At 31.2% G+C, this 101,787-nt stretch overlaps 13 protein-coding genes, 2 non-coding genes and 2 pseudogenes across 21 annotated transcripts; 10 read left to right on the forward strand and 7 right to left on the reverse strand.

The window, feature by feature from the left end:
* Positions 1-4,502: 4,502 nt before the first annotated feature.
* LOC100811533 (pathogenesis-related genes transcriptional activator PTI5) lies at positions 4,503-5,466 on the forward strand. Its single transcript, XM_041009940.1, has one exon. It carries the CDS (start codon positions 4,680-4,682, stop codon positions 5,229-5,231), a length of 552 nt encoding a protein of 183 aa, XP_040865874.1. The 5' UTR covers positions 4,503-4,679; the 3' UTR covers positions 5,232-5,466.
* A 3,364-nt stretch (positions 5,467-8,830) lies between these two features.
* Positions 8,831-9,798, reverse strand: LOC112999553 (ethylene-response factor C3). Its single transcript, XM_026125755.2, has one exon. The coding sequence runs from the start codon at positions 9,796-9,798 to the stop codon at positions 8,998-9,000; it is 801 nt and encodes a 266-aa protein (XP_025981540.1). The 3' UTR covers positions 8,831-8,997.
* Positions 9,799-14,337: 4,539 nt separating this feature from the next.
* On the forward strand, positions 14,338-21,145 carry LOC100812062 (GDSL esterase/lipase At5g45960). Its single transcript, XM_003545965.4, has 5 exons — positions 14,338-14,852; positions 14,943-15,076; positions 16,188-16,421; positions 20,376-20,652; positions 20,764-21,145. The coding sequence occupies exons 1-5, from the start codon at positions 14,591-14,593 to the stop codon at positions 20,955-20,957; spliced, it is 1,101 nt and encodes a 366-aa protein (XP_003546013.1). The 5' UTR covers positions 14,338-14,590; the 3' UTR covers positions 20,958-21,145.
* A 2,031-nt stretch (positions 21,146-23,176) lies between these two features.
* LOC100812614 (GDSL esterase/lipase At5g45950-like) lies at positions 23,177-27,828 on the reverse strand. The gene is given in 5 exon segments (NM_001255230.2): positions 23,177-23,502; positions 24,235-24,481; positions 25,301-25,534; positions 25,714-25,844; positions 27,500-27,828. Coding segments are annotated over 5 exon segments (1,071 nt in total). The 5' UTR covers positions 27,771-27,828; the 3' UTR covers positions 23,177-23,314.
* A 2,048-nt stretch (positions 27,829-29,876) lies between these two features.
* TRNAE-CUC (transfer RNA glutamic acid (anticodon CUC)) lies at positions 29,877-29,949 on the forward strand. Its single transcript has one exon. It is a non-coding gene; the product is annotated as a tRNA-Glu (tRNA).
* A 3,912-nt stretch (positions 29,950-33,861) lies between these two features.
* Positions 33,862-36,695, reverse strand: LOC100813154 (D-aminoacyl-tRNA deacylase). Of its 4 annotated transcripts, none has more exons than XM_006597408.4 (6): positions 36,391-36,695; positions 36,210-36,307; positions 35,978-36,118; positions 34,504-34,529; positions 34,340-34,395; positions 33,862-34,247 (listed from the first exon to the last, which is right to left on the reverse strand). In XM_006597408.4, the coding sequence occupies exons 1-6, from the start codon at positions 36,657-36,659 to the stop codon at positions 34,244-34,246; spliced, it is 594 nt and encodes a 197-aa protein (XP_006597471.1). In that variant the 5' UTR covers positions 36,660-36,695; the 3' UTR covers positions 33,862-34,243. The 4 variants fall into 4 exon arrangements, with proteins under 4 accessions (XP_006597471.1, XP_003546015.2, XP_006597472.1 ...); XM_003545967.5 differs by having other exon boundaries at positions 33,862-34,255; XM_006597409.4 differs by having other exon boundaries at positions 34,170-34,255; positions 34,504-34,551; positions 36,391-36,689.
* Positions 36,696-38,372: 1,677 nt separating this feature from the next.
* Positions 38,373-43,862, forward strand: LOC100778571 (probable pre-mRNA-splicing factor ATP-dependent RNA helicase DEAH9; annotated as a pseudogene).
* A 1,828-nt stretch (positions 43,863-45,690) lies between these two features.
* Positions 45,691-48,813, reverse strand: LOC102667982 (uncharacterized). Of its 2 annotated transcripts, none has more exons than XM_006597411.4 (6): positions 48,505-48,813; positions 47,599-48,285; positions 47,330-47,470; positions 46,574-46,740; positions 46,315-46,489; positions 45,691-46,218 (listed from the first exon to the last, which is right to left on the reverse strand). In XM_006597411.4, exons 2-6 carry the CDS (start codon positions 48,244-48,246, stop codon positions 46,051-46,053), a joined length of 1,299 nt encoding a protein of 432 aa, XP_006597474.1. In that variant the 5' UTR covers positions 48,247-48,285; positions 48,505-48,813; the 3' UTR covers positions 45,691-46,050. The 2 variants fall into 2 exon arrangements, with proteins under 2 accessions (XP_006597474.1, XP_014622863.1); XM_014767377.3 differs by having other exon boundaries at positions 48,460-48,813.
* Positions 48,814-55,029: 6,216 nt separating this feature from the next.
* On the reverse strand, positions 55,030-56,156 carry LOC100779105 (E3 ubiquitin-protein ligase ATL41). The gene has a single exon (XM_003547113.4). The coding sequence runs from the start codon at positions 55,953-55,955 to the stop codon at positions 55,263-55,265; it is 693 nt and encodes a 230-aa protein (XP_003547161.1). The 5' UTR covers positions 55,956-56,156; the 3' UTR covers positions 55,030-55,262.
* A 5,526-nt stretch (positions 56,157-61,682) lies between these two features.
* On the forward strand, positions 61,683-61,756 carry TRNAI-UAU (transfer RNA isoleucine (anticodon UAU)). Its single transcript has one exon. It is a non-coding gene; the product is annotated as a tRNA-Ile (tRNA).
* A 608-nt stretch (positions 61,757-62,364) lies between these two features.
* On the forward strand, positions 62,365-65,931 carry IQD54 (protein IQ-DOMAIN 54). 2 transcript variants are annotated; one of them, XM_014768365.3, is made up of 7 exons: positions 62,376-62,550; positions 62,704-62,810; positions 63,238-63,350; positions 63,958-64,125; positions 64,286-64,513; positions 64,974-65,087; positions 65,175-65,917. In XM_014768365.3, exons 3-7 carry the CDS (start codon positions 63,276-63,278, stop codon positions 65,514-65,516), a joined length of 927 nt encoding a protein of 308 aa, XP_014623851.1. In that variant the 5' UTR covers positions 62,376-62,550; positions 62,704-62,810; positions 63,238-63,275; the 3' UTR covers positions 65,517-65,917. The 2 variants fall into 2 exon arrangements, with proteins under 2 accessions (NP_001344553.1, XP_014623851.1); NM_001357624.1 differs by lacking the exon at positions 62,704-62,810 and having other exon boundaries at positions 62,365-62,550; positions 65,175-65,931.
* Positions 65,932-68,377: 2,446 nt separating this feature from the next.
* Positions 68,378-70,640, forward strand: LOC100814748 (nudix hydrolase 15, mitochondrial-like). Of its 2 annotated transcripts, XM_041009473.1 has the most exons (5): positions 68,378-68,771; positions 68,928-69,244; positions 69,462-69,604; positions 69,915-70,034; positions 70,132-70,640. In XM_041009473.1, the coding sequence occupies exons 2-5, from the start codon at positions 68,950-68,952 to the stop codon at positions 70,339-70,341; spliced, it is 768 nt and encodes a 255-aa protein (XP_040865407.1). In that variant the 5' UTR covers positions 68,378-68,771; positions 68,928-68,949; the 3' UTR covers positions 70,342-70,640. The 2 variants fall into 2 exon arrangements, with proteins under 2 accessions (XP_040865407.1, NP_001357923.1); NM_001370994.1 differs by lacking the exon at positions 68,378-68,771 and having other exon boundaries at positions 68,885-69,244; positions 70,132-70,538.
* A 137-nt stretch (positions 70,641-70,777) lies between these two features.
* Positions 70,778-72,823, forward strand: LOC100814219 (nudix hydrolase 15, mitochondrial). The gene is made up of 4 exons (NM_001370995.1): positions 70,778-71,028; positions 71,102-71,244; positions 72,193-72,312; positions 72,402-72,823. Exons 1-4 carry the CDS (start codon positions 70,812-70,814, stop codon positions 72,612-72,614), a joined length of 693 nt encoding a protein of 230 aa, NP_001357924.1. The 5' UTR covers positions 70,778-70,811; the 3' UTR covers positions 72,615-72,823.
* Positions 72,824-73,425: 602 nt separating this feature from the next.
* On the reverse strand, positions 73,426-77,927 carry LOC100815274 (magnesium-chelatase subunit ChlI, chloroplastic). Its single transcript, XM_003545971.5, has 3 exons — positions 75,644-77,927; positions 75,307-75,416; positions 73,426-74,656 (listed from the first exon to the last, which is right to left on the reverse strand). Exons 1-3 carry the CDS (start codon positions 75,744-75,746, stop codon positions 73,604-73,606), a joined length of 1,266 nt encoding a protein of 421 aa, XP_003546019.1. The 5' UTR covers positions 75,747-77,927; the 3' UTR covers positions 73,426-73,603.
* A 6,387-nt stretch (positions 77,928-84,314) lies between these two features.
* On the reverse strand, positions 84,315-88,951 carry LOC100815803 (GDSL esterase/lipase At5g45920). Its single transcript, XM_003545972.5, has 5 exons — positions 88,605-88,951; positions 88,242-88,478; positions 85,660-85,727; positions 85,354-85,518; positions 84,315-84,727 (listed from the first exon to the last, which is right to left on the reverse strand). Exons 1-5 carry the CDS (start codon positions 88,704-88,706, stop codon positions 84,571-84,573), a joined length of 729 nt encoding a protein of 242 aa, XP_003546020.1. The 5' UTR covers positions 88,707-88,951; the 3' UTR covers positions 84,315-84,570.
* Positions 88,952-91,219: 2,268 nt separating this feature from the next.
* LOC100305782 (uncharacterized) lies at positions 91,220-94,174 on the forward strand. The gene is made up of 3 exons (NM_001249667.2): positions 91,220-91,299; positions 91,385-91,989; positions 93,836-94,174. Exons 2-3 carry the CDS (start codon positions 91,393-91,395, stop codon positions 93,968-93,970), a joined length of 732 nt encoding a protein of 243 aa, NP_001236596.2. The 5' UTR covers positions 91,220-91,299; positions 91,385-91,392; the 3' UTR covers positions 93,971-94,174.
* A 768-nt stretch (positions 94,175-94,942) lies between these two features.
* Positions 94,943-96,734, forward strand: LOC100779631 (pentatricopeptide repeat-containing protein At1g28690, mitochondrial-like; annotated as a pseudogene).
* Positions 96,735-101,787: the final 5,053 nt, after the last annotated feature.

Here is a 101,787-nt window from a genome sequence, read left to right on the forward strand (position 1 = left end):
AGAAAAATGTTTTGACTGGGTGGCCAATGTAACATGTTATTTTATGCAATAATAATTTAAAATGTCATAAATTAATTTTTAAATAAAATATCTTCTAAATAAAAGTCTTTAAAAGTCAAAGATTTAACGGGCACCAAACAATTCATTTTATTTAAAAAACAATCGATAATTTATGATAAGTCTTTAAAAAAACAAATCATTTTAAAAAATCGATAATTAAAAAAAAAAAAAAAAAACAAGGGAAAGTAGGTGAAAAGTCAGAAGCAAAGACTGGTATAAGACTTCTAGTAACCGAGGGGCCCACCAGTTTTATCCACATCGGCTCTCACCGGATGGTGACGTCATATACAAATGAATTATTCCAAACACCTAGAGAGCTTACGTCACCATAAGAGAAAATGACGGCCCTGATGACGTCATTACCAAATGTAAATGAGTTTGGAATATGTTGAGCTGTCGTTGCCCTTGCTTTTGCCATCGCTTTCCCCACTAATTGCGAACTTAGCCCCTCCCAATTTTTTTTGTGATATTTTTCATTTACATTTCTACAACTGAATTCATGTTCTCTTTTTTAATTGAAAAGTTAGATGAACTTTACTCTCCTAAATAAGTTTATTCAACCTATTTTAAATTCATCTAAATTTAATATATCTTTAAAAATAATTCGGTCTTTATTAATTTGTCTATTTGCTTTTGTTATTGTTAAGAAAATCTTTTAATATTCTAATCTTAATCATTAATTAAAGGGTAAATGTCCAATTTAGTTTCACTAGTTTACACTTATTTACAATTTTGTCTTTATATTATGAAAATTACCTATAAAGTCAACAAATGTCAAATGTCATCACAATTTGGTTCAATCAATAAAATTCTTTTGTCGTCTTTGTTAATGGTAATAGTTTACGTGATTTAAACTGGTCTATGTGATAAAACAAGTGCATAACACACACAAATTAAATTGTCATTAAAATTAAAAAGTGTAAAACATCACAAAAAATTATTTCTTGGACGTTTCCTTTTCTGAAAGCCAACCCCACCCACCAAACCATACCCCATTACTCTCCTTGTTGTCGCAATGCACTCCATTCTTGACACCGGTTACGCTTCCTCCGCTGACCACTTGCAAGAACGCGAAGGTTTACCACACAATGATAATGTGATGCCATCCCTACCACCCAAGACCCAGAACGTGATCCATATCCTTCCTGCCTCCAATTACGCTTTCGTCTGGTGGTCACTTGCGAGAACACGACTAGAAGCGACACAACCAGGGTGGCGCAACAAGAGCTCGACCAGAATGTGATGCACGATGAGAATATATGTTTTTGCTGACTAGTTTGTCAGTTAGTAATATTTGTTAGGGATCAATTTGTCACTAAGTATATATGTTTTTGTGAAAAAAATTTAGAAGGAAAGTTCATCTCTACGTAGCTATTATGTTTGTTGCTTCAAAAATCAATACATTAAAAAAAGTGACAATTTAGTCCAAAATGATGTGAAAAGTCACTTTGCATACATGTACTTGCCACATGGATGAGTGTGAATCATGTAGGCTACGATCATTAACAGAGACGAAAGGATTTTAACTATTGGAACAAATTGTTATGATATTTAACATTTATGAACTAAATAAGTAATTTTCATAGTTTAAAAATGAAATTATTAGTGAGTATAAACTACAGGAACAAAATTAATCATTTACCCATATGATTAAATGACTCAATTATGCATCAACCATGATATTGCTCAGGACAAGTGTATTATTACCATGTGCTAGGTGGTAATGTTATGAAAATGAGAGATAAAATTCTTTTGGCAAAATTGAAAATTTGACCCCCACACCACTATTGGACGTTGATCGTTACAAAAGAATGTTGACGGTCACGTGTTACGTTTTTATAGAATCATGACTACCACGTGTCATGTTCTGATTGGTCAATGATAACAATAATGCATTTCATCTTTCATTAAGTTGACATCCAATCAGAATATGACACGTGAGAGTCATCATCACTTGTTAACGGTCAATGTCTAATTGTGATTTGTGGAACTAACATTACATGATTTTATAAAATAGGAGACCCTAATTCGTGAATTAAATTACAGAAAGACCAAATTCAAAATTGGAGATAAATTAGGGATTAAAAATACAATTTTCTCAATTCTTTTTGTCCCATTTCATATAAAGTCAAATCCCTTTTACACACGAGTCACTAGTGATAAGTCTGTGATATATTATATTATTTTGCATTAGTTACACCGTGAAGGAAACAATTTGCATCTCTCCATAATTTGTCCCGTGCTGATCCTGTAAAGATATACTAACTCTGGAAAAGGATCCATTACAGATCAAAATGAACTGCACAAAGCGAGGTTCCTCCATTTAATATCCTTATTTAATTTATGAATTTATAAATAATTTTATGATAAGTTTATGTTTTTTAATTTTATATATTTGGGATGATGGTGTGCAGCTGTTTTACAACACTAGACAGGTCAAGTTTACTCCAACTCAATCCCAGACTCTTTTTCTTATTTCTTCGAAACCATACAATTTTATAATTTTTTAAATAATAATCCTACCTATACAACACAGTTGAAAAAAGCTTAAATAGAGAGGGCCATTGATTCTCAGTTCTCAGTACGATGATAACATAGAGATCTATTTTTTTTTTTTTTTACAAATTACTTAAATTCTTTAATACTTTAAATAGATTAAAGCCACGCACGTTTGGCACTTGAATGTAATTGTCATTGTCATGACAAATCAACTGTAATTTCACTCTTTGGCCTTGGAGAATCATCGATGTTGTACATTCTTTATTCTTTGTCACCGCTGTCAATTTCTGTCCCGCTGGTTGATCTCGTTTTCTTTCCAACTCAGGTAGCACGCCTAAACCCAAACAACTGACAGGGTAACATCACACTATATTTGTCTATTCAATATTCATCCCTTTGAGAGAATTCAGGATTAATATTTTAATCTTAAGTGATAAAGTCGGATTTTTTATGAATTTAATTCAATTTTATAAAATTGATTTATTATATAATTTATTTTAACATTATTTTTATGTGAGATTTCAATATATTTTATTTTTTTCATTACTATAAGACTTTCAAAATATCTCTCAATCCATTTAAGTGTGACCACATCTTTTCTACAAGATTTTATGTTACTTTATAATTCCAAAATATTTAGACGCAACCAAATCTCATAGTAAAACTTTTATAGAAGACGTACGTGTCGTTTAAATGTTAAAATTCTACAATCAAATGGGCATCAACATGTCCGCAGTCATACTTTGTTCAATTTTATTTCACATTCTTTGTGAAAGCAAATAGACATGAACAACCATCGCTAATGTGGGGGAACCCTTACCCAATTATGAAATATCGAAACAAACTATTTGTCCTTTTTAACAAGTGTTACTTGACTCCTGTATCGAATTATTGAAGCAAGTATACACACCATAAGTGTGTGCAATATTTCTTCCTGCTATTATTATTATCTAGCGTGATTCATGTTACGGAAAACCAGAGGAAAGGTGAATTTAATTTCTAGTTTTAACTATTGTCAAACAATTTAATTCTTAAAGTCAGTAATTATTAGTTAATTTAACGCCTCATCTTATTAGTTAGAGACAAAATTTGTTGGTAATAATAAATAAATGACAATGATTAAATTTATCTTTGTAATAATAGAAATTAAATTGATTGATTTTTTTCAAATTTTGATATGAAATTAACTAACAATTTTGAAATATAGCAACTACTTTTTTATATATTATAATTTCAAGATTAAATTAGCTCGTGATAATGTTAGATTAGTGTTTTATTGTGCTGAGAGATAAATTTTAACCTTTTTTTAACCAGTGGATCTTAATTTCCTCCTACTTAATTGGTCTATTTTGGGTAAAGTGATATTTTCAATTGTTATTATATGTCTAAGTTAGAGATTGAACCTCAAAACTTGGTTAAAGAATTCAAATGTTGAACTAATTGTGTTAACAACTTTTGATATAAATTTAAATTAAGAGTAAAGCTTATTATAAATTTTTTATCTAACACAAAAGTTATTCAAAGTTATTTAAGATTAGAATCAATTGTGGACTTAGAGCCAATTTTAAAATCTTTTATCATATGAAACTAAACATATAAAAATAAATTTAAAATCAAAATTAAACGAAACACACAAACGCCTTGAACATGTTTACATTACAGATGAAAGTAGGATAAAACAAAATACAAGCATCTCCACTGCAAAAATAACAAAGAACGTGCTTCTCCAATTTTGGTTTGCAGTTTCCGAAAAGACACTTCAAACATGCATAACGTGAATCAAGTTTTCTAACGCGGAGTTAATTAATTAAAAATTACTTTCAAAAGAACTTAGAAAATACAAACATGCATAGACTTTTATGAAGTATGAAGTGCAATATTGTAATTATGAAGGAAAAGCGATGGCAATCCAAAACGAAGGGCAGCAAAGAACAAGTAGGGAAAGTAAGTCCACTCCTCCCTGGGTGTCCCAGAAACCACAAAATATTCTATACCTATGCCCCCACCATTCTATAGATTTATGCCGAGTCCAAAACCACTTGACACACCTTGCCAACTTGCCCTTCCTTCAAAAACCAAAGAGAGACAGACCGACTCCGAGAAGAAACAAAGAAACAAACATGGGAAGCAACAAAACCTACGAGGAAGAAGAAAGCACGGTTCTATTTTCCCATTCCCAAACACAAACAGAGTTGTTACCCTTCAACGAGAACGACCCGCAGGACATGGTCATATACCAAGTCCTCAACGAAGCCAATGCTCTCACCAACACATTTCTCCCTCAGAGGCTTCACCAACCTCAGTTGTGCCTCGAGCCCACCAGAAACATAACAAAGAAGCACTACAGAGGAGTTCGGCGCCGCCCCTGGGGAAAATACGCCGCTGAGATTCGCGACTCTGCCCGCCACGGCGCCAGAATATGGCTCGGCACCTTCCAAACCGCTGAAGAGGCTGCCATGGCTTATGACCGAGCCGCGTTCAAGATGAGGGGCTCCAAGGCTTTGCTCAATTTCCCAGCTGAAATTGTTGCTGCAACGGAGTTATCTTTCAATAATACTAATAGTAACAATCACGATGCTGTTTCTGATTCCAGTGCTGGTAGCTCTTGCACGAACAATTCCGTTCAGCTAAATAGGAATCAGTCAGAAAGCTGCACAAGTAGCACAGGTTAGCTAAATGGGGTTCAACAATTAATTGTAGAAATCTTTTTTTTTTTTTTCGCAATTGGGTTGGTTTGTTATAATTATTATAATTATTTGTATCTGTCTGTCTTACAGGACACCGAAAATTAATTCATTTAATGTGATACCATGTTCATGAATGGGTTAAAATTGTAATGGTTGCTGATTTTTCTTCTTGCTTTCCCTCTTGGTTTAGTGTTAATTAATTAAGTGTTCTTTGTTTTTATGTCTGTTATATGGGTCCCTAGAATCTGTTTATAAAGATAGGCTAGTATGAGTATTGTTTGAAGTAATGGGAAAAGTATGCATAGGATTGTTTATAAAGATAGGCTAGTATGAGTATTGTTTATAAAGATAAGTGACCATAGGATCACCAAGACACTACTCATAAGAGTGCTCCTTTTCTGAATGGCTTATGAAATTAAAAGCCCTGTTTAAGCTATAATGAAACTGCAGTACTATGTTTCTCTAAAGAATAATTTCAGAACTATTATTTGTTAAGATGAATGTCATGTCACATCAAGTATGCATTAATTAAGGATAGTAGTATTAAATATAAAGTCAATATTTGATTACATTGCAAAAATGAAAATCATTAGTATAATCTAACTTAACATCAGTCACGGAAAAAATTGTTTTCCATTTGTCCTTGTCAAGCTCGTGCTTTGAAGTTTGAATTGTATTTCCCCCTCCCTTATTTTTGTTAAAATTGACCAAATTTCTCTCTCAAATTTTGATTTTTTAATAAAAAAATAAAGATTAAAATCTGTTTTTAAGTTTATTTGAATACTAATATTTTAACATATGCATTGTGTACATTAAATATTTATTTTTATATAATTAAAATTTATAATAAATTTTTTTAATATGTAACTTATTTTATAACTAAAATTCATAATAAATTTTTCTTGAACATATTATTTATACTTTAGAATTATAACAATTTAAATTTTGATATAAGATTATTTTTAATCATTAAAAAATTAAAAAAATATTAAAATTTAATTTAGAAATAAAAAAGATAGATTAGAAGAAATAAATGATTAAAAAAATAAAACATACAAATAAAGATCACGATAATTGTTGGAAGACAAATTCATAACAATCCGGGTTCAAATGTTGGTAACCGAAACAAATAAAATTATAGTAATTTCACTAATTTGAGATGATTGATTTTTTTTAATTTGGCTAACTACAGGAGTAGTGCGTGAAATGTACTTTCAAATAATAAAAAAAGGAAAATGATATTGTAAATATCAAATTAAGAAAATAAGGAGACAAATTCTGACTTTCTAAGTTGTGTATTTGAAAAATAACGAGTGTATATATTACTAGGAGTATTTTAGAAAATATGTTGTTAATACTCTTATTATAATAAAAATAACTATAATTAATATGCTAAAAAAATTTAAGATATCCAATTATGAGCAGAAATAATTCTTATATTATGATCAATTTTATACTTTCATTCTAAATATCTCACAAAATACTTAATTAAAATAGTATTAAAAATTTATTCTACTTAAAAGACAATATAAAAGTATTGGTTTGATTCTAATAATTTTAGTTTATTAATCTATGAAACAAGATGTGTGAGGTTCGTTTCTAATAATGGGTTCCTCCCTTTTCTCATTCTTTAATTTCATTTTGTTTTTACTCTTTATAAGACTTATTATAAATCTCACCTTTAAGAAGAAAAGAATAGAAAAAGAGAAGTTATGCAGCATTAATATTGGATGAATCGGTGATATGTGCCGTGACCGTGAACATATATGTGCACATTGACATATAGACAAATTGATTAAAGCAAAACAAGGTTGGCCTAACTCAGAGCAACTTGTATGGTCCCCAAAAGATCATCAGTGATATTGACAATTTTTTTCACCCAACTGTTAGAGGAAATAACATCATTACTCTCATGTCTTTCTTCGCATTTCAGGCTCTTAGCTAGGAGAGAGCTCCCTCGTAACAAGGTCACCCTAAAATAAGAAAAAATCAAAATGAAAAAAAGAAAGGAATGCTAACAATACATTTTTTAAAAATGTTTTTTTTATTATGGACTAAAATTTATAAAAAAACAAATTTTTGTAAGCTCTTACATCTTATTTAATGAGTATGATTTTATAGTTTACAATATATTTTAATGAATAATTTAAATTATATTAGAAACAAAAAGTGCATTATTGATTTATAAAAAAAAAAGTGTATTATTGGCCTGACGGATGATTCATGTAGAATTAAAGTCTCACCCTAACGAGTTAAAAAAGTTCAAATAGCTTTACAACCAAAGCAGAAATTAATTAATGAATTATATAGAAAGAACAATCTTCTCAACTTTTGCAAGAGATACTTTTGTAAGATAATGGCTCAACTTTTGTGTCTGTCTTTGCACCGAGATCAGGTAAAACTAAACAGGTTATATAGAAACGGGGCCATGCTTTGTGGTCCTTCATGAAAAATACTTCAATGGTCTTGATACCAGTCTAAATCAAAGCTTGGACAGTCCAATCCTAAAGATACGCAGGATTTGAAATCAGTAATTCCATTTTATTTTTGTCTTTTTTATGAAATAATTCAACTATTTAAGTAATTTTTAAACTATTGATATATTTGAGTACAGTTTTTCTTTCACAGCATATTTGAGCAAAGTTTAGGAACTACTTTATAATATTTGAAAAACTACACAATGACCAACATGATTTAATTCAGTTTGACAATTAATAGTAATTAATAATTTTTTTTGAAGAGGCAAAAGAAAGATATTATTCATTCAGAAAAAAAAAGAAGATATTATAGATGAGAATTGGGTCTACCACAAGATGTGGTTCTAAAAAAAAACATATATGAATACACCAGCCAGTGCAAAACCTTTGCAGCAAAACTTAAAACCTCTACCCGAATCACATCTTCCAGATTTATGCACATGAGCTACAAAACCCGACATCTGTCATCACATCACCGCATCTGATATTGCATATGCCATTTTGTAACAAGACTATAGCCCCACCTAAATATGCCAAAAAAAAAAAATGATACCAGCCAATGGTAATTAATAATAATAACGATATTCAGTTTGATATTATTATTATTATCTATCATTATTGTACTCGAATGCAACCCCATTAGTTAGTATTACTTTTGTAATCATATATAACTTTAAAATAACTATTTTTAAATATATTAAAAAATTTAATTAAAAGCATATAATTTTACTAATTTTAATTTAAAAATAAGGTTATTTTTAAAATGTCTTTTATTAGAACTAAATATCATGAATAAAATAGATTCCTTGAAAATAAAATTATAATTAAATGAAAGATGTTTTATGAATGATATCATTAAATAAGAATAAAATTAATTAAATTTATTTATATTTAAGTTCAAGAAATAAGACAATTTTTTTGCTTACAAGTCCAAAAGGAATACAAATTTTATGATAAGCAAATAACCACATTAGTTTACATTTTTTTGCTTACAATTCTTTTATCCCTTACTGGACCTTGAAAATAATTTACAAGATAGTTTTGAGCTAATAAGGAATGAAACATAAATGTCAAAACTCAGTTTTCTGAAATGCTATTGTACACATGAATCATGATCTTTTTAGACATTTTTTTTCCTGCCAAATCATTAACTTAGCAGTTTGATGACAAATACAGCAATAGATATGCAAAATATGTGACAAATGGCTACAATATTTGTATACATGACCACCTTAAACACTAGTAAACTATTGTAATTAATTGTGAGTATTCTGTCAAAAAGAAGACAGTAAACTGTCCAAGTAATCACTTCCTAGGTCATGAAATACAAAAGCACCTAGTTCATTTTCTACCATGCATTCCAACTTTTTTGTTGCAGGTTGTTCATTCATGATATCATCAAATGCTTCCCTTTCCCTTGATGCTCTCTTCCTGGAGTTGATCAATTTTTCTTTGTTCCCTATACATGTGCAAGCAAGATGAGTTACAGCTTTGTGGTCACATGCTAAAGCATTTGCAACCATCTCAAGTGGGAAATTAAGGTATGCCTTTGGACCTCTAATCCTCAAAGCAGCCTTGTCATAAGACAAAGCTGCTTCTTCAGCAGTGTCAAATGTTCCAAGCCAAACTCTAGCACCTTTCTTTGATGAGTCTCTAATCTCTGCAGCATATTTACCCCATGGCCTTCTCCTAACTCCCCGGTAGTGTTTTGTAACTGACTTCTCTATTCTCACAGCATCTCCCACCTTGTTATGAGTTTCATTAGCGCTTCCAATTTCCAAGTTGTTATTGCTACCGGAATATTCTGTATTGCTTGTGTTAGGTAGAATAATACCTTCTAAAACTTCTTCCCAGAAATCAGCTCCCATTGATATCCACCTCCCTAAACTTGGAAGCCTTTGTAGAATTTCCATGGACCCTTCTCTTCCATCAAGGTTAGGAAGTTCTTCCCAAGAGTTAGAACATTCTGCGGCATCACCTTTTCTTCCATCTGCTCTATCACTGCTCATAATTTTGGCCCACACATTCTCAAGAATCCCTTCAGAAGTTGCACCATGATTACTATGAATATCCATTTTGGTAATGAAGGGTGAATAAGTGAGATTGAGTCTTATATAAAACTAGACATGCAATGTGAAAGGCTATTTGACAGCTCATCAGATTTGCTTTAATATGATAAATGAATGGAAACACAATTGGAAACTTATGCATTAATGCACTTACCAGCTATGTTTACGGAGGATTTCAGGATTTTCAACACCATGACACGTTTAATAAAAATGGGTTACATTTTTTTTATTGCTTCCTTCTTGACTTGTGTACTTGTTCAATCATTTGGGACTTCATCCCATGCTGATTTTGTATACTTTGTGCGTTGTATTGGAATACGTTCCTTAAATTCATGGATCAAACATTACGAAACAGAGAGGCAGAAGCATTTGAAAGCTGGCATGGGTGGACTTTGTTGCTTTTTATTGAAGTTTGGAACCATTATAAGTTTGGTAGAGTTAATTTAATGTTTAGTAAGTCAAACCAAAACCGACTGCCCAAATTTAATTTACAGGGGATGCAAGTTAAACAAAGTTAAACGAAAATTATTACCAGGCTCAATGTAGCAAGTAATAATAGTCCTTAATTGTATGAAAATCATGACATAATTTGCTGAAAATTACTTTAGTGTCACGGAAAAAAAGTAAAGGTATGAAAAGATAGTTAAACAACCTACCATTTTATTATATGTGACAAAATTTTGATGACAACATCAGAGATTATTAAATTATTTTTGACGTATTGATCACGTAAATCAACCAACCAACAGATTAAGTTACCTTAAAAACTAAAAGATAGAGCTTTATTGTTTGGAGTTATCTTATTAATTTTCATCCAAATGAGTCAAATTCTCGATAAAATAAAATTTGTTAAACCCTTCCTCTTGGCAAAATTTCTGGATCTAAAATCTCAGTAGTGGGCTAATTTCATGACTTTTTCCTCCCGGTTGTTCACGAGGTTTACTTCACTTCTCATGTCCATTAGTAGAAGTATTTTTTTGTCTAAGCTTAATTTATTTAACTTTGAAAGGTAAAACCAAGAGGATATACAACACTACCAATCTACTATGAACCCATTCGAAATCAACACAAGGTGGCGTGAAGGAATCCACAATGATAATTTCTTGGGGCGAAAGAATAGTGAGTTTGATTAAAGAAGTGATGGATTAATGGAAGGTTGATTAAAAAAACACGAAACAATGCACACGGTTGGGCCTTAAAAAAATGATATCTACAACGCCACAACTGGAGGGCTTAGAGGCTTCTTAGCACTTAAGCAAATTGTTGGTGTATGCAAATGCGGCGCTGGGCTCTTGATTCGATGAACCAAGCGCCGTAGGTCGTGTATTGCAAATTTGTGTGTTTGGTTGCTGAAAGAAATTCAAATGGGTCAACCAGTGCATTTGTGTCAGCCTTACTATTCACTATTTTTTTCGTAACATTAACTTGAGAATATTCCAGATTGCGTGGTTTTGAGTTTTGACATAGAAATGCCTATCCCTATGGACTACACTTATAATGTTCTTGGGCTGGGTTTGTTTTGTGTATCGGCCCTTTTTACGTACTCAATGGAAAACGATACTATGAGGCAATCCCAAACAAAAAAAGACATCAGTGCAAAGGAATAAAAACATGAATACTATTATATTCTTCTTTATTGGTTTATAAAAAAATATTAAATGAAAATGTAAATATATTTAATTTTTCAAATTGGTCAAGATTATCCCCTTTATGACCGCTTCTCTATGGTACTGATTATTGTTTCATTGAATTTGTTTCATTAATAGGATCACGATTCGACTTTGATCGTTATGAATTAGTACTACGATTGAGTCTTTGATAAACAGAATTAATTTTAACTGTGGGCATAGTCAGTATGAAAATGACTACTTCTTTAGTTTGATTATATGAACAAATGCCTGAATCTAAATATGTTATTGCTATGGGAGCATGTACAATTACAGAGGATATGTTTAGTAACTATTCTTATAGTTCTGTTTGGGCGTGGATAAACTAATCACAGGGCTTGAAGAAATGTAAGTTTGGACTTTAAATTTTTTAGTCCAAAATAATTGTGAGCCTTTTTATTCCGATCAGGTAATTTCCCAATGCAAACTTAATCTAGAAATCCCGCTAAAAATCCTAATAAATCAAGCTTTTACAGGATTTGAGCTTTATTTTAGATGCCCAGATTAATTCTAAGTTTCTTTGGTCCGACCTATTGTAACCTGCAATACTATGAGGCAATCCCAAACAAAAAAAGACATCAGTGCAAAGGAATAAAAACATGAATACTATTATATTCTTCTTTATTGGTTTATAAAAAAATATTAAATGAAAATGTAAATATATTTAATTTTTCAAATTGGTCAAGATTATCCCGTTTATGGCCGCTTCTCTATGGTACTGATTATTACTTCATTGAATTTGTTTCATTAATAGGATCACGATTCGACTTTGATCGTTATGAACTAATACTACTATTGAGTCCTTGACAAAAATGACTACTTCTTTATCTTTAGTTTGATTATATGAACAAATACCCGAATCTAAATATGTTATTGCTAGGAGAGCATGTACAATTACAGGGCTTGAAGAAATGTAAGTTTGGATTTTAAATTTTTTAATCCAAAATAATTGTGAGCCTTTTTATTCCGATCAGGTAATTTCCCAATGCAAACTTAATCGAGAAAACCCGCTAAAAATCCTAATAAATCAAGCTTTTACAGGATTTGAGCTTTATTTTAGATGCCAAGATTAATTCTAAGTTTCTTTGGTCCGACCTATTGTAACCTGCAATCAGCATCGACTCAGTCTGCATTGGGTTGAGTATCCTATTTTGCCACCTCTAGTAAAAATATAAAACATATTTGATATTTGCTATACAAATAAAAAGTAAGATGATGTTGTAAAATAATTTATTTATTCTTTTAAAAAATTAGGTCTCTCTTTCTTTTTTTTTTCGTTTTAAAACACACGTCTCTCTTTCAATGCCTACTCTCTCTATATATATTCTAATAAATTTCCATGCATGTCTTTTCTTATAAGTTTTCCTGCATGCATGAGTTGTTGGCTAATTATAAACGGTATCCTTATTGAAGTTTGGACGCGTATAGGAAAACAAGGATAGCAAATTCTTTTTTTTCTCTCCTTTGTATCCCCCCACCCCCATCATGACCACCACATATTTCCACCTCTCTTCGTCTCTAATAATTTTACATCTTATGTACCACCATTATTTTACAATATATTTTATTTAAACAAATGCAAATGGAATATAACCTAAAAGATCGAGAAAAGATAAACACAGTCAAAAAAAAGAATTACAAAGGATAACTTGCAGGAGTAACAAGTCCCTGCTGAGAGCATCACATGTCATCTTGTACATGCGTTATGCCAACATATATAGGCTTACTTTTCTTTTTTTTCTTTTTGGAAACTATTTGATGTATATCTAATATTGGAGTTTATAGATGTACACGATATAATAAAAAGATAAATATAGAAATATATGAAAGATGTCAATGTACTGTTGGAATGTGTACAGATATATATACACGTCTTTTTTTTTTGAGTTTTTTTACAAAATTACATTTGTACTATTTGATATACTTTTTTTTTAATCTGAACAGAACTACCTATTACCTAATTAATTATATGACATGGTCACACATTCTTTTTTTAGAACATGACATGGTCATGCATTCAGAAAATAGTAGTGAAATGTGAATAGTATTGACAATTGATGTCGATACAAACAGCATTGATTAGTGAAAAAGGGAAAAGTTTTTTAACATAAAACTGGAACAACAAAAAGTTATTCTTTTGATTTTAGGCTGCTTTTTTAATATATATGTATGCGATACACACACGTGTATAAGATAATACGACAAATAAGTTTGTATGAATAATTAATACTATAAAAAAGTACAAACCGGTAGTGAAAGCCACATATAGTTTGACAGTCTAGTGGTATTTTTATTTAAAATAGGTGCAGTATAGCTAAAAAATTGAGCTAAGTATATAAAAAGGGAAAGTTGAATCATGACCTTTTATCGATAAAAGAAACCAATGTTACTATAATCACGTTATATGCGCAACAGTGCACGCAAGTGAATTTGTTTGGGTGGATACTTGAAGCGCTATATATGTGATCGTGCTGTTTATGACAACTACATTACATTGGCTATGCTTTTATATCTGCTTTATTTGAACTATCATTTGATGTTTATGCTGTAAGCTAGCTTTGATGAAAATGAATAGCTAAAACGTATATGGGGTATATATTTTGTCACACGTAAGTTGATGCTTTTCAAAATACGGTTATATATTTCTGAAATAAACCTGTTGATAGTGTGTGTTGCATCATTTTCTTTTTACTGATCGAAAAACGTACATCATTAATTAATCGTATCTAAATATTGTTCAAATCGTCCATTTGACAGACTATATATAATATTTTATTCAAATTTCAAGCCATGTGTGATCTGCCTCCACGTTATTATCCGTATATGATATTATAATAACATGGGTAGCTATAAGAAGTTGTGACATTAATAGAAGCTAGGAAATTTTTGAATCAATTTCCCAACTAAAGCCCACACTAAATTCATATTAAAAAAGTTATAGATAAAACATCATATTTCACAGGGTTATTTTGGTCATGAAAATTAGCCTTTGTCCAGTACTTGACCTATAATAACTCCATAAATTAAGAGCCATTCATCTCACTGTACGTTCCAAGTCCAAAGTTGATACTTCAAAATCCAAAAACATCTTCAGCCAACTTGATTCTCATTTTGAACCTTATTCAGTTGGCATGGGGACTTCTGATACACACTTGTTTCTTTCTCTTATGCAGATTTTCATTCTATGCTTCATCTGTTTCATAGCCAAAGTTGAAGCTTCAAACAAAAAGCTTTCAGGCTTTTATGTGTTTGGAGACTCCACGGTAGACCCAGGAAACAATAACTACATAAAGACACCTTTTAGGAGCAATTTTCCACCGTACGGGAGGGACTTTCCCAACCAAGTTCCAACAGGGAGATTTACAAATGGGAGGCTTGCCACTGATTACATTGGTAATTATCAATTAAGCTTGCTTGCTTTGATTGTATATAAACTTAACCTTACATTGAGTAACTTTGTGATGTGTGTAAAATGCACTGCAGCTTCACACGTAGGTCTCAAGAAAGATGTTCTTCCACCTTATTTGGACCCAAACCTCAGAATTGAGGAGCTGATGACAGGAGTTAGTTTTGCCTCCGCTGGTTCTGGCTTTGACCCACTTACACCAAGCATGACTGTATTCCACTTAATTTCTTTCTTTCTTAATTTCTTTGTTGTGTTGTAGTGCTGCTCCAAAAATAGTCTTGTTTCACCATTTGTTTTCTCCTACTTTATGCATCTAGTCATATTTACTAGAAAAAATATATTTTAACACCTATGCTATTTTACACCTAATGATTAAGAGAGAGAAAAAATTATAAATATAATATAAGTGATATCATGATGTGATTAAAATAAATGAATAAAAAGAAATAAAAAATATTGATAGAATGCTTAAAAAGATAAACATTATGATTCTGTTTATTATGTTGAGGAGGAGGAGGGTTGTATTATTTAATAAATTTTAACTAATAATAATTTATCCAAAAAAGCATAGAATAAAAATTTATGGACAGTTTAATGTAATATAATATGATTATTAAATTCTTGAGTTAATTTGTTAATTCTTAGAGTTTACAAATCTATTTATCTTTTGTGGGCTGATTGTATGTAAAAATTTTTTAGTAGACTTTGGATAAATTTGATAAATTTTATATAAATTTGGTAGACTCTTGAGTTTACCACCAAGTGAACGGGTCAAAAAAATTAGACTAAAATATAAGTCATTTTGGATTGTTTTATGTTTGTTTAGTATTCAACATACCTTCATTTAGTGTGCTGTTATTGAATTCTTATCTTTAATAATATCAAATCCTTGGTAACAATGATTTACTATTATTATAATATCGATAGGTTATTATCTAATAATAATGCAGTACTATACTTGATTATTTAAACACTGTAAAATTTATGATTTACTTTTTTATTTTATTATATTGTTAAAATGTTTAATTGAAATGTTATTTATAAATATTTTGTTATTATTTTTACATGAAGTGAACTCTTACGAGTTTATCAGTTGAGTCTATGAAATTTTTATGAGTTTAAATAAATTCACGAGTTTGATATATATGATAAGTGATATGATTTGATGAAAAAAAGAGAGAAAGAAAAAAAATGTCAAAATAGGTGTTAATGATATATGGATGATTCCTCAAAAGTGTATTACGATACCTTCTCCCATGATTTACCAAAGTGGAGATGAAACAGATTTATACAATTTAATGTAAATTTTCTATTTATTTCAGAACGTAATTCCAATAGAAAAACAGTTGGAGTATTTCAGAGAATGCAGAAAGAGGATGGAGGATGCATTGGGAAAGCGAAGAATTGAAAATCATGTGAAGAATGCAGCGTTCTTCATCAGTGCCGGTACGAATGACTTCGTTCTTAATTATTTTGCTCTACCAGTACGAAGAAAGAGCCACAGTATCCTGGCGTACCAACAGTTCTTAATCCAACACGTGAAACAATTTATACAGGTTTGCTTCAATTACTCCCACGCTATATCTTCATCAAATTAATTATTTTTGTTTCAAATTTTAGCTTTCATGCTAGCTAGTATTTAATATTTATGTTTGAATCTTTTTACGCGCGTGGCTATGAATACAATGACGTCGTACATTAAATAACTATTTATTTTACGTATATTGTATTCGAATTACAGTGAGAAGTTTCCATAAAACCATTCCTGAAGACAAATTGTTATTTAATCATAAATTGGGATGTATAGTAGGAGTATAGGATTACTAATATATATCTTTGTAATAATTATTTTAAAATATATTTAAATTATTTTTTTATTAAATGGAATATCTCGCACAAAATATGCAAATTGAAAAGATGGAATATAAGGATATATGTTTTTGATTAATGAGAGTGGAGTACTGAAATTGAATTGCGCTCCATCCTCGTTACTCAATCACCACTTATTATTTTTTTTAAAATGTTGGTTGACATCAAATGTCTTACACCTCCTTCAATCTAATGATAATTGTTAAAGAGACGAAAGAGAAGAAAAGAGTTATTTTAATGATATAAAAATGGAATATCAAAATAAATTGATGTGAAAACTACTCGTATTTTTTGTTTCTCAAGTGTTTTTAATATTGCTTTTTAATTACAATTGCAATTTTAGCTCGAATGAATTTTAATGTAAAATATTTAGGGTTAAATTTAATTTTGTTTCCTCATAATTTTGGTTATTTTTATTTTAAAATAGAAATATTTAATTTATTTATTTAAAAAAATCCACAATTTTAGTCTCATATTTTAAAATAAAATATTTAATTTTCTTTTCTTATAAATTTTTTAATTTTAATTAAATTCTCAGTTTTATAAGTTTTGTTTCTTTTATTTTGATCTAGTTGAAGAACTAACATATTTATTTAAGGTATTATTAAAAAATAACTTAATTAATTATAATTATAATGTAAGAAATACTATATAGATAAAATTGAAGATTAGACTAAAATTATAATTTTTTTAAAATACATGATCAAAATTTTAAATTTTTTAAAATAAAAAGATTAAACATCTTTTTATTTTAAAATATGACGACAAAAATTATGGATTTTTTAAAAAATAAATAGATTAAATATCTCTACTTTAAAAAGAGAATAACCAGAATTACATATTAAAAACAAATAAGAGAATAAAATTGCAAGTAAAAAATTTATTACATGGATTCCTGACGTAAAACTTTAATAACAATTGAAGAATTATGCTAAAAGTACTTAAGAAAATATATCTAAATTTTGTCTAAACTACTATTGAATGCTTGCTTTTATTCCTACCAAATACCCTAAGTCCCTAATCAACAAAGCAAAGCGACTTTTGGTATGTTTCAAATTTTTATGTGGTAAATTTCCTTCATTGCTTCTCCCACTTATCAATGGAGTTTAGCCATCATTTTTATGAAATGCACAAAAAGCTTTTCTAAACTATATATGATTGTTGTTAATTTATAATACCCAAACAAATTATGTATAAAAAAATAATACCCAAATAAAACCGATATCTTATTGACCTTCGTTTCCTCATTATTGTCATTAATTTATCCTATTTACTTAATCATCTTATATTATAAGCATTCTCCATATTTTATTTTGGCCAACTGGATTGGGATTTCTACATTTTAAAATGCCCAATGAAAAGGGATATCCAACAACCTACTTTTATCAATGAAACTTCTATTAATAAACAAAAGCACACTGCAACATGTAGAATGAGAGGAATAAAAAGAAGACACATAGACAATTGAATGGTTGCCAATAATGAAGATGGGGACAATATGAATCGGTAGTGTATGGTTGAGGGTAGATATGAAAACTATTAGACTTAAACTCAACCCCACAAAACCTGAAACCAAATTAACTTCACTTCAATAACAACAAAAAACGCGGTGGAACAAATAGCTTGCTGTGCCAAGAATATGGGCATATGGCAGTAAAACAATACTTATATAGAAGTGTGGATATCCTTTAGTGGTTGGCACCGTCGTAAAGGTCTTATTAATTTTTGGTTAGACATTGTACAAACATACATGTCCCTTTTGACATTGAAAAATGTTTAGTGGACACCAATTGACGGGTGGACACTAATTAAGAGAGAATATAATAGAACAAAAAGAAACAATAAATATGTAACGTAATATAATGTCATAAGAATTAAAATGATGATAAGAGAAATATAGAGTATTAATTTTTTTAGGAAAAATAAAGAGTATTAATTAATGCTTATATTATTGGGTGTCCATATAAAAACATATTACATTCTTAATCACATTTTTTTAATTTAGTTTAAATGTATTTAAATGTGCTAATAATATTATAAATATTATTATCCTGTACATCCATCATGGAATGTTATATGTTTGTTAATATTTATGATAATCACATTTTAAATTATATTTTTTTAATGAATTAATAATGTAAAAATATTTAGACCGACAATATATCTAAATTAAACTCTATGTTTTTATAATTTAAAGTTTTTGTCAACATTTTTATTTGATGTCATTTTACAATTATGTATATCTTTGAAGAAATTAATTAATATGAAAGATAGAGAAAATTAGTTTTTTAAAATTAAAACAATAACTAATTATATTTCTTAATTCTAATATATACTTTAATTAAAATATTTTCTAAAATACTTCTTTTTTTACCAATCTAAAATAGTACTTTTTTAAACATCGTTCTTCGTTCAATAGACCAAAAACAGTGGCAATCCATTTATTACCAAGATTATCCACTTACCTTGGAACTGAATTAAGTTTGGAGACCTATACAATATACATGAATGATATGATCTGTAGAAATGCAAGTAGTATTAAAATGGTCAATTAATACTAGTAATTAACTGGACCACAGGCAATGACGTGGCCTGTCATGTATCTTGTATTACTTTTCCATTTTTATTACATCTATGGCTGCTATGAGAGCCTAAGAAGAAAATAACTCTGTCTTGCCTCTAATTAAATTGGGTCCTATATACCTTTCTAGACCTCAGGGTTAAATTGAGGTCTTGTATTTATTAAAAAATATTTATTATAAAAAATGTTTAATATTTTTAAGTATAATTAAAGTATTTAATAAAATGCACCAATTTTTTTAATTAATATCCTTACAACATAAGTTAGTGAGATTTAATAGATAAAATAAGTATCAAACTTCATCATGAATGAAGGTTAATTCAAACAATCAAGATTATCAAAATCATTATAAAACAATATTTTATTTATAAACAGATCAAGTGCGGAGCTTAACAAGCGTATAATGGTCTAACTATCTAGACACGATTGAGAGTTTTGGTGTATATACCTAATCCCAAAAAGTATGTTCAAAACCATGCTCCTACTTTTTGGGCCAAATTAATTTCAGCAATATGGGAGTAGTATGTTCTTGCTCAATTGATGCAGACTTGCAGTTCTGTCCCATCTCACATGCCTCTCCCAGCTAATACTACAACACATGACTTGAAGAAACCTTTTAATATGAGCAGTTAATATTTTTTATTATAACTAAATGGCTATTATTAATAATTTTCATTTCTTACTATAAATTTACTTTATTTATGTTAGAGGGTTTGAATTTTTTATATTACCAAGTTATTGGGATAGAATATTCTTGGTTTTATCGATAACTAAACCTAACTAACAACTTTGTTGAATTCTAGAAGGGTTTGAATTTGAATGATAGCCCTGGCCACATTCATTCCGGTTGTCATTAGGCTTTTAGAAATTTTACACAAGGTTACATAGTGCCTTAAAATCGAAGAAATACATGAGTATAAAAGTTAGTCTCAAATCACTTCAGTATTCAATTATGTTGTCTATTCGCCTGTTGCATCATACAATTTCAATTAATTTTCATACTAAAAATGAGGATTCCCAAAGGAAGTGAAACTAACTGGTTAAAAAAAAATTTGTTCAGGATTTGTTGGTAGAAGGTGCTCGAAAAATTGCAATAACTGGAGTACCTCCAATGGGATGCCTACCGTTGATGATCACCTTGAATTCCCCTAATGCCTTTTTCCAGCGTGGTTGTATTGACAAATATTCCTCCATTGCAAGAGATTACAATCTACTCCTTCAACATGAATTACACGGAATGCAATTGCAGCTCAATATGTCTACTCCAGATGCTAAGATCTATTATGTTGACACATATAAACCCATAGCCGATATGATTCAAGCGCGAAAAAGATTTGGTTTGTAACAAAAAGTTATTACTTGCTTGAGATAACTATTTTTCTTCAAAAGAAATATTACAAAATAGTTTATCGATCCCCTGACATTTTTCTTTTGTTTGTCTGTGTTAGGCTTTGATGAGGTTGATAGTGGCTGTTGTGGAAGTGGGTACATTGAAGCATCAATTTTGTGTAATAAGCTTTCAAATGTGTGCCTTGATCCATCAAAGTATGTATTCTGGGATTCAATTCACCCAACAGAAAAGACATACCACAACATCTTCTTGGCTGGCCTGTCCACCATTGATTTCATTGCCAATAACTAGAATAAGTTCCTATAGACACATTCCTTCGTTTTCTTCTTATCAATTATGGGGTCCCTAACTCAATGTATTTCTTCTTCTTCTTCCCGTAGTAGTATATGCCATAGTGGCATATACAAAATAAAATATTATCAATAATGTGTTCAACGCCAATCAAACGGGTGCTAAACACATCTTATGGCCACACAATATACATCTCAGTGTTTTCCCCTTCTCCCTCCACAATAAGTTATAGGCTCAAATAACATGCTAGATTTCATCTTAAAATGAGTTGGTATTAAGTGAAGTTTATACAATAAGCTAGCACTCTAATAATTGAAATTGACAATGTAAGACTTTCCAAAGAAAGCAAGGGTTTGCATTAATTTCATGATTATCGCGCAAGCCCACAACAACTAAGAATGAGGACCACCAGAAGCATAAACCAAACAATAATCTTATGAGCGACTTGGTTCGTTTGTCTTCGAATAAAACCGGCCGAACAGTTTTGAATAGAAATGAGCTTTTGTTTGCATTTATCAATAATAGAGCCAAACTCTGTAACATTTGCTGACTGCTGCATAAGGCCATCAACCACCATTTTGCAATCTGATTCAATGACCATATTTTGCAAATGCAAATCACCAATCCAGGAGAAGGAGAGAGCAGCTAATAAAGCCATAGCCTCTGCTTCATGAGGATATATATATATATGTGTGTGTGTTTTCATATAAACCTGATGAATTCTCAATACTCTCCACTCCTCACCCTCCTCCATATCACCAAAGAAACAAGCTTGGAAAAACTAAACCTCATTACATTATTTGAGAGCTCAGAATCCATCAATAACCAAGACTTATCCGAGAACACCAAGATTTTCCCTTGCTGCACCGCTCACATAGGACAGGCCTTTAAACTACCTAACAAGACGTTGAAGTAAGTTGTTTCATTTGCATATTGGAATAATTTCGGTCAAAATTAGGACAAACCACAATGGCCAAGTTGTAAGAAGTGTTAATGCCTTATTATCAACGGTGGCTTTGATCAGTCACAAAGGATGAGATGTATGCTTAATTAATTAGATGGCATATATATATCTCTTTCGTCAATACACCAATGACCCAAAAAAGAAGATAATTAAGCATCACCAACTAAACCTTTCCCTTTTGGCAGCTCTTGAGCTACTTTCCCGATAGCAAAACACCATTATGTATCTTGTCTTTCACAATATTACCACTGAAAACATTTTTCTTACACAGTGAATCAGGACTCAGCAAGGACCCTCAATATGTCAAGCTAAATTAGTCGAGACTTTCCAACACTAATGGCAGGCTGAACCGCACTCCAATAATTATTGAAGTAGGCAATGTAAGACTTTCCAACCGCTGAAAGCCAGAACTCACATTAATTTCATGGTTATCATGCAAGCCAACAACAACTAAGAATGAGGACCACTAGGAGCTTAAGCCAAACAATATTCTTTTCTTACAAGTTCTTTTTTTTTTTTTTGAATCGATCTTTCATTCGCAAAGGGAGGGCAGAATGCCTTACATCAGAAGAGAAAAAGGATTGTAATTTGTGAGGGATCTCCTCCACCCAATATCTTTCTTTACACTCAAAAGCAAAATGAGCCAAAAATTACGCAGCTCTATTAGCCGTTCTAGGAACAAAATTCAGCGAATTGGGGGATGTAGGACACACAATCCTCTTACAGTCATTGACAACACTATCCAAATAGTATTACGCAGTCTAGAACCAACATGCATGATCCCAAGTTTCAACTAATCTTATAAGTATATATAGCATCATGTAATCGTGAATTATTAATTCTCTCAGAAAAAAACTTAAATACCTGCAACATTGAAATTGGTTTGGACAATGGATATGTGATAGTACATAACTACCTAATAATTAATTTCTACCAACTTTTGACATCAAAATAGGGAGCATATATAGGATGAACGGAAAATTGGAAGATCGCAATTCACAGGTTTGTTAGACAAAGAATACTGCTTCAGAAAGGTATCATCCACTCCCTATAATCAAATTCCAAAGTCAATCTGATGACTTGTAATTTCTGGATTTAGAGCTGTAGATCTTTGACTTGTGTGTGTGTGTTACATGGTTTCAGAAGTTAATGTATTAATTATATTCATAGGATTATGATAGTATTTGTAGTTCTGAAACGAAAATATCTTATCAAATAATAAATATATCTCTAAAATTTAATTTAACAAAATTTGTTTGTAAAATCAGTTATTGCACAGCCTGCAGATTCAAATCCTACAGTTTATATTATTTGAAACTGCAGGGGGTCTTTTTCCACATTGATACAAAGAAATTTTGACATACAGGCATCATATATTAAATTGGTGGCGCTGTTAAAAGAAGTTATTAATAAAAGATTCAGTGGCCTCATCAGCTATTATCTTGTACATCTTTTGCGTTGGATGAACAGCATCCCAGAATACATATTTGTCTGGATCTGAACAAGTATCCATCCCTTTGCATGAATCTCCATATTCTACTGTCCCCGTCCCAACACATCCTTTTGAACCATCGACAAAACCTGCCATCAACCCAAATGAGGAACATAAAAAAAATTATCATGTCTATGTTTAAGTTGAACGAAAAAAAAGAAACATTTTATAGGTCGTAGAAGTAGTTTATAATAAACTTTTTCTCTGCTTTCATTGTTCACAATCAGAAGCATTTCTGTTGAGCAGTGGCCTTCTAGAAAACTATCTCAAGAACCAATTAAAGACTCTTTCAAGTTTTTCAACTAACACACCCTTTAAATGAATGAAATTTTATATATCTATTAATACAACTTCCGTTGGTATTTATAAGATTCTACTTCTTAAATTTGTTTGTTTTCTTGTATAAGATTAAATCCATATTATTTCATGCATTAATTGTTTTTAGGTTAAATATAATCTAATTAAATAAAAAAGATAATATGTTAACATGCATTTAGAAGAAGAAAACATTAGTGACAATAATTTTTTTTTGAAAAAGTATATAAATTTAGGATAAGTTTATTGTTATAAATTAAATTAACAATTTTTTTTAATTTTAATAAATTAGATAATTGAGTCTTATAAATAAGAATAAAATAAGGTAGTATAAGAAATCATTTATCCTTTGTTGTAAACAGTTGACCATAAATAGCATAACATTATTCACGTGTCACAAAAGTTATGATAAAAGTAATTAACTTCAACAACAACAAAAGGCTAAAGGAGTAGTAAACATGGTATACTAAAATTCAAAAAAATAAAATAAAAAATGGTATACTAACCGTATTTTTTAGGGTTGGTGACCGCGCGTTGGATCATACCATAAACATCAACCAAAGCAGTCTTTAAGCCCAGCTTTGTCTTTAAGTTGTCTAATTGCTGTAATAATTTAGCATTGAATGAGTAAGCAACGCTGTTTAAACTTTTATCACAGTCTTCCACGTTCCTAATCGTCTTGATAAGTGGAATGCATCCCAGAGGTAGGACCCCTACAATGATCAACCTCCTGGCACCCAGTCTATGCATTGCCTGTAGCCACCAAATTACATTCAGTCATACTTCATATATATGTTCCATTTCCAAAGGGTTTTTAGTTAAAGTAGCAGTGACTCGTAGATTAATTAAAAAATACTACAATTTATTTGTATTAAAATTATATCTTAATTTTCTAATATTCTATTTCACTTATAAACTATAGCTATAGAAGAAGAAGAAAATCTCGTGTGATTAATAGCACTTTATTGTTGGTGTTATTTTCAGTAGGCCGGGAGCTATCAACCTGGGCCCTGGGCCCCCGACATACAGGCCCATTCCAATGCAAGAAAATATAATCCATGTTACAACAAAATTAAATGCAAAGCTGTAAAGTATTGTACCGAAAAAAAGTAGGAGAGAGTATTAATGTCAATGGAATCAAATTTTCATTTTCTTGCCAAAGAATACTAGAAAAGCAACGACTTCGGCCAGCAGTGTTTGAGTTTTTTATACTGAAATTAGTAGTGTTTGATAAAAACAGGCGTATGCTATTTTAAACTTGATTTGAAATGTTTTAAGATATAATATAATAATTAAAACAAAAAAAATGCAATTAAAAAAATTGATTTTTGAATAAAAATATAACAATTCAAAATTAATTAAAAAATATAATTATCCAAAAAGTTATCCGTAAAAAATAATGTCTATTTATATTATTTTATATGTTATTCTTATAGATAATTTACGAGACACCTGTAACTTGACAATTTTCACCTTTAAATTTTGGGCAACTTTTTTCAGCTTTTAAGTACTATTTTTGTGAAAGATAACACGTGAATGTAGTAATTGAGTTAAGGTGGTGAAAGAAGGAACCTCAACGTCCTTAGAGAAGCGGGAGAGCAAGAAATTCTCAAATTCAAGCAAGCTGAATTGCTTAGGGCGAGTAGGTTCCAAGAAATAGTTCTGCAGAAAGTCATTGGTACCCATACTAATTATATACAACGCATTTCTCGTAATCAATTCTGCCCTTTCTTCACCCACCGCATTTTTCAAGTGGATCTTATAATGTGCAAAATACTCTATCTGTTTGGAAACAGACAGAACATTCTGTTGCATAAAAAATAAACCCCAATTAGTCGCAAGCCAACAAATTTATAAATTTGTTGAATTTTAAAATAATTGATCATGATTTGTGATTGGGTGCCAGGTATATAACACTCTAGTCATAATTATTCAAATATTTAATTATGTATATTGCAAATCAAAGGGCCATCGAATGTATGTACCGAAACTTCAGCGGTATAGTCATCAAAACCCGTGGCTGCTGATGCAAAACTAACACCATATTGCAGATCTTCCGGCTTCAAATTTGGGTCAAGAAAAGGTGGAATCGCTTTTCTGTACCCCAATGCTTCAGCTGCAACATGTGTTGGGAAACACTTACACTCAGTTTACATGCAATGCAATAGAAGATATGCTTCTTCTAACATGAGAAGAAAAATAACGTAGAAACATGTGATGTGAATAACTGAAGCAAATTTTTATGGAAACTCATGCGGTTCGTGAGATGATATCATTATTGTACTAGTCTTGCCAAAAGTAGCTGATCACGTCCTCAATGGATGTTTATAGTAAAAATCAAGGTATTCATGCACTCCATCTACTTTTATGATTTTATATACATCAGCAACACCGCATTAATATACATTAGATATGTCTTCACCTAATAATAGTCTGTGTTTTTGACATAGCACTAGCTAGTATGGAAGCCTTTATGACGAGTAATCTAAAATTCTATCCTTGTCCTCTCTGTTCTTTTAATTAAAAGTTGAATTCAAGGTAAGGTACGTAAGTCGGTATTTAGATCATTTTTATAACCACATTTTTTCGGATCTTGTCCACATGTTCTATCTTTCTGAGGTAATTATGGAGAGACTTGTACTAATTTACAACCCTCCCCTTAAGGGTTTTTTTTTTTTCCGTAAAAATTTTAGCGAGAGACTTTTCACTTAAGAGTACCCCTACCATTGATTAAAACACCTAAGGTTTTTTAAACACGTCTATAAAGGAAGAAAATAAAATTAAAAATATGTCAACTTTTAAAAAGTCTTTTGGGTGTTTGTGGGGCTTGTTTATTTGTGTTCCAATCTTACTCAAATTTTTTATAGGATTAATTTGTTGAACTTACCTTACTCAAACAAACGGGACAAGATGAGATCAATTCAACTTGCTGAGATAATATATTGATCTTAACATTACATATAGTTAAATCATAGAATTAAAAAAATATATACAACTATAATTAAGATATGTATTTAATAATTTTAAAATAAATAATATCAGTATGAATATAAATATCATGCAAGAAAAAAAATTATTTAATAGTTTATTTATTTTAAAAAGTTACACATTTTAAAATAATATATGATATTTGATCAGGTCGAATGATTCAAAGTATAATCTAAACTCATCTTCAAAATACGTTAGGCTTAATTTCTTAAGAAAATATATTCGTTAAGAATTCCTTCAAGGAAATTAGAACTGAGAAGTATAAGTTAATTTTCATATATAGAGAAAATAATTTGTTTTAATTCAATTCCTTTTTTCCTATAAGTGCTTATTAATAAATTTAAAGTTAGTAACTGATAAAAAAAGTTAGTAAATGCTGAAAAGTCTTTCTAAAAGAAGATTTTTTTATTAAATACTAAAATTACGTTATTTATAATTATTTTTATATTTATTTTTATCATCTTTATGATTTTTTTTAATTTTTTAATCAATATCCTAATTATTAAGATCCTTCAAAGTTTAATGATCATGTAAACAAAAAAAAATTACACAATTAATCAATCAAAAATCATAATTAATATAATTTTTTAAACTTTCTGTATAAAATACTTTAGGGTGCAAAGTTACTTTACACGGTAAAGGCTTAAGCCTATTCTGTTGTAAGCATTTCTAAAACAAACTCTTTATGGTCTCCTAATAACGTAAGGTTTTTAGTATAATGAATCGATGGCATAGGAAAGTGATGAAAATAAAGGAAAAGGGGGTTGAATTTTTATGTTTTACCAACGAAGTCTGTGGCAAGTCTCCCATTGCTAAACCTTCCTGTTGGGCGGCTGTCAAAGAAGTCTTTGCCATAGGGAGGAAAGTTGCTTTTCATAGTGGTGTGAAGGGCATTGTTGTTCCCTGCATCAACACTTGAGTCTCCAAAAACTAGGATGCAAGACACGTTATGCTTAGCTGCTACTTCCCTCACTCGCTCAATGTCCACAGCAAGTGAATACCATGGCATCATCATCATCATGCCCATTGCTAGTGCTAGTATCATTTTCACCATTAGCCTCACTAAGGAATACAGAGGAGTTCAGAAACCAGAACTGAATTAAGTCCCCTTTACCCAATAATCCCATGCATCATCATTTAAATAATCCACGTAAGGATCCTATGTGGTAAGTGGTTGCTGGAGCATTTATAAAACGGTTCCCTAAATTAATTACAACATTTAAAGTTTAAAACTACTACTATCCCTGGCCTGGCCTCCACTTTAATTGGAAAAAGAAGAACCCTGAGCCGCGCGCGAACTATAGTTCCTTTACTCCAAATGTAACTCTGATTGAGACTTATTGCAAATATCTCATGTGCATTGGTCGAGTTTCGGTTTGGTTCACTCTGTACGACAATAATGGACTCTAGATTATTTTTTTTACGAAATTCTACTGGACGATTTTATTTACTGGTATATTTTTTTCTGTTGGAATTTGATGGTATAAAGTGTTATCAATATTCTTAACCTATTAATATTTTTGAATTGTTTTTTTTATTAAAAAAGACAGCAATAGAGTGCATAAGTTTCGATGAATGTTAACAATTAATCATGATAAGTTTATTATGCATTTAATTGTTGTATATTGATTGCTTATAAAATTAAGAAAATCTCAAAAATTATTTCTTTAAAAATTTGTTGAATAGTACAATAACCATCCAAGATAGTTATACTAGATTGTTGAATAGTTTGTGAGGATATTCTATCTGCTTGTCAATTTCGTTCATTATTTTCAATCCATATATTGAAATAGTAAACAATTAAACCAAAGAGGTGTACAATATTTTTAAAACTTTAAAGAGCAAGAATACATAGACATAAATCAATGAGTATAACTTGGTCCATAACAAATGTTAAATTTGTAAGAAAAAATCTTATATTTGATTCTTACAAAATACATTCTTGGAGAGAAACAATGAACTTTAAGTGTAACCAAGTCTTGAACAAAAGATTAGTTTCATAACTGGTCTAAAGGACAAAAACTTGTAAAAATATCTTGGGATTTTATCAAGAAATCAAAGACCAGTCAAACGAAATTAAAAAAAGAAAAACATAATCATAGTTTATAGCACATTTTATTTGTCTCCTTTTGCCACCCAGGGAAAGTTGTCTCCAAGTTAAAAAATTATTGAAACAAGTTAAAACTAAATCTATGGACATGATATTATTTTCATAAGTTTGTTTAAACATTTATACAAGTATGTCATTATGCTATGTGATAAATTAAAATAAGTTGTAAATACGTCTTAGAATGTGTGTTTGTGTCTAATTTAACCATACAAAATCAAACTTGTGTAAATGAGGATCTCCCCACTTATATATTATATCTTTACATTATTTTTAAACAATGTGAAACTTTAATATGTTATTTTTTTAATCCACGATTACTAATCGCAATGTAAAACTTCAACACACTTCTTTTTGTCCCACATCTGCATAATTAAGGTGGACTAGATGTGATCATAATTAAGTTGAATTTCCAAGTTCTTTTAAACAAAGCTTTTTATTGATTAACTTGTGCACCTAAGCAACAAGGCAAAAGAAAAAGTTAAAAATAATTAGCCACAAAAAATAAGTGTTAGAATGTGTGTTTGTGCTTAATTCAATCATACAAAATCAAACTTGTAAGTGATTACATCTAATCCACCTTAACTGTGACAGATATGAGATAAAGAGGAGTGTGTTGAAATTTCATACTATGACGAGTAGTCGTAGATTAAAAAATAACATATTAAAATCTCACATGACTTAAAATAGTGTCAGATATAATATATAAGTGAGGAGATCCTCACTTTACAAATTTGATTTTAAATGATTGGATTAGACACAATCACACATTTTAACACTTATTTTATTGTTTCAATCAAATACAAAGAACACCATATTTTACATTTAAGTGTTAAAGTTCAAGTAAATCTCTATTATTGAATTAGTGATATGGGTTTAGGTAATAAGTATATTCAAAAATAAAAATAGTTATTACTTATAAGAAAAACATTCCAGAAGCAGAGAGAGTGAAATTAAATTAGTGGTGGTTTTTTGTCTGACAAGTAAGAGAAGAGTGAGTGCTAATTCTTAAGATAAAGTTTTAGTTTTACTATATACCACAGGTTTCGGAAATCCGTTGTAGTCTAGTTGGTCAGGATATTCGGCTCTCACCCGAAAGACCCGGGTTCAAGTCCCGGCAACGGAATAACGTTTTCAGTGGTGGTAATGATTTTGCATGTGCCCCTTTTATTAATTATTTATATAATTAGATTTTCTTTCCACCATAAAAGGAGGCGTTGGGGATGGTAGCAAATAGCTTTTCATAATTCATAATAGATTATTTTATATTAGTCATAATTTTTTCTAAGGAGCTTTAGTGGTGGTAGCTTACTTGCTTTTATAATATAACGTGATCCTTCTTTTCTTTTAAGAGAAATGAACACCATGCATTGATTGATGGACTGACTTTTATTTTATGCTCCTGAACTCAAATTATATATCGATCTCTATAAGCTAACTTACATATAGTCAACACTTACAGCTTGTTTATCACTTGAACTACAGGATTACACTTGACGGTGGATGTTCTCCACCAAAAAAAGGTGGCTATAATGGTAGTAGCTTTTTCAGACTATAAGATTCAACAACTGACTTTTATGCATAGCTGAAGCTTTTTGTAGTTCTATTCACACACGTAGGACAATTTGCTCTACTCAACATTTTAGAGGGCTATGAATCATCCATTGAAAGTTTCAAATGAACTTAACACTAAAAAGTAAAAGTACAGTTCATTTCGACAAAGATTTTCATGTATGTACTGAATTCACATTTATATGTTCAGTTGGGTGTATAGTATAATTTATATAGTAAGAAAATGTTTTTACTACAAGGCCGTGCAGAATGCAATATCACACACAAACCAAACAAAGTGTAAGAGTACAGGTCGTATTGTGTTTAACAATATAGTGTTTAAGTTGAAAGTATGTGTTTTGTTCTAATATCCTAATAATTAGTTACTGAGAATAATAATAATTAATTGAGAATGTAATCGGATGATGTAAGGTTGTAGATAGTGTAGGTTTGTAGCTAGATTGCAACAGACAATGTTTAATAGTTATTTTATTCTCTCTGTCTATATATAATTTAATATCTTTATTTCAAATTTTAATTTATTGCAACGGAATATTTTAGTATTGAATATTTTAATACACAGTATATCAATTTATTTCTTTTATTCAGATAACTTTTTGACAATTTTTTTTCAATATAAAACTATTTTTAGTTTTTTATTTGAATCTAAAAAATTATACTGTATCAAAATTATTAAAGAATTTAAATAACTGTTAACTAAAAGAAGTAATTAACACTCTAATAAAAATATTAACCATCTAAAAGATTTTGTTTTTCAAATGTATGCAGAATATTATTAGCTATACACATAATGGTTGCTAGTTCTAAAACAAGTTTTGCAAAAAATTAAACATACTAATATTTTAGCACATACAATGTACATGATAAATGTTTATTCTATATAACTAAAATACTTTTAAATATATAAATTATATTGTAATTAAAATTTGTAATAAATAATTTTACAGTTGAAAAAGTTAAAAAATTACATAAAGTTGATAATTAATATATATTACATTAAATTTCTCAATATTTTGTCTTATACCTCAAAATTTATAGACAAAATGCTCCTACAAAAGTACAAAAGATTGAGGATTAAGAATTGGCCGAAAGAAGAAACAGAGACATGAATGAATGAAAGTAAGAAGAACGTCAAATTCAAATGGAAAGGGTGAACAAACCATTTTGCATGAAGGAATTTGCCACTTCCTTTAAACAAATACCCATGGATATAAAAGAAGCATGTCCCACCCACCAGAGATTATGAAAAGAAAGTCGAGAAGCATTAAAGACTTTGTGTCACAATTCTAACAGGCTGCAGCAAACATGAACTGATTCCGTAGCTCTTATTTTCTTATCGGGTTGAACAGGTTCACATGGAAGAGGGGACAAGTGAGGCTGTGCAGAGGGTCCCTCAAAAAGTACACCAGCCTACACACTCTCCAGCTCAGAGAGAGCAAATGATTCTAAGTTTGCTGAGCCACTTCCCACTGTCTGCAAGAGCATTTGTACAGACACAAATATTAATTTTGTGATACTTCTGCTTGTGGTGTCCCTGTCTATAGTATTCATTTAAAACTAACTTTGCAAGGCAGTGAAGATTTGCTGAGGTGTTACCTTTTTTTTTTCTTCAATAAAATTGTTAGCTGAGTTGATCTTAGGAGGGAAACCTATTAAAGAGTTTATTTTTTTTAATTATTTAAATGTTTAACTTTTAATGAATATAATAATCTTTAAAAATTATTAACTATTTTTACAGATGAAATAAACTTTTTATTTTAAATGATAATAACTTAATCGTTATTATAAAAAATAACTAACACAATTTATTTTACACAATCTTATATTAATTATCACTTAAATCATTATAATAATAACAACAAATATATATAGCTTTACACTAATTAACTTTAATCATTATAATAATAATAATATAAACAAACAGTTTTATAATAATAATCTTAAAAACAAATCTGTACATGAAAAGTTTTGAGGGAGGGTCAGGATCCCTCCTTTCAAATCTTTAGATATTGGATAAAAGATATTTCTTTCTTTCTTTTTTCATTTATTAAGATTTTTTTTCTTATTATTATAATTGGAATAGTCTTTTTACTCAAAAAAATAAAATAAAATTGATTTCTACTTTTTTTTCAAAAAATAATCCTTGCCCCTCTACATTCGTGCCTGCTTGAGGACTCACTAGTCACTAGAGTCAGTGTATGAATTATCTGTAGTCATGTTGACTCTGCAATAGTGATTTTGAGAATTAAATTTAAATCTAATAGTTATTAAAAGTAGGGGTATAAAAAATATATTTATATGTTTAATTATGAAAGGATAATATGTTACTTTATGAGCTGTAGGGAACTGTAGGATTGTTGAGAATCTAAGTCTTTCAAGTTAAGCTAGAACAATTTGCGCCACTTAATTTGCATATTTTGTAATGATGATTTATTTGTTTTGACCTTGAAATTTTATTTATATCGTACTTTATTTTATAATATTACTTTTTATTTTCATCATCTTATTTATCTTATTACATATTTTTCTCTTTTTTTTTCTTTTGTTCTATGTACAATTTTTTTGGAGTAAAAACTTATATAAATATGATTTCTCTCTGATAATTGTGAAATGTTTGTCCAAAAATTACATGTACAAATTAAGCGATTACCGTATCCAATTGTTTCTAAACAAAATATGACGAGTGCCATTATGAAAATATAAATTGTTCCCTTGCTGGGTTACATTTTCCCTCCCCGTCGAGGTGTACCCAACTCATGATTAATGACAACAAAAAATGTTGAACACCGTGAGAACTAGTACAAAATAAATATTTTATAATTATGAATCCATGGTTCCATTTATTTTAGTTTATCATCTTTTTCATCCTTCTTTTTTGTCCATTTTGATAAATAAAAATAAGGCTGTTATAGTTTTAATTTCCTTATTTTGGATTGTTTGTGACTTTAATTCTTCAAGTTTTATTATCAAATTAATAGATGTTTAATTCAGTTATTTATTTTTAAAAAATTGCTTAATTTTGTTATTTTTTAAGAATACAATAATTATCCTTTTTGAAGGAAGAATACAATAATAATTCTAAATCTTTTTTAAAAACAACTTACTAATCCTCCTAATATTGAATGTATTTTATATTTTGAAAACATTACATTATTTATTTTTCATTTAATACTTTCTTTAAAATAGTAGAAATATTTATAAGGATATTTGTAGAAAGATGTAACATTATCCATACGATAAAATCATCCATGGAGAGTTGAAAGAACCCAAAATCTTGTTTCAAGTTCAGTTCTACAATAGATATTAGGAAGGGAGTGGAACCTTCAACAGCTATATTGGTGGAACCAAGGTTATCAATGGCAGATGGTGGAATATGGCAGAAGGCCAAAATTCCATCATATAAACATGCCATTGCAGCCAATGGCGCTGTCCGGCCTCCCTTCACAAATTGCTTATGGCAGACGAATAAAAAAACGGCATGTTATAGCTTTATGGTGGCATTATAATGGTTATTTAACAATATTGGATGGAACCAGTTAAAATACAACCTTGAATAAGGGTAACCCGGATTAGTAGTCATCCGGTATTAGCTTGTTTAGTCCAAAAGGGTTCCAAACTCTATTCCCATATGAGCTATGGCAGAACGAACAGGGACAATCTAAGGCATTCTTTGAACTAAATAGTGTTACAAAGTGGGGTCACTAGTCACTACATTGGGGGAGAAAGAACTTCAACTAGAATGAATAACACATAATGTGTGTCTTGCATTTGGTCTTTCTGACGGAAGAGCCAAAATTCAAGCTCAATTTCATCAAGCCAGATCAACCACTGATCAAGATTCTGCTGCATCAACTGTATTCCTGAATGATATGAATTGTTAATGATATTCTTATAACAGAAAAAGACCAGCATTTCCCATTCAAAATTAAGTATCATCAACTCACTTTGGTGAATTTGAATCAAGCTGCATGGTAACTGGTCCATCATTAACCAAATTTACCTGCTCTCCATCACAAGTTTGAGGATTGTTTAGTGTTAACACAGGCAGCATTAGAAATTGTCACGCAATAAAGGCACCCTGCACAGGGATTGAAGGGCATAACTTTACCTTCATCATTGCTCCAAATACACCGTCTGCATAAGAAATTGAAAGGAGCTTAAGAGTAGGGACCAGCAGAATTAAAATGAATCAGTACAATTGTACAAAGCAACAAATTCAACTAAAACTCCTTGAAGGAAATCAGTATTGACAAATCTCATAGAGCAACTAATTATTTCCAAGGCCATGGAAAACAAATTGAAAAGTTATCATGATCTTACGTATTTTCAAGATTATGTTGTTACAATGTCGATAAGAATGAATGTTAAACAAATTTTTGAATTAACAATAAATTGATAGAGTGCATGAAAATACAGCACTGGCATTTGCCTTTGACTCTTTGTTGACCACGTTACACAACCTGTTAATATTAGTCCTTACTACATAGTACATACCGTATAACTCTGCTTTGTCAGGCAAGAGAGAGAAGTGAACAGATTTGATAGAAGATTCATAAATAACCTGAATTTTTGCAGAGGAAAACGTGTTCAACACGCTACACAACCTGTTAATATTAGTCCTTACTACATAGTACATACCATATAACTCTGCTTTGTCAGGGAAGAGAGAGAAGTGAACAGATTTGATAGAAGATTCATAAATAACCTGAATTTTTGCAGAGGAAAACGTGTTCAACACGCCAATCTAACTCACTATATGTACGTACTGATACGGATCCCCCGCAGTTGGGAAAATAACTGCATGGGGTTCAGTTAAATCTTACACCATTCATTTTTTTTTCTTCTTCAAATTTTATGTAAGTAGAAGTAATGGTTGCGATCCCTGCAGATTAAAAAAAACTGCAGAGGATCGTGATCCACGTTCGTACACTACGTCAAAGTTAGAAGCTGTTTCTTTAAATACATGAATGGAAAAAATGCATAGCTATTTACTCAAAGATGAGATAAAACAAAAATAAAATAGGGTAAATAATACATGCTCGGACACTATAAAAAGATTTATGTTATCCAATACATGTTATCATGTATGAAAAGTTTACTTTTGAAATAACTTCTTAAAATTTATTTCAACAAATATTTCGGATGGGTTAACAATGTAAAATTGTTTAAACTAACAATAAAAATATCACATTTCTTATAGAAAATTACATTATCTCCTCTTAAAGTTTCGTTAAGTTCTCCCTATAGTTTTCTTTTTTTTATCCCTACACTAACCTCTCTAGTTTACAAAACAAAATTAGGGTAGAATAAAGTGAATTTAGATGAAAATTTTGAATTTGAGTGAAGTACAAAAGTGTGAATCTTTCCTCATTTTACTGTTTATTTCTCTTTTTTCCGCTCAAATGAACGGACCCTTACTCTAACATCTCTTGTACATTGCACTCACCTCTTTGATTATTTGAAAAATATTACACTATTCAATCTCAGTTTAATTTACTGTATTTATTTTTATGATAATGAATTTACTGTATTTATTATAGAGAAAGAGAAATGAAAGTTGAAAGATAGAAAACATAACATACCCTTGATTGCATCAGAGTTATAGGCGTTCCTAAACCTGTCAACTAAAGAGGCATAGAAGGGCTTGGCTCTCTGAGGCGCCATGGCTACGTGAAAATCCGGTTTGTTACCCTTCAGGAATCCATACAACGTAAACTGACTCACTGTTAAAAACACACAATAATAAAAATAAATTATAATTTTTGCATCCTATATATAATTAAGACTGAAAAATGCGAATACTCACTTACTCACCCAATAAGACTTGATAATTTTTCTGCATCACACTGTGGTCCCACGCTTTGCCCGTATTTTCATTTGGGAACAGCCTCATGTTCAAGACCTTTCGGCATCTGTTAGAAAAGTAAAATAAGATGAGTAATGACTGATGAGAAGTTGAACTTGGATTGAAAGGGGGTAATGAGATGGAGATGACATGTAATCGGCGTCGGCGTCGGAATCGGAGTCGTGGATTCCGACGAGGACGAGAAGGCCGGGGCCAATCTCGGAGACGATGCGGCCTTCGACCTCGACGGAGGCAGAGGCCACGCGCTGAACCACCGCTCGCATTGCAGTAGTCACTGCTTTACTTCTTCTTCTCACGGTGACAGTGGAGGTCAAGGTCCCAATTCTATGAATGCCTCCCACTACCACTGCACCTCCTACACGTGGAACCCTACACGGCGACACCAATTGCAATTGCATCTTTTATTTATCTTTATCGTTTTGGATACTTTAATTTTCTCATATGTTTAAATATTTTTTCCCCTTTTCTAATTCCGTGTATTTATTAACATTCTTTTATCTTCATCGGTTACAATTTTTTCATAATAAAATACTAAAATATATTTTTTATTCTTATTAAATATCTGAATTTTGAGTTTATTTTCTGATAAAAATTTTCTTTGGATTAAGTCCTTAATAAAATAATAATTAAAAAATATAAAAAAAACAAATACAAAATTTATTAATTTATCATAAATTAAAAAAATGTTAAGCACAAAAAGAAAATTTTGTTTTATCATAAAACAAAAATGAAGAAAGAATTTATTGTAGGCAACTTGAGCTCCAATAAGGCACCTGAATCGGAGAAGCAAGATTGTTAGAGAAGGCCTAAGCAAAAGATTGGAAACTGCTTTGGAAGTTTGGACATGAAAATTCATATTGGGTCTCAAGTAAAATAACTGACATAAAAATTAAATATGAACAGAGTGATGTTATATTCTTGTAACGAAATATGTATATGTTAGAACTTTAGTGTTAATCATTCTACTGTAAATATCAGTTTGAAATATAGCATCTGACTGGTAGTAGTATTGAGTTAAAACGTAGATTTTTCCGTTTTTATTCCTTGGATTGGACCCTGGCTCAGTAAATAGAGAATGGGAAAGATATTTCATGACAATATGAAAGTTATAGATATTTGAAACGTCAATATGGATCGCTGAGAAGGCTGAGGAATTGCAACTGGACTTAATCCCTTTCCCGTACGAAAATTAGTTTATTTGTATTTATTATTTCTTTATTTATTATAGTTAACACTTAATAATTGTCACTTCATCGAAACATTTTAAAATTTTTCATCTGAAAATAATTTTAAAATTTATTTAAGTTGTTTTGAGCTTATGTCATGAAAATATTACAAGGTAACATACAAATTTTATATATTTCATATAAGCTTATAAAAATCCATTAATATCTGTCAAATTGTGTACATAAACTTGTTCATCTTATATTTTAAATAACTTATAATTAAAAAAATATTGAGATGACTTTTTGAAAAATAAAAGTAATTCTTTTATTTAAATTAAGTTTTTAAATTGTCAAAGCTTCCCAAATATTTTCTTTAAGATGGTGAATATAAGGAAGCTCGAGATTCCGCCAAACATAATAATAACTTCTCAACAAAATTAGTAGATTTGTATTCTATTGTACTTCAAGGTTATAATCTTGCCCAACTCTACATTATGCAATTTATATTTTCTAAAACTAATTATAGATTCTTTTTATTTTATTTAAATCAATATCTTTAATTTAATACTTTTTTAATATAAGACCACATGTATCCTTACTTAGATATCAAACTGAAGACTACTAACTAGTTAAATCGGAAAAGTCACGTGACTATTGATTTTTTTTAAGGTTACATGTATCCTGTGTGGGAGGTAATTTTGTTCAAGCCATTAGAATCATTATAAAAAAAATCTTTCTCCAAACATTTTATACAATTATATTAAATATTTTTCTAAGAAAACTTTATTGTTGTCATTCAATTCTACTCGCTTCAAACAAAGTTTCCTCGTCTGTTGCGGTCTAAAATATTAATATCTGATTGCAATCAGTAATGGGTCTGGTTTTGGGCCAAGTGAAATTGGGCCGTGGAGTAAGACGATCCAAGAGGAGAATTTTGAAAGAGTCGGGGGTCATCGTGCGTCGATGGGGGTGATGAACAATTGAACAAACAACAAAGATGTCGCAGTTCTGGAAGCCAGGGACGGAGAGGCCTCAGGGCCGCGTGGTGGACGTTGAAGAAGGCGGTGTTCTCTTCTTGTCTGGCTCTCACCATTCCTCTTCTTCTTCTCGATACGGTCACGTCAGCATCGAGAAGCAACGGCGGCAGCGTTTGCCTGTGTTCAAGTACCGCACCGCCATTCTCTACCTTGTCGAGACTCACGCCACCACAATCATCGTCGGCGAAACTCGAAATGGAAAAACCACTCAAATTCCTCAGGTCACCTTCCTCCAAATTCAAATGCAAATGCAAATTCATGTGACTAACAATTTGGAATTGGCACTGTGCATTGCAGTACCTGAAAGAAGCAGGTTGGGCCGCTGGTGGCAGACTCATTGCTTGTACTCAACCTAGATGACTTTCCGTTCAGGTCACTTCTTCGCATCATATTACTCATTCTTCATTCACAGTACTCTTTGGTCGCTAATCTCATCTCTTTGCGTTTCCCAGGCTGTTGCTTCCAGAGTTGCCGAAGAGATGGGAGTAAAACTCGGTGACGAGGTTGGCCATTAGGTTTGAAGTTGTTACCAAACCGGTGAGCATCTCTCTCTGACTCTCTTCAATTATCACTTATGTGCATCTTATGTTGTCATCTTACTCTAAGACACACTTGCCTCACATATAATCTATATTAATATCACAGGCAAGAAGGATGAAAGAAATAAATAGTAGAAGAGGAGAGTTGATTAGATGATAACGAAGAATTGTAACAAAGGCCTGAGGAATATCTATGTATTGACATTCTTGCCAAAATCTTTAACAAAGGCCTGAATATCCGATAATACTCAACAAAGGAAATGCTTTGGCTATGATTATGTTGTTTCACCAGATACCTTTACAAAAAACAATAAAATGTTTTACAATATTCACCTTTTAAAACTTTTTTGGTATGAATTTACTTATGTTGCTGAGAACAAGTGTGCCCACTTTGGGACAATTTATTTTACTTCATTTTAACAAGTTAAGGAAGAAAGGAAGGAGCAAAATTTAATGGCAATTTCTATAAAACAAAAATGTCAACATTTTTGCAGTTATTTTTTTTTTATTTTTGGTTTCTTTGATTTGATTTTAGCAGAATGCATTCATTTTGAAGAGTCATGTTTTACCCTAGATTTTCTTTGGATTACAGTTTCTCTTTGGCCTTCTGATAGATGTTTTACTGGACTTTTCAGTTCTGGTATGCCAAGAGATCCAGCAGCCTTGATGCATTATTGAATCTTTCTTCTTTTCCTTATTTTTTTTAATCTGGTTTGGAGGATATCTTATCCTGCCCACTTTGTAGTCATACCCTTCCTTTGTCTCTCTCTATATATGCATTACACACCACACACCACACGCCACACACCGTGCGTGTGTGTTCTAACATCATATTAAGTATTCTGTTCATGTAGTATTGTTTCTTCAATTTCATGGTGTAATGATGATCATTGTGTTTTATTATATGTTTTTTTAATGGTTGTTTATTCTATTTTGTTTTGTGTTCCTGTTACCATTTCAACATCTCGAATTGTAATTTGTATTTTGTAATGATGTTAACTGTGGCAATCATTCACTGAGCCCATGACTGCAACCAGGCTATATACAGAAGAATATTTTCTTAACCACATGTCTAATGAGGGAATTCCAGAGATACAGAGATCAAATATGGTCTCCTGCCTAATCCAGGTTAGTAACCATTATGGAATAATTTCACAGAAACAGAAGTATTTTAGCATGGTTTATTTTTTATAGTGTTGCCACCGTTATCTGTTATTTATTTTTCTCCTGGCATGGAACTTTTTGAATGGGATGATATTTTTCGGATCAATAGAATGATGACTAATGAAAAGTTGCATCATTGATATTTTGATATATCATAAAATTGTTTGAATTCAATAAATAATAATTAGAGTATTTGTTCTCTATATATGATCATTTTAATTAAAAAAATCATCAAGATTAACCAGAGAGGTAAAGATGAAGTTGCATTTGAAACTTCAGTGTTTTTGACAATTCATTTTATCAACTATTTTCTTGCAATGAATTCGTTGTGCCTTTATTTTTTTTCCTGGCCTGGTATTACTATCTCTTTTTCATGGTCTGGTATTTTTAACTTCATGATCTAAATCCTATATGTCGAAGTCATGTAAAGAGAAGAATTCTGAGAGGTCATGAACAGAATTCCTTGTTATAGTACCCCCAACTTGCATATCACTACTCCCCTACATATGTTATGCGATAACATTATTTTTATTACTTCTGTCTGTTACTGTGCCAATGGTTAATTTTATGGTGGTTTTCTCTTCTAATATGGAAGGTGTTGAACAACTTTGTTGCATTCTTTAGCCTGTGCCCCTTAGTTCTGCATCACCTCTCTCTAATAAAATTTCTCCATTTTATCCACAAAAGAAAAGCTTAGTAGTATAGTGTTTAATGAGATGGATTGTCCAATTATCACCTCTACCTTTTCTGATATTGCTGATATCATTCCATATTGTGGGAATATTGTTCGCTGGAATAGTGTGTATGTAGATCAAGTTAATGATCAATCCTAAAATTAATTACCTGACACTTTTTCTGATTATTTCCAGTTAAATGCCTTGGGGATTGATATTATCTTGGGCTTTGACTGGCCAGCATCTCCGTCTGCTGAAGCAATGATCCGAGCACTAGAAATTCTCTACTCACTTGGGGTCTTGGATGATGATCCTAAGCTGACTTCACCAACTGGATTTCAAGTTGCAGAGATTCCACTTGTAAATTTCTCTTACCACAAACATCATGTTTGATTCATTTGTTAAATGCTTCATGTCGAATTATAAAGACTTGTTTTATTCACCATGGGCCTAGGGTTAGTCTAAGTACACTAGTCAGATAGAGTCATTTGGTGATCAGGATAAAAAAAAGATAGGACAGAATAAGCCATCACATCCTATATTTTAATCTATCGTTTGGTGAGCTGACAAGATAGGATAACCTTATCGTATTTGTGTATCCTATCATGTTCATTAGTTCAAAAATTATCCAGAGGGGGAGCTAGATTGAACAAGTAGGATAGGATAGAGAAAATTTCCACCTTTCAGCTTGTTACTACACAACTTTTTCGCTCCACCACCACCACCACCACAATTGTTGCCATCATTGCTGCTACCATGTACCAGTATTGCTGCCACCACAACCATTGCTACTGTTGCCATCACTACTATTGCTGCTTCCATCTCTTGCATGTGTCATGATTGCTTCCATAATTTTTACCACTACTGACGCAACCACTATCACTACATTTGCCAGGATCCAATGGTCTCAAAAATGATAATAGCTTCCAGTCAACTTGGGTGTTCAGAGGAGATAATCACCATTGCTGCTCTTCTTTCCGTCCAAGTAAATCTTTTTGCCATAGTCATAACTCATCACTACTATTGTTTAGGATACCAATTTTAATAAAATTGTGTGAGAATCAATTTCATGCTGTCATTGGGAAATATTAAATGAACTATATCGGTATATCATCACAAATATACAGTTGAACATTGATGTATAGAGCAGTTGACCTTAATTTCAAATTATCTATGTTTACAGTCTATCTGGATCTCAGGGAAAGGGATACAAAAGGAATCAGATGAAGCAAAATTGAGATTTGCTGCTGCGGAGGTACGTTAGTTCATGTTTTTCTCACTCACCTTTTCTATTTATAACCATAATTCCCTCTACATTATTTATGTGTGAAACATCCGATGATTCTTCATTAAACTCCTCTTCCAGTGTGTTATACAGGTTATCTGTAGCAATATGATGTATGAAGTATTTTTTAATTCATAAAAGTGATCTTCTTTTGATAATTGGTACAATTACAGGGTGACCATGTAACGTTCCTTAATGTATATAAGGGTTTCATCAGTCTGGTAAATCTTCACAGTGGTGTCACAAGAACTATGTAAACTACCTTGCCATGGTGTGTATATGTTTAGCAATTTTGCACAATTTAGGTACTTCAATATGTCCTTTCCAATAATCATGTTGGCATGGCTGCTTAACTTGCACAGAGAAAGGTTCTTGAAGTTAGAGAACAACTCAGAAGAATTGCAAAGAGGATAGGCTTAGTCTTAAAATCTTGCGAAAGTAATATGCAGGTTTTTTTAATTTTCTTCTTTATACTTACTGATTATGATTTTTTTAAAACTGTCTTCAATAATCTTCTGATTTATTCTCTGTTGGGTGCTTAAATATAGTCAGTTATGGAAAGCTCTGCACTAGTGTAGTTGTTATTTTATTGATCCTGTCCCATTCTTTTGTTTTTCACCCTACTACATGATTTGACTTTCAGTTCCTTGATTTTATGGCCCGTTTGGATTAACAACTTAATTAAGATCTTTTTTTTTTGTTTTAAGGGAAAATAGGGTTAAACTGTTCTTATATAAGCTATATGTTGTTTCCATAAGCTATTGTGGAGAGCTTATTGAAATAAGCTAAAAACAATTTATTGACATATCATAAGTTATTTTCATAAGCTCTTCCAAATACATACACGAGTGCTTATGTCATAAGTCCAAATAAGCTGTACATGTTCTTTAAAATGGGGCTAAGTTATAAGGTGTATATTTAAATGTTATACTTTTCCAGGTGGTCAGAAAAGCAGTCACTGCTGGCTTTTTGCTAATGCGTGCCATCTAGAGGTGAGATACTTCTTGACACACTAAAATGCATGAGTTTCTCCTTCATTTTTCATGTATATTACCATTTTTTGCCACAAATTTTGTGGTAAAGCAAATAATTTGACTCAGTTAAATTTTATCTGTTTCTGTACCTTGTTAAAAGGCATACAGGCATAACGGGATGTATAAGACGTTAAGAGGATAACAGGAAGTTTATATTCATCCATTGTCAGTGCCATTCAGGTTAGTACAAACTGAGTTTTTATGTATTATGTGCACTACTATTTTTGCTTTAGAAGATTGAGTAACCTGGAACATTTAAACAGAAATCTTGTAGTCTCTTCCGGTGTCTGAACTTGTGACTTTTGTATATTTTTTCTTCCTTTTTTCTGGGGGGATCACAATGATATACTTTGATAAAGTTTACCTAAAGTTGTGTTCTTTTGCAGAGTAAATCCAAAGTGGGTTATTTACACTTCTCTTGTATCAACTGATCGACAATACATGCGTAATGTCATAACCGTAGATACCTCATGGCTATTGGAGGCTGCTCCTCACTTCTATCAGCTACAGCAATCTAATCATCTTCTTCGCTGATTCGCCGTAGGCTAATTAACTGTGTCTGAGGCGAAGCAAAGAAATTGTTTATATGTCAAATTTCAGTTCAAGTAGAACAGATTAACCAGTGGTGTTAGGACTTTCGTTACTTGTTTGTAAATTGCGTACTTTCTCGAGGCTAATGGAAGTCTTTTTTTATCCTCTGTAGTCCTCACGGCTGTTGTTGTCTCAATGCCTTTATAGTTTGTTAATTATTGTTTAAGGATACGGAGCGAAAATATTTGTTTTTATTAAAAAATTGCTTACTCTTGAATGTTTCTTGTTTGTAATCTTTGAAGGCAATCGTGGACTATGACATTTGAAAAGTGTAGTGCTTTCTTCTTCTTTGGACATATTTTGTAAAGTAAAATATAAAAATATTGGAACTAGCAGAAAAAAAGAGATTAAAATTGGAGGAAAATTATCATTGAAATTCATAAAAGAGAATATCTATGTATAGGCTTAATTAAATTAATTGAAACAAAACATAAAAGATAAAATATGCATCAATAACAAAAAAGAAAAAAAGAAAATCTAAAACTTATTCAAAAAATTTGAATAAGGCAAAATCTCATGGAAATGTTAGGCTTTAACATCATGATCTTCAAACTTGATATATCAAGCGATTTAGTCATTATGTCTACAAGTTGATCATCAATTTTTTGACTTAAATCACGGTCATCATTACCATTCAATTTAATTTTTGTCAAGATTTGTCATCTCAAATTTACCTTGTATGAATTTTAATGGCTTCAAATTAATGTGATCAAATTTTTTATGCCAAACATCAAGCTCATCATCAATTTTGGCAATAGAATCATGAACTTTAACTAAATTAAAATTCAAATAAAAATTGTTTTCAATCATTTCGTGATAAAGGATATATATTATCTTCGTTCTCTTCAATGATAAAGTAATATATTTTCAACTAATGTTTTTTTACAGCATTTTTCAACTAATGTTGTAAAATTATACATTGTTATCAATCTTTCGGTGTAATAAAACAATTTTTTTTATTTTTAAAATCACATATTAAATATATTTTTATTGATTCAATAAGGTATTTCTGAATGATCACTTTTTCATTATATATATATTTTATACCAATACTTTTGAAATAGTATGTAAAAATTCAATTATTATCTAAGGAAATAATGTACCAATTATGATCACCGTATACGATTTTTAATTAAATTTTTAAAACTATTTTATTGCTAAATATCACTGTATTAAAAATATTCTAATCTCTAAATATATAATTTTATACTACAAGCAAAAAGATTGTATGTTCCATTTATATTTCTTATCTATTTTTTTTCTAATTTTAGTGTATATATTTATTCATTTAATGTTTAAATTATATATACAAATGTTTATATTAGATATGAATAAAAATTATAAATTTAAACCATTTGAATTAATATTTTTTAGTATTTATATTAAAGGAACAAATAGTTACATCATTATAGTAAAAATAATTACCTTCTTCATATTTCATGTTTCAATTATAGTAAAAAATATAACATTTTCTTTTTTAAAAAATATAACATTTTACTTTTATAATTACGTCATTATTTTCATTTTAAAAATAACGACAAAATACATGCAAAGTTTGAATTTTTATAACAAATATTTTTATGTCGTTATTTTAATTCTTATTTTTTTCTATAATTATATGTAATAAGTATTGCAATTTTGACCTTTTAATTGAAATATTGGTCAGTTGCACGTGCCTAAAAAAACAAATTCTCGAAAATTAGATGTCGGTTTTTTTGTAAAAATAAAATAAAATAATGAACAATTATTCACGACTTAAAGCAACCACATTAATCTTTAAATTTACTGCAATTTTTAAACCACCCCAAAGTAGTCAAATATCACTACTAACAACTTTTAATGGACTGCCAACATTCTTTCAAACCACAAACAGGGTGCACTGCAAGAATAGTGGATCTTAGGACAAGTGGTGATATATTGTTAAATTGAATTTCAAGAATAAACGTTTGAATTTCCTTTTTTATTGACAAGTGTCACAAAAGGTATTTAAATATATGGGCTTTCTCAACATCAATTTTAAATTAACTTTTTAAGCCCATGATTACAATAGCAACAAACATCACCTATAGGACTGTAACATCAAAAGCCTAAACAACTGAAATAAGTTAAATGAAAATCCCATGCAAAGTAGCATCTCTTGATTTTCATAAATCAAAGAGTATACATACTCTCCCACCAAACAAACATAACCTATGCAAAGCATGCATATCCAGGGTTATTTCTGCTTCAACCAACACCAGGGAAATATTCATTTTCCTTACTTGCTACCACTGCATACTCATCAGACCAAGCTACAAACTCAGAGCTTCAAGTTGAGATCAATGCCAACTCTTCCTGTTTCACGTCCCCCACGATTTGCGCCACGCGTGGTCTCTGATACCTCTGAGTCCTCCACTTCTAGGAAGTTATAGAAAGGCTTACGATTTGATTCACTTGATTCTGAATGTTTGTATGAGTCCATTTTTTCCTATAAAATTATAAAAACAAGAAACAAATATATTCTGCTAGACAAACAAAAGAGTAAAGAATAATATTCAACCCTCTAGAATAGCTTGCAACTTACGTCATTAACTTGGCTAGGGAGCACATTTCCCTTGGAAAGAACACCAGGAAACAAATGCATAGGAGGTGAAGGAACCTCAGGAGTAACAAATGGTGGGATTGCATGACCAGGCACTGTGATGTCAGAATTGAACCTTGTGTTGCTGAGCTCCAGAGTGCTACCCCATTTGGCATCCCTTTGAAAGAGAATTTGGTAACACTATAAGCAACTATAAGATGAGAATTTAAGAAAATGTCAGTGATGAAAAAGTGATTAGTACCTGTAGCACTCCTTGGTGGAATTGAAACTACTTGCACCATGACTATCATTTATGGATGATTGGTGTGCTCTATTGTAGTGAGAAAAACTTGGAAGAACGTGAAAGTTTGATGGTGGAATCAGAGAGTTTTCCAAGGCGGAAGAGTGAGATCGCTTCATGCCAACCATCTACAACACATATTGGTTGTCAACATAAAAGTGCAATATTCTGATTCCATTTGCTTTGAATGGAGAAATTCTTCACTTTGCGTCATTGTTACATGTTAAGTCTCAATTGAAAACTGAGTTTCTTGCATAATGACCAACGGGGACATGTCTCAAGAAGTGAAAAGGTAAATAACTTATTATTGTTATACACTTGTCTATCATAAGTAATGTATGAGTTGCTCTTATGAAAAATTGTGTATTTTGCATGTAATTAAAGTTTAACAATTTGCCAATCAACTTAGACCGCATTACCATCAACTACCAAATACAAATTTGTATCAATTTCACGTCAAATGGCTGATTAAGACCATCCGAAGTACTTTATAAACAACCAAATATAACGTGATTTGAATGAGTTCACCCACGTTCATCGCCCAATCCGAGAAGAACTGACGTTAAACGTGCATTGGAAAGGGTAAAACAACAAAAGCATAATCAACTAAAAACAAAAATTGAAGCTAAATGAATTAACTGTGTCGTTAAAATTTATTGTAAATGTTATCATGTCTAGATGGAACAAAAATTTGATAAAAGTAATTAGAAGAATTACTTTATGTTCTTCCGGGACTCTAGACATGTAACTGTAACACAAACTTTGGTTTGAAGGAAGCTCTGGATCTGGATGATTATTGCTGTGAAGTCTCATTGACAATGATACTGAGGAGGTTGGGATCCCAGGGAATTGATTTGCCTACATATAAATATCATATCATCCCGTGAGAATTTCATATACAAATATATAGCACAAGCAATGAATCTTTTCATTTTGGCCTGGTTACTCAATTATAAGATATGTCATAGATAAACACAACACTTTACCGTGGAAGAAGAATACTTATTGTTGTTTCTCTTCTGAACAGTTGCATGGTAAGGCCAAATGGAATTAGTCTCATTGGACAAATTCCTAGTGGGAGAATTGGCAAAGTCACACCGATTTACATCGATTGGTTCATTCATGTTCAAATTAGACTTACATGAATTGAGATTCAAAGGGAACAATTCTTTTTCAGGAGAAACCAGACCAGATCCACCGTTGTTTTTTTCTAGTGATCCATAGTTACCATAGATAGATGTTATGGTTGGGGGTGTAGTGGCACCTAAATGATCAAATATTGGGGCTGAAGGAACATTAGTAGGAAAATTGCTTGACATAAAGGAAGGATAAGGTATAGTCTTTTTTGGTGAGGTTGGAGGCTGCAGTTTCATAGAAGAAGAAGGATAAGAATTGGAATTAGAATGATGGGAAACAAAAGATGAAAATCCTTCTGGATTTCCCTTGTTGTCAACTAAGTCTATGGTTTCTTGCTCTCTCAAGATCTTCTCGAGTTCCGCCACTCCGGGTCCTCTTTTTGGAACTCTTGGACGTTTTGATTGCTTCTTCAAGCCGGAACCAGAGCTCCAAATACTACTAACAACGTTCCCACCAGTCTCACAGCCACAAGCACTGTTGCAAGTATTGCTGCACATGTTCTCCTGTTCGGACTATTCGTAATATGTATCACACTGCTGCAGTTTCAGCCATGCAAATGCAAAGATTCAAACCAATTCAAGTGTATTTAAACACAATCGAGAGTTGAAAGAGAATTCAAAACAAATCCAAACTATCCATGCAAGGATCACAAAGTATAATTCAAAAGTGGCAACAAAAAATACTCATTAAAAAACAAATAAGCGTGTTACATGGAAAGAAAATCTCTCGAGTATAATAGAGGAAGATACGCATACTAGCTTGGTGAAACAATTATTAAGAGTGAACCGTGTCTTCAGCTTAGGAAAATCTTAAAGAGTGATATCTAGAAGGTGTTCCCGGGATTTTCTCAGACCCTTCTGAATGCCCGAGAAAAACAAATCTGACAACAAACATGAGAGTTTTTCAAAGCGAGGAAATCCAAGCATTCATCAGAATCTTTCTTGCCTTCTCGATTTTCACGCCCGTGTTTTCTCCCTCACTTTGATTAATGTCTCTTCACGGAAAAACTAATCAAGTTTTCAAAGATTCTTCACTGAAGTTAATCCGTGCTATTTTAAACCAGAAACATGCATTTTCGTCAGCCAGCTGTTGCATGCAACATATAGTACTTTTCGTGGACCATGCTCTTAGAATATTATGGAGTAGTATAGTACTTGTTTCCTTTTTGGTCGCTCTAAGTTTTGTTTTATTCTCGACTAAGTATGTTTGCCCACAACCAAAATCACTTCTTTTCCGGATAAAACAATTGTTTACGTACGTGTTTGAACTCACAGTGATTTCTTTTTAGATAAAATACCCGTAAAGTGATCTTTTAAAATTTTTTATTTGGATACTTTGAATCAGAATTAATCTTGAAGATATTATCACCAAAATAGATTTTAATATATATATATATTATAATTAGTTATATATATAATTAAAATTAAATAGACATAATTAAAACTAAGTCAATATGTCTATAATATGCTAACAATATTTTTATTTCATTTTAGTATGATTTATCACATCATTAAAGATATGAGTGTGAAGATAAATTAGATAAAATGCATTTAAAATTAAATAAATATAAAAAGACTTTTAACTATATTTTTTTATAAATTTGATTATATTTTTAAATAATAAATAACTAATAAACATATAGACAAGTATTGATGCGAGGGTAAATTAATCAAAATTCAAGTAGACTTTATTTTATAGAAGTAGAAATTATTCTTGCTTATATTTCACTATGACTTTGTTGCATCGTATTTGATTTAACCATGATTTTAAAAATAATTCAAACATATAAAATTGAATCAAAATCAAAATTGATCCACCGATATAGGCTATTCAAACACACAGCGGTTGAAATTTTAAAACTGATCTAATCTGATAAAAAATTGGCATCATAGATTAAATCAATTTATAAAGATATATCTATGTTAACAATAAACTCTTTCCGGCATATACTTTTTTCTATCTAGTGAATTTCATCTAATATTAGTACTAAATTCATTGAGTTTTTTCTTTTTTTTTATATATTTAATATAGAACAACTAAAATCACTTTTTTTTTCGGTACAAGATTACTTGGATAAAAGAATTGTTTACTATACTGGTTAAAACTTTAGAACTGATCATCTAATCTGATAAAAAAAATTGGCATCAGTTGTTACTTTTTTTTTTAGAGACATCAGTTTCTATATTAGATATAAATTTATAAAGATATATATGTCAACAATAAACTCTTTCTGACATACTTTTTAATCGACTGAATTTCATCTAATATTAGTGCAAAATTTATTGAGTTTCCTTTTTGTTTAATAGAATTCAAGTAACCAAATAGTAACTTTCTAGATATGTGGAAAACAATATTTTTAAAAATATGTACCTAATATATATATCTAGATTTGGCTCATTAAAAAATATATTTTAGAAGATAAAGTATAAATAATAATAATTGATTAGAATGTTAATAGTTTCTTTTTGAAAGTTAATAGCTAAGATCTTAAGAATAGTCAATACATATTATATGTGCATAACTTTATTTTTACAAATATATATATATATATAAAATTTTAATTTCAATTTCAACTATGGATATTTAAATCAACAGTTATTATTGTTATTTCATATTATGTCATAAACTAAATTGTGTGAGTTTCGTTTTTATTTAATAGATTCCACATAACTATATAATCAAATTTATGTGGAAAAAGAACATTGAGAAATGTTACTAATATCTTTCTAGATTTGACTCCTTGAACAAATATATTTTCAGAAGAAAAAGTATAAACAATAATCATTGATTAGAAAATTAATAATTAAAATCTTAACAATCACTTGATATATTCTACATGTGCATATATTTTATTATAATTTCAGTTATTAGTACTTAAATAAATAGTTATTATTACATTTTGTTTCTTAAATTGTGAGTTTCAGTTTTTATTTAATAGAATATTTTAAAAGATAAAGTATAAGTAATAACAATTTATTAGAAAGTTAAAAGATAAGATCTTAACAAATAATTAATATATTTTATATGTGCATGTATTTTATTAGAATTTCAATTAATCGATAATTAAATAAATATTTATTTATTTTCTAAATTAAATTCTGTAATTCACGTAACTAAATAATAAAATTTATGTGGAAAAAATATAATAAAAAATTTACTAGTATTTTTCAAAATTTTATTCAATAAAACTATATTTTCAAAATAAAGTATAAACAATAATCATTGATGAGAAAGTTAGTAGTTAAAAACCTAAAATCTTAACAATCACTTGAAATATTTTATATACGCATATATTTTATTATAATTTCAAGTATCAATATTTTTATTGGAAAAAAAACTATCAATATTTAAACCAGCGGTTATCATTAAGTTTGTTTTTTATTTGATAGAACTCACTTAACTAATTAATTAAATTTATGTGGAATACAATATATTAAAAAATATGTTATTAATATCTTTCTAGATTTGATTCATTAAAAAATATTTTTTATAGGTAAAATATAAATGATAAAGATTAATTATGATATCAATAATTAAGATTTTAAGAATCACTTAATATATTTCCTCTCTAAAATAAAAAAATCTTAAAAAGAGGAGTTTTAGGAATCATTCCTTAATTACAGTATTTTTAGGAGTTTTCCTTAATTATCCTAATCTCATACATTTAAACTTATTTTTTTTTATTTTTTTCAAATATAATTTTAGTTTTAAATTAAACTAGCTTAGTGTCACGTATTTGTACCTTCTTACGAGTATTAAATTCAGATTTTATAATTTATAGGAAAAAAATATATTTTTTTAAAATTTTTAATATATTATTAATTATTTAATTTAAACTTCAATAAATGTATGTTAGCAAATATTTAAATATATTTTATGTACTTGAAAAAATTGTTATAAGTGTTGTCCTAAGTAGACTTTTCTTCATTTTGATGATGTTTTATATGTTTCATTTTGACTTTTTTTAAAAAAAACAATGATTTATTTTATATTTTTTAAAATATATTATTGGTATAAAGTATTTAGTGGTTTTGTTAATAATTCATCTTTCTCAAAATATGACATATGTTCACATGACAAATATATGTTTTGATTTTCTTAATTATTTATATCTTTCAATTTATCATTTCCATCTCTATGTATAAATTAAATTTCAATTTTTTAAGAGAAACTATCCAATAGTAAAAGAAAATTGCATCATAATCAAATTTATTTATTGTAAATTTAAAATATAATTTAGATATTTAAAAGTATTTATTTATTATAAATTTTAGTTTTATAAAAATAAACATTTACAATGTATATTGCACAAACTAAATTACTACATATATTTTATTATAACTCCAACTATCGATATTTATATCAACATTTATTACTACATTTTGTGTATAATTTGTTGTATAAAATATCATTTCTCTATTGTTTTCTAAATATGCAGTTCTTTTTACCTAAAAATCATGCTGAATCTTAAGCAAGATCGTCGTGGTTCGTCTAGGATTGCATTGATTTCTGATATTCCACATTAAAGATCAAGCGTTATGATTCATGGTGATTTTTTATAGACAAATTTCTGGACTAAATTTCAATTAGAAATTCATTTTTTTTTTCAAACCACTTTACAAATAGTGAAAATTTTGTGTAGTTTCATTTTCGATCGTTCTTGTACAACTTTTCTTCATCTCCAGGGTTTTTTTTTCCTGCTTTTTTTTTTGGTTTTTTCTTTGTGCTTCATCTGAAACTAAGACCCTTAATCGGTTATTATTTTCATGTGATATTGTTCTATGTTTCTTGCGTTTTTTTATCTATAGGAATCAATAACAAAAACAGTGACAAGGATTCACGACAAACCCACATTTTGCTCAATTAATGTGATATTATTATCTGTTTCTTGCATTTTTGTAGGAATCAAAAAAACAAAAATAGAGTCGAAATTTATAACAACTTATATTCAACTAGTTAGATTTCCTTAACTATTTGTTTTTTATATGCTTAGGGCTTACCCAATTCTTCCGTCCTGAGTTCTCCACTATTTAATAATTTGTTTCCTACATCTATGTGGTCACAGTTTGTGTTATGCTTTTCTGTGTTTTTTTTCCTACATAAAATCATAAGTTTTTATCACTATGTTCTACCATTATCTAGTCTTGGTTTGTGAACCTTAATTTGAAAGGAAGATGATATAAAATAAACAAAATTACAATTTATATTATTAAGTTTATCTACTTTTCAGATCATCAAATGAAAAATTTTATTTTTTTATTACTGAATTTTTTATTTTATTTCATAATAAAACATCTAATAAAAATAATATTTTTCTTCCTTATATTCCAATTTTATTCTAGGCTAGCTGTTTAGGAGTTAATTATATTTGTATTTTGTGACCATGAGTCGTTTTGCATTGTATGTATTAATTATGACATAAATTTATATATGAATATGAATATGAATTTTAAGTTTAAGTTTTTTTTTTTTAAGATATTGATGTGAAGTATATCAACTTTTGTATATCCGCTAAAAAAACTTAATTGACAATCTTTATTAATTTGATATTCATGCTCCGCAGCATTTTTTTCATTCTTGAAGAGATATGAACCAAATATCATTGGAACAAGTGACAAGTTGATATTTTAAATTTAAGCTTAATTAAATGTTATAAGTTACAAGATGTTTTTCTTATCTAAGTCATTTTTATCACATGCATATCTTTGTATGTATGCAGATCTTGCAATTTGTGTTATAACATTTTGGTTTAAAATTTTCAATTCCTCTCCTCATACCGTGTAGTGTGAGATCTCAATGTTCACGACATTGATACACAGTCATAATTCATAACATTTTTTTCTCCTCCTGGTCCATATACGACCGTGTCCATTTTTAAGTCCTTCAATTTTCTTTTAAATAGGACACATAAAAAAATAAGAATTTAAAATTTTCTTTTAAATAGGACACATAAAGAAAAATAAGAATTTGAAGAAAAAAATTACAGATAAACGGATTAATTTAGTTTAGCGAAATTAAAGGCAAGGATTAATTTGCTTTATTTTCATCTTTCTCTTATATATGGTTAATGGATGCTATAACAGGTGGACGGAAAAAAGCTACCCTGCAAACAACTAGCCAACCAACAAAATTTGGAATAAAATTTTGTCAGGAAATATGTGCAGTCTCCAACCTGGCAGCCTTAAAATATTGCATCTTTAAAAGCCATACTAGATGTATCTGCTAGACTGCCACAAATTAAAACCACCTTTTAAATTGCAAGAAAATGAAAGGTTTGGCAAATGATTTTGACCTTACAATGATGCTTTTCCCATTTAAGATAAAATATTTCTAGAAATACATTCTAAGAACAAGATGTATTTATGTGAGTGAGACATCTTTGGCAAAAAGAAATGCAACCACATGGGTCATACCGTATATAATCTTTATTCATTATGAAGATCATCAGATCATAATTAATAACCCTTTTTCGTTTATGCTAGCTAGCAACAACAAGCCCAAATCCAATTATAAATTATTAAATATCATGTTGTCATTTAATTTATGTAGTTAATATCATTTAGTAAAAAAGGAAGATATGGGTTTTTTTTATCAGCCAAAGATATGGGTAATGTTTTGTACTTACAAAAAAAATTTACATCAATTTTGTTTTAAACAAATTTGTCTCCATCATATCGTTTATATCTTACATGTTTCTCTTTTCTTTTCTTATTTCTTAATTAATTGAAAAAATTGCTTAAAAGAATTGTTATGACAGGAGAATTATCCTTATGATAATATATGACTACAAGCAGGATTATTTCCCTTTTTAAGAACTTTTCAAACCAAATAAAGTCTTGGGTTATTCTTTAAATGTGAATTGCATGTTAATTATGTGATGCTTTAAAAATAGTTAAAAAAATGTAAATTAGAGTGTTTGGTGTTTACGGAATTAATTTAAAAAAAAATGATTTTTTAAAGTTATGTTTTGTTAGAATTTATTTTGAAATAAAATTCAGTATAACTGATTTATCTGAAATTGTTTTAAATCATAAGTAATTATCAACTCTTTTTTAATGTGTTGAAAAATTATTTAAAATCAATTCTAAGCTTAGAATAAATTATGATACATAAAATTAAACATGCACTTTATACTCCCACAAACAGTTAAAGTTGGATTAATTTATCAACAAGTTATTAGTTCTATTAAATTTAGATTTAATTCTTTTAAGTAAGATCTTAAATGGTAATCAAATAAATTATTCGACAGAAATTAATTGCTAATAAACACAATACCGATATCATAATAAAAAATGAAAATTAGATTTATCAATCAAATTTCACTTAAAATTACTTGCTCTCCTAAAACAATAAATAGAAATACAAAGCATTAACAAACAAGGGAAAATTATGGCGTAAACAATCCCAACACCCCCATAACAAAAAACATACCGTACCAATACTCATTTAAACTAAGGAATATATGCAAATGAAAGGAGAAAATTAGGAAATAACAATTTATTCACTACTTAGTTTAGCGCCTTTCTATATCTAATATGGTAGATCCATCACAGCTCTGAGTCCTTCTTCCTGGTCTTTCCCTATTACCAATCATCCTATGAAAAGATCCTATTCTCAAACCTGAACACCCCACCCTCTCCAATTCACTATCATCTTGTAGCTCAACACCACCCTCAGCCGGTGGTGCTGTGGGTTGGACTTGGTTGTGAACCCGTGTGGCACCTACATGACCATGTTCTGGTTGCACATTTGGGTCAACCACGGTGCGGCAAATTGGGCATGTGGTGTTAGAATTAAACCATTTATCAACACAATCAGCATGAAAAATGTGCTTACAATTTGGTAGAACCCTAGTGATTGCATCTTCCACAATAGTGCCTAAGCAAACCGAGCACTCTACAACTTCACCTTGCTTGAATTGGTCCGTTTGCTTGTACAAGAGTTTAGGCAAAGAGGCTATGATCGAAGGGTCAAAGCCAGAGTTGCGTGGCTCCACAGAACTCACATCAATTGGTGCAATTTGAGTGCTGATTTGATAAAGAAAGTTGTTTTGGCGTCTCCTTTGTTGGCGTTTAATGAAATATTTTACACAAAAATGGAAGATTATGATTAATAAGATCACACCAAATAAAGAGAAAGCTGCTGCTAGCATCACCTGAAGGCCTATACCAAGTGACTCCTCACCATCTTTGTCTCTAGATCCCATGCTTGATTGGTTTCAATGCAATCTAAGGTATACGGAAATATGGTTTTGGTTAATTTATTTTGTTTCCAAGGAATATATTGGTTGTTTCAAGTGGAAGCTATTGGTTGGATTGGTGTGTGGAAAAGAAGATTGGAACACGAAAATTAAATTGAAGCCTTTCATTTGAATCTTAATTTTGTCTCCGTCAATGTTATTGACTTTGGGTGACAAACGAGTTTCTCGGGTATGTGGAGTTATTGATCCATGGGCACAATTGTAGACTTCTCGCTACATTACAGAGTTAATTTCAATGAAAAAAATTGTTTACATTTTGACTTGTTGTACACATTAATAAACTATGCTATCAAGCGCTGCTACTTTTTCCTATGCATAATTGACACATGCATAATAATTTATCAATTTGAATAAAAAAATGTTTATCATCTACCAAAGAATAGCATTTAATTTATTTTGGATTCAGATCTTTAATGTAATGTAATCTAATAATTATATAACATAGTATAAGTTATCTTTTATATATATATATATATAACCAACAAAATATAAGTTATAGTTGCATTACTTTATAGAGTTTCTAGAAATTTCATGCATTAAAATTTAAAAAGAATATAAGAAAAAAAATATGGTTCGAAATGGCACGTAGCATAAAATCAATATTAATCATATATTCATTTACAATTAAAGTAAATTATACTTACACCCCACGAGGTTAACACTTATTACATTTAATTTCACTCTTTTTTTTATCATATATAATTTTTTTATCATCCATTATATCGTAATCCCCTAATCTATTAACATTGTCAAAGATAACGAAAAAAAAAAGATAAAGAAGTGAGGATCTAGTGATGCCGCTGTCACGTCCTCGACCCCGATGAAAGTGACATCGTTGTACTTGACGAAATAGCTGTCAAGTTGCAAAACGCCGTCGTAGGAGGTGAAGCAAATATTGCCAAGATGGACGATCGCATGCGACACGCAGCGAGAACACTAGTAGTTGGTGAGGTTGTCATCACACCGGAAGAGGTTGTAGATAGCGTCGAAAGAGACAAGAACAATGAAGTTGTTGTAGTTGGCGAGGGCGACAGTTGAAGAGGGAGGTGAGGAGTAAGTTGACGATGCTTTCGTAAGTGAAACCCAATGGGAACTTGAATGGGGAGCAAGTTGTACAAGAGTGATAAGGATCTTTAAGATATTTTACCAAAAATTAACACTACTAGTAAATGTGACTATTCAGGAGAGACAAACGAAATACGATTTTAGGAAGGAAATATAAGTATAATAAATGCTAACATGATCCAAAAAAAAAAAAGACAACATTAGTTTTATTTTAAAGGAGGCAGCATTAGTTTTAAAATTTATGGAAATGACCTTAATTGTATTGGAGCACATAATTATTTTCACTTAATTACTTGGATAGAGAGAATATTTTCTATCAAATAGAATAAAAACCGCGACCAACTGAGAACAATCTCTAAAAAATCTATATATTAGACAGAAAATTAATGATTAGTTTTTCTTTTGTCCATTTTTTTTTGTCTCAGTTCTCAAATTATCAAATGATTTTGAAGAATCTAATTTATCGATAATAATATTTTTCCCACTTTCAAGTTTCACAAAGACACTATCATTTAAATTTCATTGCTTCAAGATTCCTTGGTAAGTTTAAATATTTTAAATAATGTACGATATCTTTTATTTAAAGAAAATATAACTGAACAACCACAATTCCACACATATCTTGTCAAAATGAATTAGCCTAATTGTACTAATTTTCAAATTATTATCAAAACTCATCTATTTAGAAAGACACCAAATTTTTTATTTAGTCTATACTAGTATTAAATTTTTATATAATATAAGAATTTAACAAAACTCATCAATAACTCATTTATAATCAAAATTATTTAAAGTAAAGATAACGTTAATATTATTCTAAAAGTTATTATTAATGTTAACATGAATAGTTAATAATTCATACAAAATCATTTAAAGTAAAATAAAATTAATTAATCTATCTTATGACATAATAGATCATAAATAGAATTTTAACATTTTCAATTTCAATAAACTCTTATAAAATAAGTAAAAATTTTAAAATACTATTTGCGATCTACTATATCTCAAGGTAGATTAAATAATTTTATTTTATTTTAATTGATTTTGTACAAATTATTAATTATTTATGTTATTTTTAATAACAAATTTTAGAATAATATTAACTATTATGTTATCATTGTTTTAAATAATCTTGGATTATTAATAAGTTTTGCAAAAAAATTTTAAAGCCAATAATATTTCAATAATTTTGAGAATATACTTTTTTGTGGTTTGTTTAGGAAACAAAAAATCTCATGAACAACCCTACTCATCCAAAATCAAATTGAATATTTTATTATTTTTTGATAAATTCTGTCCATTCTTTCAGTTATGTAGCATTGCTCTTAAAGTAATCTTTCATCATTGATGGAGCAATTTAATTATCATATTATTATGTTGGAAACCAGTACTAAAGAGATAGTGTCTTTAACCATAAAAAAATTATATTATTAGAGATGTCAAGATGGGATTCAGCCTGATAAATTGAACTAATAAAATTTAGGTTCAAAACTATTTTTGTCTTAATCCAATCCAACCCAAAATATTTATTAAGTTGATATAGATTGATTTGTAGTGAGTAGGTAAACTTACTAACCCGAAATTTAAAAAATAAAACCCTTATTTTTTATTAGTTTAATATATATAGTCTTCCATTTGTTTAAAATATATAAGTGCTATTACTTATGTGTCTAAAAATAGATAAATATTATTAAATAAATAAATAAATAAATTTTTTATTTTCTTTATAATTTTTTCTCATTCATTTATGTTGTGATAGTTTATAAGATTTTGTTTTTATTTAAATACTTTATACATATTTCCGTATGCCAAATTATACATATTAAGGAAACGTTATATTTCCATAATATTACATTCCCACTAGTTATTGGACGAAATATATATGATACGAGAGACTTAATTTTAATAATTGATAAATTATCATAATTAAATGTGAATAATTAACTCAGAAGATCAAATTATGAGAAACAAATAGGAACAATTAAAACTTGGAATATGAAAATCACATGTGGGTTAAAATATAGAACTACAAATACAATCAGTTCTAAAAAGTTTAGTCAAAATTTGATAAAATTAGAAAGATTTTATATGCATGAAATTAAGATTTAATTAGAGAAAGATTTGAGTTTTTATTTTGAGTAAAATTTGATGTTTTTTGTTAAATTAGATTTTTATCCTCAGATTTTTTTTTTGGGTATGATCCTCTAATTTTTTGGATTTAATTAGATTTTCAATGTCAATTTCATCTAAACCATTTAGACAAAATTGACGTTAATGGTAAAATTTTATGTTGTCTCTTTATGGTTAAATATTGTTAATGATTTAGACAAAATTGATGGTCAGCACCTAATTAAACCTATTTTAAAAGTTAAAAGATCTAATTTAGCTTGAAAAAATTATAGGGCAATCGAATCAAAAGAACTAATTTAAACTTTTTTTTTTGATAAATTTTGAGTAAAAAAGTTTTAAAAAATTTAATCAATTCATCTAATTTTTATAAATTTTGGGTAGAAAAATGAAAACTTAGGGTTCTAGTTAAATAAAAATGAACAACAAAAATAAATTTACATAATTTTAAAATTAAATAAAGAAGCTTAATTGAATAAAAAAATTTAAAAAATTAATATTGTATTTCATAATAAAAGGATAAAAAATAAATGAAAATTTGTTATATTTAAAAGTAAAGTTAAAACAATAAAACCTACCTCTCTATGAAGCATCGGATATCCATACTAATGCCACCAGACCAACACGATGAGAAACAGTTTTGTGAATAAGGACTGTAGTAGAAGGGTCAACTGTCATGTTTGTTTCTACTTTCTATGGCCACTTACGCAATATAGAAAACTCAAAATGAGAGATATACAAGAGATAACCTTCTTAAGAGTTAAGACTGCAGAAAGTATTATAAGTTGAAAAATTGATAGCTGTTACAATTATGTCATTACTTAGCGTTTGAAGGTGACTCCTCACGGTCCAATTCCCAACCTGAACGAAAGAAGGTACGAGTTTATCATGCGAATGAAATTTTTGCTCAATTAATTTCTATTTTCTACGTTCTTCTTGCGGAGTGATTTGGGAACCTAAATAGGGATTGTAGAAAATGACAACAAATTGATAAAATGATAATGAACGAACCTGATTGCTATTTTTCTTCTATATGCAAGATCACGATGTAATTATTGAAGTTGGTTTGTACAGGTCTATTTGAGAAACTACTTGATCAAGTCGTCTATTTGAGAATATAGTTTTTTGCTAGGAGTAAATCTATGTCTGTTATTGTTTATATATGGCTTAATTAGTTATTTTGTACCACTATTTATTTATTTTATTCAATTTCATCCATCTATTATTTAAAAATTAAATTAGGTCTCATTTAAAAAAAAAAGTGATAATACAATCCTTTCAGTAAATTTGGTATAAATAGTGTTAAACATAACGTCAAAGTAGAATTGCTCCTTTAGTGATGTTAACAGACATGATGAATAGAAGTAACTTGTTTTGTCTAGAGGACATATATTTTGGTATAAATAGTGTTAAACATAACGCCAAATTAGTAATGCAATGAAAGTAATTTGTTTTGTCTAGAGGACATGTATTTTGGATTATAGATAATTTTATTTGAGATGAAAGTAGTTTTGTTGACACATCTAATCATGAAATAATTTTGAGTTGAATTTTTTTTCTTGTGTATAAGTTTTAATAATTGGTGCTCAAGTTGAGAGTTGGACCACGAAAAGAAATATTTATAGATAGGATTAAGATGCAAATCGAATGCCCATAGCCAAGTAAAGTTGTTCAAGGAAAAATGACTATCTTTGGATCAATGTCAAAAGAGTGAAGATTGCCATAAATATTGACCCTTAAAAGAGATTAATATTATGAGTCCTCTATTGAATAAGGTTTTCACACCTAATGAATTAATCTTTTGGATTGATTTCGCCTTTTGTATTTAAGTCTTAACAATTTTAAAAATTTATCCCATAGTATTTTTCGCAAAATTTATACTTAAAATTATTTATATATGTTTTATGCAAAATATATATTTAATTCTTTATTTATATGTTAAGTAAACCAAACTATTTAACTAAATTTGATTTTATCCGCATTTCAATCAAATTTTTTTGACTAACTCTCCTAAATAAACCATATTTCACAGTGAAAAAATATAAAAAAAACCATGTGTTTTGTCTAGTTTGTATTTAGCTCACTTAGCTTGCAGACTAATGGACTAATTCATAGGTCAAACGATAAAACAAAAAATAAGTATATATAACATAACTAAAAATTAGTTCATTCTTAAAATTTAAGATAAAAATGTGAACTTAAATACGAATAAATGAAAAAAAAAAACATAATAGTATTATATAAATTTATTGTTCATTTGGGATAAAAGTTTTGATTCAATAAATAAGAACAAAATATAGAACCCCACAAATAAAAAATAAAATAAGGTGTGACTAGTCGACGATAATATTATGAAAGTTAATGACAGCACAAGAACCGAAGCTTAACAAGAAAAGTAAACTTGGAAAATTAAATAAAAATAGCGAGTAGACAAAATATAATATAAGTTAAATAAGATATTATAGAATTAATTAGTAAATTGGTCCCGTAGCTCAGTTGGTTAGAGCGCTGGTCTTATGAGCCGGAGGTCGCGAGTTCGAGCCTCGCCGGGACCATGTTTTAATCAAATTTTAATGTAACATTGGTCCACGCATCACCACTTCTGACACAGCTGCATGATGAAGTAGGTGAACCAGAAACAATCATCGTTCACGCCTATATAGAGAAATAATTTCTTAGTTTTATAAATAATATTATTTTTCATTTGTTTATTAGTTTTTCATGTTGAATGGGATGAGACTTATTATGGGTAGAGGGGGTTTTGTTTTGTTTTCTTCTCCTCTCGCGTCTTTTTTATATAAATCTTCTCTTGTCTTTTTATCTCTAGGTGTATGGTTTTGTGAAAATACATTTCTAAAAAAAAAAGTGAAAAGAAATATAAATAATTGAATAGAAGAACCAGAAAAGCAAGAAAGCAAGGACTCAGCATCAAAATATTGGCAGAATTAGTTCCGCTGTCATTGTAGGTTTCCTTGCAGAGTTCTTCAAAAATCCAACAAACTATGCCATATTACGATACTCTCTCTGGCCTCTGTGGCAGGACTACACGTACTGACCCCATGTATTCGTAATTCGTCGGTTGTCGCTTTCACATAGATAAAGTCTTCTCCTTTTTTATTTATTTCATTTTTGGACTTATATCCATCTTTCACTCAACTTATACGTTATGAGAGAATTAATGCTGGTATTGGGCCATGGCAATCCACATTTCACACCCACCTTTTATTCTCTCTCTCTCTCTCCTTTTCTTCCTCTTTACTTCTACACTAAATATATCATTTTCCCCACCCCCCATTTCTTTGTTGCCAGTTCAGGAAAACAAATAAAGTTCTCCTTTGAAACTTCTCTGGTATGTCTGTCATTCTCACCCCCACTTGCATTCTTGTTTCTCTTTTTGTGATTCTGAGAATTCCCATTTGCATGTTGGTTTTGGGCATATTCCTTCTTTGTTTTTTCAGAAGTTGAGTTGCTGATCCATGTTTTTTATGTGATGTTTTGGTAGATCACAATATGCGTTTGTTTTTTATTTCTCTTATGAGTTTTGCTGACTGGGCTGTTATTTTTGCCGGGAAGACAAAAAAGAGTTTCTTTTTGGGATCAACTCTAACAGTATGTCCTATATTCATAACTGTAGTTAGCTTCAATATGTGCAATTTACTTCTTTCTTTTTATAGTGTCTCGAACTATGATCCAATTGGATCGCTGTATGCTTTTCTGATCATAATGTGATAGCTGATAGGATCCACCCTATAGTATATTTGTAACATAATCTTTCATGGTGGCATATAATATACACGGACTTGATTACAAACAACATACACAAGAGAATTCCTTTATCGAGCTTTAAATTAAAAGCATCTATTTCTATATAGAGACTAATGTTTGAAGAAGTAAGTCTAAGCGTCTAACTGCCTAAGGCTTTCATTTACCTTCTTCTCCGGGTTTGTTTTGTATGGATGGATCTCTTATAATTGAGAACAACATACTAAACCTGTAATAATGAAGAGTGAGATGCTAATGTTTGCTATATTCCCAGGGCTATGTTATTTTGAAAGAAGTTACTTCGCATCAATAATGGGTTCAGGTGATTGGTTTAAGACAATAATTAGCTTAAGAAAATCAAAAGAAGGCAGATCAAAGAAAGCAAAGGTATAATGCACTTCTTGTCAGTTTTTGTTTATTTATCTAATCCTTGCAAGGATAAATTTCAGAAATGTCAATCTGTTGAATTTAAGCTTATATATCTCCATTATTCTCCTAAAAAACTGAATTAATCTTTGAGTTTTGGTGGCCCCTTATCTGAAATTCTTAATCATATGATATACTGCTAAGCCTTTTTATAACTACTGTTCTCATTTTCTATAAAGGATAAAGCTGTAGTAAGTTAGTTCTAGACCAGACTTAGTCCTTGTCCAGAATTGAAATGACCAACTTCTCTGTTGCCATAAATTGAAGAGCAAAGTTAGTTTAGATGCCTTTTATAAACTATAAGGTGATTCAAGATTTCTGACTGCTATATGACTCTAAACTGATGTAATTATTTTTTAAACAGGACTGATAGAAGTTAAAATTTTATCTTAGTTTGGAATGGTGATGCGTATGAGACACAGTAAATGTTGTTTGCAACAACTCAATTACTATGTTAATAATTTAGGCTGCATCAATACATTATATTACCAAGTATAAGAATTTATTATGCATGAGAGCCATTGTAACGAGAATGTTTCTATCTCTATCTGGCCACATTTTGCAACAGGGTATCTTAACTCAAGAGAAACTAAATGCATCAAAGTCAAACAATTATCCAGGAAAAGAATCCAGTGGTTTAACAAATGGTATTAAAAGTGAAAACCTTGTGTCAGCTGGGGTGTCAGTTGAAACTATTGCTGCAACAAGGATCCAGACTGCATTTCGAGCTTATAAGGTGTGTTGAGTTGAAAATTTTGTGGAGACAGGTTCTTATAGTACAGGATAACTCTACTCTGACTTTTTTTATTGAGCATATCCTTAGCAATCAAACTTCAAACCTGTGTTAATATCTTTGATGGTGTTCATTTTGCAACTCTGACTTTGAAACTGTCCAGGCTAGAAAAGCTTTACGTCGCATGAAAGGATTTACAAAACTGAAGATCCTAACAGAAGGCTTTTCTGTTAAAAAGCAAGCTAGTACAGCTGTAACATACCTTCATTCATGGAGCAAGATACAAGCTGAGATTAGAGCTCGTCGAATCTGTATGGTAACAGAAGACAGGATCAGGAGGAAGAAACTAGAGTCTCAACTAAAACTGGAGGCAAAGCTTCATGATCTGGAGGTAATCTTTAGCTTGCCCTAATTTTCTTCAAGTTTGTTTAAGTCTTAAAATTTAAAACAAGATATTTTCTTCCAATGCCACCACTCTAACTAATCAGCGCTTGTATCTATTTATTTGATGAAAGCCCAATTGTTGTATTTTAGTTATCTTGAACTTTGGTTTTGGTTTTAAAGTGGTGATTCTTTCATATTGTGCTAGAAATTGTTAGATGTGTTTCTAACTTTCTAGGAATTTTGTAGTCTGCCTGGAACTGCATTTCCTATTCTCTGTAGTTTTAAGTTAAATTGCATGGTGAAATATGCATAAAACAAGTTCTCAATAAAAATCAATTCCAGATATAGTGCTTGAAATCTTCTATATTGAATAGTTAATACTGATCAAATATTTCGCTAGATACACAACCTTGTTGGAACTCAATCTAGTTAATCTTGTTCTGAGCACTAGACAGCATAAATTACAGGTTGAATGGTGTGGTGGTTCTGAAACCATGGAGGAAATCCTTGGAAGGATACATCACAGGGAAGAAGCAGCAGTTAAGCGCGAAAGAGCCATGGCATATGCTTTTTCCCATCAGGTAGGTTAGTTAGTGTTGGGAATGTCTCAATATCTGTTTCACCTGATCCTACTGATAATCACATACATATCTTATGAATCATACTAGTGGAGGGCCAACTCTAGTCAGAACCAACTGCTTGGTAATTATGAACTTAGCAAAGCTAATTGGGGTTGGAGCTGGAAGGAATGCTGGATTGCTGCTCGTCCATGGGAAAGCCGTATCCCTAGCTTATCCGTCACCCCGGAGAAAGCTCAACATAAGCAGCCAAGCCCAAGCAAAGTTCAGAAGGATAAGAACACATCAACACCAAAAACTCCCGTCTCATTTAAACCTCCTTCAGCCAATGCAAAAGGGACTCCTCCCTCGGCCAACGCAAAAGGCACTTCAAAAGCTAGGAGATTGTCTTATCCAACAACTGAGAAAACTCTGGTCCAAAGAGTGCAATGAGTCCTCAGCATGGTTTGCTAAGACAGCACAATTTTTAAGTATAAAGCCTTTTTGGATAATTCGAATTGAACTGAGTCAAATTGATTTTCAATTGGTTACAGTCCATAAAAAGGCAACTAAAAAGCCAACTTATTTATTTATTGATTGCTTCCAATTTGTGCATATGAGCGTGACTGAAATTCAAGCCACTGCAGAGAATGTGTTAACAGACCTGCTTGTGGGTGTGATTTGTTGATGCTTCTGTTTATTATCTTTTTCAATCTTGTACATTCAAATTCAAGGAAGAGACAGATTGTAGATAGGACAATATATCTATTTTTTCCTCTTCTCTGCTGTAATAGAAAATTTCCAAGATGTGATCAAGTTGTTGACTTCGTCATGGTTTATTATTACCATATTGAGATGGCTTGTGCAACTTGCTAGTGTTTTTGCTCCGTTTATAATTATATGTTACCAAATAATACATACATGTGTGTGTATTTCTACCATAATACTTATTATTTTTCAACCTTGTTATTTTACAAGAGCCAGCACAGATATTTAGTGACAAATCACGTGTAATACAACTAGTTGAATAATTTCATTTACATGCCTTGAAACTCTCCCAAACTATGCAAAATGTAAAATGTGGGGTTTATAATGCAAAATCATTATATAAAATGACTAATGACATGTTTGCTTGGTTCAATTTATTGTTTAAAGAAATGGTTATTGTTTGAAATTCTCTAAGAAAGTTATAGAAGGGGTATATATTATTTTTTTAAATAAGATCAAATACACATGCAATAATGGTTACGATATGGCAAATAATTGCAGAACAACTCCTACATGATAGTGGAGGGTGGAAAGGGTACCTAATTAGTTGGAGTTGGTGGAGGTGATTAATTATGCTTGATAATTGTCATCACCTACTTGCTGCATCTATCTTAATGACCAACTAAGGAGGAAATAGAATCATCTGTCAAACTACAACGATCCGATTACCCTTAAATTGAAAAATAAATTATTTTAATTGTCAAAATATTTTTTAAATAAAGTAATTTAATTTTTATTTCAATTTTTTGGATAAAGTAATTCATTTTCAAACATATGTGAATTTTTTTAAATAATAAAAAATTGCTTTAAAATTATAGAATTAAACAAAAAATGATTAATTTTACCGTTTCTTAATAAATTAATAACTACAAATTTAAATATTAAGTACTTCGTAATTTTAGAGATGACAAATTGAGCATAGTCCAATGGGTTAGTTTGAACAACTCATAATTAAAGTTGGGCCATTGCTTCCTGTACCTTTAAATTTGCTGCACCTTTTTAAGCTTCTAGAAAGGCTAACCTTGAATGCAAATTTAAATTCTGAATTAGGTGCAGGGATATATTACAGAGGTGCAGGAAGCAACTTCCTTAAAAAATCTTATTTTTATATGGCAGTTAAATATTTTTTCTTATTTTTATATCATTTCAAATATAGTATTAAGAAAAAAATTAAAGTGACAGTTTACTGATATTGAATAAATGATTTTTCATTGACATGATAAATAACAGATAATTTACTTAATTTTTACAAAATTCTTTATTTATTTCATAACTTTATAAAAAAAAATTCAATCATAAATGTCAGGAAAAATATAATAAAAATAAAATAAATGGTGTTTTAAAAAAATTAAAGTGATAATTTTATAGAATAATAAATTAAAACGATCAATACTTTTTTTTTGTCAGATAAAATGATCAATAAGACTAATAATGCTAGAGATCTAGGGCCAATAAGGCAATAGCTAAAGGGGCAATAGAGCCTGCATTTCCTATAAAATGAAACACCACCCTAAGGCCCGGCCCCCCACATTTTTTGTTTATATTAATTTTCCATTTTTTTCTTCTATTATGTGCTCATTTCGAAAAAATCTACTCTCAGTTTATAGGAGGGTCTAGTAAAAGAGAAATAGACACATGGGATGAAAAACAGACTCATGGAATATGAGAGACCCACTAGAGGATCTCATAGACCAATGTATCTGTCTCTTTCCTATTGGACTCCTCCTGTAATCAGAGAGGAGTTGAACCCGCCCATTTCCTATGGCAAAGCAAATAGCATATGACACTCACAAATTTTGGCTCAGTTTGGATAAACAATTTGATTAAGTATCTATTAAATAATTGTTTATCATATAAATACTCATATATAAGTTGTTTTATAATTAAAAAAATGAAATTAAATTGTTTGTTATAAGTTTTTAAATTATCTCGGAATGCTTGTTAAAATAAGCTGTAACATATCAAAAGTTATTTTCATAAGTTTTCTTACACTTTTTTTTTCTTTAAATAACTAAGCTTCTTACAGTTACACAAATGCTTCGGCGATAAGAGATTGATTAATCACAAAGTTTTTTCTTTAAAAGAAAATGGAATCCAATTAAATTTAGTGGTTTAAACACTAACACATTTACAATCGTACATTACAAATAAATGTTTTATTACTTGTAAATTCGGATTATCCAACATTGATTAAAAATCTAAAAGAAAGTATTTACTATATAAAACATAAGCGAGCGTGAAATAGATCATCGTCGTGTAATTTTTGGCCTCTCAAAAACATTTGTTTTTAAGTTTCTTAACGAGTACCGTTATCTCAACATTTGCCTTACAACTAAAATAATGTAATGGGTTCATGAGAATTTGTCATTAAAAGCCGGCATTTTTTATAGTCAATAACGTTATCGTCTCATAACTGGCCCTTGTGCCTTTTTAATGTGAGTCGCTACCAAACCAAAGAGAACCTTCCAACTAGAAGAGCAATAATATAATCAAAGACCGATGTTGAAATCGGAAACCTAACTACATGGATAAATACTAAGTACATTTCTAATTCCTTCAGTTACTGTCCAATTTGTTGCATTAAACATTTTTCCATTTCAGATCTTCCTTAGTTGTCATTGGGTGAAAAAGGCAAGCTAAGTTATTCGGACCCATAGATTCTAGCCCAAAAATTGCACTTGCCATAACTCCTTGTTGCCTGATTAGTTTGATGAATTTCAGTTGTATGTGTGTGTCATACATGTGATATTGGGATTGGAGACAACAAACTTGTGAAGCTATGGTTTTTACAGGAAACTGGAGAGACACATCATTGTTGGTTGTGACTTGCTACTGATAAAGAATGAAGAAGATAGTGACTGGGGTAGGACCAAAAAACGTAGCCGTTCATATGGCAACTTTTTCCGTTTCAAGGACATTAATATTTGTTGCCAAAAACAGGTATCCCTTCACACCATTCAATCATAGAACCTGTACCATTCTACCATCTACCCTTTTTCATCAATTTCTACGAGTTCAAATATCATTAGTGGATGCTATATAGTATGGTACTATGATATGTAGTTAACTGCAACTCATGGCTTCTATTGTGAGAAGATAGCTTTTTCTCTCCAAATTCATGGATTCTTCAAACAGCAATGGAGGATCACAGAGGCTCCTGGACTTGGCGCAACGGCTCCGCCTTGACAAGCCCCCACCATTCCCTGAAGACATTTTGGATCAGATCATGGAAGAGAAGGGAGATAAGGTTGTCTCAGAAGTGAGTTACACAGAATCAGCCACCCCAATTGCTCAAAACACAGAAAAAATTAGATACAAGAGAGCTGCAGTTTTGATCTGCATATTTGAAGGAGATGCTGGGGATCTGAGAGTGATACTCACTAAACGCTCTTCCAAGCTTTCCACTTACTCTGGTCAGTCCAGTTTCATACATTTTTTGTTTGCTTAAAGATTTTAAATGTAGGACAATCAATGTGACAATGTTTTGTACTTTTTTAAGATGTGGATAGATTAAATGACATAAATGAAAAAAATGTTATTTTTTCCTTCCCTTCATATCTAGGCACTGTGACTCAATAGGGAATGAAATGAGGATCGTGTGTATTGCATGTTGTTGACATTGTTTTGCAGGTCAAGTGGCCTTGCCTGGCGGGAAAGCGGAGGAGGGGGATAAAGATGATGGGGACACTGCAAAAAGAGAGGCAATGGAGGAAATTGGGTTGGACCCTGAACTTGTCGATGTTGTTACTGTTCTTGAACCATTTTTCTCCAAGGTATAGGTTCTTTTTACACCTCCACTTGTAGGAGTAATTGATGTAATGTAACTTTGATTGACCTGGTTGACTAGTGGCTGAAAGAAAATTTGAACACTCCAATTATGTGAAATTAGGAATTTTGCTTTAAATTTAAGTATTTTATTTATGTTCACGAAACATTTATGGACTGGAAGATGTGGAATTTTGCAGCATCATATCACTTTATCTTGAATGGTTATATATTTCTTGATTGACGAATGAATAATGATTGAAACTATTTAGTTGCCCGAAGTGAAAGTTAATCCATTGTTTTTTTCTTCTTTTGTAGTACCTAATGAGAGTGATTCCTGTCATTGGCATTCTTCATGACAAAAAAGCATTCAAACCTGTTCTGAATCCTGCTGAAGTAGAAGCTGTATTTGATGCACCTTTAGAAATGTTTCTTAAGGTCCACTCTTAGTTTTATTTCTCTAATATGTGTTTTACTGACATTTTCTATATTATTAATTCTTCTAGAAGTTGTCTGATGACATTACATTAATCAGGATGAAAAACGGAGTCAGAAGAAGATGCAGTGTATGGGAGAGAATTATCTGATACATTTGTTTGACTATGAAATCGAGCATAAAAAATTCCTTATATGGGGTTTAACTGCTGGGATCTTGATAAGGGCTGCATCAGTTGTGTACCAACGACCTCCAGCTTTCATGGAGCAGAATCCTAAATTCAAGCTTCCTGGGGATTTAACTATGTAATAATGCATTGAATTAGACATTTAATGTATTTTAGCCCTTAACATGTGTTCATTCTACAATAATATTCATCACAAATGTAGATTTTAAGAGTAGGTAGGTATTTATATGTACTAAGAAAGGAAAAGTGTCCAGGCACTTGGAATTCATATTCCTACTTACAAAATGCCATCAGTAAGTTTCATTGGTTTACTCCCAAAGATGTATCAAAAATCTTAGAATAGAATAAAATAAACCATCGATTTCATTTTTAAAGTACACAAATTATGTATAAAAAATAAATATAAAATTTTCTAATTTATCATGAAGTAAAAAAATGTCAACAACTAAAAACATAAATAAATTCATTAAGAAATGGAATATTTATTAGAAATAAAAAAAAACATATTTAAGTGAATAACTAATAAAAAAGTAAAGTTGTAAGGAGTGGGTACTTGGTAACAACAATCAACGTGAGGTTGCGTGACAGGGGAATGGGTTCGAACAGGGCGGAGGTACGAGGTTCACAGAGATTACAGGCTCTGATTCACCATCTCCACTCTTCTATTCCCTCTGACTCTAACGAACCCAATTCAAAATTCACCGTTTGGAAGAAGAGAGCAGCAGTTCTGATCTGCGTCTTCGAAGGCGCCGATGGGAATCTTCGAGTATTTCTCACCCAGCGGGCTTCCTCTCTCTCAACCCACTCCGGTAACTCTCTCTGCAAAGTTTCGCTATTTTTTTTTTTATTTCAGCATAATAACTGAAATGGGTTGCATTTCAGGTGAGGTTGCTTTGCCAGGTGGCAAGAGGGAAGAAGGTGATGCTGACGATGTACAAACAGCGCTGAGAGAGGCTAAGGAGGAAATTGGCTTGGACCCTTCTCTTGTTTCTGTTATCACTCTTCTCCCTCCCTTTCATACTAAGGTATTTGTCTCTCTTTTCAATTTCATCTTAGTTTTAACTTCCTTTGCTTTCATTTAGGTTTCTGATTAGTAAACATTTCAATCGAATTGCACTTGCACGAATCCGTTTCTTATATTCTGAGCGAGGGGTAGTGCTGTCATGTTAACACTCAGCTGATTAACCACCCTCCTGCCCACGAGTTCCAACCTTGATGGGCTTGGGGTTCTAATTCAGGATTCTTAATAACATAAGTTATGTTCAGCAATTTCAGAGTATGCTAGTATTTTCCTATCTTTCTAGTATCTCACTGTCTTTATAGTATTTAGGTTAAAGCTTATGAGATATTTTCAATTACAAAGCTCTAATATTAAGACTCTTCTAAAACAAGAATGCAGAGTTGATCTGTGCTTATGGAGAAATTGGATGAGGTAGCTTCTGAAAAGGTTGAGGTGCTTAAGTTGGTTGTAGTATGAGAAGTTTAATTCAATTTTACCTTCTTGATCCATTTTATTTTTTTATTTTCTTCTTGTGTGTGTAAAAATATAGAAATTAACTTAAATATGTTTTTGATTCCTAATAAATATTTAATTTTTACGTTTGCTTTCTAATAAATTTTTTATTTGCATTGAGTTTCTATTGAAACAACAAAACACACCATTCGTTAATTTATCAACTAAAAAAAGTGTCAATGACCAAAAATAAAATTATTGTTATATTAAAAACTCAACACAAAACAAATTTATTAGGAAACAAACACAAAAATTGAATATTTATTAGGGATAAAAATAAAATTTAACTTGTTTTGAGACTCATTAACTATTAAGGCACATATTATCCAGGCTCAAGTTCATCTATTAGTTGTGCAATTTTACAATTTTATTTTAGTCTATTATTTTCTTTGATGATTCAATCCGAATATTTAAATATATGCATAGCTCAATACCCTGACAAAGTGGTTTTCAAATGCAGTATGGTGTTACAATAATACCTGTGGTTGGAGTACTGTTCGACAAGGATGCATTTTCACCTGTTTTAAATTCAGCTGAAGTTGAAGCAATATTTGATGTTCCATTGGAGATGTTCCTCAAGGTTTATGCTACTGTTCCTGTTCTCGCTTATTTATTTTTTTTACATAAAGGCAAATGAACTTAATTTCTGACATTATGGTTTGAATGCAGAACGATAACAGAAGAGCCGAGGAAAGAGAGTGGATGGGGGAGAAGCATCTTGTACATTATTTTGATTATGAAGATGGGAATAAGAAGTATGTGATATGGGCTATAACTGCTGCAATCTTAATTCGGTCGGCTACTCTTTTACTTCAGCGGCCACCTGCATTTCTAGAGCAGAGGCCCAAAATATGGGGAGGAATGACTGAAAATGACATATGATAATACAAGGAGTAGTTCCAAATAATGATTTTGTCTTTTAAGATTGTATAATAATTTAACACATGAAGCTGCATTTTTTAGCAATGAAGCATATATTTGCTTCTATGTTAGATCCAATGGGATCTTCATTAGAAGGAATGAATACTAACAATAACACATTTCGTGTGTTCGGAAACTTGTTAATAACATTCGTATGTAAGAAAATTGCGTCAAAATCAGAGAAAGGCAGAAGCTACCGTGAGTTGTTTCTGCTGGATGGTGTGAAGTTTTTGCTAAATAGAATTCAAACATGCGGTTACTGTGTGTTTGGAAACCCATCTTATACTTGTTTCATTCAGCAAAGCCACGTCTAGCAATAACATAAATGCAGAAGCTATTCATGTTAGCTTCCGAGTGATGTAGATCTGAATGGACATGATAAGCAAACAAACATACTACTATTAAAGAATTGGAGAAACTTGGAGATTCAGTGGATACGTATTACGTATATATGAAGCGCTGCTTAACACAGGAATAATACTGGCCACGAGAATATTAACAAAAATGGGGTTCCACTAACAACATATATTCTTGGAGCGTATTTATTTTGCTATGTTTTTTTCTAATAATTAACCTTCTTGATGCCAACGGGAAATGCTGATTGAGTCACAACCGTTTGTTAATTGATTCAAGTAGAAAAAAGTTGTGGCGTGATTAACTAACATATTTTAACAAAATAGTAAGTTTTTTTTTTTCTTCAAATTTATGCTAATACAAGAACCACAGTCTCAGCATCCCAAGCTTATGAAAAGGCTACAAATAACAGAAGAAATTAGAGAATGAATCTTGCACGTAAAATGCTTGGAATTTCCTGCGTAGAAGGAACTCATGAATCTTACTAATGTTTAAGTACAATGAAAATCCCCACAGAAAAGGTAAAATGTAAATAATGAAGTAGCATTATACTCATGGAATACCACAGCATACAAACCGTGTTATATCTAAGATCCTCAGCTAAATACCTCATAAAATTTCTCAGTGACAAGTAAACCTGAGTCTATAGACTCCAAGGGATCCTTTCTAAGACGGTGTCTCAAGCAGTTAGGGATGACAGTAGCAATATCCTCTGCACTTACTTTGTCTCTTTCCTTCAGAGCAGCAAGAGCTTTTGCAGCTCTATTTGTTACTATGTCTCCTCTTAATCCATCCACATTCAACTCAGCACACACCTTGGAGATTTTCACCTTGAGATCTTGATCAATCTGAACAGAAGAAAGAACACTCCTTGCTGATGTAATTTGTTGTTGGAGCTTCTCTTGCTCGGCTTTGTAAGAATCTCGGAATTCCTTTGGATTTTTGTCAAATCGACCTCTCTCCTCCACAATCTTCACTCTAAGCTCAGCATCCCTAACAGTTCCCACTTGAGCATGCATTCCAAACCTATCCAGCAGCTGTGGCCGGAGCTCACCTTCTTCAGGGTTTCCCGAGCCAATTAGGATAAACCGTGCAGGGTGTGAGATAGAAATTCCCTCTCTCTCCACTGTGTTCCATCCTGATGCAGCAGAATCCAACAACACATCTACCAAGTGATCATCCAAAAGATTAACTTCATCAACATATAGGATTCCCCTATTAGCTTTAGCCAGTAGTCCAGGCTCAAATGCCTTGACACCCTCAGTCAGGGCTTTCTCAATGTCAATTGTTCCACACACTCTATCTTCTGTAGCTCCCAATGGCAAATCAACCATGTTAATTTTGGTCAAGACAACAGAAAGTTCCTCTCCTTGAAGTACACGCTCTCTGACTTCAACACCCATGAATTCTGGATCTTGTGGGTCTGAGTTATAAGGGTCACCAGCAACAACCTTGATTTCAGGAAGTAAATCAACCAATGACCTGACGGTTGTAGATTTCCCTGTGCCCCTATCCCCCATGATCATTACACCTCCAATCTTAGGATCAATCACATTAAGGAGAAGACAAAGCTTCATCTCATCTTGTCCAACTATGGCAGAAAATGGGTATACTGGCCTCTGGCTTTCTTTAGAAGCAATACTTTGGGCCTGGATATGAAAAGTTTACAGGGTTAGATTCTTGTAACACACACGCGCACACACACAGAATCAAACACAAAGGCCTAGCCCCCAATGCTTAATTTCTAAGAAATCTTGCACTAATTTTGAACGAAAATAGTGCATGACAAAAATATTCAGAATCTATTTTCATTCCTCTACTTTTTGCCTTGCTATTTCCCCCCAATCAACTACACTCTAAATGTCCACGCGAATGTTAACAGAAATCATCTACGTTTAAAGGGAAAAGAAAAATGAATAAATAATGTATGCACTAACAATGTAAAAGTGTTTTATATTGTTATCCAATCCAATCATGAACCGTAACCATATATGGTAAGTTTGTTAAATTTTATTAACAATTATCTTAAAGGTCATACAGAGAATGATTTCTGCTTAATTGATCATGTAAAACCTTTATACTGAGCGTGCATGTTTATTAAAAAATGCCTTGTACCCATAATTTGTTAAAAACTCACTAGGAATGCTCAATGGCTCAACGCACACAACACACAAAAGAATGGAAGTCTTTACAACAATTAATCTAGGGTACACCTAGTATTTCCACCCAGTGCAATTCAAAACACAGGCAAAGACACTGAAAGAACATCTAGACCTCAAGAATCCAATATCCTACCTACCTGTTCTACAGAGTTAACTTCAGTGGCAACATTGGCAACTGAGAGCTGAGACCTTCCCTTGATGCCATGAATTCCAATTCCTCCATAAAATTTCCGCCCATAGCTCTGCCCTGCAAAGCCACAACCACTCAACTAAGATTCTATGTTCAAACTATTACATAATGCCCACAAGTACCCACCTTCCATTTCCAGCTACAAACCCCCCAAGGCAAAATAAAATCACAACTTCAGCACAGAGAAATAACATATATGAAATGGGGCCTGCAGCACACCTCCAAAACAAGATATTAAAGGCAAAAAAACAGAGAAAAAAACATATACTTTGCAAGCAATGTACCTGAAGTTAGAGAGAGTGTGTGAATGGAAGGCTTGGAAGAAAAAGAAGAGATGCAGCGCGAAGGAAGAACCGCAATTGAAGAAGTGCCCAACGTGGACGCCATAACCGTAGAAGAGAAGAGGGAGTGTGTGCTATGTAGCAATTTGTTTCTTTTGTGTTTTATTCACCATTCATAGCAGCTGACGTGCTTCTTATTGGCCTCCCGGGCTTCGGATAAGAAGATAGATAGATTTCATTCTTCTTTCTCTCTCTTCTTCTTCTTTTTAATTGAAAAAATAACTCAATTAATAGTTCCTTAAAGTTTTCATTTTTTTAAAATACCATTATCGTTTTTATTTGACCATGTATCCTTACATACATCTTTGTTTTTTAAACTAAAAATATTGATCAACTTCTTCATATTCTCCTAATTAAGCTTTTAAAACTAAAAAGGTATATTTTTCTTTGTTAATATTAGATAGTCTCTATTAAAAATAAATATAAGTTTTGTGATCGTTACACTAATTCTTCTTGTCACACAGTACTGGAATTACTAGATCTTCTTAGTTTCTTATTTCATGTATCTTTAATTATAAAATCCTTTTTTAAATTTTTTTTATTCTTTTTTATAATTAGATTGTTTTTTATTTTTAAATGTATTAATTATTTTTTTTACATATTCTGATTTAATTATTTTTTCTTTAAAAATTAATAAAAATAATTAAATGGATAGGAATGTAAGAAAAGAATAATTTTAGAATGATAGTATGAATAATTTATAAATTTAATGCAATGAACTAACTTAATTATTTTTTTAAGGAATGTAAACTAATTAAAAAAATATTATAATTAAGGTCAAAAGGAAAATAATTTTTTTAACTCGAATCCATTGAGCCGAAGGCAATCCGAGTAAAACTAGAATTCAAATAGTGAAAATGCAAGATGCAAGGGGTAACATACATCTACACGAGACAAAAGGTTTATGTTCTCCAATCATATGCTCACATTTGAAGAAGAAAATTTGAGATTAATGTTAAAAATTGTAGCGTTATTTTAAGGATATGCTCACATTTACCAGTCTCCGTATGTTAATTGAGTATGCAAACTTGACCTTTTCATGAGCCTGGATTCCCAAGGCCTTGACCCTGTCTTGGCAAATAACAATTGGAGACTATCATCATAGGTAATTGAATAGATTATCATTCTCTTCATTGTATTTGAAGGGACAAATTTAGCGAAAAATTAGTTTCAAACAAAATGTAAGGGATGAAAAAATTTACTGTATCTACGCCTTTAATTAAAATCATGACATCTAACATGTACCTTACCTTATTTTTTTATGACAAAATTAGAGGAAACTGTCTAATTAAGACCGAGAGTGGGTCTTGATAATCCGATGAATAAATTGTAAACTTATTCTGACAACTTAATCGAAAAATTGAATAAATTACCAATTTAGTCCTCAAAATACTATTATCTCTAAAATAATAAAATTATTAAGGTAATCCTTGAAATATTTAATATTCATCACTTCAGTCCAGAATTGAGGTATGTTGGAAAATTTAGAGACCAATCTGAAGATTTTATTTTTTTAATATGTAAAGACTACTTAGCATAATTCTACTATTTCCAATAGTACTTAAATAAACTAACAATCAACTTATCCTAATACTAGAAAGAACATTATTTGCTATTAAGAGATTGACTTAGGACCTGTTTATGTTATACCAAGAATGAACTGTTGATACCAAAATATATGTTCTGATGTATAATGTGTAAGTGTAACTGAGAGGATCTGCAGTTAACTCTTGAAAGTTAATTTTAATCATAGTGAATGAGACTTAATTAGCCCTCCAAATATAGGCACCAAGAGCCTCAAAAACGGTGAAGTTCAAGCCAGATTGGTCCAACAAGAAGCTCTTGAAGTTGTCCAAGCACTCATCCTTCACGCGAAAGTACTCTCTAGCGACCCCACCAACACTCTGTTGGTACGGCAAAACCCCTTTTTCCAAACGCAGAAACTTCCCTGGGGCCCAGCAACCTCGCACGGTCCCGAATTGAAGAAGAGAGTCCCGCCCATGGCGAGGGGGTAGAAGTGGGAGAGGGAGGAGGAGATGACGTGGAAGGGGTCGAGGGCGGTGGCGGTGGAGGTTGGGGTCGGTGTGGTGGTGGGAGAGTGCGCTCTGAGGTTTTGATCCTTTGCTTTGCATTCTTAATAGCTAGCTAGCTAGATAGGTGTCTGTGGCAAATGTAACTATGTTCCATTTCTTTTATTGTTGTGTGTTCTGAGCTTTGAGGAGTCACCGCCTCACACCAAACCCAGAGACATACATAACATACATAGGCATGGCATGACTCGTGCTGTGACAAGATGGGACGACGTGGAGCATGCTGCACCCCATGACCATGTGCTCACCAAACACACTAACACACCACCCACCTACAGCTTTCACTCACTCTGTCCGAAATTGACAAAATTCAACAATTAGAAAGTTTTTACCTATACTATAATCTTAATATCGATTCTTATAATTGATGTCAAATTCAAAGATGCACCGTTTTTCATTATTTTTCACGTAACCAAGAAAATGGTTCAATAGACAACTCCAAACATGTTTTTCGTATTTAACTTATCAATTATCAATGATGTTGGAATTTCTAAGAGATTCAATTCTAACCAACAAACACACAAGTTCTCCTTATTTAGACTAGATTTACATACTCAAGCAATGAAACACTATGTGAAGTGTTGTTGATATACCACTACTTATTAATTACTTGTTAGTTAAGAATTTAATGTTTACATTATCTTCTAATTATAATTGGTTGTTAATATAATTTTAAAATAATTATTATAAAAATTAATAAATTTATCATTGTGATTAGATAACGATATCAAATTTTTTATATCATGTATAATTTTTTTTCTCTTAAGATAATAAAACTATGAATAAATTGATATTTTAACTATCTTTCTTTTCTTTTTTTTACTCATCTTAAATGGATCTCATTATTACACATAATTTTTTTTTACTTTTCACAACTTAATTAACTATTCTTTCTAACTCAACAACTTTAAAGATTCTACTAAATGTATCCCTCGAATAAACTCACATTTTTTTAAAGTTTTTTTTTAATATATTGGAAAAAAATATAAAACCCATGCTTATTTAAGCAACTTGTACTTGAGAGGTGCTAAATAAGTGCAAGCTCCAATGAGACAATGGCACTATCTTATTAAGCACTAGTGCTTATAAAGCAAATGAAATTGGACATAGGTGATAAGCATTTCTATGGAGATGGCCTAAAAAAGAACTAGCGTCACTTGCTTTGTTATACTTGCTTCTTTTACAAAGCAATACTACCATTAATCACCAAAGAGCCGAAAGGTTTAACTCTGATTTTTTTTTTCCTTTCCTTGGTATCCGTTCAACTCTCCTTCAGTCATTTCAAATAGAGGGTTATAGAATGGTATCTCTGTGCTTATCAAAAAAAAAAAAAGAAATAAAAAAAAAGTGCTGACGTCTGTTCTTACTGGTTTATAATAATGTTTCACGTTAGCCGCAGCTTTTTTGATAATGTCCGAAGGCATGTTTGGAAAGTTAGATAGCCTCACAAATGACAAAAAGCATAGCAACTTTTTCGAACTATGCAGGGGTCAGCATGAACCAATAGCATGGAAGAAGTGAATACTTGTTCAAATTATGCAATCTACTATTTGTGGAAACCAAAAAATACAACATAGATTTGCAGTTGTGTCGCAACTTGCGTCCTAGTATTCACCGAGTCATCAAAGTACCTAACGGCTCCGTTACTGGAGGAAAACGCAAGAAAATTATTTAAGTTTAGTTTTGAGAACTTCGGAATGTTTTGCTCAAGTGAGATTAAAATATTGTAACGCAATCTCTTAATTTGTCACACGGCTTCTAATGTCTAAAAAGTCTTTCTCTCTCGCTAAACGATATAAATACTTTTTTTTTTCGCTGCAGACTCAGCCTAATCAAGTGTCTCTATAAATACTTTGTACCTCTGCACTATTTTATCATAGATTATTATTCATTCTCTAAACATCTCGTGCCTTTGAAAATATGCTGAAACTGAAATCATGCTTCTGGATGCGCCTTACACTTGTCTTCCTCTTATTATTATCGAGTTGTAAATCTCGCCCTCTTGGAACTCCAACTACTTTGAAGAGCTTTCCAGCCCAAGATTCAAGTTATGGAGCCCATGCTAGTTATTGGAGCTGGGTCTTGGAATTTCAAGAAAGCCCACGTAAACCTGGAAGACTTACCCCTGAAGGTCCAGACCCAAAGCATCATTGACAAGCCCGAGAGAAATTTGTGTTTTATGAAAGGACAAATCATTTACATATTATAGGAACTAAAATTAATAAAATATTAGAAGGATTAAACTAAAATAACAACGATAAAAAAAATTACAAGACCAAAAGTCAAGAAAAAAAATGACAATATTTCGGAAATCAAAAAACATTTTAAGCCAGAACAAAACGTATATATAGTTCCTTAGGTGTTATTGTATTGTTTTCTAACTAAAGTTAGAGTTTTCACTTCAATAACTTATTTTTTTATGAAAACTTCTATATTTTTATTATGTGACCGAAACGAATATCTGAATTGAAAAATAAAGCAAACTTTTAAGTATAAAATTATATCAATATTTTTATTATGCGACCAAAATGAATGGCTAATTCTGATTGAAAAAATAAAGCAAACTTTTAAGTATAAAATTGTATCAATATTTTTATTTTGTCTTTTCTCAAAATAATAAATGATGGTACTACACCAGAAAAGATGCAAACCAAACCATGCATTAAGGTTAAGACAAGGAGTTAGTTATATTTTGGGATAAGCGAATTGATTTAACATTGAGGTTGCTACTTGCGGAGGGAAACGAATCATATTGTTGCTATGTATTTGTAAGATTAATTTGTGCCATCCAAGTAATTTTGTAACAGAAGAATGAATTCTATAGCTAAATGGTGTTTGAAGAATAGCAACATATATATTTAATAATTTAAGTTTTACTATAAAAATAAAGGTAACTACGTAATTTGTATAGTAAAACATGGGTGTATTTAGGGATCAATTTTAGGTGGATCAATGGTAGTGAATCATAATTCTTAACCATAATCCTGTTATTATAAATTTGTTCACACCAAATTCCCCAAACCGTTGCGGCAACTTCCCCGACCACCTTCGTCGTTGTCGGTTGGCGGCGACATTTTTTTCTTTCTTTTTCCTTCCTTACCTCCACCTTGTCTCTCTTCTCTCTAGCAATCTCTTTAGCTTTTTTTTTTTTTTTTTCCTTTTCCCTCCCATGACTTCTGCCATGAGGGGTTGATGCCTGAATAGATCCACACCAACACCAATGCCCCGGAAATCTTGCATCTGTATTCTCTTTTACAAGTTTAGGCATTTTTACCACAAGAGGAGCATGGAGAGAAATTTGGAGCAACTAATGTTGTTGTGAGATTCATAACGGTTGAACCCATTGGAGCCTTGCCTAGATTTGTTTCCCATTGTGATGGTTGTTGCTCTTGTTCTTAATCCATGGCCTAGATTCATACCTAGATGTGTTTGCGAGTGATAGAGAGACGAACATCAAAGAGAAACAAAGATGGATAGACAACAATGAAATGGAAACATGCCGTGGCAGTGCCTTCGCGGTGGTCCACCAAGGCGTCGTCGTTGTCTCATTCCTCTTGACGAACTTGGCATTTATGTTGGGGTTGTACTCGGTAGGCCTAGTCGAGCCCATCTCCATTTTCAGCTACAAAGAAATGGAACAAGAAATTAGGGTATGGTAGGGAAGGGAATGGACGAGTGCTCCTTTGGGTTGGTAAATGTGGCTTTAATTTGTTAGTTAGCGCGAATGGTGCAACAAGGACATATAAGGGGATGTCGGAGAATGGAGGGAGGGGGGAGGCAGTAGTTGCTGTCTACAGTGGAGGAATATTCATAGAGAATAGAGAGGAGCTGCGAGGGGTCTGAGGTGGGAGTCATGGATTTTGAAATGCCTTCAGTGAAAAGAAGGATGATCGAAGAAATTTGTTGGGAAGAGATTGAAAATAAAGTGTAAACTGACCCATGATACTACATCAATCTAGCGACTCACAATTATTACCTTGATAGGTGGTCCACCAAAACGATGACCGTATTTAGGTACACAACTTATTTAAATACTAAATTACATTTTAGTCTCTTAAACATCACAACTATATGATTTTGGTTTTCCTAAGGGGTATATTATGAACTATTATTTGTGGGCTTTGGATTGACTTAGGGTGTATAATTTTATTGTACACCCTTTGCATCCAAACTTTCCCCTCTTAAATCAAATCTCCCTCCCTCCCTAGCAGTCTAGCTCCACCTCCGTCTCCGATAGCATTGGAGTGGGTGCATTTAGACTTTGATGAGGTCGAGTCGATGGGTGGTGCAACTTGCGACGATGGAAACACCATCTTCAAAAAATCCTCTAAGACTCATCTTCAATTTTCAATTCAAAACATAGTAGTAGTGTGTATGATTCAGAGTCATAGATAAAGCAACTATGTTAAGCAATGAATCTGTGCTTTAACGTTTTGGTGAGGAACGAAGGAGATGGGTTGGAGATGATTATATAGTAGCTTTTGTGTGTAAGAGATTACTAGAGAGAGTCACTAGAAGTGGTGGAACGTCACTGGAGACGGTGGTGGAGCTAGACTGCTAGAGAGGGAGGGAGAGTAGAGTTAAGAGGAAAAGTTTGGATGAAGAGGATGTATAATAAGATTATACACCTTAGATAAATCCAAAGCTCACAAATAATGATCCATAATATACCCCTTATAAAAGTGTTCCACAAATAATCATACAACTTATACAAGTGGTCCACGGAAGTATTGATCTCCATTTAATATTTAAGCCATTAAATTGTTCAGAATGGAATACATCCTTTGCATATATAATTGCATTGTCCAATATCCATTACTATCATAAAAACACTAATTTAGCGCAAATATGAAAACAACAATTAAGCCAATATAGTTGGAGTATTTTTCTTTAAAACAGTTAAGAGTATATTTTTATGTCATTGTAGTTTAAATACTGTTTTTTTAGCAGTTACACTTTATCTATTCACTATCATGTCATATACAGTTTGTCCTATAAACTAATTCTATTAAGTATTGAATAAAATCTGGGTAGAGGAATAAAAAAAATTAGGATAGAATGAAGGAGATTTAACTTAATTAGTTAAATAAAAATTTATAAATTTTCTGACATTATCTTTAATTTCTACACATAAAAAAATCAGGATAGAAGGATCTAATTTTAAACGAAAAAAATATTAAAAAATGTTGATGCAATTAAAACTTGAAAAACTAAAACTGTACCATCATAATATCAAAGGGATTAAAAATAGCATTAAGTCAAATTTATCTTACCCATTTTGCACCAAGGAAAATGAGCTAAAGAATTTATAATATGTATCTTTACAACATGACGATACAAACAAAACGTCATGCAAAAGCATCGAAATAGCGTCTAGTCAAACTTTTCAAACGACAAAACGTTCTTTGCAACCGTGTGTATCATAGTGATGGATGATGATATGTGGAAACCACGTTAGTTTGGCACATCAGTTATTTGTCTTCTAAACAATAAGAATGATGGTTGCATGGTGCATGAGCATGCATGATATTTGGATGGTTGGCTTTATATGTATTCATTCTTTAATCTTTCTTATACTAATCAATGTGCCTTTATATGCCAATTTGCCTTCTCTTTTGACAATGCATGTATTTAATTGTGATAATTACCAAGTCACAAGTACAGTCCAAATGACTGCCAATTTGGAATGGTAACAATGGTAAGAGTTAATTCTCATTCTCTTTATAGATGCGAGCTTGATTTTTCCTGTAACTGCTAAAGTCTTATAGATTTAATGACATTTAAGGACTAGTTAAATAGTAAGAAACAATTTGCACAAAAAAAATAGTAATAAAAATAAAATTATTTACAATCTAAGCTTATGGGTGAACCTCTTCTAACATATCATTGTATGTAATGCTGTAAAATAACAAAAACAAAATAAAACTTCTTGTATGTAACATGACATTAATATTTTATCAGCATTTCTCCAAGTCTTCAGACATATATAAGGAAAATTATTACTCCTTAAACTTTACTTCCCAATTGTAGATACTTCAAATTTAGTTTTATTCTAATTATTCCTTAAAATTTAATTTTATCAGCATTTCTCCAAGTCTTCAGACATTTTTTTTAAATTTTTAATTAAAAATTTTATTTTCTTTAAAAAAAAAAAACTGAGTAAGCCGTAAATGTTTTGCATTAAGTATTGTCATCCAAGGCTACTAGTAAACTCATGAAATTAAAGTTTATGAAATTCACATTCACAGAAGCTCAATATGGAAGGATGCCAGTCTGTTTTTGGTTGTTATTGAAGTGATTTTTTTTATCTGCAAGCTATTGAAGTGTATCTAAACACATATAATACTTTCTTCTAACAACAAACTTTAGACAGTTTTCTTTTTGTCATATTACAAATTCTAGGTGATGCTGAGGACTCATTTGACCTCAATTAGCTAAACTTCAACCAGAAAATTGACTTCAGATATCCTGCCAGTACGTACTCTACTATTGTCTCCATGCCATATCCAAATGGCTCTATTTCATGTGAATTCTGAGGCCATAGAATATGTATCTAGCATTCTACGTACAAACGCTTCATATTGGTTCATTCACATTCAAGCAAAGAAGAAAATTAAAAACTCCTTTACAGAAATAACATTTGACAGGCCAATAATAGACATTACCCAACACATTGTTTTCTACAGAGAATAGCTACAATAAAAGGAAGATCCAAATACTACAGAAAAGGCACAATAACCCCTAGAAAAGGCACCCCTTTTGTAATGTATCATTCTATTACTACAGAAATGACTTCAGTGGGTCATTAGGGTCAATATCAGCAATAAGTGGGAGATCAACTGGTATAGATTCTAGACTCAAGCCTTCTTCTCTTAGCTTTGTGATTACTTCCTCAAAAACAACTTGATTGCCACTTTGAGTAAGATGCAAACCATCACTGCATTTAAGTTACCAAAATCATAAATTCATATAAAAACCAAATATATAATCAAAATCAATACTCAAACTCATTCCATTCGGGCTCTTTTTCTCTATCAAAGGAGCGAATTTCTAAATTTTCATATGTAACACACTATTGGATTCATAATTATAGAAAACAAGAAAGGCAATTGCATATAGAGAAATCAGTGTAGGCTCTAATTATCCACACTATACAAACTAAGTTGTAGGAAAAATCAAATCACATTGTTTGTACCATCAGAAGGTAACTAAATTTTCAGTTCAGTAGTCTTTGCATTTTTAATCAAACCATACCCATCAAAGAATGACATTCTTCCAATGCAAACTCTACGAAATTGGCAATTATGGCATAAACTTGAAAAACCAATTCAGCAATGAAAACCTCAATACTCTCGTAAAATTATAGTACGATATAACACGACACAATTAAAAACACATTCAGTTGTATTACAAGACAAAGCCATCATGTTTGTCAGCATTTTAAATATAAGTGGTAACTATAAACTATTGTCAATATAAGTGCAAGATATAAATTAAGAATTTAAGATGCAAAAATATCTACGATGCAAGTGAAAATATATAAAGGTAAAAGTTTTGTGAGACCGTAGATATTCTTTTTTCCAGTCAGGGTACTGTTGCATTTTGGTCCAGAGATCAACCACAGGGATTCCACATTCTCCTGCCACAGCAATGCAAGCTCTAGCATACTCACCAGCAGCTTCATTTGTCCTTTCAGGAAGACCCTGTGGATTTTCTACATATGGATATCTGCAAAAGATTTATAGAAATTAACTCATTCGATCGAGTATTATCCTCTATCGTATTGTATCTCTATTTAAATCATATAAACGGAGAAAATCTAATAAAAGCAGTGACAATATGAGGAACAAAGGGCCAATAAAATAGTACCTACAACGTGCATCCCCATCAATTGGAGGAGGTGTTATAAGGAGAACAAGAGTTGTGGGCCATCGCTTCTGCATTTCAAAGGAAAACTTGCAATATTTAATTTTAACATCTATTCAAGAAAACTACAATTAAAACAATACATTGATTTGATTTTCTTCTTAAAAACAATAAAAATCCTCCACTGCAAGGAGGCATTTGTTTCAAGATTTCAAGAAAGATTCCCCAAGAATGTGGGCTTAAGAATATCATATTCTCATTTTTTATACAAGTTTTATAAAATTATTATCAGAATGGTTAATTCTCAGGAAAGTTAAATATTGAAGGCATAGAAGCATCAAGCACCGCTTTCATTTCTGTGCGTATTTGAAAGGACGTTTATAATATTGATTTCAAATAAAATTAATTTAAAAATAAGCAATTTATGTTTAAATGTTTCTATCTTAAAAAAAATAATGTATAATTTTCAATCCAATACAAAAAACTACTTTTGATTACTTCTCCCTAAACCAAGGTTTTAAGGAAAAATTAATTTTTTATCCGTATCTTTACTAAAATCACATCATACTTTCGACCATAGAACCAAACACGAATTCATTTTTCCAATGTCGAAAGGTACAAGCTGATTCTAATCTACCTAGTCCAGAATATGTGAGGGGAAGGCTTCTTTTGTTTTGGTGTAATATGGGTCTTGCTTTTTTTGAAACTTTTATCCCAAGTGCAAATAATGGATAAAATGGAAGTGCATTTATTGGAGTAAGACAAAATAGAGAAAATGTAACAGAGATCTTCCATATGCTATTTGCTCGATCCAGTAAAGCCCAGAAGATATATAGTAGCGTTTCATAAACTTCAAAGCACAACGTCCAACGTTGGTCTCGTGAACAAAGAGATAACTTGCTCTTGAGCTTTGCTATACACAAGATGGCTGAATGCCCGGATCATCTAAACGACAAAGAAATTAAATGTTCTCAAACTAAATTTCTAAAATAATTAGAATGCCCCCCTTAACTAAATTTATTTTCCCTAAAAAAAAAACTATTTATTTCTGTCAATCAACTATGTGATTAAAAACACTAATTATATTAGGTTAGGACCGAGTTTTTAACAATTTAATTTTTCTTTAAATTTTTATTTGTTATGTTCTTCTTGAATAAATTATTGTGTATCCATGTCTTATGCTTTTAATTTTTCTTAAATATTTTATTTATAAATTTATGTATTTCTTACACTTTACGTGAATTTAAAAATATTTTTTTATGATACAAGGTATTTATAACTTAGATTTAGTTCCTACAAAAGAGAACGTGCATATAAAGTTTTAAAAAAACAAAGGCATTTTCACACTTGAAATACCCCTTATAAACTTATTCAATTTCAATGCAAGGACAAATCCATCCTTAGTTTATTACTTTACACATCTACACATCTTATCACATTAGGAATTAAATTCTTATTACTTGTACTCGATCCATAACAAACTAGTAGCATCTACTTTTCTCTACAACATCCTTTCAAACTTTTGCCGATGAATATAGTCCATACATTCATTATACATATGTATCTTCCCATATAATAACTAAAATACTTAATGTAACACATGTAAGCATTCATTAGACCCGTGGGCCTCGCAAGGAGAAATAACCGTCCTTCTCGAATGTGGGGCAGATGATGCCTTTAGTCTGTTAGAAGGAGAGATTATTGTATGTTCATATATAGTTTCAATCTATTTTATATAACTTATAATTATTTTTTTTATAAATTAAAAATTTAATTACATATCAAATAAAGATTAATCAAGAGCATAAACACGTAATAATTAATCCTGTAACATGGAAAGATGATGTCTTAGTCCTTAAGGAGAGGCACCAATTCTTCTGGTCCTAAATGTGGGTCTTCCCATATCACGCTACCATTCCTACCAAACAGCTCATGGTCGACCAAACCGAATAATATAATTGCATGGGAGCCAAAGAAAGACACGAGAAAGAAGACACAAAAGAGTTTAGGTCGTGAAAACAACGTTAGGCTCCCTCCAACTAACCCTTCCCAGTTTCCCCAAAAGAAAACCAATTAAAAAGTTGCAAACTTTACACAAACATCTCGTGCAAACTCCACTCCAATAGAGAGAAAAAAAAATAATGCAAAGAAGAATCAGGGTCCCTTATGACAGCGTATCATAATGGTCAAGTGGCAAACACAACAACCACACTTCCCATGCCCACGGCCACGCACGTGTGTTAGCTGAAACCACCTCTGAAATCTCAATTCTCAATTCTCCCCATTCAATTCGTGAAACCCCACAACCATATTTGACCAGAAAATCATCATAACACTCGACCCCACCAAATGACAAATAATTAACCCTTTCGTGACATGCAATATACGCAACCAAAGCACGCTTATCACAAGAGTCAAAACTTTATATTAAAATATATATAAACTTTTCACGTCACTGAAAAACAGTAGTATCACTGTGTCAGTGACCGACCCTTTTCCGGGTTTCAACACCCTACAACCGCAACTTTTGCCTAATCATTTTAATCTAAATAAACACTTGCTGCAAGCAACAGAGACTAATTTACCTTGAAGAAGGAAACAATGGAGTGAAGATTCTGCTTGTATTCATGAAGAGGTACATGTTGAAAAGCAGAACATCTATCTGGAACACAAGCGTCGTTGGCCCCAAAGAAAACAGTCAAAGCAATTGGTGCTGTTCCGGTTCCACCGTCAACGCCATGTGACCCAGGGAAAACCCTCTCCAACACCTTCAACGCCCACCGTGTGTTGTACCCGCTGTAACCTCTTAGCACCACATCAGCCTGAGACCAACAACCCCATTTGCAAAAAACGTAAACTTTACCTTAAAATTGTCGACAAAAACAAAAACAAAAACGAAGCACTCATGGGAATTAACGTGGTTGGTTAAAGCTACAAGGAATAAATACCGTGCGAGAGAAATGGTGGGCGAGAGAAGCACCCCATCCACCAACTGAGAAAGATTCTTCAGTGATGGAATCACCGAAGAGATAAAACTTTGCCCTTGTCATGTTGGGGAAGACTTTTTTTCGCTTAGGGAAATGAAGGGGTCTGAACTTGACTCACTCTAGAGTGTGCTTTGGTTTGGTTTGGTGGATGCAGGTGAAGAAATGGATGAGTGGAGAATGCAGATTCGATTGCGTTTACGCTGCTATGCTATGCTATGCTACGATGTTGATGCAATATTGGTCATTAAATAAAGCTGACAATCATTTTTAGGTTTTGGTGGAAAAAGGCTGCAAATATTTAAATGCACCCAATTCATTGCATTGCACTAATTAAAAGGCATGTGCTGACAGAGACACTACCAGGGGGCGGCGAGCCGACAGGGACAGATGGGGCTCCAGCACTTCCAATTTTTAACCAGCAGAAGGAAAAACAAAAAGTAATGAAAAATATAGAATATCATGGATAAATATCGAGTGCATATGAACCATGTATTTACTGATAATTTAATTCGTAATTATTTTTGTCATAAATGAACTAGATACTTGTCTTTCTATCAGAAGATCTTCTATTGTGTTAAAGGATTTATTATTTTTAATTCATTGTCGAGATTTAAGATGCATGAGTGTCAAAGAGTGAGAAAATATCTAAAAAAACACTTCAACATTAAAGTGAAAATTCGACTCAAAACTATTAAGAATATAGAGGAAATATTTGAGATTGAATTAATCTTCTTATCCGACAGATTCACTCATTTTTATACTAGCTTTGCCGAGCTTAGAGAGGGTCTATGGGCCTTGTCATATCCTAATTATTAGTTGCATAATACTCTTCATAATCATGTTTAAACACCTAAAATTGAGTGATTATTCTTAAGTAGGTATAATGATAATAAGCATAGTCGAATAGTATTTGTTGCTGATACATGTTGAAAGTTGAGATATATTGTTCAGCATACATAGTCGAAAGATGTGTTTTAGGTGTATTAGGGTGTGTTTAATTTGTATTTTTATTTTTTGTTTTTATTTTTTGAAAACTATTTTTATTTTTAAAAGATTATAATTCTGAAAATATGTTAGGTTTTATTTTTTATTTTTTGTTTTCAATAAATAAAAATATTAAAAATGTGTTTTTAAAAGAAAATATATTTGTAGATTTGCTAAAATTACATTCTTTATTATTGTGTTTTCATTTTACCTAAAATGAGATTCCTGAATTCAACTGAAAACACTGAAAATGAGATTTGATCGTTTTTAGTTTTTGATTTATTTGAGAAAATATTTTCACTGAAAATATTTTTCAAAAATTTAACTAAATACATTTTCATCATCATTTTTTATTTTCAATAAAAATAAAAAATAGTCAAACCAAACATGCCCGTTAGACATTCTTTAAATGAATACTTTATCCGGAATAATAATTTTTGGAACCTGGTCACCACTATATTCTACTTGAAGTCACTGTGTCGTTAACATTGCACTTGGGATTGACCATAACACAAAATTGTTTTCGCATCCTGCTGCTTTCGTGCGTGTGACTGTGGTCTTAAAAAAAAAACTATCTGAGTAGACACATACAACCTAGTCCATGTTCTAGGTAGCTTCTTTATTATACATTGAAGTAGGTAGTTTTTCACAGCAAATTCTCAAAATTTCTATGCAGGTGTGTAAATTGAATTCTTTTTATCTCTTTCATTTTTTCTTTCTATTACACATAGGAAAATTGTACAATGTTCACTGTGGAATGAAAATATATCAAACAATGTCAGAATATTCTTTTATTGGTGTTTGTTCATGTTTAACTTTATTCTACATTATCTGGCTGATTTTTTTTTTCGTTGAGATCGGGGTGTCCTTAATCGAAACCAGAACTAATTTCTTAAAACAATCTATTTAAGGAGATTATGGTTGTATTATATCTAGCTTAATCCATTTGCTACACCAATTTTGATTTTCTAAATTAGAAACCAATGCTAACTGACCAAATTTTCTTTAATTGTAAAAATTTATATAGTACTTTTCATATCAAAAAGAAGAATACCTCCATTTCGCAAATAAATTGGTTATTGGCGTACGTTGAATAAAAATATGATTATAACCCTTTGTGGAGGTTCACGATTGTGTTTGGCCTCTATTATTTTTTTTTTATTGGGACTCTATTTTTTATACACTTTTGTTAATTCTTTTGATATTTTTATAAAAATAATTATATTTAATACTTTTTTATTCAACAAGATAGAATATTAGCAAAATAGTGTTGTAAGATGATTTACTTTTTAAAAGAATAAATAACACATGAATTCTCATTAAATAAAAAAAAATTATTTTTTGAATAATCATCTTAAAATTGATACTAATAATAATTTTTAATTAATTCACAATGTAATTTTTACAGTGCAATAGTGCTTGCTATCAACCTCTATTTAAGTAAGATTCATTCAAGGTTGGTACAATATGGAGTCCAACCCAATCTTATCAATTGATACACGCCGGCCTTGAAACAATTGGCCCAATTACTGTATAAAAAATAATTGGGCCAATATCAGGTTTTTTTTATTATGACCAATAACAGTTTAAACTACTGGAAAACGAAACCTATTAAGCCCGTTCCATTCTCCGCATTACCGCTCTCACCATTCTTCGCAGCAAACACGAAAAGGTTCTTTCTAACCTCCTCAGTCCTTATTCCACTTCAATCGCAATTATTTAATCTAACAAATAATTGAAATCGCGATTGATTGCAGTGATCGAGATGCTGGGGAAGACGAGGAAGGTTTCGGCGCGTGGCGAAGCCGTGGCGGCGAACTACGCCTTCGGTCCCTCCGAAGATGACGTAATCATCAAACACAGGCTTCTCACGCGCACCACCACCACCAGGGGTGACCCTCCCTTGAAGAAGCTTCAGAAGAAGTTCACCACGTTCGTCTCCGAAGTCGACAAAGACGAAGACATCAACTACAACGACTGCGAGAAGCTGGCTAGAGCGTTTCTGCAGGAGCTGACGACATTCGAAATTCCGCTTCTGAAGAGCAAGGCGATTGTGGAGGCGAACGTTAGGGAGAAGGAGAACTTCAACGAGTTGAAGGAGGAAATGAATCGCCAGATCCTGCTGGCGCAGTCCGACATTGAGGATCTCAAGAAGCAGCTTGAGGAGAGCAAGGTTGAGAGGAGGCACAAGGAGGAGTGCGAGGCTATTAGGAAGTTGATTGCCATGCAGCCCCCGAGATCCGAGACAATGAAGGTTATTTCGGAGTTGGAGAAGGAAATTGCCGCGTTGGATGCCGAGAACACGGCTGGTTCGAGGTTGTTGGAGCTCAGGAAGAAGCAATTTGCGCTGTTGTTACATGTGGTATGAACAATTCTGAAGTCTGCTTATACTGTTATGATATGTATGATTGTTCTAGTCTCTTTCTGAAATGTTGTGCTAGTTTAGATGCTCGATCTTGTTAAATTAGGTCTAGAGAATGCAACCTTTGTTATGAATTGTGTGATTATAATGAGAAGGGATTATTGAAAATTGACTACACTACATATTAGTCTGTTATTTTGATTATGATTCAAATGACAACAATATTCAGTGTGAAAAACTACGCTTGCTGAAAATGTAACTGCCTCATTCAATTCAATAGTCATTGCATTCTTATTCTTACTAGTTACAAATAGTATGTTAAGAAATTACATGCTATTCTTTGAGGCGGTAGGGGGACATGTATAGGTGTAGCTTGTTTAGTTTGGATCTGATTTTTAGAATTAGAACTCATTTTGCAAGTGAATAGCCTGGATTAAAGCAGGTGGATGGAGAAACAGAGAAGTGGAGAGAAAATGAAGCAGCAAAAAGAATGTAAAAATAGATATAGAGGACATTATGTAAACAGTAAAATAAACAAAGCGTGTGGGGTAAGATAATATGCCCTTGAGCTCACATCTAAGACATGTTTGCAAAAGGTTTGAAATGGGAAGGGTGGGCCTGGCACTAATTTTGGGTCAGTAGTGACTGGATTAGGAATGGATGGTTTGGGGAAGACAAATGAGTTACTTGTGCAAATGGACAGCTGGCAACATGGAGTGAAGAAGGAATAATTGAGGAAGATTTGTCTAAGAGGGAGGGGGTGAGGGGCTGAGTGAGGGTAGACAATCATTATGTAGTAAAATTAAGGAGAGAGGGTTTGGGTGGCTGTATTCACTGGCACCTGGGGAAACCATTGTGTCTCTGTTTAGGTTTTACTATTTTCTTACTGTTTTCTACAGTTTTCTGCATTTGTATTTCAATAAACCAGACGACTACCTCTGCATTTCAAGGAGCTAGTCCCCTAATATTATTAGTTGGTTTTCAGTCTGTAACATAAGTCCAAGTTTGACACGCCTGAAGACTAAAATGTGTCTTAAACTCAGAAAATCAATGTATTTGAAAGGGATAGTTTAAGCTTATAAAACAGTGTTTGAGGGTTATTTGATTGGGGCATTCAACAATTACATTGATGATTAGGATGACATTGTCTAACATATACATACATTAGCAGGTCTGGCCAGAACAAGTTGTAAATTGTAATTTTTAAATTTATCATGTAAAATATGCTGATAATGAAATCATTCTGCAATATTTTCTCTTTGGAGTTTATTACTCAGGACTTAAGTGTGAATGTCTTTTAATTCTCTATTTTCCCTTGGTATTAAATTGTGACCATGCATGTGTTTTTCTCCAAAAATGACCCATATTCAGCATTTTGAAAGAGTTCCAATCTCTCATTCTCATTCTTGATACATTTCAGTTATTGCCTGTTGCCTTTTCTTGTTTTTATTTATTGACTTATGGAATGAAAGATTTATATCTCTGTTATGCTAACTTTATTGGCAGTGCAAACCGATGATACACTTGAATTTAATGAGTCTATAGTGTTTCAGCGAGGCTCTTTTGTTCAGGAATTTCTCTATAAGTTTGGTATTTCTATTTGTCTATTTTTTCCCATGTCACATGAACTTTGTTCTTCAGTATGTTGTGTTTCATAGCTGTATCTTTTATGAACTGTAACCATTGTGATTTCCAAAATTCTGACAGGTGTATATCTAGTTCAATATCTGTAATTGTTAACCGTTACTTGACATAAGACTATTGTCAGTGATATTGTCTGTTGTCCTCACCGCCAATGTTTAACTGTTGATGTTAATATGTATTCTGCTTCCTATCCTTCCTGCAGGTGGATGAGTTGCAGAACACAATAGAGGAAGAGCAAAAGAGCCTTGTCGAGGAGATGAGAATGGCAACGGAGGAGCTTAAGAATGGGATGGTAGACACAAATGGGGGGGCCGAAGCAATGGCAATTGACCAGTAACTAGATTGAATATCAGTCTTCCTGTTGTAACATTTCTTACATCTCAATCATGTTTTTTTTTTCTATAGTGAGTAGGAAACATACGAAAATGAAACATCAGTATTATGCTAGTGCTTAGACCTTAGTAAAACTAATGCATTTTCCCTAAAAAAAATGGAAATACTAAATGCATTTCGATTGGATTTTTGTATCAAATTTTGTCTAGCCATTCCTTCATTATAGTTAGGTTTTGTCCACTCCATATTTTCTTTTTTATTTGTATGAGTGTACCTCTATCTAAACCATACAAACTGGGGTATGACAAGTTTTAGAAACAAGAGTATACATTTATATACTACAACAAACAAGCCAGCACGGTCAAGTTACTCAATATAAACTTCAGTGACAATACACATCTCAATTTTGTGGTTGTAATTTTTACAGTAAAGGTATTTTTTCATAAATGTTAAAACTTTTTTTTGATTGGATAGTATTTTAACATTTATATGAAAAACGCAATAGTAAAAGTTAATATTGCCTTTTAATAAATACTATCCAGTAATAAAAAATACCCTTGCCTTTGTATTATCAAATCGAACCTGAATAGTCTCCAATTTTAAAAAACCGCCGGAGAATCTTCACTTTAAATATTTTGTTTTGTGAGGAAAAAAATGTTAAAAGTATATGATATAAAAAAATTTCAATCATTAGATTAATAAGTAATAACTAACTGATATGCCTAAATTGATTTTTTTTAATAAATTATGCTATAGCTTAAAAGAAGCTCTTATCATTAGTTTTAAAAGTTATTTTTTAAAACAATTTCATACTACTCATTAATATCAATTTGTCTCCCAAAATTTATTAAAAAAATATTTCTAGAACAAGTATTTAAAAAAACAATTAGGATTCTCATTCTTTTTTATGTTTTCATCTTATTTAACACTTCCTTAACTATTAAAAATTGATCTTTGCGTGAACCTGGGAAATAACTAGAAACAGTTTTATATGTGCCATTTGTTGTCGACACTCTGACCCCGTGACCTGGTTTACTTAACTTGGCTCCGGCGATGTCAATGAGAATATGAACAATGGAATATTCAGACCTTTCTTCTCTTCACGTGGCTTCTGCACTTCGTTCATCTCACCTCATCAACCATTTCCGCAAAACCATGACTTTGTTCCTCCCTCTACTTTGTTTTCCAATGCTCTGCAGCATTACATTAACTCCGAGACTCCTTCCCACGGCCAAAAGATCCATTCCCGCATTCTCAAATCTGGGTTTGTTTCAAACGCCAATATTTCCATCAAACTACTTATATTGTACCTCAAATGTAACTGTTTGAGATATGCACGCAAGGTGTTTGATGATTTGAGGGATATAACTTTATCTGCTTATAACTATATGATTAATGGCTATCACAAACAAGGCCAAGTTGAAGAGTCTCTTGGTTTAGTGCATAGGCTTTTAGTGTCTGGTGAGAATCCTGATGGCTTTACTTTTTCAATGATTTTAAAGGCGTCTACTTCTGGGTGTAATGCTGCGTTGCTTGGTGATCTGGGTAGAATGTTGCATACCCAGATCCTCAAATCTGATGTTGAGAGAGATGAAGTTCTTTATACTGCACTGATTGACTCTTATGTTAAGAATGGGAGGGTTGTTTACGCAAGGACTGTGTTTGATGTGATGTTGGAGAAGAATGTGGTATGTTCAACATCCCTCATCTCTGGTTACATGAATCAAGGGTCTTTTGAAGATGCTGAATGTATATTTCTGAAAACGTTGGACAAGGATGTCGTGGCATTTAATGCAATGATTGAAGGCTACAGCAAGACGTCTGAATATGCCACGAGATCTCTTGACCTTTACATTGACATGCAAAGGTTGAACTTTTGGCCAAATGTTTCTACGCAATTGGTGCTTGTTCCATGCTTGCAGCATTTGAAATTGGGCAACAGGTACAAAGTCAGCTCATGAAGACACCATTTTATGCCGACATAAAAATTGGCTAGTGCCCTTGTAGACATGTATTCCAAATGTGGAAGAGTTGTGGATACTCGAAGAGTTTTTGACCACATGCTTGTGAAGAATGTTTTTTCATGGACATCTATGATTGATGGATATGGGAAGAATGGGTTTCCTGATGAAGCACTCGAGCTATTTGTAAAGATGCAAACAGAGTATGGCATTGTACCCAATTATGTGACACTCCTTAGTGCTCTCTCAGCTTGTGCGCATGCTGGACTTGTAGATAAGGGTTGGGAGATCATTCAGAGCATGGAGAATGAATACTTGGTAAAGCCAGGCATGGAGCATTATGCATGCATGGTTGATCTGTTAGGTCGAGCAGGGATGCTGAATCAGGCTTGGGAGTTTATCATGAGGATTCCTGAGAAACCGATTTCGGATGTGTGGGCTGCTTTACTTAGTTCTTGCAGACTCCATGGTAATATAGAGTTGGCAAAATTAGCTGCAAATGAGCTTTTTAAGCTGAATGCTACTGGAAGACCGGGGGCATATGTTGCACTATCTAATACTTTGGTAGCTGCTGGGAAATGGGAAAGTGTAACCGAGCTTAGAGAAATAATGAAGGAGAGAGGAATATCCAAGGACACTGGCCGAAGTTGGGTTGGAGCTGATGATGTCTTTTAGTTTTTATAAAAGGTGCAAAGATGCACGACAGCATTTTTTTTGTTAAATGAGATTATCCCTCTAGATTACTTCTCTTGCTTCTAACAATAATGTAAAGTATTAATTAAAATATGAAAGAAATGTTTGATGAAATGGAGAGGCAATGGTGACCTTAGGAGGAAGTTGCTGAAAGTATGGTTCAAGGAGGTTAATCCCAACTGACCAAAAAGAAGAAAAAACATAATGCAGTTACCGGATATTTTGGGCAAAGGTTGAGGGCAAGTCCGGCTGCTCAGAATTGCAAACAACTATATAATTTATATATGTGTATGCATATAACCACAATCTCAATCATTAAGGTGGTGTTTGATTTGATTATTTTTTGTTTTCATTTTCAAGAAGTAGAAAATGGTGATAAAAATGTGTTTGGTTGGATTTCTGTTTTCATTTTCAGTGAAAATATTTTTCCAAACGAACCAAAAACTGAAAACAATCAAATCTCGTTTTCAGTTGAAATCAAGAACTCATTTTGGATAAAATGAAAACGCAGTAGCAAGGAATATAATTCTAAGCAAATTTAAAAATATATTTCCTTTTAAAAACGTATTTTTATTGTTTTTATTTCTTGAAAGTAAAAAACAAAAAGTCAACCCAAAATTTTAATCTTTTGAAAATGAAAATAGTTTTCAGAAACTGAAAACAAAACATAAAAACAAAAAATAAAAATACAAACCAAACACACTCTAATTTTTTCAATCAATATTTGTGTCAGACAAATGCGAATTTTAGGACAACTTAATCTGTTCATCATATTCGTATGGCAGAATTGCCATTAGTTGATTCATATATTTGATTAATTATGTCCATGAATGTAAGGAATTTTTCATTTCCACGATGAAAAAAATTACATTTCTCGTTCTTGTATAAGACTTTCTGTCATTGTATTTAGACAATCATGTGATTTTAAAATAATTGTTATAAGAATTAAAAGAAGACAATCATGTTTGATTTATTTATTTTCTATTTTTATTTTCAGAAAGAATAGAAAACGGTAAGAAAGATACATCTGGTTAAATGTTAGAAAACATTTTCAAAAATCAACTGAAAATAGAAAACGAATAAAGTTGTTTTCTCTTGTTTTCAAGAAAATTAAAAACACGGTTACAGTGCTGTAATTATAACAAGATCGTGTTTTGTTTGCCACTCTATTTATGTAATAATAAGCGGATTAGTAAGGAAAATAGCACAAGGATCTAAATCTTTTGATGGTTATGGACTTTGACTTCATTTTTTTTCTTTTATGAATAATGTTGTATCTTCCTACTAACATATAAAAAAATATTAAATACATAAATGTATCTGTGTGATGAAATGAGTTATTTCTGGCAACCATATTCATGAATAATGTTTGTTCTTGCATCCACATTTGGCGTTAGTTTAAAGGTGAGAATAAAATATTTGATTTTAGGTAGGGTAAGCAATCAACAAGGATTAGAAGCAGCAGTGGAAGCAACGGCTACTTTTCTGAGCAACGCTGTGAAGCCAGTCATTGTGGGAGGGCCAAAACTAAGGGTAGCAAAGGCACAAAAGGCCTTTCTGGAGTTTGCAGAAGCTTGTGGATATCCAATAGCAGTTTTGTTGGCCCCATCTTCAATGGCTATAGCTCCGTTGGATACTCATTGTTGATAAAGAAGGAGAAAGCCATAAAAGTGCAGCCTAATCGGGCGACCATTGGCAATGGTCCTTCCTTTGGCTGGGTTTTCATGGCTGATTTCTTAACAGCATTGGCTAAAAAAGTGAAGACCAACACTGCAACTGTGGAGAATTACCGATGTATCTATGTCCCACCAGGCATTCCTCTGAGGCGAGAGAAGGATGAACCACTTAGAGTTAATGTTATATTCAAGCAAGTTCTATTTATAAGCTCCTTCAAGATTTTAGATCAAGAAGTTCTTGGCAGGGATTCGAATTGGAATTCTCTACCTGTTGTTACTTTGTTCTATAACTAAGATTTCATTCTAAACTTGTGTTTTCTTTTTATGCTTAAGAACAAGATAGTTGTCAGCATTTATTATATCTAGGCTTAACTTGAACATTATGAGCTCCACATACGGGGTTGTATTTATTTGATTGAAATCATCATCATGGTCTTGCTTACCAACTGATTTTAGCTCCAGTAGTTTTCATCTATCATGGTAGTAACTGCATGACTCCTTAATCAAATTCATCATGCTAAAACCATGTTAGCAGTCTTCATAAATAGCTTCATTGTTTGTATACATCTGTTAATTGTGATTGGACTAGAATTGTGAAACATTGCACAAAAACGGGGAACATAGCAGTTTCAGATGATTCACAAAACTTTGCTAAATATGGGACATTATTTACTTAATTTCAATCAGATTAATATATTTAAGCAAGCTTTATCTTTTAGGCCAGTAATCGTGTTGAACAGGAACTGCTGAGCGGAGATACTGCTGTAATAGCTGAAACTGGAGACTCATGGCTCAACTGTCAGAATCTCCGTCTGCCTGAGAATTGCGGCTGAGTCATTAACTATGACTGCATTTAGCATTATGCTAATTGAAACTTTTATATTGTTGGAATAAACATTGTCAAAATTTGAATTCCATCTTTCAGGTATGAATTCCAGATGCAGTATGGATCCATTGGTTGGTCAGTAGGTGCTACTCTTGGATATGCACAGGCTGCAACAGACAAGCATGTAATTTCTTGCATTGGTGATGGCACTTTTCAGGTTAGTAAGGTTATAAGAATAGAAACTATCTGTGTCCAGAATGCTAAAGATAATATACAACTGTTTTTCTTTTTAATTAAGTGTTGACCTAGAGTATGAAATTTTGTGCGAAATTGAAGTAATGCCATAAACAATGGCTGAATGTTTGAAATAGTACCTTTACTTGGTCATCCCTTCTTTCTTCCTCTGCCACAGTATTGACTATTGTTGGGGTTATGTGTTGTTGGTTCGTATTTATCGCGCTAGAGAGAGAGCCCACAGAACTTGCTTCTATCTTTTTATTAATCCCTTATGTAAATTGCTTCATTCTTTGGTTGTTTGCTTTGAAAAAGAAATTGTTTTTGTTTTTGTGTTTAAATATTTGTATAGAAAATGATAAAAAAAACATTTTTTTTAAACAGAAATAGTGAAAATGATGTAATATTTTTATAATATTTATTAAAAATAGACAAAATAACAAATGCTTTCTTAAACTAAACAAGTTTTTGTATATTTTTACTGTTTAATTGGGAAAAGAGAACAAAAATCATGAGTAGCTAAAAAGAAAATCCTTCATTTAGGGAGAGAGAGAATACGAAACAGAAAAAATTATTGAAATGATAACTTATATTTTTTGTATTGAAAATTTAGGGTAAAATAATATCTCAATTTTCTAAGTAGGAAAAATCTTCATACTTAATTATATTCACCTTATTCTAAAAAGGAAAAATAGTTGGAACTTGTGACTTGCCATCTATACAATATGTTAGGTATTTTACTCAATTCAACCACTCCTTAAAACTTTTATACCACTAATTTTTTGAATTGTGATTTTAAATATATCTTGTTGCGAAATAAATAATTTAAATAGCCTTTCAGTTTCTTGTGACCATTGAATTAGACTTTCTGCGACATATTGACGAAAAATGAAAGAATTAAAATCGATATCGACACTATATGTGGTGGATGTGGTTTGTAGTTGGTAAACCGGTTCACTAATGATAAATAGGATTTGGAACTTGTGACTTGTCATATACAATATGGTATCTTTTTTCCTTAAAACTTGTATTCCTCTAATTCTTCGAATTGTGATTTTACATATATTTTATTTATAGATAAATTATTTTAATAGCCTTTCAATTGTCAATGACCATTGAATTTCTTTTGGTAAAGCAAAGAATGACCATTGAATTTAGACTTTCTTGGATATACCGATGAAGATGAAAGAATTAAAATTGGGTGGTGGATATGGTATGTAGTTGGGTGAACATTTACACATTTGATTTCAAACATTCTTGACTTTATAAAATTAATTTAAATTGGATTTGGGTTTAAAATCAAGTCATTTATTTTTTTTAAAAAGAAGTTTATAATTCATTGCTTAGCACAAAAGCTACGGATTTTGTTTGTTTGTTATAATAAAAGTTGATAGCATTTTCTTCTATTGGAAAATTGGCAAACATTTTTTTTTTTGGAAAAATGTTTGAAAATCATAAAGCCAACTAGCTATAATAATCGTCCTAAAACCTATACATGCTTTTGAAAAAATTGTGCAGGAATTAATTAAATACGCCTTAAATTGCACATTTGCGAGCAAATAAGTGTGTGCTTTTGATAAGTTTAATATTTTTATCATAAAACTTTTTAAAGATATTTTGAAAGTCATCATTATAACTTCTAATTTCTAAAGCACAACAAATTTATTTTTGAAGTTTAAAATTTTAAATTATTTTCTAAAATTTTTATAATTTAAAAATTATTTAAAATTTTAAAAAAATCTTTATCTCATTTTTTTATTTACCAAAATAATAAAATAAAAGACTAACTTGCGTATGTAGATCAGAACACCATGAAAGTAATTCAAATAATTTTTTAATGAGTAATGATATATCATCTTTTAATCTTGCTAAAAAATTATAATACTTTATAAAGAAAGTATTACCCCAGAAACTAAATATGTTTAATGCCTTACAAATATAAAAATATTTATATAAAACAAGAGAATTAATAAGAAAAATGTTACGGAAGAATTCATATTTTTTATAAAAAATTATTCTGGATTGATTTACAAGCTAAGAGTACATTAACATTTCAGCAACTTTTTTCCAATAATATTGGCATAGAGTACTTAAAAAATTATTCAATAAATTGTGTTTTCGGTCGTGGGTTATTTTTTTTGTCCTGTAATTTAATGTGTGTTAAAGGTAACCCTATGATTATATTTGAATTAAAATTATATTTTTTTGGGATTCCAATACTCAACTACAAATTCTAATATACAAATAACAATAAATTATTACTTTTAAATCTTTGAGATATGAGTATGACCTATAGTCTATCAAAGACTTTTATATTTTGGTTTGGCATAGGATCTGATAGCCTTCTTCGCAACAAATATTTAATATTTTATAGGATTTATGGGGTAGAAATGTAATAGGAAAGTTAAAGAAAAAAAAAGTTAATCAAAAT

The sequence above is a fragment of the Glycine max genome, chromosome 15, assembly GCF_000004515.6.
Source record: "Glycine max cultivar Williams 82 chromosome 15, Glycine_max_v4.0, whole genome shotgun sequence".
Classification (NCBI taxonomy): Eukaryota; Viridiplantae; Streptophyta; class Magnoliopsida; order Fabales; family Fabaceae; genus Glycine; species Glycine max.

Coding starts and splice junctions, on each gene's coding strand:
- LOC100811533 (XM_041009940.1), top strand. CDS start 4,680: ATGGGAAGCAACAAAACCTACGAGGAAGAAGAAAGCACGGTTCTATTT.
- LOC112999553 (XM_026125755.2), bottom strand. CDS start 9,798: ATGGATATTCATAGTAATCATGGTGCAACTTCTGAAGGGATTCTTGAG.
- LOC100812062 (XM_003545965.4), top strand. CDS start 14,591: ATGGGGACTTCTGATACACACTTGTTTCTTTCTCTTATGCAGATTTTC. Junction 14,853..14,942: donor GCTTGCCACTGATTACATTG/GTAATTATCAAT, acceptor AATGCACTGCAG/CTTCACACGTAGGTCTCAAG. Junction 16,422..20,375: donor ACGTGAAACAATTTATACAG/GTTTGCTTCAAT, acceptor AAATTTGTTCAG/GATTTGTTGGTAGAAGGTGC.
- LOC100813154 (XM_003545967.5), bottom strand. CDS start 36,659: ATGCAATTGCAATTGGTGTCGCCGTGTAGGGTTCCACGTGTAGGAGGT. Junction 36,308..36,390: donor GACGCCGACGCCGATTACAT/GTCATCTCCATC, acceptor CTTTTCTAACAG/ATGCCGAAAGGTCTTGAACA. Junction 34,530..35,977: donor TAACTCTGATGCAATCAAGG/GTATGTTATGTT, acceptor TTTCTTATGCAG/ACGGTGTATTTGGAGCAATG.
- LOC102667982 (XM_006597411.4), bottom strand. CDS start 48,246: ATGTGCAGCAATACTTGCAACAGTGCTTGTGGCTGTGAGACTGGTGGG. Junction 47,471..47,598: donor ATAAGTATTCTTCTTCCACG/GTAAAGTGTTGT, acceptor ATTTATATGTAG/GCAAATCAATTCCCTGGGAT. Junction 46,490..46,573: donor TCCACCAAGGAGTGCTACAG/GTACTAATCACT, acceptor TCTCTTTCAAAG/GGATGCCAAATGGGGTAGCA.
- LOC100779105 (XM_003547113.4), bottom strand. CDS start 55,955: ATGGGATCTAGAGACAAAGATGGTGAGGAGTCACTTGGTATAGGCCTT.
- IQD54 (NM_001357624.1), top strand. CDS start 63,276: ATGGGTTCAGGTGATTGGTTTAAGACAATAATTAGCTTAAGAAAATCA. Junction 63,351..63,957: donor GCAGATCAAAGAAAGCAAAG/GTATAATGCACT, acceptor ATTTTGCAACAG/GGTATCTTAACTCAAGAGAA. Junction 65,088..65,174: donor CATATGCTTTTTCCCATCAG/GTAGGTTAGTTA, acceptor GAATCATACTAG/TGGAGGGCCAACTCTAGTCA.
- LOC100814748 (XM_041009473.1), top strand. CDS start 68,950: ATGGATTCTTCAAACAGCAATGGAGGATCACAGAGGCTCCTGGACTTG. Junction 69,245..69,461: donor CAAGCTTTCCACTTACTCTG/GTCAGTCCAGTT, acceptor ATTGTTTTGCAG/GTCAAGTGGCCTTGCCTGGC. Junction 69,605..69,914: donor TTGAACCATTTTTCTCCAAG/GTATAGGTTCTT, acceptor CTTCTTTTGTAG/TACCTAATGAGAGTGATTCC.
- LOC100814219 (NM_001370995.1), top strand. CDS start 70,812: ATGGGTTCGAACAGGGCGGAGGTACGAGGTTCACAGAGATTACAGGCT. Junction 71,029..71,101: donor CTCTCTCTCAACCCACTCCG/GTAACTCTCTCT, acceptor GTTGCATTTCAG/GTGAGGTTGCTTTGCCAGGT. Junction 72,313..72,401: donor CATTGGAGATGTTCCTCAAG/GTTTATGCTACT, acceptor GTTTGAATGCAG/AACGATAACAGAAGAGCCGA.
- LOC100815274 (XM_003545971.5), bottom strand. CDS start 75,746: ATGGCGTCCACGTTGGGCACTTCTTCAATTGCGGTTCTTCCTTCGCGC. Junction 75,417..75,643: donor CACACTCTCTCTAACTTCAG/GTACATTGCTTG, acceptor GTGGCTTTGCAG/GGCAGAGCTATGGGCGGAAA. Junction 74,657..75,306: donor AAGTTAACTCTGTAGAACAG/GTAGGTAGGATA, acceptor TTTCATATCCAG/GCCCAAAGTATTGCTTCTAA.
- LOC100815803 (XM_003545972.5), bottom strand. CDS start 88,706: ATGACAAGGGCAAAGTTTTATCTCTTCGGTGATTCCATCACTGAAGAA. Junction 85,728..88,241: donor CCATTGTTTCCTTCTTCAAG/GTAAATTAGTCT, acceptor TTTGAAATGCAG/AAGCGATGGCCCACAACTCT. Junction 84,728..85,353: donor TGGAAAAAAGAATATCTACG/GTCTCACAAAAC, acceptor ACTTAAATGCAG/TGATGGTTTGCATCTTACTC.
- LOC100305782 (NM_001249667.2), top strand. CDS start 91,393: ATGCTGGGGAAGACGAGGAAGGTTTCGGCGCGTGGCGAAGCCGTGGCG. Junction 91,990..93,835: donor TTGCGCTGTTGTTACATGTG/GTATGAACAATT, acceptor TCCTTCCTGCAG/GTGGATGAGTTGCAGAACAC.